Raw genomic sequence first — 123,413 nt, forward strand, 5'->3', positions numbered from 1 at the left:
AGCATCACAAGCTTTGAACTCTGTGGATTCCTAAAGGTGGCAAACTCAAAGGGATCATGCCGTGGTGATCATGATGAACCACAACATGCTGTGGAAACAGGCTTCAGTAAAGGGGAAAAGAGAGAAAGATAACTGAGGACATTTCTTCTTTTTTTATTTATTTATTTTTATTTTTAAAGGAAAACAATTATATGCAGTGGTTCCCTAGTGAAAGGGAACCTTGACGAGTCTAGACTCATCTGCACCTCCTGAGAAGGAAATCAATATTGTCCCAAAATGAAAATTTCAACCTGCTTCAGTTATTATCAGTCACTTCACAGGAATATTTTGTGTCTGCCGCACTAGAGAAAAATAATCTCTAAGCAATCCATGAAGACTCAGCCATTTCCATACAGCCTTGTGGCCAGAAGCTCATGTTTGACATTAACTTTTGCTCAAATTTTTTTCCACTTCACACAATTATTTTTTTTTTTTCCACAGAGAAAACAGTCATATCTTCTGGTCTCCCTACAACTCTTATTTCTTCTGCTTTCTTGCCTGGACCCCAGACCAGTGCTAATTTTTCGGTTTCTATTTTTCTATTTCATTATTCTTGGGAAGTAGCTACAACTTTCAGTACTGATCACCCTGAGTCATGCCTGAGTGTTTCCCTTGGACTTCTTTTCTACTTGTCCTGTTATCCATTCTAGAGCCATCTAATTGTTTGTGCAGATGAAGCTGTAAAAAGTGCAAATATTCTGTGAGATACCAAATTTCACACTTGTCTTTTAGTTTTACCCTCATGGATTGGACATTTAGGACAGCAGGCTACGGGTTGCATTAGGCTGCTCCTTTTCTGTGTTAAAGCTGTCACTATCAAGACTTAGTAACCTGAAGCTTCCTCCTCTCCCCTCCAGCCTATTGGTGAAATCTGGCACGCAGACTTGTCTTTTCCCAGATCTCCTTCCCACCTACTTTCTCATCCATACCTAATACTATGGTAAGAGTCATCATAATTTCTTGCTGTTCTCAGTGTCTTATTCTGCTTGGATTTTTCAGCCCCCATGAATTAATTTTAAATCTCTGTCTCTTCCTCAAAGGACCAATAAATCTACTATTTCGTACATTCTGGCTCTCATTTCTCCCCATGAATTTTCTTGTTATTTTCACTCTATTTTATACTTCCCATCAAACCTGTTCCCATTCTGTTCTCCTTTTTGTCAACATGTCTTTCTTCCAGGTTTCCTTCTTTATTCTTTGCTCATTGAAAAAAATAAAATAAAAATTCCTCCTTATAACACACTCTTCCAGTAAAGCTTTCAATGATAATCACATCCAAACACCTTAATCAAAGCCATTGAAGACTGTGGGAAGACTTTAATAGACTTTCCATCAGGCACTAAACATGGTAGTCCCTGTGGCTGCCTTGCATTGTATCCTGCAGGATAGACTTCAAGAAGATTTAATGAATCCAACTTAGTTTGCTTCCTGGAAACTAAATTTTTGGTATGTTTAAAGTACACCAGCTATTTTATTCAATGTAACTGGATGTATTTGTAAATTTAATCTGAAAAGGAATAAATCTTGGATAATCTTCAAACCCAGAGATTGTCTAAATAAGGAAAGGATTGAAATGAAAGGAAAACACCAGGAAAGTAATGGATTGAGAGCTTCCTGGAGACAAGAAGCAGGTATAGCCAAATGCTGGAGTTGAGGATTATTTAAAATTCCTTTGACCAGTGTACTTCTTTGTGAAATGGATCAAATATTGTTTCTATTAGATGACAGGGGTTCATTTCCTTTCCTTAGATAAACACTTTAAGGTGCCAGACTCCTCTGTGAGATGATAAATGACTTCCTAGACGTCATCATAAAGGAAGTTGTTCCTTATAACTGTTCTAAATCTGTTACATATCAAATTTCCTGTGCATGGCTGCCACTCTGCAATGCTTTCCAAACTATATTTCACAAATTCCCAGTGTGGCTTGTAACATCATGACACTCACTTTCCAGTTTCATCTTTGGCACTGTTCTCAAAACACAGGAGGTCATGGATTGGATTTGTAAGTTAGTATAACACATCCTGCCTACCTTGAATTACAAAAAATACACAATTTGGATGAGTGATTTATGAATTTATAATTACAGATGGGACTGCTCTATTTCAATTCATCCTGGTGAAGCCGAGAAAAGTTGAAATCTGCTTATTTCAGTGATAGGAAACTCAAGAAGAGGGTTATTGCCCTCTTTGTTTTGGAAAATTTGGATTGTGGTTTATGTCGTACTGGAAATAACAATAGAATGTGAGATTCTGCTTGTATTCATGTACTTTCAGATCGTCTGATAGGCCAGTAAATATCATGCCAAGCCTTTTGGGTCTTCACCCATTTCCTTTGCTAATAAATTGTTAAAATAAGGCTCGTTCTCTTTTTATGGCACTTGACATTTGAGAAATGTTCATTGTCAGAGCATTTGTTGCAGTTAATTAGTCCGCATGTTATCAAATTCATTTCTTCATTGTCATAAAAGAAAGTTGCAGTGTTGTAGAAAAGTTGAGAAATTTTTGCGAGATCACAGACTTTTTCCCTGTGTGGCAATTGCATAAGCAGAAAGTAAAACACCTGATGACTGTCTAGTTTTGCATCACCAGATATTCTTTATGTTGATATTAGAGGCCTGTGTCTCTCACAATAGCTATTTTTAATTAAATATATTTTATGAATTCCTAGTCTTGAGATACATGAAAGGCACTTGCTTCCTTTGAGCCCCAGCCTGGTTTTTCCTTCACCAAAGCTGTGCCTGACAATATTCTTTGGTGTTCCTTGGGCTGAGTTTCAGGTGGGCCTCAGGAGTCTTAATTATCCTTCACCAAAAAGTCCTTTAAGAAGAACACATTCGGCAAGCATTCCCATGTGACCTTTCCTTTCACCTAGCAAATTATTACAGTTTTCATACAGTTCTGCTCTTGGTCTGATTCTGTAATACCATCATTCAACAACAGACATTTTTAGAACAGCTTTCTGGATTGACATGTTCACATGCAATTAATTCAAACCACTAAGAGATAAGCATGTAGTAACCTGAGGCACAGGAGCAATCCCATCAAAGGCAGACACAGTAATTACTCGATTTGTGTAAATGTTGGGAGAATGTTACAGAGGAGCATGGTTGAAATAGGAAGAAATGTGTGGGGGATGGATAAAGGAATGATAAAAAAACACAAGTCCTTGGCATACATATTTGTTTTATTACCTTTTTTTTAGCTTTAAAGCTGCTTGGAACATGGTCACTCTACTGCTTTGCCTTTCAGTGACAAACCTGAAGGTCTTAGAAAATAATATTTTAAGTTATTCCAGGCTGGTGTTTATTAAGCAACCTTTCAAACACTAAATATATTAAAACCCAATCTGGTTTGGCCAGGAAAAAATGAGCAAAGTAAAATGTGAGTTAGCACCAGAAAAAATCTAGCAGTAATATGATCTATCCCAAGCTATTATAAAGTCATTGAACAGGAGAGCTGAAAAACACCACTTTCTGAATTAAAATAGTACAATCCAAACACTTGTTTTTGCACTGTAGAGATCATGTTATTTTAATGTAAGATTTCTAGTCTGGACATATGCAGGTATTCAGTGTAGTTATGTTTAGATTCTGCAGCACTTTTTAAAGTGCACTCAGAAACTGCTCCTCAAATTCTAGAGCGATTGGCCTCATTTCCAAAGACAATGAACAGAGAAGAAGTATTAAGGAAAGCCATATTTAAGCCTCTTGTATTGCTGTACCTGGCAACACTGGGGGGTCATATCTTTCTTTTCTTTCACTTCCTTTCACTCAAGACTGCACTCCAAAATTTCAAAAGCTAATGAGTATATGACCTTATTCAAAAAAAAGAATGCAGCCTTTTTGCCAATAATAGTGTTCTGATGTTGGGCACGGTGGTGGGCATTTGGACAGCTGAATATTTGATCTGAGCAGGGGTTGTGCAACCACAGCTACAGCTTGTAAGATACATGAAGAAGTGCCCTTCCCAGCAATGTCAGTGAGGAGGCAGCAGCCCCTACTTTATCTCCAGCCCAATATAGATGAAACCAGCTCCCTCACTCTTATATATCTTCCAGCTTGTGAAGAATATGTATTTATTTTCTGCACATATTATTTCACTCAAGGCAACACCACAGAGAAAAAGAAAAATGTGTCATGCATATTCTGAAGTGTGTTATCAACCTTTTCATCTACTAGTGAACTGGTTTTTAGAAGTAAATTGTGAGAGACCCTATATAAATGCTAACCTGCCTATTAGCAGAATAGGTTCTTTAGTGATTTCAGTGACTTCAGTTTCCTTAGCAGAAGAAAGAAAATGATTGCCACAGTTACGCCCAGGTCACATTGAAAATGAGCAGCTTCAAGAAAGATTTCTTTTGTGGAAATCCAATTCCCTGGAAAAATTCATAGAGTCAGTTTGTGTAGACTGTTTATGACACTAACGCTGTCCCTTCAAATCCATAATTTTATTATAGAGGATAAAATACCCATGGCTCAAAATCAAATGATATAACTTAGGGGGACAGCATTTTCTAGTGAGTTTTCAATTTCTCTGTCCCCACAATGTCTCTAACTTAGCCCCATCACACTGAAGGACATTCCCAGTGCTCTCCTTCCTCAACTGGCTGCTGGGCTGCAGGACATCCAGGCTTGAGGTCGAGGTCCTGAAATCAGATGATTGTGGCACTGCATTTTCTTTTTTTTTTTTTTTTTTTTTAAAAAAAAAGCAAGTTTGGACCTTTGCCACAGAATACAGATATTTAACCTGAGTGTAACAGTATCTGTCAGTACATGGAAAGTGCAAACCAATACTTCAATCATCTGAATAGACTGGTAGCTATAAGACTCTCTTTCCTGGGGAATCATCACCTGGATTATCAAAGACCAGAAGACAGTTCCAGTGACGTGCAATGTTTATAATGATTTTACCATTAGCTAATAATTATTTCCAGCATTTATTTATTTTCTGTAGTCTGCGACACATCACTAATGTGAATAGTATTGTTCTTGAAATCTTGTCCTCCTTTAGCTTTTACCAGTGAAAAATTCTTTTTTATTCTATTACTTCTGCTGTACTTCCAATCAATCTTTCAGCATGTCCCTGAGAAGATCCAACTTCCTACCCTCCAGCTTAGTGGGGGTGCTGCTGGCTTTGTTCTTGATACTGTAGACATCCTCAACAGCAATTTCTTGCCCTTATTTTTCACATCACTTACAAAGCCTAAAAATGTTAGGGTGTTGGAGAGTTGGAATCAGGACCCAGTGACTGATACTGGCCCTCTATTTCTCCATTTTCACACTGAATGGTCAATATTTCAGTATTGTCTTTTCTATTTAATTACAAGCACCCTGTCAGAGGCGAGCTTTCTGGACTGTGTGGCATAAGGGGCTGGGGTAGAAGAGTTAATTCTTACCACTGCAGCTCCCCGTATGGGAAGGTGTTAGGTGAGTACATGGTCTTACACCATAATACACCCAGGGTTCCAAATTACTCACTTTTATTTGCATGCTTATAACATCTAGTAGTCCCCATCAAAGATCCTCTAATGGTGAATTGTATTCCAGGGCCCTAAGTACAGAAAATGCAGAAAATGCCTTTCCCCAAGAAGCTGTCAAAGAAAACTATCCCTAATGTGACCTCTCTTGTGAGACTGGATGTATTCCAGCATGGGGGAGACCTTTGAATCTAAAATGTATATAAACAGAAGTACACAAACCCGGTAGCAATGTAGATCTTAAAAAACGTCAGGACATTGTCTTTACAAGAATAGTTCAAGAGCAGGACAGTTTATCATGGCTGCTCTGCCTAATATGGGAAGCAGTGAGCAACAGCAGCACTTGGTAGAAGGCAACACGACTTGCTGGAGCCTTGGTTTGTGTGATAGAGCACCAAATATGCTGACACCCATGGGGCTAACTGAGAGACTGCCTCTTGATGCATCCAATCTGATAGAGCTTGTTTGCAAATATGTTTAATTTTCAGTGTGGGAGATATGGTCTCTTAATCATGATAGTGAAAACTCTGCTGGCATTAAGAAGCACCACCACGTCTGCCCTGAAAGGCATCAAGGTATCTCTCAATGCCTTGAGAGGGATTAAATATAAACATCTGCTGACAAGTCTGCTGCCATGAGGAATCCAGCTGGGCTTGTACCTTCAGTTCTTATGTGCCCCCCCAAAATATACCGCAGCCTTAAGCAATACACTTTTGCAATACCAAACAGGATTTTAAAAAATAACACTTAGAACTAAGAATAATTTCTACATTTTTAGCTGACTTTATTGACAGATCTCCTGTACTGTAAAATGTATCAAAGACTTCCCATTTGAAAAATGATGTAGAAAATGGTTGAATACCAGCACTAATTGTACCTTACATTTGGGAAAACTCAAAAATGACTGAAAGAACAGCCAAGAAAAGCTGAGAAATCACTACCACAATTGATTTAATGATGTGATAAGACATATATAAAACTCTTTGCTTGCAACTGGAAGACACCTCTCATGCTTTTGATTTGTTGCCAAGAGTAAAAGATACAACAACTAAGGAAATACAAAAGCAATGAAGAATGTAATTTATCTTCTTCAGGATCATTTTCCTGAAATAAAACATCTTGTGAAATACAGAATTACCAGGTTCAAAGCAAAAAGAAACTTGTACATTGATTTAAATATTACTGCATGGAGAAAAAGGAACGGGAAATCATTTTTCCATACATGTTATGGTTGTAAATTACATAATCTAAAATGATTTGATTAAAATCATGTAATGAAAAACAAAATGGTTACAAGCTTTGAGCACCAAGGACTAAAACCCAAGAACATTAACAGAAATTGATTTATTTATTTCCCCATGGCAGAGACGAATGACCCCTGGAATTCTAGCTGTATTTCTTGCCTGTTCAGCTTCACTGTTTTCAATATTAACAATTAGTTTTCAAAAAAACTTTTTGCTTATCTCTTGCTTATGGGATTGTTCTATCCTAGTTTTGTGGAGAATGCCCTTTTGATAGAATATTCTTTGTGTTCTTTATGCTTTTTAACTTATTTCCCGCAAATGCAGAAGAAATCATAGCACTCCTGGAAATAATTTTGTGATATTAATTCTCTGCCACATGAACAATCACTTCTAATATGTTTTTAGGCATCTTCTTTTGCTTCTTTTAACACCACGCGCTAGAATCTCACCGTAGGTCCTGTCACTATGTCAGAAAAAGCAGTTATAACATTTTTAGCTCATTTTCTAGTCGGTAGCCACTGTGATTTTTTCCTTTAGTTTCGCTCTGTTTTATGCATTGTTGGAATATGATTTGCTGTGTAACTGTTATTGTATGTGTGTATATGCACAGCTGCTATCCTTTTCACAAACACAGCCAGAAATCTGGACTTCCACTTGTTGGTCACCAGCTGAGGCTTGACTGCTACAGTTGCCTGATGTCTACATCTGTTACTGGAATATAACACAATACCACGTTATCAGGATGGTAGACCAACTGTCATCAGGCTTGCTTGATAATACTCCTGAAGATATTTTCCAGGTCATCTTTCCACAAGAATAGAATTTTGAAGCATGAGTATAGGTAAATGAAATTGTCCTTTGCTGCAAAATAGGTTCACAATGTTTTTTGAAGTCTCCAAGCTAAGCCCAGAGTAAGGGCTGCAAGAAGATGACAAGAGCATATCAGGTGTATTTCTCATGCCTAACAAGGAACAGAAGCGTGCCCAGGACTAGGTTCAGTGCTGATCGAAAGCAGCTGGGCTATCAGATCATAGCGTGCTGTAAGTGTGACAGACACTTGCCAGGGAACTGAGCCTAGACTGTGACATCTCCAGGTCCAGAAGATTTTAAAAGCCCGGGGTCCATGTGCTGCAATCTTTACACAGAAGCTCAGTGCATGCTCATGGGAGGGAGCTTTAAAGGGCTACTTGTGTGTCCTATGTGGAAAAAATCGTGTACTTCTGTGTACACTTCTGGGTACTTTAAAAGAAAGTGAAGGTGTGTTTTTCAGAAACATTCATTATTTGACTCATTCAAATCCTTATCTAAAATTTCCATACTAAATGCATTTCTAGAAATTGCATCAAATATTGCATGTGTCTGAAAGGATGTTAAATATTAATATTGGGAAAAGGAAGGCTGTTCTCTCTTCTTCCTCTTCTAAAGTCCTCCTTTGATTTACTGCTTTCTGTAGTCCCAAATGTAAATAGTGTCACAGCAAATAAGTGTTTAGTGTCTATGCAGTTTATTCTATTGGTCTATTTAGGTTCTTAAGTCTAAGTTATAATGCATATAAATTAGTGGCCAGTGAGTGTTGTTTAATTATCTAGAAGACTTGTCATTGACAAAGTGACCTGTGCTGGCTTTCTTGCCAGGAAGAATTGAAGTTGTTATGCTAAACTCTGAACAATTTGATGTAAATATTTACCCACCCAATAAAGAGGTGCTAAAACTAATTCAGCCTCAGGATGTTAACTCCTGGAGATCACACAAGTTCCCATAGGAAGACAACTTCACGTTACAGAAGGAAACTTCAGATCTCACTATAGTAAATGAACAGTTGCTCTAACAAGGTGATGATAAGAAGTTTGGACTTGATCATAAGCATGCCTGAGAAAAATTATATACACACAAAGAGGGATCCACTTCTCTGTCTGTGCTCCCATATGGTGCTCATCACCATGTGCTGTCTGACATGGTGGATTATTTTAGTTCTGAGTGAAGGTCAATGCAAAGACATAGATCTTGATGCCTACAGTCATCTAGGGCCATCTGAGACTCTCTAAAGTATCCTGCCTGGCCTCCACAAGGAGCTCCAGGAGTGTCCTGTAATTCTTCTAGCACAGGAGTATCTTGGCTAGGCTGGAGTGGGTCAAATGAGATGAGACACAGGTGTGTGAGCAACTGAATCAAGCCCTTATCCTCAGTAAGTCAGAATGATAAATGTCTGCCCAAGTTTGGTCACAGTTTCTGTCAAAATCGAGGTGGCATATAGTTGGTGATTTTTGTTTTAGCAATTTGTTTCTGTATTCCTCCTGTGAGGGACAAACTGACACAGTATTTGATGAGATGAGTCATTTCTAGTATCCTCTTTTTCTTTCGAGACATTGTTAGAGTTTGCTGCTTAGGACAGTATCAGATTTGTTGGCTTCACATTGCTGCCAGAGAGCTCAAACCACTCTCCTCTGGATCCACTCATAACCACTGGAGTAACCAAGCTGTCTCCCAGAATGAGATATCCAGTGCTTGAGCAGCAGACTTTGGATAGGAAAGGACTTCATGGCCTGTGGACAGTAGGACATCTATTTCTGGGCTCCCCGCCTATTCCCTCCTGACCCAGGAGTGATCAGGCTCTTCCCTTCAAAGCTGCCTAAGGCGAGTTCCAGGGCTCTGCAGCACAGCACACAGCTGTCAAGCACTTGCAGGCCCATGAGGCTGCTGCTGGATAAGGTTCTTTGAACTTGCACACCATGCACTTGACTCCCAGGGCCACTGTCTTCATCATCCCTGGTGGCTCTGCTCCCATTGAGGCAGAAGCCCTGCAAAGTCAGGGTCATCTATGTCCCTGAGGGGAGGGGACAGCTGCTGCATTTGGTTTCCATCTGCTACTTGGCCCCTCTGGTCAGTGAACTCTGCGGAGATGTGGCTGTTAAGCATGGCCTTCCCAAAACCTTTTTCCCACAAACATAGTGTAAAGGATTCCTGCTTGCTCCATGTTGTTGCCCCACTGCCACCTCCAAGTGCAGGTTGCACACCACTGGCTCACACCCCTGAACATCACATGAAGAATAAGAGGATCACAAGGCTTGCCAGGGCTGGAGTTTCTGAAGAGACATGGTAGGAAAAACAGTACATCTCATGTGACATTGCCTTCTAGAGTGCTTTGGAAAGACTTGGGGCACTACAGTTACCCAGACTGAGTGTGGGGGTGCCCTCAGAAAGGCTGCAGAGCCCCACATGGTCTGGAGTGACCCCAGCTCACTCCCCTGGGGACTCTCAGGATGTCCCATGGGCAGGACAGAACAGAGTCAGCGGCTTTCATCTCCATAGCTGCCACTGGGAAAAGCATGAGGACAGTGGAGAGATAACCCTTAATGTCATTAGTCAGTGAGCAGGGACTGCTGGTGGTGTCAACCATTTTGTAGAAGACAAGAAGAGAGCAATGACTGTATCAGCAGCTCAGGATAGGTGGGTGTGCTCTTCTCTGTGCTGCCATCAGTGCTTCCACATGGGATCATGGAGCCACAGGATAATACAGGTTGGAAGGGACCCCAGGAGATCTCCTGTCCAAGCTTCTGCTCAAAACAGGATCAGGCTATGAGGTCGGGCCTGTTGATCAGGACTTTATCTGGTTGGGTCTTGAAAACCTCTCTAGGCAACATGTTCGTCCTCACTTCCACCCATTATCACCCATGTTACACAGATTAAAGCCAGTGTGGATACATCTGTCTATGTTGAACTCACACCTTACTTTAGAAGCACAGGCTTGTCCTGAAAGCTCACATTTTTTTTCAGTAAAGAAGCTGGGGAACAGTGAAATTTGTTTTGTCTTCAATAAATTGTGAAATTTTTTCATGTATTTGCTGTCTGCTGCAAATTAAGCACCAACATTGTCAAGTTAAAAGGGAAAGCATATTTTCTCTTTGCTTTTGGGAAAAAAATGTAGACAGAATTAAGGCAGATCTGATGAGATTAAATTGTTTCCAACTTCTTCCAAGAGAGGAATACCCTAGCTTCCAATTTCATCTTCCTAAAACAGTGATATTTGCAGAGCATTATAGCAAGCCCTTTTCTGGGATTTTTGTTAGAAGCCAGTAGTAACCTGAAAAAGAAATGATCTGACAATGAATATGTATACACATATTTGGAATGCCAGAAACTGTTTTGCATATATTTAAGAACACTCAGACAGAAAGGTTACTGACTCCATATACCCCAGAACTGCCACTTGCTGATCATACAAAGCAGAAGTGTCTGTTCAAATTTCAGATAAATACAACAACAAATGATAAAGGAGCAGGGGCAGATTTTTAGCCTATGTTAAGAAAACGTACCAATGCTATTCTTGATTTGGTTTTTGCTTGTCCTAAAGCGGAAGTGGAAGATAAAATAACATACTCAATAGAAATTCACTTTCAGGGGGTAATTTTGCTCCTTCATTCTTTGCAACATAAAATGCACTTTTACAAGACATCAAAATCATAAATTGACATAACCAGAGACAAACTAATTTATATCTCCAGAGAATCTGGCTCCACATGTCTCAGATTAGGCTTCCATTCTTTGACTCTCTCTCTCCTTTTTCCCTTGCTGTTATCTCCCTTGCTGTCTCTTGTCGGCTGCAGAAGGGAAACCAATGGCTCCGACCACCCACAGTGCATGCTTAGCAGCTGTAAAACATAGGTGCCAAGAACCAAAATGCTTTTTCTCCAGCAGTGTCATCTCTTGTGGCTGGTCCTTTGGTTGGCATTAGGAACCAGGTCTGATGGCAGCCAGGAAATTTCTTTTAAAATGCAGAAGCATAACATCCTTGCAATGTTTCCCTCGGTCTGAGTGTTTCCTCTGGGGAATTTGCTACTCTGTTGTATGTACAAAAAGAGAATCTTATCGGGGTGTGTGGGGGGGTATGTTCTGTGTTCAAGGCCCTAGTGACTCGGATTGAGCGTTCTCAGCACTTTATGGGAAAACAGCCATGGCCCACCTTGGCTTTTATGGGAGAAGAGGAATGTGAATCAAAAATTAAATTCACATAACTGTGTGGGTGGCCTCCTCTGCTATGCAGAATATCTTTGTGTATGCTCATGTCTGCCATGACTTTGAGAAAAGAGCCCTTTACTTGTATAGCAACAAACTCATAAGTCAGAGTGTTTACGTTCCTAAGTACTATATCATATTTCCTGACTAAGTTAATGAAACAAATTAAGCAAAACTCTACACAGATTCCTGTATTCACAGAGAACTTTGCAAAATTCTTACAGATCCTGGTTATAGTGGTAGATAAGCATGCTGAGCTCTATTTCCCACTTGCTAAAAATCATAAGCTGACTTGCCTATTCTTGATTTTTATGTCTCAAGTAATAGAGGATTAGGTTATAACACTCTTTACAGCTACATCCCACTTTTTTAATTGTTCAAAAGTTACAGTTTTCAAAGTGACCTAATGGACTGCTCAGCTTCACGAGGACCTGACATATGTTTAAAGTTAAGAAAATGATTGATGACAGGGTACTTCGAACACACGTTTTCCTGACTTGGGTCATTAAGCAAATGAATAATTAAATTCGTTCAGTGAGAATGCTGTAAAAGCATAAATATATAAATGTTTGTCACTCTGGATTCTCAATGTGGTATTCTCCGAAGAGATATCATCAGGTCTTAGAAATACCCTATTTATAGATAGTGAAATTTGTACAGGAGAGCTCATTCACAGTAGATGGGGCTGCACTCCTTAATTTATGTTTTATTTTTCTGATCAGTTTTGAAACACAAGAAAAACAATGAAGTACCCATATCTGCACCCAAAGAAAAGTGTTTTTGTGAAATACAAGTGGATCTTGGATTTCAGACTGGTTTTGTGTATTCATTTAATGCAGCTTTAAACTGTTTGCATATTCACTTTCTGTGGCAAGGCACCATGGAAGCTATTTCAGCATACATATGAACAAATGTTTTTCAGGACATACTTATGCATTTACCTAATCATCTTTTCACAGCAAATACTTTCTTCAGGAAGGGGCCTCAGGAAGTTCCTCACCCATGAAGTCCCATTGACTGTAATGGAATGGGTCATATGAGTAACCGACCCCAGTGTGTAAAGGCAGTTCAGAAACTGGCTTTTTACTATCATACTTCTTTAGTTGTTCATTTCAGAGTTTCACAGTCATGCAAATTTTCTACAATATAGCAAATTTCAAAATTAAATCTGTATAGAAATTAAGACTATGTAAAAATTGTATTACATACATTACACATAATATGCTATATTATTCTTAAATAAATCCTTAAATAAATTAGGTTTTGGATAAAGTGAAATTTGAATATTTGGATATTAAAATAAGGATTTTTTTCCCCTGTCAGCTCAATATCTTATGCCAGCTTTTTGTTGATATTTTTTTTATATATTCGTGACATAATTTACTTAGTAAAAGTTGAACTTTGCCACATTGCTAGTCTTTCTCTAACCTCTCTGATCTTTTTCTAACAAAAAATTACAGAACTGCTGAAAATTTATAGAAAACACTCACCAATATATAATGACAGGAAATATCATGTCTCTTACAAATATTCCTCCAAATTCACTCTGCATCTAACATGAAAAGAAACAATTGGTTTCTAAACTATGCATAGTTTCAAGGGCTTACTCCTAGCATCCATTTTTAGAAATACAGAACAATTCCTCTAGCTTTTTAAATAGCTGAGACTTAATGTGCCATAAAAACATACTGTAAATATTTCTGTTGCTGTAATGGTGTCTCAGTTACCACAAAGAGTTGCTAGGATATTATCGGTGTCAGGAAGTTTGTTGTGCCTTCATAAAGGAAAACCAACAGTCATTTTGATCCATTATGCAAATAATATCCTGTTTTCTCAACAGATTCCTTTGGAGCAATCAAAAAAACCTCTCAGCCTCTGAGCAGTGTTCATCTAGATTCCTGTATTCTGCTGCTAGTATCCATGCAAATAACACACTCATTTTTGCTGCAATGACCACAGTCGTAAATAAACCTATTCTTAATTGAATTTTGTGCTAGAGATCATATTGTAAACATACCTATAGAAAGCATTATCCATTTCAGAAACAGGAAAAACATTTAAAATAAATCATATTTGTCATCAAAATAATATTTAGAAAAGACACTGTTAAACTGACATCTCTGTTTAACTGGTGGTTATCATGTAGGACATATTTGATAGAGAAGAGCATACACAGTAATGTGCTGAAGTTAATAATTGCAAAAGACAAATGGGTGCAAAACTTTTGCTGACCCCTATGACATCTTAAAAGAACCTGTGATAGAATTTTATATTATTAAAGAACTTACAATAAAAAGAGGAAGTTGTTTTCCCTTTAAGACACATAATTTCCTCTTGAGTTGTCTTTGAAGTTCTCAAGGTTTTTTTATTAGATCTGCAGCAAATCACTTCAGTCTAGCTTAACTCTAGGCAAGTCACAACTTTGCTGTGCTGTGTTTGAGCACTGAGGAATCACAACCAGAAAGTGAATTTTCTACAAACAGAAAATTAAATTCCTTGAACTTATTGCCTTAGAATCCAAGTAGGTCATTATAAAAAGTAAAAAAAACCCCAACATTAGTGGTGAAATGTTCACCTGGAAATACTAGCAATATTGAAAGGCTTATAATGTCTGTTGGCATGTTCACATATATATAAGATAAAAAGTAATTTCGGACTTTGCTATTTATTTAGGTGTTGCTCCAAACAATCCCTTTAATTCTTCACTCATTCCTGTTCATTAATTTGTTCTTTGTTTACAACTGTTTGAATAAGGACTGAATGAAGGTTAAGTAAAGGCCTCCAAATTATGGTTATTGTCCCTTGCTAGTGAAGACAGCTATGACAGTCTTTGATTGAATATGTATGACATAAACTGTGGCCCAAACTTCAGCGAAATGTACTTAAATTTTGTGCAGCTCAGCAAGCCTTTAAGTTTGTTGGTGTTAATTGTTTCCATGCCTGTGCATTGCTTGGTGTTGGACAAAAGTGAAGGCTCTAAGTAGCACAAAAACATTTACTGCAGTGTTTCTGACCCAGCTGGGCAAGGAAATGTCAATACAATGGGAAGGTCTCATGAGATCTGCAGTGTGAATTCCAGGGAAAAGTTATTCAAACAAGTATGAAGTGAATGATGCTAAATCGATTTGACTCATCACTAGTGTGTTTTCTGATGACAATTTTTGTGTAGAATCAGAAAAATTGAAAGGATGAAAGGAAGTATTTTCCTGAGATAATCAAAATGGAACCTGTGGTAAATCTGGTTTTATCCAGCACTGGATTTAAGTTTGAGCAATAACATAGCAGATTCATTATATTTGTTCTTTATACAAAGGGAATTATGAAGAGGAATTAGACATCTTCACAGGATTTTAGTGGCATACTTTTAATCATGCAGCAGTAAGCCAGAAAAAAAATCATAACCCTATATCCAAATATATGTCCTAAATGCTTTTCAGTTTAATGTCAGGTGTAGAAAATTATTCCCATGTGTTGGTACTATATGACAAATATTGATTGGTGAAACCAAATTACTTGGGTTTTAAAGCCACTGCACAGGACACGCTTCAGCAATGAAAAGAGAACATTGCAGAAGAGCTGGGATGTTCTGCTCATTCTTGAAAACCCAACTTTTCCTTGGCTTTAATAAAATCAACAGCAAGCCCTGAAGAAAGCAGCACCAGTCCTGATGGGGTTTTGAAATTTGATCAAATAGGGTTGAAATTTGTGCCAAGCTGGGCTGTGGACAGTGCACTGAGTAAGTACAAGAGCACCTTCTCCCCATAACACATGCTTCTTATCTTTTGAAACTTCTATATGGTCATTTGCTGCCTGCTTCCTTCATTGCAATATCAATTCCCAGCTGCTGAAGGGATTGATGCCATCAGCCTGCACATCCTCCCAGGGGGCTGAGGCCAAGGCTGGGTGCACCCCAGGGTATCCAGATCATGGGGTGCTGCTCCATAGCACAGCCACAGTCCTTCTGTGCCATAAGAGAGCTTCCAGGAGCTCCACTTGTCAGAGTGACCTAGGAGGTGTTGTTAAAATAAAGTTAAGGATGAAAAAGAGGTTAATTATTATTTCATCAAAGAAAAAACACTTGAAAAGAAGATTTAGGCTGGGAACTTGTGAGCACCTGGAAGTGCCAGGATTTGGCCTGACAGAGGTAGGAGCACTCAGACATGCATATGTGTGGGTAGCTGTGCGCAGCACATTCAGTAAGATGGTCTTTGGTTCAATATACTAGTTCAGCCTATAGGAAGCTTTGAAAAGGCACAGTTTACTGGCTTTTCACTTTTTAAAAGATAAACATTTCCCTCAAATTTGCATTATTCTGTTATAGTCTGTGCTACAGGAGCCATTCTGAAAGTTATTTCAGAATACTTAGAAATAATCATTATTAAATACTGTTTGAACTGTGATAGTGCCTAGAGACAGCCTCAATTAGAGAAGAAGGTTTACAGAAATGCTGGTATCTTAGGGCAAATACTTCATGCTTAAAAGAACACTACCTATTATGGAAAGATAAGCTGGAAGTATTCTTTATCAGAACTGAATTTGTTTCAGTAATTTCAAGAATGAGTAACATATTACATGCATGTGTTAGCATTTATATCATTAGATGTATTTATAAAAAAAGTTATGTATGAAGTATTTATTTTAAAACATGCATAGGAATAAGGATAGGCCTGTGATGTACCCAAAGGTATACAAACATGTTTTTCTTCTATCCACACTATCTAAAATACTAGTGGGGTGGTAGCAGGGTGGGATAAAATATACATATTGCTGTCCTTAAACAAAAGATTATATCACAGACAGGGAAATCAAGTATAAAAATAGACTTTGTATTATGATCCAAATGGAGAAGAGGTTCACATTTGTAAAGCAGTTTGAATAATACACATAACAACAGTGTACACTGTTATTGTAGCATAGTTCACACAGCATATAACTTATTTTAGCTGAGAATATTATAAAGAACTAGGACTTTATAAGCCTAAATTTTTTTAATAAAATAATTTTATTTGAAGAGTTTGAGAATAGAATGTAGTCTGAAGGATTAAAGTGAAGCAATAATAACATCACACCGAATTTTTTTTCAGGGAGTCTAAATATTTCATCACTGCTAGTTCCCACATAATATCTCCTATTACTTTTAAATAAATGGTCTACTTTTCATTACATAGAAATGGAAAATAGAGAAATAATGTGCGGTTTTCTTCAGCTCTCCTGATTTGTAATTCAGATAAAGTTGGGTTTTTTTCGTTCCCACTCTCTGTCTATATAAATATATATAATGAAAAATAGCTCCTACTCAGTGTTGCCTAATGCAACTTACTTGCCCAGCAGACAGTGGAGTGATATTGATTCTTATCATTACCAATATATAGATCACAGAATCACAGAATTGTCTAGGTTGGAAAAGACCTTGAAGATCATCCAGTCCAACCATCAACCCAACATTAACAGTTCCCCACTATACCATAGATAGAGAGAGCTGAGACATCGTATATACCTTGTTTTACAAGTAACCATGTCATGAAGTGAATCTAGATCCTTCCGGCTCCTGTTTCTGCTGTTGTGTACTTTTCATCCAGCCACCTGGTTATTAGTGTCAAACCAGCTTTAACGCTCAGTTTTCAGAAAGCCTTTCCAAGGACTATTGGTTTAAAACACTTCCCAGCAAAATCATGCAACTCACCAAAGAGAAACCTTTGGACCATTTAATAAACTAGCTGAATCTTTGCCAATAAACTTAGCCATAGGTATGTTTCTCCCCCATTTAATCTCTTTTATATTCTCTTCCTTACTTTTACTTCAGGTCCTCATGAAATCATCACATGAAATTTAGAGGGAGGTAGTATGAAGTGATTTTTAAGGAGATTTCACACTTGGCAATGACTGAACCAAGGTCTGTGTACTTCACTTTGTGATATGAAAGATATCCACTCCTTCTCTAGATCAGCTATAATGCAGTTACTAAGCTGGTCCTACTCCTAACTGGTCATGCCCTGTCTTTTATTTTAAGGAAAAGCTCCCCATCATCTTCAATGAACTAAGATTAACATAAATATAGGTGCATTTCAGCTGTTTACCATTTATCTGTTCTCAACAATCACTATATACCAGTCTCCACACCTGTTTACCCAATATTCTCCTTCTACCAAGATGTCTCAGCACCTTTATTTTGGTTTAAAATGTGTGAAATCTTGTTCCTGCTGAAGCAGAGAGTAAAATCCCCCATTTCTCTAATGGGCTGAAACAGGTGTCCCAATTTCTGGTGATACCAATTCCTGTTAAAATGAAAAATGAAGCTCAGATATCTGCTGAGGGGTGGAAGGACCTGACTGAACCTTTTTGTAATTGAAGATATGTTGATCCTTTCTGAAAATGATCTGGTCAGCTGAAAGAGGGCATAATCACTTTGCCACACCATAAAAGTTCTATTTATTCTCCTAGAAATTTTCTTCCATTTTAATAGCAGGCCTTATTCAAGAAGAAAGGAAAGAAGGAAGGAAAGAAAGAAAGAAATCCTTAGTTTCCTATTGAACCTGAAGTTGGCTGCAGTATACAGTAACAAGACAGAAAATAAGGCAAAAATCTAATGAGGTGAAAGGATGCTAGGCTGAGATTAAGGATAGCTGTCTGAGAATACAGATTTTTTTTTTTTCTTTTTTTACTGTCTGCATTTTGGAACAGTTATTTACCATAAAGAGTGAAAATGATAATTCTGTTCATATGTGAAATAAGCAAAACAAATGTCCTTTTCTGCCAGCACACAACACTCAAGTGTCATAACTTGTAGACTCTCGGAGAAGCTACTTGGCACTTCTAGGTAGCAACTGAAACGCCTACAGAAAGGAAAGGAGTTGAATTTGCCCCAGTACGTTTATCCCTGTAGTGACTCAGCTGAAATCTGTAACTCTCAGTGAAGATGTCTGTAGTCTGTGTTTATGCCTTCTACTTTAGTGCATTAGTGCTCTGAGGAGTGCAAATCCATTTGGAGAGCAAAGAGTGCTACCAAATACTTTGTTTTGGTATGGTGTCTGCAGCATAGTGAGGAGGACTGCAGCTCATCATCAGATTAAAAAATTTCCAAAACAAGTTATATTCAGTCTCTTTAAATTAAGTAGATACACATTCTCATTTCCTTAGGGAAATGCACTTAAAAGGAGGTTTCTGCAGTTGGGAAGAGAAGGGTAATTTCTAAGGCACAGTAAATATGGAGAAGAGGGAACAATAACTGCCACCTAAGCTTCAGAATTAGTTTTCCTGTATAGCAGTTTGCTATTAGATATGTTGAATCCGAAGTTCTGCTTATGAGCAATAGGATTGACTGTGGGGTAAATACTTCTGTATTTATGGGATGATCTAAAAGAAGACACAATGCCAGCATCAACTTCTGCCTCCATTGGTACGTGTATAACAACATAAGATGGTGCCAACTTTAAGATTGAACAACAAGGACTAAGTACAGGAATCCATACTCGGGCAACAGTTCTGCCAGCACTAGGAATTAAGATTTGTAATTTTATCTGTAATTGATTTAAAGTGAAAATCTGAGCTGTGTAAAGTTCTGATAGCAAAATACAAAAGCAGATTGAGCTTGTCTAGTTTTACATTTTCTCACTACCTAAAGAGGTAGCCTTACAAAAAAAGTTTAGAAGGGTTTGTGAACCTCACAAAATATCTGAATTTGGGTTTGAATTCTAAAGCTGATTTGTCTTCCAGGCTTGGAAAAGTGTGAATCACTGTGGCATATATGGTAGCTCTTCAACACTGGGCAAAACTTGATCTGGATCAGTAGACGTAATACTGTCTTATGCTAGAGACATTGCCTGAGGTCCCATTGTGCTAGGTGCTATATGTAGATACGTATGCTTTGTTAGATGTCCATGCGCTACAGTATTTAAAATATAAGTAGGCAAGACACAAAAAGGAAACAAAACTACTTATTTTACAGATAGTGAATGGAAGCACAGGGAAAGACCTGTTTAAATTCACGTAGGAACTCTGTGCTGGACCTTAGAAGTGAACTCTGTTTTAATGAGTCCTGCTCCAAAGCGCCTATAAGTGTCCCCCCTCTTATTTTTTTTTTAATTAATAATAGTTTTATTGAAATATGGTAATGATAATGCTCAGATGTGATTAGTGTTTCTAAGAAGGTACAATCTAAGCAGACCAAGAATAGAAAAAGATATAGGCACAGAGAGATACTAAAGGTCATACATTACGTGAATAACAGAAACTGGGTCCTCTGAGTACTACCCTGCTCTCCTTTTTCCTGCAATTTTTGTGGTACTTTTAGGATTCCTTTGAGAATCAAGACATGGAAACTCCCATGGACTAGCACTCTGAGACAAGCATAAGGGTCTTGAGTGGTCTGTGTACAAAAAAGGCCAGGTTTCTTACAGTTTCATTGTAAATACTGATCATATTTTAGAACTACTTCATATAAATTCCATTACCTTAATTCAGATCTAATCATACTGTAATGCAACTCTTTCATATGCACTGTTTCCTGCAACATGGGTGTTTTCAAAGCACAGCACATTTTATGTTGGTAGAACTCATGAAAACTAATAAGTAATATTTTAATGCCCTTGGTTAAAGGTCTCACAATTGGTCAGTCAAGCCTATAGCTTGCATTGACTTTAGAAATGCTCCTGGACTCTCAAGAGCAACTTCCTACATATGAACTGCTGTGAATAACATACAGAAACATCTTTGGATAGAGTGATGCAGGACTCCTCCCCTGGTGTGGTGGAGCTCTCTACAATGAGGGTAAAATTCACCTAGATAGAGAGCAAAGCTTCTTTGCATCTCAACCCAGCTCCTGATGATTTCCAAAGGAGCTGGTGACCATCCTAAAGGTCACAATCTTCCAAACAAAGTGCAGGGAACATGTCTTGGATGTTGATCTTTCTCTAATTTGCATGCATAGCTCTGTGTGCCTCTACATGCATGTTGGTAAGCATGTGTGTATGTTAAAAACATACTCCACTGTATACTCTTCTCCCACTGGGAAAAAGATGAGAGAACAGACATACGACAGCTGTTAGTCTTGTTGCTTAAACATTGCTGAAGGGCATTCAGATAAAGCAGTAGTGAATGGAGTATAAGAGTCTACAGAAAAGATGGATTTCTATATGCTAGCTCAGAGTCTAGGATGTGATGAATCTCACTATTGCCACTGACTCACACTCCCAGGCAGAAGCCCTCCAGGAGGAAAATGAGAAAGAAGAGACCTCAGAAGGAAATGTCAGGGTAGTCATTTTCTCATAGGACTCTTTTTGGCAGCTGGAGATAGTGACTCTGTAATAACATGTTGAAGTTTTGAAGGGGGATTCCTCCAGAACGGAAATGTCCTTAGAAGGACCATTTCCCTAACTATATTCAAGCCTGTGGGAAACTGTTACCCTATGACGAGTTCTTCTAAACTAGATAGGATTTATATTTATTCTTAAATTATGTTTTATTTTCGGCAACTCCCCCACTGTGACTTGATATCCCAGAAACAAGACCCTTCAGATTCTCAGAAGCCAGAAACACTGCTGACAAAACTTATTTAGAATTGTCTTCATTAGCTCTACTCACTTGATAACATTTCCATTCAGCTATTCCCTTCTTTACTAATTCTGGAACAGCTGTTGTGTATATTAAAAATTTAAGACCATCTTGCTGGAGATATATAATCCAAATCAAGAGAAGCAAAGAAAACAGCTATCTGCTGAACCTGATTATATTCTATTTCATGAGGTTTGGATTTTGCATAATGAGACTTAGAGACAGGTGATTAATAAATACTATCTTGGAAAACAGCCCCATTTTTTTTTTTTTTTATTTAATTCTGAGTATATGTTGTGAGTTTTGGGGTACCTTAGTTTTGTGTCTAGGAGATTTTATTCACTTCACTAAATTTCAGTTATAATTTTTCTCAGCTACATGACTGTAACAGCTCATAATGCATTGCGCTGATTGTTTTTTTTTTCCTTCCTCTGCATACCTTGCAATCTCAGTCTGAGATCTAAGAATGAGACTGGATTAATTTCTAACTGCACGTCCTCACAAGAAACAACAGATTTGCCAGTTTGCTCAACGTCTTCAGTGATATTTCTTAATCTCATTAACCCCTGGAACTTTATTAATGTGAAGTGTGTTCATATAATAGACCATTCTGCTGATTATGTGCAATGTACAGACAGATTTAGATCAATATTTTAGTTTTACTGGTTGTTCAGATTTGGCAGTAACAATGAATGGTAAAATCTGCTGCTAATAGATGAAGAGTGATTCCACACACACAGAGCGAGAAGCTGACAGACATTTCCAGACATTCAAAGCAGAAGCACAATCCAATATTTTGTTCTGTACTTGCACTATAAGTCTTCCAGCTTTCACACAGGGGTGAGAATTTGGTGACTCCTGGTGTTACGTTTCCCACCAGACTCTTTCGTTGCATACACTAACAGCTATTGGAAAAGTTGACTAACAGATAGCAATTCAGGAGTCTTTTAACTGATGAAGTGAAATTATCTCCCAAGCGAGAGACACGCTGGGTTAGGTACTGTTTTATGCCTTCTTTGAGGACTAAGTAGGAACAAGAGGGAGCTGCTTTGCCAGCCCTCTGCCAAGCAAGGGAAGCGCTCCAGTGAGACACTCCATAAATGATGCGCTCTGATGCCTGTTCCAGAGCCTGATGCAAGCCAGAGACGGCAAGGGCCTTGGATAGGCAATTTGGATTGAATCTTATAATATAATGGGCACAAATCCTAGAGGAAAATGCTCCCACGCTTCAGGTTTTGCACCTGAATTCAAATATTCCTACTATCCTTTGTGTTAGAAGTTACCAAGGATGGGATTAGCTCCTGTACTACACATCACCACATCAAATAACTACATTTCAGTGACTGTTACTTTCAGAAACAGAACTAAAACATCTTTCTGAAATGAAACCAAAACCACTCTTTAGTGCTTGCATTTAGCTCAGAGTTTGAAGTTCAAATTTATGCTAATAGACAGGCAATCTGGAGGTTTATGTCATAGATATGTTTTCTCATGTCTGTAACTAGGCAACAACAACTAAAGCAAGTTAAAATCATCAAACTCCCATTGTTATTGTAATTGAACTTGGAAAAACAATGCTCAATTTAAAATTTTCAAAAAGGTAAAGACAATTTCTATTTCACTTTTCAGGTTGTTGCTGGCTTTCATAACAATCTTCAATTACTGGCCTGGTAGTAACACAGGCACATACAGAGCCAGATAATGTCAAGTATTAACAACCTCTTGGCAGACTTGATCCCATACCCAAGACAGCAAAATTCTTACGAGTTTCAAGGGAAGAGACAGTCTTTCACTTCGTCACAGTGTGCCAGAATGCCTATTCTCTATATGGTATTTGGTGTGATCCCAGATCATCTGGGACGGGGAAAAAGGGCATAAAGCTCAGATGCCAGTGCCTTAGTGCAGGGGTCTGAAGATTGTGAACTTTCTCCTTTCACAGTACATTTGTACAAGTAGACACCCCCCACTTCCATTTTGTGCTGTAAATCTCCAGTGAATATCATGCTGGCAGATTTTTACAGCACCTCAAACACTGTGCTTTATATGAATCTTGGAGGAGCAAAGTCTTATTAGGTAAATTCTCTCTCCTCAGTCTTCCACAGTTATTTCTTTTATTCCACTTTTACATTTAGAACATTTATGATATTTTCATATAAAGACAGTCATACTTTTTCATAATGTAATACCTCTAGAAACCAGACTCGCCACCCAACACATGAGCAAGCATTGACATGTGTCTTGTGAGATCAACTTCTTCCTCTTGAATAAATGCCATTAACATGTTGGGAAGTTATGTGGTGATTCATGTCTGAACACTGTAGACCAGGACAGAGCTTTTAAATGCTACATCTATGTTTAGGCATAGATTGCAACAGATAGCTAACCTGGAAAACGGGATGCAGAGCAATGTGAAAATTCTTACACAGACTAGACTTCCAGCCACTGAATATTGCATAACCTAAGATAAATAGAAATCTTGGTTATGAAGCTTAAAAAACCTCAGAATGGAATGCTTGTTGCACATAACACTGTCTAATTTCTACTTTGTCAGCTGTAAAATTCGTCTCCTCATTAAAAAAAAAAAAAAAGTCAAATAAACCAAAGTTTATGAAACGTATGTTTGCATTTAAAACTGTTTTGCTGTTCATTTTCAGATGACTTTGGAGACATGGCCTGTGTTATAATACCACTTCCATTAAACATTGGAAGCTCAACTTTTTGCAAAAAAATTCACACAAACATTCTGCTCTTAATCCAAACAGAGGGGTTATGAACTGAACCTTCAAACAGAAACTTTCAATATTTGGCTTCTCAGCTCAGTAGCACCAATATGGTATGCCAACTATCATGCACTGTAATTAATAATTGTTGTAAAAAAAGGTCTTTAAGGCAGAATACCCACTGCATATAGCTTGTCGGCTTTTTTAACCAAATAAGGTAATAGGGCATTTCACTGTTTATAATAGCAACATGAAATACGATGTTTCAAACTGTTAAAGAAAACACATTTAAACTTTTCCTGCCCATTTCCAAGTTTCTTCAACTTCTAAAAAAAAAAAAAAACCTGGCTACGATTCTCTGGCAGATTTATAGAAACCTCCATTTTTCACTTTTCAAAACACTTTAACAAAGCTTCAGAGATGAACAACATATCACCCAAGTTCTGGCATTTATGCAAGGATTGTACACAGAGTTCAGAAAGAGTAAACATGCAAAAAACAATTCCAGAGAATGACAGAAAGCGGAACTAATTAAAGACGCCCAAGCAAAAGAGATCATTTTCTAAGACAAACATGTCAATATTTATCACATAAATAAAGTTGGTGCTGTAGTGAATCTGGTGGTATTTATAAATATACATCTGGCACAATAACTTTTTGGTAATTATAAAATAAATGCTAATAAAACATGTATAAATACTTAAGTCCTACACTAGACGACTCTCAAACTACTGCTTTAGCCTCTTATCAAAACCTAAACATCATATTGTCTGACATCATCCTAAAGTTCTTTAATGACCAAACATTTGTTACTATTTCCACTTACCATTGTAACTTTATTGATTTAACCAGAGTTGCTTTTGATTGCACTAGTGAGACACATTCAGACCATATAGTTCTCATTAAACATTTTTCTTTCCTACGTTTTTCTTACCCTGCAAGTCCAGTAGCTATTTAACAGAGCTGCCTTGGGCTCCCCTGGTTGTGATGCCAGTCCCATCTGATGCTGGTTACCCCTCCATCTTGCTGGAGGTTTTCTTGGCATCAGACTCAGGCCAAAGCGGATTAAACACATCCTCAGGATTTTATTCCCCGCTACTAGTTTGTATTATGTTCTGAACAGAAAATTCAAGTCTGTGGGTTTTCACTCCCCAGAAACAAAGGCAATGAAATACATTTAAGATGAAAGGGTATCTTCCTCAATCCTGGCAAAAATCACAGGAAGCATTATAGTTTTTAAAGCTTTGCAATGCTGAAGGTGATGCTGGTATAGTTCTGCCAGATCAGGTTTTTCTTATCAGCTGAGTGTTTGATGTTCAATAACAGCAAAGCTATGCACTCTCAGAATGCTGAAACTACCACAGCCGCCTCCCTTTTTTCACAGCCAGGTTCTTTTAAGGCAAGGAGTACGTGTTTATTACTACTTCATTTTGCTTCTAGCATGGTGTGCCACTGAAACAGAGCCACTTGAAGAGGAGGCAATTATTGCCTCTGTCACTGGAAATGGACACTGGAAATGGTGCACTGGTGCCAAATACAGAGGGCAGAAAGTGGGGAGAAGGGATGAATGTATGGATGCATATGAGCTACATGAGCTCTGTGCATTTCTGTATTCAGGTTAGTTATCTTTTTCTGATTCTCTGGTGTATTATATTATCTAGTATATATGAGATTTCTAACTGCTTTTGAGTTTTGCATGTATTAAATGCATTCAGGAAACACTAATTCCTTTAAAAGTACAGCTCTAGAGCTCATGAATAAAATTCAGCTTTGCAGATCAAAGTCCTTTTTGTCATCAATACAAATGCAGTATGCAAAACAAAGGGGAAATGTGCAGCAAACCTGCACAGCACAGATAAGAAAGAGCACTACGGCTGGAAAGCTTTACTTTTGAATTTGAGGTTTTGGGTTTGGAAAGGTTAAGGTACTTTGTTTTGGCAGCATTATCCTTATCATGTCAAGAGCCTCTTTCTATTTTTTCAGTTGTCTTGGGTGGAAATTTAAATGTAACAGCAAGAAAACCAGGTTGTATTCATCATTTGACTTTATTTCTATTTGGCTGGTTAGTAAGAGAATTTCCTGTCTGCAGAAAAGTTCCATGCTTTGGAAAGAACACTTTCCTTCACATTGATTGAAACATTATATGCCATAGTTGACATAGTGAATGAAATAAAGTTCAGGAAGTTTGCATTGCTGCCTGAAATTAAATTTTATCAGACTTGACATCCATCATGTTAGAAGTCTCAGTATTCACAATGAGGCATTTTCTAACTTTTCTATGACTAATTCCAATCCAATCCAGGTTCTAGTACCACATTCAGCAGCATGGTTATTTAGAAAGTTATAAGTAGCCCTTAGCTCTTTCCCCTTTTCAGAGCTGCCTCCTGCTCTGGACCATCACCAGCATGTGTGCTGTCATGTTGTGAGATGGTTTGAGGAACGGACTCAACTGAAAACAAAACAAAACCTTTTTTATTTTTTTCTTTTTCCCCCCCATTTAGCTAAGTTACCTGAGTATTTTCTCATATACTTGCAGACTCATAATGCAGGGGAAGGAGTGGGTGCAGCAATAAAAGACCCAGCATGTACAAGAAGAGGGATGGATTAAGCCAGTGTTGCCACCGGAAGTTATTCATGTGGAACCTTAATCTCCGTATTCATTATCATGTATGGACTACCTTGCTTCCCTAAAACAACACATCCAAATCCCTAAAGACTTGATTCATAGATCTGCAGAAGATATATTAAGTACCATGCATGGATGAGAAACAGATGTTTTATGTGAATGTTAAAAATTCCAGGACAGTTTTTGCAATGATAGAGACTGCTCTGGTGTCCTTGGCTAGCTTCCCTGGTGGTGTCACTCATATTGTATATTGTTTGGATACACTGCAGAGATGGATGCTGCAGTCATGTTCAGTGTAAGGCATCTATCAAAGGCATCCCAGAAGTCTAGGGCACACATGTAAAATATCTGTAGATAAAAGAGGGAAAGAACGTAAATGAAAGGAAGGCAAAAAGAATAAAATTATTCAAGGGAAAAAGAGGAGGTAAACATGGGAACAACTGTAGGAATGATTCATGAAAAGTAAGCAAAACATGAGGATGTCAGTAAATATTGATTACTGAAGCCCTGGACAAAAGCATCAGGTGGTGATGTTCAGTTGACAGTTGTACTGACCAAGCTGACTGTCGAATGTGCCAGCAGCATAAGACAGGAACAGTTCTGCTTGAAGCAACGTTGTGCAGTTCAGCACAAGCAAAACTCAAGCTTTTGCGAGTGCAGGAATTAACACTGCTGCTAACACACACACACAAAAATGCCTGTATCATAAACATAGTTGGAGACATGTGGCATAATGCAAGAAAAGTCATTAGTATTTTTGGAATTAAGTAAAAAGAAAGGGAGAAAAATTTGGCTTAGGCAACAGTTGGACACTCCTAAACTGACCTACTCCTCCTCTCTAGTCCATCCCACCAGCTATATAAGATTGACTGAAGAAAAAGCCCCTCTCACACACCTACTAACTTTATTAAGCCAGAGACTTCCCTGATTTCAAGGGCTGGTAAGTGCAGTTGGAAGCCACTGTTGCTAAGGTTGGAAAAGCCAGGCTTCAGTCTCAAGTTTGCAGGAGTAATGGTCTTTTTATCCTAGTAACTGGGCCTGTTGTCAGTAATGTACAAGGTAAACATTTACACATGGGAACTAAAGCACCGAAAAGTTAGCTGACCATATTCACAAGAAAGATAGTTGATGGGGTAAAAAGGATTCACATCTCTTAACTCCCTCTTCTGTGTTTTCTCCACAAAACCATTTTAAAGTCACAGGATACTTCTGAGTTTATGATGAATTTAAAGAATACATTACCTCTTCAACACATATATACTTACAAAGCCAAAAGAGTTTTCTCGATCTGGAAACCATTAATTAACAGTTCTACCTACATTAAATAGGTAAGAAATAAGAAACAATATTTTCATGGCTACAAGCAATTGTATTTTCATGTCTACAGATTGGAGGGTATCTGAGCAAAGATGCTTAACAGCTGTGATTACACAGCAGTCAAGGTTATACTTGCATACAATTAATGCAGAGGGACTTCTAATCCAGCAGTGCCCTGCAGGTCTCTCCAACCTCCCCAGAGACCTTCTGCTTTTGGTTCTGCGCAACTGCTTCTACATTTTTTCTGGGACTGATAAATTGATAGTAGAGGTTATCCCATGTGCAGGTTTCATTATTTGAAATCCACTAATAAATCCTTCCTAAATGTGGCAGACAGACAAACGCAACAGTGAACAGGCAGTTCATAACCTATATGAACACAGAGAATGGGGAAAGCAATTCTGTGCAGGTCCAAACATGGTAAATTATCAGGAAAATCTTAACAGTGAGATCTGTGTCATTGTAGAACCATTTTCCCAAGCAGAATAGAAGCTTGAAACTTTCATACTTGGATCATCATCATATGAATGGTATAATCATCCTGTGTATGGTATGACTACATTGCTAAGCCATTTTAACTCTATACAGGGTTGTGTAGGGCTCAGCTGTGATTTTAAATGAGTGAAAATAGTTTAGCACTTGCAAAAAACGTATTTCCTCCTTGTGATTGTTACCTGCTGACTTAAGGGTCCCACCTAAATGAGCTCTCAGTTACAGGAGTCTCCTCTGAGATGTCATGTTCACCTGAAAAGTGTTAATTCCTTTGAAAACTAGTTGTACCAATGTTTGTTTAGGCTGGGAAGAGGGAAGGGCTAGATGAATAATTACCTTGAGAATTAGAAGAACATAAAAAATCCAGGAAGAATGAGAGTGCACCTAAGAAAGCAGAAAACACCTGGGGAGGAAACCTTCAGTGTCTGAAGTCAAAGAAAAGAAAAACATTAGAAAGAAAAGTTAGAAAAAGTACTCTGTCAAAACCATGCACTGAAGTCCCAAAAGTGACTTGCTTTCATTCATTGCACTAAAACATCATGTTCCTTTGAATTTTGTAATCTTTTATGAGCAACAATGGGAAAATGAATAGCAACTGATCTTTCACATACGTATCCTTACAACCCGAAAGGATCTTGCAATGGGACTGGAAAAGCACAGCAGAAATTCAGCAGTTAGAAAGGTGGGCAAGCAGAGCTTAGATTGCCCATCCATCACTTCACAGCTCTGCTCTCAGGATTTACACGGTGTTGGGTCTTGGGCTCACCCTCTGCACTGGGGCACATTCCACTTGTTTGTATGTGCAGATGGCCTTATTTCAATAGATGGGATCACACTACATTAAGAACTTTAATATCTTAATTTATAGTTCAAGACTTCCTTTTTATTCCAGATTTATTATAGAAATACAAAGAAATTGAAAAAGGACTGGAAATTTCAGTAACACAAACATCACTGATATCTCTATGTTTAAAAAAAAAAATGCTAATGGTCCTTTGGCTATACTTTGCAATTTCAGGGATATCTGGTATTTTTTTACTTAGAAGGTGGATTTCCTCTTTATAAAACCAAGGAAACAGGATTCCACCTTCCTAGAGAACCATCTGTGGTCAGAAATAAGCCAAATTCTAGCTAGTAAGAGAAATGAGGCAGCATAATATGCACATCCCAGGGATTACTTTCTCAGTCATTTCAGATGAGGGAATGATAAAGCATTGCATTGCCTTCCTTTATTTTCAAAATCCGTCTCACTTGAGAAGACTATCAAGAGCTGTACAGTTTTTTCTGATTTACTGTATGTGAACAGTTTCTGTCTTGCTCCACTAGCTTGTTGGTGCCCCCTTGTGTTTAAAAGAACACGATAAAGATCAGCTGTGTCTGCGAATCTTTCAAGACACAAGATTCATAGAGAAGAATTTAAATAACTATACCTGATAAAGGTATGAAAATTAGGGCAGAGGAAAAAAAGATTTTTAAAAGTTTTTTTAAGAATTGAAAACAGATTTTCAGCTTGTAATTTTTCAGAATTGTTTTTACATACTTCCACATGTTACCAAAACCACGGATAAATTAAAGGTATTTATACGTTTACAGTAAGTGTATTTGTTAAAGTATTTAAACAAATATTCAAAAAGAACATTGAGATTTCTTCCTTTTTTTGTAGTGAGGTTTATTGTTCCCCTGCATATAATCAATAATTAAGTAATACTCTTTATTATCTGATGGTGAAAGGTATCTGAGGACTTATTTTCAGGTACCATCACTTTAAGGTGTGTGGGTTCTTGGGTGTGCAGATTATACATGTGAAAAAGGAGTTGGAGCAGAATCAGCCCCTGGAAGGTCTCTTACCGTGTCACTGGTTCCCTTTCAGACTCTGTGCCAGGTACATCACTTCATAGCTGTCAATATCCTCATGTTCAGTATATGTGTTGGCATCTTCCCACAGGAACTCAACCTGCTGTTAAGATAAAAGAACAGAGTCTAACTCTCTTGGTTTTAATTTATCATTGGAATAGCTGATAATATAGGTCACAGAAAAAAAAGTTACGTATGTGGTAACTAATGACCAGATCTTCCCCTTATTCTTGTGTAGCAACACAGAATGGGAAAAAAAACCCCATGGTTTTCAGTCCCAGAATGAACACAGATGGCTTTGGGTCAGTGGGCATGTTGCCAAGCACATATTTTGCTGTGGTCCTTGTTAATGGCAGAAAATTGCATCCATGCCATCTGTTGTGACTTTGGAGCATAGGATGAAGCATGGCAGCAACCCAGCAGCTGAAAGAGAACTGCCAGACTATGGCATCAAGTTATGAGAAGAGCAGTGACCAGACACAGGTTGTGTGGGTGGCAACCATCCCAGCACAATACAAAAATCCAGCAAATTTTAAGAGCTGTTGAAGGTCCTATGTTTTGAAAGGGAATATTCAAGAGCTGATTTTGAGAAGAATATGAATCACCAGAAAATTGTGTGAATGTATATATTTCCCAGTTTGATCTGCATAAACAGTACACACAGAACTTCCCCAAACCCCTCAAATACAGTTTTCATCTGTGATCAGCAAGAGGCTGCTGTGATTCGAGTTCTGACAGGCAGCTCACTTCTGAAAGAAAACTCCTTAATCTGGTACCTCTTGGATCGCAGTCCTGACAAAAATAGTAGTGAAACACCCTTTCTTCTTTTCTTACAGATAGATGTCTGTTTGACAGTCTCAAGCGTGAGCTACAAAAAATTCTCAAATGACAGATTAACTTCCAAGTGATGCAATTAAAGAGATTTATTAAGATTAGGAGGAGAAGGTGACATTAAAGCTGAAGAAATGGCCTGGATGTCACACCTACCCTCACATGCAGCAACAGGCAATCAGAGAAGCTCTACTTTGTCTTAGTCACGGTGAATAAGACGCCATGAGTTTACAAACTTTTTATCAAACATTTTTATCCCTTCTTGTCCAGCCCTCTCTTCTTGTCACTCAGCCTAGTTATAGGCTTTCGCATCACCTTGTTTTTGTCATCCCTTCCCGCTTTGCCTGGTTTACACCAGTGATGCTTTGACGAAAGCAGAGACCTGGGCTGCGGGAACATACCCGACCCAGTGTCAGCCACTTGCTTTTAAAACATCAGTGTGTGCTATGTGCTGGAAGCGATGCATTTTGCTGGTGCATTTGTGTACAATAACAACCAGCATGGCTTTGTTGCTCTTAATTACCCAGCTGGATATAGACAAACTAGTTATATTTACAGATACATTACTGGAAAGTATGTGGTGTTCAGTCTGACCAGGAAGCAATCACTGCTGCATTATTTTATTTATATAGATTGAAAGCACAATGTAAAAATGTCTATATTCTTTCCTGGATCCATTTGAGAATCAAAACCATGTACATGATACAACCGTACCTCATTACCAAGACCAGCATTCATCTATTACAGGTGATGCTCTGTCTTGCTAAGATCTGCATACCCTGTCCCAGATGGCTGATTGCATATTAAAACATTATTCTCCAAAATTTGCTGTATTTCTTTCTCTCAGTACCTGTCCTGCAGAAACACAGAGGTTTGAGGCTGGAAGAGTGAACACAACTGTTTCTTTAACCAGGTCGTCATCCTCAGAGTTTCTCATGCAGGTCCTTGGATATTCGTGTTTTGGAAAATATTGGTGAATCTTCTGAACTTGCTATTGACTCACAGCCCTGGGCTGGATTCTCAGTTCATTGTTGCCTTGTTTCCAGGGAGCCTTCACAGAGGTCCCAACTGAATTCATGATTCACATGTTTAAACCACAAACACCTTGGAGATCAATTGCGGATATTAAAACATATAATGTACCATTTAAAAAACAAAACAAAACAAAACAACAAACACACCAAAAATACAGCAAACACCTGTTACCAGCAGTTGTAACTAAATATGTGAAAGTATAGAATTGAAACCTACAATTCAGTGATAGGCACATGTGTAATTTTACTGCTAACGCCTCATGTCCATGGAAAGACCTTATAATATTTGTATGTTACCTGGGAAATAATTGCCGTATGTAGACCACTGGGACTTGCACTACAGTAATTAAATTCTGAAAAAGCAGGGATATGATAATGTGTAATATTATCCAAATATTAACACAACAGGTTCTGTGCTGTTATACTAATATCTGGTACTGCTATAACTTCAGGTCTTCACTCATTTACACAAGTCCTAACTTGCTACTTTTTGTAAAGTGTTGTTGTAAATTAATGGTCTTAAATTATCTGCTACCACTGCATAAAATGCCCTTGTGACAGGATCACATACACTAGAGATGGCAGCAGTCTGGACAGAGTTAACAGAGGCCTCAGCATCCTTCCAGATGGGAAGATGCCAACTGGAAACACCTGAGTGGAGAGGGGCAGCCCCACCACCTGCCCTGCTGGGAGAGGGGAGCTGTGGGAAGGGAGGGATCCCTGAGCAGTCTCCAGGGAATAAAAAGGCTTTGGGCTTCTTCATTTGAGGTATCTGGGCTGGTTGCAGGGAAGGGAGGTCAGGCTGGGCTCCTGGCTGTAGGAAAGGGAGGTTAGGCTGGGCTCCTGGCTGTAGGAAAGGGAAGTTAGGCTTGGCCTCTGGCTGCCCAGGTGGTGGGATGGCTAGGGAGCATGATAGCATGGTTTGGGACTGTAGGTGTGGTCTCTGTTATTCTGGGGGGCAGGTGGCTATGTGGAAGGGCTAGAAGCACCAGCAGATCCTTCTGGAAGTGCTATCAAATCTCTGAGTTTTTCAGAATCTAATATCCTGTGGATATCAAATCTTGAGCTGTGTTAGTGGCATATCTGCTGATAACTAATGAAGTAAGTATTTAGGTCCTGGTATGTGAAAGCCATTGCTGCTCATGGCAAGACTTCTGTTACTGTTAATCAAGTGTTAAAAACTTGTCTCTTAGGGGGCTGCCAGTCTGTGCAGGATGCTATTTCTGCTGTCTTTCTGCCTTGTAGATGTCTTGCAGATGACTCTAGCACATGGGCTTCAGTCTTCCAGTATCCAAGCCAGTTAAAAGGTATTAGCCTGAGTCATTGTTAGGGCCTCTTTGTGTCCTATAAGAAAAGGCTTTGCTGCTTCCTTTATAAATGGTGCAACAATTGCAGGTTCAAAAAAGAAGTCACAGTAAACACCTGGACTAAATGTGTGTTGAGGGAGATGCTGGCTCCTATAAATGCAAAGAGTGGCAAGTCGAGTCACAGGTAAATACTTCACCCTTTTTTCCTCTGTATGATTCAAGTGGCAGTAAAGCTATAAGATTCACTTCTGGTAAGCAATTTTCTGTTTTTAAACTTCATTGCTTAAGACCAAAGATACAGAGGCAGGTCACAGCATGCAGCTGCAGTTTGCGCACGGAAGCACTGTGGGCTGATTTTTGCTTTGGACTGTACGCTACAAAAAAAAGAAAAACAAACATGAAAACTGTTCTTATTTTTCCTATTGTGGTTAGCTGAAGCTTCAGTTCAAAAGGTAATCAAGGTCTGCTGCTGTTAGCCACACAGATCAAAGAGAAGGGAACACGCACTTTCATGTTTAATGGAAATGGCCATGGACTGAAAGACTTGGCCTATAGTAAGAAGGGATTGAGATTAGGAGAAACTTTTCTAAATGCAAGGATAACTTCAAGCACAGCACCAGATTCCTACAGAAGCTTGAAACTGATGATGGCAATCTCAGAAAAATGAGTCAGGAAAACTCAGATCAGCAGTATCTTGGGTCCAGTTGAATCTGCTTTGGGATAGAGAGGGGGACTGGATCCAAAGATAGAGGGTTAAAAAAAACCTGGAGTGGTCTCAGTTTCACTCCCCCACCCCTCTGGCCAGTGCAGCTGTGCTAGCCATGGCTGTCATAATTTCCTTCCATCAGTAGCAAGGGGAGAATCGGAGACCAACTGTGACTCACATGGTCTGAGTCAAATCTTCTCTCTTGCCATTCCTGTGAACACAGTTTACAGCATCTTCTAATTTAATTTCAAAGTCCTGGCGGGGCTCTTGGGTGGTGCTACTTCCAACTGCAAATTGCAGAGGGAAGAAGTGGGAGGTTCCTCTAACTTCTGTAAAATGACACTTGGAAACTTCAACAGCATTAATGGGAAAACCCTGTGTATATCCATAGTGGCTAATAGCAACTAGTGAAAGCATTTCTTGGGGACATGAGAAAGGGAATACATAGTCTTCACATACACAGAAGCAGGGGGTTTTGTCTTCTTTTTTTTTTTTTTTCCTGTTATTATGCAGAACTTCAATTTTCACTTCTCTTACATATTCTCTAAACTTGTGAAAATCAGTCATCCTAAATATTTATTCTTAATTTAGGGAATGTGTGGTGACCCCCAACCTGCTTCTGCCATTGCAACAGGCAAAGACCTGCAAAGCAGTGGATGTTTTTCACTATAGACATTGTTTGATTCAGTCCTTAAACTGCCTTCAGCTTTGAGCATATATTTGGCATACTAGACACTACTATTTACAAACAGTAACATTTTTCTCACTCAACTTTGGCAAAATGTTAAATCACAAAAAAAAAGAAAAGCAGAGACAGAAGTAATATTTAATATAAGCATGCACAGAAGCACTTGCAAGATTGGGGCATTGATGAAATAATGTTTTTAGCAGTATCTGCTTAATTCCAACACTGAACTACACTTGACATAAACGAGTTCATAACAAATAAAATATTCTGTGCTTTAGGTACATAAGTTCTATACAAATGCTAAGCGTTATACAGCCAAAAGACTTGCCATACTCTGAGGTCCATCTAGCCCAGGACCCAGTGTCTGTCAGTGGTAAGTAGCAAGGAAAGGAGATAAGAAACAGACCATCCTTCCCCACAAATGCCTTTCCAACAACCAGAGGCTTAAGAGCTTACTGAGCTGAAAATTATAGCCAGACTGCTTTGTACAGTAGACACCACTGGACCTATTTTTCATAAATGTTTCTTATCCCTTTTTTAAAAAAAATGTGCTTCTGACTTCACTTGTATTGCATGAAAATATAATGATGCTCTGTATCCATAGTTTTGTTATATTCACTATTATATAATAATTTACATAATAATCTTAAGGTTGCAGTATATTATGTGGAAAAGAATCTCTTGCTGTTTATTTTAATCTTGCCACCTGCGAATTTCTCTGGGTCTGCCTTAGTTTTTATATTGTGACTTACTATTCCCTGTTTATCTTTCCTGCATTGCCTGTGATTTTAGGGCTCTCTGGAACCTGATTCTCCACTTCATATACAATACATCCATTCTCTTTCTTTTGCATGTGCAGCAATGACAGCCAGGGAGTGTGTTGCATATAGCGCTGAAGGCGAGGAGGCGGGGAGGGTACGCTGCTGTCATAGCCACGGCCAGGGTTTGTTTCACCATCATGTGATTGTCTTCAGGCCGTTTCGGGTGGCTGCCAGGGATATGGGCTCTTATCTCTGGATGCCCCAGCCGAAAGGAGAGCTGGAGTGTATCCCTGCCTTCACTGCGTGCCCCTCAAAAGTGTAAAAGAGTTCATAAAAATAGTTCAGAGGCAACTGCGAGGCAGAGAGGTGGTTGATGGGCTGGTTGGCTTGTTTTGCCATTTGGCATGGTGGGGCCGGTGTTATGCACAGGCATTTCTCCAGAGCATGAGCACCCCAAACACACAGAGCCTTTGCTCAGCTCCAAATCACAGGAGTTAAGAACTGCATTATTATTGTTATAAAGGTACACAATACATTTTGCAGGAGCAGACTATAAATATTTCCAGCAAGTGCACTTACTATAGGTGTGGATGCCAAGCAGCACTGTCTCCTTCCTAATTGTTGAGAAAGCATTTTTGTTTTATTGCATAGACAGTAGATTCTCTGTCCCTTTACCATTCTTCTCACAAGTATGTGTTGAGATGGCACACTGGGTTTATCACACGCTAAGGAAGAAAAACGTAGCTGGAGTCTCTGCTTCCTATCAGCTTAACAGCCTATTTTAGCTCATGGGGCTCTTGAAAAGACAAATCATATTTCCTCTGCTCTCATGCGTGGTCAGAGTCTGAGCAGTCCCACTGCTTGGTTCTGTCACTTCAGGTGCAAGAGTGGTCCAGCCTTTGATTTTAGTCTAATTACAAAGTCTGTACACACGCACAGGGAGGAGCCCAGGGAATATTGACAGGCAAATGAAATAGTGTGTGGAGGCAGTACAGAGTGATGGAGGTCAGGCAGCCTCTGTCCAGATGCGTGATTTTTCCATTATCTTTATAGCAGTTTCCAACAATGGGCTTCTCCAAAGCAGCTAAGGGATCTGCTAGAGCTCATCTAAGGGAGTGGGAAGGAAAGTTGTCCTGCCTCTCAGTACTACTGGGTGGAGCACAGGTTCTACAGCAACCAAGATTTTTCCATTTTCACTCAAATCTGGGCCATGTCAGCCCCGGACCTTTAAAAATAATAGTGGGCAATTAATGTATTTTAATTTTCACTTTAAAAATAAATGCTTTCCCATTAATGCTTAAACACCTGGAATGCGACAGTAATGTTAGCTTTATTTTTATCTTTTTCCATGCACAAGGATGGAATACAAGATTAATTTTTGAAATCCTGCTTGTCAGACTAAAACTTCCTAAACCTTGTCACAAAATGATGTCATCAATCAGCTGGCCTGCCTCTGGCTGGGCTTTCTGTAGAATTACTTGCAGAAAAGGTAGCCCTTTGATGATGAAGGCATGTGCTATGCCTGCCCTGTGTGTGCATCTGTCCAGGCTGGGCTCTTGCCCCAGCTGTAGTCAGCATTTGCTCATGGATCCTGTGGTCATGAGGAGACAGGATACTGGAATCTGGCCTTATTTCCAGATTTCTTTGTGTTTCACATTCATAAAACAAATATGTATGTTGGTCTTGTGCCCACATTTGGTTCTGTTGCTAATCTCCATCCAAAATAAATTAATTTTAGGCAAAGGAAAAAGTGCATGCTCCCAAGTGCCTTTGATCTCTGGTTAAGCAAGCTGGTAAGTGAGGCTTCAGTTCAACACAATCTACTTGCCCGCTCTTCTGCTAATAATAAACTAAGTAATGTGCATTTTAAAAATAGTCAAAATCCATACTGTCTCAAAAAAGCACAAAAGTTAAAAAGGAGTAAAAAGATATGAAATGTAGCCTAAAAGCATCCTGACTCAGTTTCAAAGCCTCTAGGGATTAGATTCCATAAAGGAAAAGTCCATATGCGTAAACTCCCTTGTTTATATATTTATCTCAATGTCCCTCATGTCAAACCTCCAACCAACTCAGAAAAGAGGCATTTACAATTTTAAAACTACAGTACCACAGACATAGCTGAGCCATAACCCACTATCTTTTCAGTAACAAAGGAGAGTTGAGACTGGAATTAGGACCACGATCTATGTGGGAGCAGTGTCCACTTGCTGCCATGTGGTGGGGACCCCTGTCCCCTGAGCTAACCCCAGTGGTGCTGGGCACCCTGTTTTCTGAGCAAGGGGAGAGGAGGTCGCTTGGCCCCCCTGGCCAACTGGCCATGGCTCAGCACAGCTTTATGGTAACCTGGGGGTGCGCACCACCAGCAAGCTGCCGCTCAGCAATGTCCCTTTTGTGGGTGCTAGGGGCCCAGGAAGGGCCTGGCTACAGCAGAAGCAGGGCAGGATGAGGATCTTGCCCTCGTACAGTGATTGTGGGGTCCTTGGGGGCCTGCCAGAAGTCAGGAAGCCTGCTGAGCCTGTTTCCTTCTGGCAGAGCCCTTGCGCACTTCTGTCTTTGCATTTTTGAGGGTTAAGTGCTTGTCCGAGTTTAAAAAAAGAGAAAGCAGTCAGAGAATGGTGCAGATAAATCTGCGTCAGTTTGCCCAAGTGGGTTTCTGCAGCACAGCGTGGGATCAGGCAGCAGGTTTGGAGAAGACCAGAGAATCCCTGGGGGGCACTGAAGAGGCATTTACATCTGTGGAGATGAATAAAACTGGAATCCTGTTCAAAATCCTGTGCAAATACTGTAGCCACCCAGCTGGAGGCTGTAAAAAGCGAGTGACAGCTGTTTTACACCTCACATTTCTTAAAAAGAAAAAAAAAAAAAGTGGTAAAAAGTTAACCTGGTGGTACTCTGTGAGTGCACGTTTGTTGGTGCGGACGGCGATATTCTGAGCATCCCTCCGGGAGCAGACCTGAGGAGGGGCAGGCACAGCCTCCCCGGGAAACGGGGCGTCGGCTGTTTCGGGGGGATGGAGGTAAATGTTGTCACAGGTGGGGCAGTGGGAAAGACGGGGGGGTGGGAGCGGAGCTGGAGAGAGATCCAGCCCATCCCCTGGATGAGGGGAAGAGTTATCAGCGGCAGCCACAACTGCTGCCTTCACTTTGGTAGCCGACCAAGTCGTGCTTTTTCTTTTTCTCTTCTTTTATTTCTGTTAAACCGAAAGGTGCGGGAATTTTTAACACCCATTAAAAAAAAAAAAAAAAAAAAAGAGTGGACCAGGGAAACGGTTAAACCGGCTTCATTTCAGGGGCGTGCAGGGGGCTCAGCTCCAGCGAAACCGCGACGGTGATGCCCCCCCCGCCCCGCCACTCCGCGGCCTCCCCCGCCGCCGGGCCGCGGGCGCGCAGGCCCGCGCTGACCTTTCGCGGGCGCGCTGCCCCCGCCCGGCAGCTGCCGCCGTCGCTCCGGCGCCCGCCGCGGAGCGCCCAAGGTCAGGGCAGCCCGCTGCCGGCGCAGGTAGGCGCGGAGCTCCCTCCACGCAACGTACGCGGGGGCGGAGGGGCGCGGGCGGGCGGGGAGAGAGCGGCGGCAGCGTGACGCGGAGGGCCGGCTCCCCGCGGAGGGCCGCGCTCCCGGCGGGCCGGGCCGGCGCCCGGCGCCCTTATTTAAAGTGTGGCCGGGGGGCGGCGGAGCGCTGCGCGGTGCTGCTCGCTGGATGAACGCGCCCTCCCCGAAAAAAGACAAGGGAGGGGGGGGAAAGGGAGGAGGAGGAAGAGGAGGAGGAGGAGGAGGGATCCTGGCAAGTTCAGTTTGGTACCAAGTGGCTGCGGGGCTCGGATAGGAGATGGATAAGGATGAGATCCACCTGCGCAGGCTGCCGGCCGCCGCGCCTTGGGGACCGCGTAAGTCTTCCGCGGCGGGGGAGGTGCGGGGATGGGGTGCCCCGGGGGTGCGCTCCTTCCCGGCCGGGAAACGGGCTCGGCGGGCGGGCGGCTGCTGGCGTCGGCCCCCGCTCCGAGCGCCCCGGTAAGGGGGTTATTATTAGCTTTTCATTGACTATTTTTAAAAATCCAGGAATGATCTTTGCAAAGTACCAGTGAAATAAAATAGCTGTCTCCTGTCTTCCCCCCGCCCCCCAAAACATAAAACAGTGTAAAGTCCTTTTTACCTACGTTAATATAGTAATTAAAAGCTCGTCTAACCCCGGGAAGCCAATCTAATTATGAAAAATTGCTGGAGTACAAAGTATGTGGGATAAATCCTTGAGTTGATGATTGCTGTTAATTCACACTGTGACGCGGAAGATGAGGGGGAAAAAAAAAAAAAAAAAGGTCTGACAAAATGAAATGGGTCTGGCTCAGATTGTCAGTGATGTTTTTACAGAACTGACTAAATCATGTATCTCTGTATCATTAACTAATGTGTGCAGCAAAATAAATTATATATATTGGAAGGGGAAAATACATTCCTTGGCTGAGAAGTTACAGAGTGTTTAGAGCCAAAGAGCAGATCGTTTAAATGGTAGGGGGTGGGAATTTCCTTGGCTTCCCTCTAGAAATAAATCACCGCTCAGTGTCTGTGTGCATGCATGTGCACCCACATATGCATTTATATAAAATCTTCATGCACACACACTCTGTATATAAAACCTTCACACGCACGCATTGGAACACAAATTTTACAAGCACTATTTACTGAACGCATTTTTCTACCAGTTTAGAGACAATAAAACTAGAACTGAGATGCTAACCAGGAACATACTGGAACACGCTTGATTATCCAGCTGAATTGTATACAAATGAAGTAAATTTAGCATGGCACCATTTATAAATTCCATGCTTTACAATCAAAATTCCAAATCTAACTGTTTGCAGCTAAGAATAGCATGGGGAGCCCTTTTCTTTACTCCCTCTTTTTGCATTCCCACGAAAACCGTTATCCTAGAGTCTACTCATTAAATGGCCAAATATTTCACTGGAGTTCAGCCCATTTCTAAAAGAAATGCTGTACGCTCATCAAACCGTAGGCTAGCGAGAGCGCTCAGAATGAAAAGAAAACTGTTTCTTTAACGTTTGACACAAACCAGCTGGGTTTTATATCTAAATACCAGGGGACGGGGTTCCTGTATGCCACTGATTGTCCCACGTTAACTTCTTTATTAAAATAAGGAGGAGCTCAAACTTTTCAAAACTGAAATGGAAAGCAAGTAAAGCATGGGAAGCTGAAGTGTTACCGCAGTACATTAACAGAGATATCGGTAAGAGAACTAAATGAGCAAATAGGCATTACTCATGGGGCAGGTGGCAATTTATCATGAGGTAATCACAGTGATAGGGTGAGAGTCCTGAGAAATTGTTTGAGTGGCTCTTTATCTTTGAGAAACTTTACATAATATTTTACAGTGACATTCTCAATTTACTGAATCACCCATTAGCAGCATGAATGTTGTGTACCAGCTTCATTAATGAGTTCAAGGGGCAGTTTTGTTCTTGGAAGTGCATGTTTGTATTTCTGTTGATAACCTATCCAAAAGAGCTTGTTTGTAAAAGCTGTTTAAAAGATGAAACTCCTGTCTAATTACATAGCGGATCCGTGTATTGCAGTACAAATCCTATCCAGTCCTCTGGTAACTTTCACATTTATGGCTGGAGAGATATGTGGAGACCCGTCCTTGATGTTTTTACATGTCTTTATACTCAGAAAGCCTCCTGCGGACAGCTAAGGAAACTTGCTTGTTACAAGGAGTTAGGAAAAAGTTGGTGTCAGTGAGAGGATGATAGAAAACAGGAAAATGAAGGGGAGTCTGTACTCCCTGAGCTCTGGGTAAATACTACCAGTCACTTACATCCAAAGTACTATTTTACTTTTCACTAGCAAGGAAAAAAGTGACCTCAGTACATTATTTTTGTCTCTTTTGGTGGCATGAAAGGACAGGTGTCCTCAGCTACATCTGTGCCCTGAGGACCCAGACATCGCAGCTGATGCCTGCCAGCTTATTTTGTGCCAATTCCTTCCTTATGTTCTGGGGTATCGAGTGCATCTAATGAAGATGGGGTGAGGGTGAAAATTGGGGTGGGCTCTGAGGAAAGGTACTGGCACGCTGGCTTCTGAAAGGAGCGCGGTGATACTCTGTCACTTCTGAGAAAGGCTTAGAGGCACTGGGACAAGTGCTCAGGGCCAAGCACAGGATTAGGAGTCAAGTCTTTACCCCCTAGATTACAGCAATCAGAATTTCCCTGAGCAAACATATGACTCCTTTGAAAACCATGACGGTTTTTTGTCACTGACTTAAATGTTGTCAGACTATCATCCCAGAAAATGAAATGTTTTCCCCCCCCTTTTTTTTTTTCCTCTGGAAGACACTGTTCAATCCGGAGCTGGGACTTTCAGCACAGCTCCCTAGGTTTCTCATGTGTATTACCCTGCTTCCTATGGTAGCACTGCAGCTATTTCCATTAACAGTGAAAATGATGAAGCATATTAAGCTAATAATTAATCAGAGATGACAAGGGACTAATAACTGTATTGATTTAATTAGGACTTCTTTTCCAGCTCTGTAACTTGCAGTCATGCACGTCATTAACTTAATATTTTAATTTGTAGTAATAACTTATTAATTTCTGTGGATGAGCACATACGCAGCTGAAGCTGCCTCTCTGACTTTGTGCTGGACTGCAGGCTTGTGCCTCGATGCGCCTTGTCGTGTACATGACTGCCTTGTCGTGTACATGACTGACAGCAAGCAGGGCAGTTTGTCAGGCAGTGAGGGCTCTTGCAGAGCATTGGGGTGGTGGGAAGTGGGGCACTGCAGAGTCAGATGTGGATGTGCTGGTAAGGTACGTGTAGCTCTATGGCTACATGCCGCAGTTGTGTGGGTATGACGTGAAATATGGGGTAAAAGTAGCATGCCAAAACAGAAGGCAGGAGAGTAATCCTGGGAAGTAGCAGGATTTATTGGCATCAGGAAGGGAAAAATGTCCCTTTTGACTTTAATTACACCCTTTGGATTCTGGCAATTTTGAGAAAAGGAAATGCTTGGGAACGTGTTGTGGTTGGAAAATAAGGCTCGATTTAAATTAGGATCACTTTGGGGAAAAGGAAGAAAGGAAGGGGCTGCAACAGGCATGACAGACTTCAGGACTTTACTGTGTGAAAGGCTGACAAATGCGAAGTTTGCTCATCTGCCCCTGTTTTAGTGGGGATACTTAGCACCCGCTGGGGCATGCTTGGCATCTTACGCAGCTGGGTCCTCGGCAAGCCGCCCTCTGATACACTCCTGACCAGAGACTTCTCCAGGAGGCAAAGGAGGGAGAAGCTGTTCTCACTGAAAGCATAGCACTAAATATATGGCTGTATTGCACTGTACAGCAGGGTTTGTGACTTCTCGGGAAAGAGATCCTGTTAGCCTCTGCACAGAGCTCAGTATCCTGCTCTGTATTGTCATGGTACTTGTAAATCTTTGCGCTGTACCACTGAAAGGCTGAAACCTCTGCTGTATCCTCGTTTGCTGCAGAGGGTGGTCAGCACAGGGACAAGATCTGAGCAAGCCAAAAGCACTGAGCAGGCTTCAGAGGAGGGAATGTCCAAAGTCCTTGGCATCGTCCTTTGGCAAGATGATGCGGAGTGTGAGGTGCTTAAGCTATCAAACATTCATTTCATACAGAGTTGTTGGGTCACTGTATAGGTAAACCATTAGACTGATGAGCTCCACGAACAGAAGCCACCACTTCTTTTATTTCTTGAAAGTGTTTTCAGGGATTCTGAAAAAGTACTTCTGAGCACATCATAATATTTTAGTATACAAGCCAAGTTAGTGGTAGTGGCATGAAATAGTTATGCTTACTTTCAGAGACTACAAAAGCAGTTTATCTTGGGGCAGTGGGTGCTGGTATGGGAATACTCACCTTCCAGACCTCACCCATGTTTGCTGCCAAACTTGAGATTATGGCAGGACTCACAGTTCTGTCATAGGTACAAACTCCAAGAGGGGTTTTACAAATTACAAATTTTCAGGAGTTGGCAGCCTATGTGTCTTGCTGGGACCCTATCATGGTGTTATTGTCAGTGGTGCTAAGTCATCTTGTGCCAGGTGTTCGATCTAAGTAATGTAACAGAGTAATGTGAGTAACAGTGCACAACTTTTTTCCGGTACTTTGAAGAGCAGAAAGATAGTGGTGTCTCCATTGTTGCTGCAAGGTAATTTATGGTAAATATAGGCCTTTTAGAAACAACCGCAATGGCTGCCTTGCTTGGGAGGCTCTGAACGCACAGGAAGCAAAGCTCCTCGTGCTGGGCTGCATTAGTCACCACCACTGCTTCACAGGCTAGCCCACATGCCCTCAAGGGAAATAGATTTTTATTTATTTGGTTTAGCCTTTGATTTGTATCCCTCATCCCTCTATTTCTGAAAGTAGTACTACATCCTGGTGGGAGGGCCAGCCCTTCTCCCTGCCCCCTAACCTCCCTGTATCCTTTTGCCTTTATCTGCAGACAGCTGACCCATGTCCCTGAGTACATCCTCGCTTCTCGTTTGTTCTGTTTCTTTGTGCTGCACCGCGTGTTCTGCCATTTCAGCTTCTTTTGCTGTTTCCAGTATCCAGAGCAGCGTTGCGTCTCCTCTGCGGCTGGCCCACATGACAGTGTTTTCTCTCTTCTTCGGACTCCCACAGTTCACATCTTTGAACCTTCTGCTGGCAGTCTGTCCTTCAAGCCATTACGGCAACTATTTCCAGATTTGAACTGATGAAAAGATAGTAGTAATGCTAGAGCCAGTGCCATTCCTCTTTAGTATCTTTGCCTGCTTACCTTATCTGCATATCTGATTTATTCCTGGCAACTCTGTATCTGTGCTAGGACCTGGATGTACTTTCTTATTCCTATGAGTGGTGTATTAATAATATATATAATCACTGAAATGTCCTTTCAGACTGCAGCTCTGAAAAAATAGAACCTTTTTTTTTTAAACTGACACAAACACCTATGACTTTTTGCACATGACTGTAAGTGATCCGAGTGAGTTTTAAAATCTGAAATCTGTTATGAAAAGTTTAAGTGGTTTGCAGGCATTAACTGCTCTTTTTACATCTTATAAATTATTTAACTTATATCATGACATTAGTAATTACAAGTTATGTATTCTTGGCTCCCAGTCCTGCTGTCTTACCTCTCCCTCTATTTGTATCCTGCATAGGGAGAAACTTGATGAGTATGTACTAGAATGAGAAAAAACTTTGTTTTCTAAACACATTGCAAATATTTGTTGCCTCTTGTACATCTTCATTGACGTCAGCTGATGTCCTGCTTGCAGAACAAACTTGGAATATGCAATAGGGATCTCTGTTGATAAGTAAGGTTCACTAACAAAAATTTAGTCCAGGAAGAGAGAAACACATTTCACAGCACTCGCTGAGTAAAAGAGGGAAAAGGTTGGCTACTAAATTACATTTCCAGTGCAGATTTGGGACATGTTTTTAGAAAGCGAATAGGAAAAGTGAGCAGATACTGGTTTCAGCCACATCATAGGGGTAGAAGTAATAAACTCAGAGTCCTCTAAATGCATTTTAAAACGCTTGTTTTTAACATGGTATTGTGGGAGTTTTATAATTGTTCTAAAGAAGAGGAACAAGAGCCGAGGAGGAAGTTTCAGGGCTAAGCGTCTCTCAAAGTCTTAGTTTTTTACTGCTCTGAAGTAAGCAAAGTGGCAGAAACATGTCCAGCACAGCATTAACAGTCAAAGAAAAACTTATTCTGCATTTCTGTCTGATCATTTGTGCTATAGCATCTTGACTGATGATGTACCGCAAGATATGTCAATGAACGTGCTTTGCGATTCTTCCTGGATTTTGGCAGGCAAAGATTCAAAATATGGTATGATTTTATGCCTGTGGTATGATTGCCCAGAAGAAATCTACTGCAGACTGCAAAAGATGGAAGCTTTTATGCAAATACCATTAAATTCATCACAATGTGTTGCGGCGCTATTGTCCTGAAAAGGTTTTTCTACTGATGGATGCTATTTTGGCAGCCCAGCAAGTGGAGGAGAAAGAAGGGTTGTGTGGACGTACTGCATTTGCTGCTATTTTTTGGGGAGTTGAGCATCCAGCTCCATATTAAATCACCTATTTGTTTTTTGTTAGCACTGACATAGTCTATTTATGTGGAGAAGCTGATCTAGACCTTGAGACCTTTTCTCTTGTGTTTAACCTGGTATGGACACTGTTGATGGAAGGTGTGTGTATGACAGTTTGCGATGCACCGGCTGGTGCCACGAGGTATCTGAAGAGAGGTACCAGCTGTAGGACCACTGAAAGGATACAACTGAGCAGACCATGTCAAAGCAGCTGTAGCATGTGTGGTGAAAGCACCCTTTCCCGAGGCTTGCTAGTGGAAACTACTACATTATTGTCTGTATCCTGTGTTCCTGGCACAGAGTCTGAGACTGGTCTAAAGAAGGAAAATGGTTCTCTGTGTGTAGTCTGAATGTTGGTATGTGGTCAGCAAACCTCATCCAGATGCTTGTATCTTGCTGCATACTTTTGGATGTTCTTTTTCTGATGAATGGCAAGAACAGGTTTCTAAAAATAAATTAATGGTTTTCCCTTTTTACTTCCTGTGACTTAATATACTTTATTTATCTATATAGCTACTAGTCATCGTCATTCTTCAGCTCACAAGAGTATAAACAGAAATGAGCCTGAGTCACAAAGTAAGGATGTGGAGCCAGGCTTTTTCCAGGATTTTAGCCAGGTGTAAGGACTTGCAGCCCGGGGCTCGTGGAGGGAAGGACTGGCTCTGGGGTTGTGCCTCAGGGGTCTGTCATGCAAAATAAGCAGCACAGAGGTGAAAGACCCTCCTGTCTCTTTCTGCATCTTCTTCCAAGGTGGTAAAACCTCGCAGCTCTGTGCAAAGAGTTTAAAAATAAATAAAAATAGAGTGGATTTTTAAGGTTAGTTTATCACTAAAATAATAAAACCTGAGTGAGGTTCCAGTTAATTATGCCTCTTGCACTACCCCTAAGGTTGATCAGACCAACATCCAAAGCAACAGTTACCTTCATTTAATCAGCTCAAGCAACATACTTTAATAAATATATTCTCCTGGGCATATAGTCAATTTGTCATGCTGCTGATAGTGTGCCCCAAACCAATCATAAACTTGAATCAAACAGATCTGAAAATAAATCAATGTTATTGGGATTTTTAGGAAATGGTCTCCTTTCTGTGGTGATTGCCTACTAAAACTTAAGGCTGCTCTATACAACGGTAGCAGAACATGCTATAAGTTTGTTTAGTCATTAGAAATGTGAAGTAATCTGACCTAAAACATGCTGAGCATCATTTTCCTTCCCAGAACGTATCTTGGGAGTACCCCTCTTTCTTGCTAAGCAGCACATCTGTATGTTATAATGTATGTTAATGTTAAATAGGAAAGACACCTTGTAAGGTATACTGGACAATATGGATTTGTGCTGTCTGGAGCTCTGTGTGCACACATACCTGTGTCTTGAGGTGTGGCTAATAGGACTGTGTCCCATGGGAGAAGCTGACTTGCTAACAAACAGAATAATGAAGAGTGAGTGTCAACATATTCCACTTTTTTTTTATCAGCATGACTGATTGTATATAGGGTGTGAATTGAGTAATCGCTAACGTTCAAGGTTTCTGGGGATATAGGTATCAGCACTGTACTAGTAGGGTTGTGTTTGCATGCTCTGTCAGTTTGTCTGTGAAGAGTCTTCTAGGGTTTAGTGTTGACACTGACAGGGACATGGATTTGAAATGTTACTTCATCTTTACAATTGCTGTCAATAATCCATTTGACAGAGAGCTGAGGCCAGCTGAAAGGCAAAAGAGAACAGCCTAAGGTATGTTGTAAGGACATACTTCTGCTAACAGAGACAACTATTTCTATGCTACAGATTTGTATTTCAAATTCAGTCACCTTGTAGAAATATTTTACTCAATGTATCCTGAGATATAAGATAACATTTGGGCTGTCAGAACAGGAACAGATCCTGTTTCGGAACAATTGTACTCGAGGACATGCAGGAGATCCTCCTTTCACTCACATGGTAGGAAGCCAGGTTGAGAGGCAAAGGCTGAACACAGAAGTCATGCTCTAGCCCTTTTTTACGTGCTTTAGAAGTGCAAAGTATTTCTTTACTCACAGATCTTACAGGACTTCATAAACTTTAGTGAACAGTTAGGAGAGCCCTTCAACTCCTTTTGCATTGCATTCATTTGCTGTTGCAGAACTTTTGTTATGGCAAGAATGAATATGTTGAATGTATGGGTTTGACAGGTAACTGAAAACAAGAATTGTCATTTTAGTTCACTTGAAGTGGATTCAGCTGAGAGAAGATAATACTTGTCCAGGATGTGACCATGTGCATTGTGTAGGTGAGAGTGGAAGAAGGATAGCAGCGTATATCTGCCCCAAATTAAAGAGGGTAAAAATGTTCTAGGTGCTCCTTAGTTCAGAATTGGAGTTTAGGCTGTTGGGCTGTGATTATTCACTCTGCTCTTTACTTTGCAGGGAACTGCTGAGTGTCATCACACTGGAAAATCTGGCCTAAATGAAATAGCTTATTTTTTTAAATTGCAGCTGATCAATTTAATTTGAGAATGAATCTGGTCTCAAACATGCTAAGAATAATGACAAGTCATCGACTGCAAGAGAAAGTGTGCTTGCCGTACTTACACTGCTGTAACGACTTGTCATTTGTGTGTTGTGATAAAGTATTTGTAATTAATCTTAACATTTAGGTCCATCTGACAATATAACTGAGTATTTGGATAATAAAAAACAAAGACCACATTCTAATGGAAGAGCAGAAACAGATTTTGATTTAGATTTTAAACAGGTACATACCAGAGGCATAGAAACCAAATCTAAGCCTTTTTAAGTTAATAGTTTCTAAATGGCAGATGAATTAATTTAATTTTTAAACTTTGTATCATCTTGCTAACAAGCTTTCAGTTAGAGCCAGATTCTGGTTTCCAAAACAAGATCTTTGTTGTCTTGATAATATAAATTAATGAAAGCTTTCCCTTTTCTCTTTCTCTTCAGTATATTTTTCTCAAAATAGCTCATTGGGGCATTTTGCTATGCCCTCTGGCCCTTGTCCAGTAAAGCACTTAAGCATACAAATAGCCCTGGTTTTGTTGGGAAGTGGGCAACTGAGCACGAGACCCTCCTGTGTGTCCTGACAGCTTCCATGCCTCTGTGTTTTCAAGGCAAGTCTTCAGCACGCTTCCAACCCTGCACAGCACTTTCTCCACCAAACACGAACAGTAGTTCACAATACAGTCTCGAGCCTTCATTCATGCATCTGTGTAAGGGGTTTTAAGAACTCTTTAGTTGTAGTGGAGGATCTTTGCGTTTCAGGTAGCTTCTCGGGAACTCTGGTCTGGGACTCAGCAGAGATTTTGCCATCCGTCTTACTTTTGGAAGCAAAGCACATGTCTAATGGTAGTTGAGGAGCTCAGCATCTCACCAGCCGTGGCACTAAATCTTTAAAGTAAAATCCAGTCAAAGCAGTTCCTGGGAGCCTGTGATTGACTTCAGTCTGGCAATTACTTTGTATTGACTGACTCAAGCACATTGTCCATCAGTAGCAGGAGTTGCCTACAGAGACTTGGTTGCGGGAAGCTTTCATGTTTTGCAGGTGGCAAGTACAATTAGGAACACTAGCAAACATATATCAACCTCAAAGTGAACAACCTAATGTTAAAAAAAAAAAAAAGCATTTAAATCTCATGCACTGCATGAAGGCTGTACATGTGCCGTCATTTAATAATGTAAGTAGGAATATAAAGATTTCTCATAACCAGATTATTACAGGGGAATATGTGTCCCTCCTCTGGAGTTTGATATTGCTGTCAGACCAAAACAGGGAGCTAATTTCAGCTTTTACACTTTCCCAAGTTTGATACCATTGCTCTTTCTGTTTCTTTGCACCACATCATTGTTGCAGCTGCTCTCTTTTTTACTCTTTTTTAAAAATTTGGTTTTAAGATTCAAAAGGTGGAGAAGAGGGGATATTGCAGAAACAGAGACTGAACTAGGTAGGGAAAGTGTTTCAGCTATCCACAAGCAGGAAATCTGAGCTCCTCTGAAACCTGAATGAGTTCTGGAGCAGTCTCGTTAGTTTTATATATTTATTTCCCTGTTTGGCTGTTCTGCCTGCTTTTCCCACGTTATCATCAAAGTGGCCCCAGAAGGGACAGTGAAACAGAAACTATCTGTGAGTAGAGGAACAAAACCAGAGCTTTTGTTAAGCTACAGATGCCTTGGTTTTAGCAAAACCAAACAACTTCAATTGCCATATTTGCAAATGTTGCTGCTTTCTTCTAAATGTGTTTTCATATTGGGGGGGAAATGCAAGAAGAGATGTCAGTGACAGCCCCATCTCGTTGCAATTTGGGTTGAGCCAGTCCACTGGTGGTGGTTTCTCCCTCTTCCTACTCTCTGCCTTGGCCTGAATGCAGATAGGTTTGCAGCAGTGAAGCTAAAGGGAAAAAATAGTTTCTTCCCCTGGTTCACATGAACTGCTTTGAACTGGAACAGATGTGGATGTACAGAACTATCTGCTTATAGCAACTGTTCCATTTATAACCATGGGTTTTCTATTCAGGTCTCTTTATCATTTTAACTTATTTTCTGTTTCCACATCCTTTTCCACAATAAAATATTCTTAACTAAATGGGTTTTCAGCTCGCATCCAAAACCTTTGCAAGTACTATTCCTTGCATGAATTTACAATGCCAGCATTATTGTTCAGTGACTTTTTGCTAATAAAGATGGCCAGTGGAGGCAAGGTCGAGTTTGGGTTTGCAGTATTTGTAAGATGGGGTTCAGAATATCAGTTTATTACCAAATTAGGGCAGAATCCGGAGTCCGATGTAATGGTGATAAAACTTCACAAAAGGTGTTTGTAATACCTAACTTCAAATGGCGTTTCTATTAATTTTCTGCTTTGTTGAACTGTGTTCAGCTTTGGTGTACAAAATAAGTTTGTGTGCAACCCAGACCAAAATTGTTCCAGTGAGTACAGATAAGAGATTGAAATTCAACCACAAAAATTCAGACAATGGTGTTGTTTTTGCTTTGTGTCTTTCATTAACTTCTACTTAGGAGTAAGTTCATTTACTGTTTGATTTAATTAAGTGCTCAATAATTAATTCCGAAAATGCTCTGCTAAGTAAGAAGGTGAGCCCTGCAGTTCCCATTGACCGAGACACAGGGTTGTCTCCTGAGATGAAGAAAAAATGCATGTAGTCACAGATGAAGTCAGTAGTGGTGTTTGGTTAAAGCTAATCAGTTATGCCTCCCCAGTTCTGCACTCACTTGAGTGGACCATGTGGCCTTTATTACAAAATTAGGAATTCATTTTTTTAGAGTTACTTCAGTTTCTCTGTTCCCTAATTTTCTATGGAAACAGTCAGTTGTTTGTATATTGGAGGCCGTACGTGTCAAGTTCTTTGTTTTAGTTCATTGCTTTCAGCCTTGACACAGAAAACAAAAAGTTCATCAAAGTTGTGGAGACAGATAGGATTTTAATCTAAACCATATTAAAAGATGAAACCCTCTGTGACCATGGGGTTCAGCCATGAACTACCTCCTGCACCACCTTTGGGAAGGCCAGAGGTTTTTCTTCATAATCTGAAGGCCCTTTTCTCTTCTGGTTGACTCAATACCAACTCTAAAACTGGATGATACACTCCTGTGAAGCAATGTTGGGATATTCTGAGGAACACTCTAGGAAGGCAGGGTGTCCCAGTACTCCAGGCTATGGATTTGTCACAGCACTGGGTAGGAAATGCTTTGCTGTTGTCAAGTTACCTTCACATCACTCAAGTTGAATTAAGTTAAATGAAAATAAAAGTAGATATTCGCAGTGTGGAAAAGAGAGTTTCAAATTTTCCCCAACAACAAATAGATGAAGAAACTAAAGGAAATTTTGTGCTTAATCTGCTCTTACCAAGGTTAAATGGGTAAGATCTCTCTCTGCATCTGTCAAGCTGATAAGGTGTAGACAGGTTTCTGACATGCAACTGCACTCACTTCGACTCCTGTGTAATTGCACCCCCGGGGTGCACCTTTCAGCGTGAAGCATTTCTCTTGCTCTTTACTCCTTCCCGTTATCCATATGCTTTCTGTTTCAATAGCTGTAGTTCACTTTATTTGCTTGGTTTAATTTTCATTTAAACTTTCTTCTAAGAAAAAAGTACAGATATTCAACTGCAAATTTTATTTTAATCTCTTTGAATGTTTTTGGTTATACTGTATGTTGCCACCGCATAGAAAACCCTTTCCACATTACCCCCACAGCAGAACTTTTCACATGAACTCTTCTAGTGTCCTTGCACTACCCTTCTGCAGCTTTAATGAGAATTAAAACTTCATGAGAATGTACCCAGTCCACAACCACATCAAAGCTGTGGTTGAAGCCCAGTTTTCAAACAGCCCCCAAAGTTGGCCAAGTCTGGTGTTTCAGTTTTGATTTGATATGTTATATAGAGGCCTGACTTGCAACATTCAGCAAAGGCTGGAAAGCAGACACCAAGTTCCCAAAAGCTAATTGCTGTCTGGGCTGAGGCAACATCTCGTTTATCCATTCCTGTAACTTGTCCACATGAATTGTTTTATCCTCTCTTTCACCAAAGCACCACGTAATTTGTCTGGTTTTAATATTGACCAGTAGTAATTTCTTAATGTGAAAAATGTGCAGTGGAGGAAAATCCGTTTACAGTTCTTTGATAGATCAGTTCCATTTTTGTTCACATTTGCCAGTTGTATTGACTTTTATTTTTAAGGAAAAATAATTATGTGGAGTCTGGTTTTAGTCAAGGATTTTTCTGTTTTATGTGAGGAACAAATACCTGTTGGATCAGAAGAGTAAAATTAGGTGGGAAAAAGTGTTCTTTTGCTTTGACAAATAAATCAATTGCTCCCACCATACAAGAATATACAGCAATGTGACACGCGTGGGCACTAAGGATAAGCAGACACATCAACAGAAGGAAATCTTTGACAAGTTTTAGGTATGTCACTTGGACATGGGATGTATCTTAGTAGACAGTCTGTCACTTTTATTCCCTAATAACTTTTGACAAAAGACAGATAATACTGCAGAGTTTATTTTAAGGTAGATTGTTTAATTTTGTGTCCATTCTCTTTCTTTATTCTTTTTCTTTTTTTTCTGGATACTTTCCCTTTTTCATACCAAAAAAAATAGTGCCCCTGCTCTTTGTTAAATTTAGGGATTTGGGGTAAGTAGCTGGTTATATTTGGGAAGGAAGCAGTGGATGCAGAGAGCAGCTGGATGCTGTCGGAGTGTCAGTTCCTTGGCTGTGGGAAACGTGCTCCGCACTCCCGTCCCTCCACCACGCGCTGCACCCCTGGAGCTGAGAGGGATCTCTGGGACCTCAGGGGCTACTGGGTCTCTGTCTGCAGGAAAGAGATGATATTCCTGAGCTGTCCTCAAGGTTCATGTGGAAGAATATAGCTTTTTTCCTTTTTTTCTTTTCTTTTTCTTTCTGGATGCATGTTGTTCTTTGGTCAGGTGAGTACTCCTGCACAGAGCGGTACTGGTGGAGGTCAGTCGCAGCACTCAGGTCCCTGCAAGCCCAAAGACTTCCCTGGCACAACTGAGCAGACTCCCAAACCATATGGTTGTTCCACAGTGGATCGGATGTCTGAAAACATAGATTATCTGAACAAGTACTTTTGACCAAAAGGAGATTTAAACATCGGGGTCTCCGAAAAAGAAAGTTTTATGTTAACCAGTGCCTGAGCATGCTTGCTGCAGGCAGCTGGTGCTTTGCTGTCTGTCTGCATCCAGCTACGCTCTCACAGCACCGAATACATTCAGAGGCTGAGCACCCCAAGAGATGCTGAGTGCCCTCGTCTCCCACCGCTTCCCACGGTCAGAGGGCACCAGGGAGGAGTGGTGAGTCAGAGGCAGAGCTAGGCAGCTGTGCGGCAGCAGCAGCTCGCTGCCTTCTGGGGCTGGCTCGTTTGGGACGGGGAATTCAGGACCAGAAGAAATGTAAGAGTCCTCTTGGGACCGACGTGGGAGCATAAGGGCTGCCCAGAGAAGCTGCACCTGGGAGGGAGGGGATTTTTTTTTTAAAGCTCTTGAAAGTGGGTAAATCTGGGTGATGCTCTGTCTTTTCTAGCTTCCCATCTTACTCAAGACTGATTTGTTATACATCTGTGGCGTGGTTGATAGATGAGGCATTGGAATATTTACTCACCAAATTTGGAGGGCACAGAAATTCACTGTGGGAAACCAGCATGTTCCTGTAGGCTGGAGCTCCCCCAAGCCACAGTCTGCCTCCAGAGCCTCCTCCAAGAAGGGGGCAAAAAGTCTTAGCCCAAACAAAGAGAGGATAATTTGCCCCTGAAGAATCTTCTTTCAGGTTCAAAACGTCTGAGTTCCAGGTTGGTTGGTAAAGTGTTTGAGAGGCTGTTTTTCTGTAACACATGTCAAAGCCCTTCTTGAATCCAAAAAGCTCTTTGCATTGGTTGGTGTCTTATAGTGAGAATTCACCAAACTTTGTGTGAACAAGTGTTTCACTTTGCATTTTCTGTATTTTAGTGACATTTTACAGCAGCTGGGTTGTGCAGTGTAGGATCAAGGGACTGTCTGTTAATAAAGAGGAAAAGATCTATCTTTCCTCCCTGAATTTGTACAGTAAAATTATGAACTAGTACCACGAGGGTTATAACTGTAGCATTTCTGAGCCCTCACATCAATGAAGTGTTTTGCTTTCCATTGCCTGTGGTTTTGGAAGCAGGGACCTTACACTGATACCAGCTTTAGCTCATCAGGAGATTTTGCTCCATTCTCACCAGTCTCTTGCTTAAACACTCAATCCATCATTTATGAGGCTGCCACATGCATTCTTCACCTTTCCTTGGACTTGGTAGCGTTATTTCTTTCCACCCTAACGTATGCAGTAGTCTTATAGCTTAAAATGACGATCCTGTCATTCCTTACTCAGTGCATGTAAAATTTAAACGCAATCAAAAAGTCCAGATAAAAGTAAACTGATGGGTGTGTACATGGATGTCTAAAACCTGCTGCTATGCTAAACCTTTCTGAGAGCACTAAAGAGAAGCTTATCTTTTAAACTCTCTTTATAGGCTTTATGAAGAAATAACTTGCAGCTTTTACTTTTCTGGGGGGCAACCATCAAGTAAAAATCTGTCTGGAGTAAGTGAAACTGATAGTCACCAAAGTATGTGTTACAGTTTGGAAACGTCTGAGAGGCTGTCACTGAGGAGAGGCCAAAAAGGGAGCCTGAAAGAAAAATCAGAAAGGAGGTGGAATGTTACTAAAGCTATAATTATAAACATAGGAGGCACTCAGATATTATTTCTTTTCTTTAAGACTGCCATGTGAGCAGGACGTGCTGCTTGGGAGTTTGCAGCATGGGATCCAGGAACCCTTTTTCAGGATAGAAGAGAAGATGTGCTTTGTCTCACCAGGTTTATGCGTTCAAATAATGAATTTGGACCATAAGAGTTATGAACCATAGGATTTCTAATATTAGTGTTTTCCACTGGCTGTAGCTCAGCTCCAATAGGCAGGTAATTGATTGAAAGAAGTACAGGCTGCCCCTTCACTGGAAAATGTTTGACTCCCGACTGGTTCTGAAATGTGAAATCCCTGGTCTGCTCCCAGCGTCACGTAGCGTGGACATGGTCCATCATCCAGCATGCAGATGCAGATGTTTTGGAAAGGGCTTTAGAAAAGTATTTCCACCTCTGTTTTCCTTGGTACCAGCTGCTGTTGCACCCTGAAAATAAAATGAGAGCTGATTCCTTTGCCTGCTAAGGAAAGGGCATGTGAAACCAATGTTTGTAGTCATATGCATTCAGATTTCGTATGCGTCTTGATTGGGTGGCTTTAGAAACATTGTGTTGGAAGAAGGGCACTGAAGCTTCACCGAGGTCAAGGGAGAGACTCTAGTGGTAAATAAGTTGTGTAGGTGCTGGGAAGGACCCACCTTGCCGTGGTCTGTGTCCTGTCACCTGGGGCGAGAGGGTGCCCATCTCGGTGGCTGTGCTGATGGCTCAGTGTGCAGGCAGGAGCAGCAGCAGGCTTGCAACACTTATTCCATGTAATTAAACACTTCAGCAGTGCCAGTGGGCAGCAGCTGTTTTGAAAATAGCATGAGGGAAACATGTTAGGACATTTTGGTGGCAGCAAGCCCATGCATACTTGCAACTGAGAGCACCCTGTCTCCCCTTTGATGCCCCACTCCATGCCCTAGTTTCAAATGTCCTTAAGGTTGGCTGCGTTAATGAGAGCCACTGGTTAATTTGCTTAACTCTGAAAATCTGTAGTTCACAGAGCACATCTACAACTTGGGGCATATCAGCAGTGCCATTCGAAAGACTGTGTCTGCTCATGTGTTACAGTTGTTCCTGGAGCTGTTATGCACTCGCTTAGTCTCCCTTCAGCAATGTAATTAAAACTGCTTTTGGTGACTGGCAAGCGAGACGGGCTCTTCTCCATGCTCTGAAGTGTTTAAATTTAATGGCAAATTTAATAAACAGTCCAACAGCACTGGCACATATTGTTCGTGAAGGGGAATCCTGACAGCACGTGCCATTTTGTAGTTTATATATAGGGTGTTTTAAAAATTGATCTTTATGTTACTTTTTCGTGGAGCTCATGGACACGTTCCAGTTGAGCTCTCTGTGCCCCCAGCTGGGGCCTTCGTAGGAATTTCGAATATAAGAATATAAAATGTAGATGGGAAATGTGGGGGGGAATTATTTTGTGTTGTTAATACCATCTTCAGAATTTTCGTGGTATATTGAAGGCTATATTTTGTGACACGTGAGGCCATCATGATAGTGAAAAGTTCCACTTTTCATTGCTTGGCTGCAGAGAGTGAAAATGAAGTGTATCACATGGACATTATTTGTTGTGTAAATGGAGGGATTGATGGCTGTTGCTGTTGGAAATTTTTTTTTGTCTCCCTGTGGTGGCTTTTTGTGTTCATTCAGCTATGGTCTTAGAAAAACTTAAGATGTCTCTTTAGTTTTGTCTCAGGTGACTTTCTGGTGAAGGGTGTTACAGAAAAATATTTTATTGCTATATGGGAGTGTAAGAAAAAATCATATGTTTAGAGAAGCGTGAATTACTCTAAATTTCTGTCCCTTTGCTTTGTGTCATCCTTGTCACTCATTCCTCATCCTTGTCACTACTGGAACACTGATGCTTTTGGAAATACCTTTTAAACTTGGTCCTACAAGTTGGTCAGTAATGAACCAGACCTATCTAGCCTGAGATCTTTGCTTAGCATCAGCAAGATGAATGGCCTGCTTAAATATGCACAGGTTTGTGTTCTCCTCGATCAGGATTGATGTGCTTTGCCCTTAGTATTGTACTTACTTATTTTCAGTTTCTTTATAAAGAAGGCCTTGTAGTCAAGTGGTCAGAGCTGGAGCTAGCAGTCTGACCCAGGTTATACCCATGACTCAAGTTGCACTAAGTTGACGTGCATCTTGGCCAATCCAGGCTGCAAACTGAATTATTAAGAATGACTTCAGTAAAATTTGCCTTTGGATTTAGCTTATGTTAAGGAGAAGTGGTTTTAAAGCTGTTTGAACAGGGGAGTTTTGACTGGAGAGGGCTTATGTTTTGGGTTTTTTTTAATCCATGTTTGTGTTCTGCTCCACCATGTATTTATTTTAAAATCTAGTTGTGCATCAACACATTCTCAATCTGAAATGTAGATCTTGGACTGAGATGTTTTAAATGTTTGAACAGAATCCAGTTTTAAAGTACCACAGTTATCTAAGAAGTACATCAAAGTTTCCTTCAGTGTTCATTTCTCATTATTATCTGTTCTGGAGCACTGATTGTTTTTCACTATAATTAGTGTATGTGTTACCATGAGTTCTCTTTCTGATCTTGCATCAGATGCGCTCTCATGTTTACAGAGAAGAATCTCCTTCACTATCTATGAACTTAAGTTTTGCTATGTCAGAAACAAACTTTTGCCCTAATTCCACAATTTTAGATACAGGATCTGTGTACTGTCAGGTCCCTTAAAAGTACTGGTTTAATTTTCTTTGAATATGGGCACATAGGTTTGCATTTCTATAAAATTCCTCAAAAAAACACCCAAATGACTTAATGGTAGCTCTATCCCTCTATGCCAGCTTTAGGCTGGCCATGACAGGACAGTTGATAATAGATCTAAAATAAAGCCTGCTGATGCCAAATTGCCCCACTAAAAATTTCTTGAAACTTGAACCAGTAAAGTGAGTGTATTTAACCTTCACTGTGGAGTTTTGGATCTGGTACTAGCAGCCTTAAATCTTAAATTGTTAAACCAGACTTGTTGTTGCTTATCTTCCTGGAAAAGGATGTGCTCCCATGACTTGGGATGAGAACCAGACAAGTGCAAAATACTCCATCTGAGTAGGAATAATTAGCTGGTTAAATAGCAGTTCCTCAGAAAAGGGTCTAGGAGTCCTGTGAAGCATAAATCCACAATATCTTATGTTGTAGGGAACATGTAGTAATTCTGCCCAGGGCTGGAAGAGCCTGACCTGGAGTACTTTATTCAGTTTCAAGCATCTTTTTGGAAGAAAATTTTGTATCATACAGCTTAACACTGAGAGGAGAGCAACAAAAATGAAAAGAAATCCAAGAAAATATGTTTTTGAAGAAAGTAGTGGAAGACGGGCAGTTGGCCAACAGGATTTGCAAACTTCTGTTTGGGTTTCTAGGTAGAATTGTTGTTGGGGGGGGAATATTCATTATCCTTGTCGTAGTCTGAGGTGTCCTATGTTAATGCTGAAATTTGTTTGTAACTCAGAGGGAAACGTCCATCTTACAGGAAAGGAAAGAAAATAGTGGGAAACCCTCTGTGCACGCATGGCCTCTGTGCCAGCTGCTTTCAGGAACTCCTGGGTCATCATGTCCAAATCTTTGCTATTTCGGGCAACCACATCACAGAATCTCATTCATAAATTTCTCAAGTACCATTATAAAAATAGTTTGATTTTATTTATTTATGGTTTTGCCTCCATTGCTCTGATATGAACCTCATGCCTCTGATCTGGAGCCTCATCTGTAATGATCATCTTTGAGTGTTTTAAACATTAACGTAGTCATGTGTGCCCTTTATTTGTTCTTCATTGCTCTTTGGCTTCTTGACCACCTGACTGGGAGGGAAAGAGGGTAATGAAGGGGTAGTTTTCTAACTTAAAACACCGAAGTTCTTTTATTGTCTTCTAGAAAGACAAGCTTCTCCCTCCATCACGGCCACCATCCCCCCAGTCATTTTAAATCTGTTTAAATTTGAGTTCATGTTTCTGAAATGGGGGTGATGAGTACTGCAGGCGATATCCCAGAGAAATGCTGCTGTTGCTCTTTCATCTTTATTGGAAGTACCTTGCTTGATATACCCTAAATTGTCTTTTGACTTTTTCTGAGCTATGTCTCACAGAGGGATAGATGTACTGTGATCAACTGACATATAAGGAAGGAGTCCTGAAGTATCCTGCAATGCTTGACAGAGCTACCACGTGGTACCTCTGGAGAAGATTATAAACAGTTTGTTTGAGCAGAAACCACGTTCCACTATACTGAGAGCCTTAATGGGCTTGTAAAGGAGTTAGTGTCATAGGAAAGATATTTCTGTGGGTGTTCCTTGAAATCAAGAAGTCCTGTTGCTTTTGGGCACGGGGTGGACAGGCAGTGGGCATGCAGTTTGATCATAAGGTGTTAGCTGCAAGATGTTTTGATGCTGTTTTCTGCTGTTCTGCTCTGAGAGCACCTCTGCTACCAGTAGTGACCAGAAGTTCTCAACAGAAAGTGTCTCCCAAAAACAAGACGCAGGTGGCTGCGGAAACGGAGGAATGTTGTGTTAGTCTTTTCTTACACCATCAGGAGGGGGCTCGGGCAATCCAGCAACTTGAAGATGATACCTATAGTAAAAACAATTTCAGTGTGATTTACAAGGAAGAAGAGCTTTACAAGGTGGTCCCTTAACTGACACATGAGAGAGGAGCTGGTGTAACAGGTGAGGTTTTCTAGACATTGAACAAGAAAAATCTCAGTGTTTTCTTGGAGGTGAGGGTCATGGGGCAGTAGTATAAAGACTCAGAAGATTCCCAGATAATCACCCTCACCTCTTTCAGTAGAGGGAATCACACATCCTCATTGTGGACAGCAAGTCCAATTTCTGAGAGGAGGTATTTCTTACAGGAGTTTAGGCAAGAGATTAGATTTAGAAAACTGAAGAAATTTTTGGTCAGGTGTGACTTATCACATTGTATGTGGCTGTATTTCACATACTCTGAAAAGTTCGAGAAATTTATTGTCACCGGCACTTGAGCAGAAACAGCCTTGTCCTTGGTACCTACAAAGTCAGGACAAGGCAGGACTGGCAGTAAATGGTAAACCCAATAATTATCCTTCCCCAAACCAGCTCAAGGGCAGAATGGATCTCATGCCAGTGGTGGAGATATTGATGCGTTTTAGGATTGCAGAATCTTGGCATTCCAGCTTAAACTGCCAGCCATTGCACCCACAAGGACTGCGACCCATGAGGATGCAACCAGTGTACCTTGCTTGGTTCCTGATGGTGAAGCAACAAGGCTCTGTTCAAAAGGGCAGAGTTTTAAAAGGCCGTTGCTGGGTGGAAATTTTTGTCTGCTGAACTGAATCAATATTTTGCAATTTGTAAATCTTACAAATGTGTGGTATGCCCCAGTGATATTGGTGGATTAATGAAGATAAATGACTGTCTGCACAAGAAGATCCCTTTCCCCCCCTCTTTTTCCCCTGAGGCATAGGTTTCCTAAGGCATAGCAGCAGCACAACCAAAGTGACTGCTACTAAGCATTTCCATATTTAAACAGTACTCCAGATTGTTTATTGAAGTGGGTAAGTGATACGCCATCCAAACCTCTGGGAATCGCACCATAAATTTCCCAAATAAATAGGCATAAGGAGAGAAGCCAAACAGGATACAAGTGCTAAAAAGCCCCAGGATTAGCAAGATATGTCCCTTTCTGTCAAACCAGTAAGTAGTTGTTTTACTATGAAAAACAGCATTTCAGATACAGATTTTTCTACTATTGTCTGATTTTGGTGCTCGGCTTCTTAAATCTTGTTTTAAAGGTCACAGGCTGAGTCCCTTCTAAGAGCCTGAGGGCTGATTAGCAAGTGGAAAGATTAGCAGAGAAAGCACTTGATATTTTCTTGTCCAGGGAGATCCCAATAGGGTGCTGTGAGAATTGCTACGCAGGCTGGAGTGGGTACGATGAGTCATTTTTTTCTACTGGAACATCATGTTCAGGGGTGACAGTGTTCTTCTGTAGATATTTTCTCCTGTGAGAACTGGCACTCCAAAAGCTTTGGGCTGGGTCAAGTCATACCTGCATTTATACTTGATCTAATTTTCGGTACCCTTAGAGCATCCAGCCTTCTACAACATACAATTTTGTGATGTACTATTGTGGGACATTAATCAAGAAGACTTTCTGTGTTCTCTGAAGTTTTCTTGAAGCATCTTGTTGGACTGCTTTGTCTGGAGCCGTTATGTGGTGGCATTCACTGTTCTGCCTGTCTTTGGTCATGAGGGCTTTACAGGCAAGAACCAGCCCACAGGTAGGGAAGGAATAAGGAATATAAACTGTTGATCTGAGTTATAAATATTTCCTGAAGGAATATAGTTAGAGACAAAAGTTATCAGGAAAGAAGTCTTAGTTTCATATAAACAAAAATCATGCTCATGTTAAAATTAGGTAAGGAAAATAAATAGACTCAGAAATGTTACATGTGTTGTAACGTTTAAATATTTCTTCATGTAAGTACCTGTAGTTACGGGTAGAGGAGCAGTCACTATCCACTGTTTGGGGGCATTAATATCCTTTATGTATGTATTGGTGGTGTACAACACGCCTGTACTCCACCTTGCTCTCTTCAGCGCTGCTGGAGGAGCTCCTTGGATGGAAGCTGTTCCTCAGGGAGGAGGTCTGACATTGCTTTCCCTAACCAAGTGCCCCACCAATTTGCACAAACACACCCCCAGTATATGGTCTCTTACAGGCTGTAAAGCAAGGGAAATAAATGGCACACACATTTTTATCCCAAGCATATCTACTGCTGCTCCTCTATGGCTCCCATATCAGCAAGAAACAAATTTACATCGCTTGGAAAGTTGTCTTGTTTTTCTCGAGCCTTTTATGATGTGAAGGAGGCAAACAGGGCCACGCGTGTGTGTTCAGTTGGGGGCTGGCTGTGGGCAATGCCCTGGTGCCATTGAGCCAGGTGAGGTGTACATCTTTACCAAGCAGCTTGGGGAAGGGTGCCTTGATCTTGAGTTGGGCTGGAGAGTGACAGTGTGAAAATAAAAATTTACATACCTAGGAATTTTTTTCAACCACTGCAACTGGTTCAAGTATTTTAAATATCTTAATGTCTCTCAAATTAATGCATTGGGCAATAGCTGACCCAGCGTTATGACACCTGCCCCACCATAACCACTGTTGCTCTATCACATCACTTCACAGACTATGTCCGATACAGAGCCAGTCATAATAAAAAACATCCAAAAGGTTAGTAAAGCAAATGGTTCAAGGACGTTACTAGTGAGCTATCTCCATTAGATTTTATATCAGTCAGAATTGCACCACCTTCATTTATATTTACCTAGTTGCTCTCTATTCCTTTAAATACCAGTATTGATGTCATTACTGTGGTCAGGAAGAATTTTTCTTTCTCTTAATTAGCAATAAATTTATTGCAGATTTAAAAGCATTCACTTCAAGGTAATTTCTGAAGAGTTTGAATATTTTAAAAAAATAAAAAAATACAGAGACTGTTTATGACACTAGAAGCCTAGCTGGCAAAAATGCATCATGTGTTTTGTAAACTGGTTGAACTAACCAACCAACATAGAGTATGTGTTATTAAAAAGTGATAAAGTTTGCAGATAGCAGTTTACAATATGTTTTGAAAAAGTTTGTGGAATAGCAGATATACTAAAGGACAGTATCCAAAGAAATTACTTTCCTAAATATTTTGGTAAAACAAGATTTTATTTTTTTCAAGCAGAGTATTGTTTTTCCTAAATGTTTCAATGCTTGAAGATAAGCAGTATATTAAAGTTTAATTCCATTTTATTCCATTGTTTAGGTTTTTTTTCACTGAACTGATAAACATTTACCACCTAAATGAACAGAATATTTTCCTTTTTCAAAAAAAGAAAAAAGACAGCAAGTGAAATATTATTCTGCTAACCAAAACAGAAAAGCACAATAAAACCTTGTCTTAAGCTTATAAACTTAATCACACTTTAGAGGAAAATAAATTCCTCTCCTAAATTCTAGGATGAAACCTTGGCTCTCTATAAATAACAAGGTTACAACATCTTCAATGTCTTTCTCAGGAAATATGAAAACAGATAATGTTTTCTCTCTTTCTCTCTATCTGCACTGATGTCAAATGCTTGCTCTTGGCAGGACTTGCCATTTCCTTTCTTACCCAGAGTATCTTCAGGCAGACCACCACCAAACACGTGGGTGAGATGCATTTTGGTCTGCTTCATGGTTGTATTTTGCTAAAGTCTCAGAGCTGTAGAAATAATTTTTAAAAAATCCTAAAACATTTTTTGGTGGAGTCTTACATTGTACAATCCAGGAGTGACCCATACCATTCACTTGCTTGACCATAATGGAACAGCTACAGTTTGGGAATTAACAGAATATTTGGCTACAAAAGAGACATACTGTTTGAAACTATATCACTTCTAGGTTTTGTTTTGCTGGGTCATATGTTTATGGTGTTCAAAGTTGTTTCCTCAAAGAAGGAGGATTTATGCCTAGCACTAAAGAGAAGAGTATTGAGAATATATCATAGGAAGACTAATGGCCACCTGGTGATGCTTGTAGTTGTGAGTGTCTTTCTGGGTACAATTTCTCAAAGAACAATGAACAAGACAGAAGGGCTCTCCCTTTTGCTATCTCACACTTTTTGAGATAAAATACTGGACTGTTGTTGCCCTTTGTTACTTCTGGTTTCATTAGTGCATTAGTGTCATATGTTATCATCTTAATAATTAGAAAAATTGACCTTTTCTGGAGGACATGTCTTTGATTTTGCCAAGATGTCCATGTTTTTACACAGGTTGAACACAACGATCTTTCAAAATATGTCTGTCTTAGGATCTCATGATATGAACTCACTGAGTATTTGGCGGCGGGGGGGGTTAAGTGCCTGCATGCTGGCTGTGGGCATGACTTCCTTCATGCAGGAATATACTTCTTTAAGGGACATAGCTTTGGTATGGATTCTGAGCTCCTTTTGGAAGCGTACTGCTGCAGAAAAAACAAGAGCAAGTGAGGAGTAAAACCTGGAAATCTGGATAGACATTTTGGCCCAGTTACCTTTGGCCACCTGCAGCACCCACAGAGCCCTCCACACTCTGTTTCTTTCCATTTTACAGTTGACAGCAATTTCACGGCAATTTCCTCTCCTTTGGTCTTCAGTAGTAAATGTGGATTGACTGCCTTTATCTGATCCAGGCTTTTTAGTAAAAAAGGGTTTTGTCCCCTGTTGCAAAACCTACAGGGCAGCAGTTTATACTTAGACTGAGTCTTGACTGCTGCTTTAGTATGAAGATGTACTAGATAGTAAGGAGTGTCAAAAGCTTGTTAAGAAAGAGGCTTGGTGAGCCCAGGCTCAGCACTGCTGTCTTTATTAGCTTCCCTGCCAAGGGCCAAACTACAAAGAATGTCTATCTCTGCTCAAACATTTCAAGTGTGCCTTTCATCTGGGGGTCTCAGAATGCCTTACCAAGGCACCAGCCCCATCCTTCCTCTTGCTGGCACTGAAGAGAAGCTGACTTTGCTGATGGATTATTTTTCTGCTCCAAGAGTTTTGCCACCCAAGATGACACCACCAGGAATCCTAAGCAGGAGTATCTTATTTTCTCATAGCGTGTGTTTCTGCATCCTCTGGCACAGGGCAAGCTAGCTAGCTGGCTGGCACATGGCACCTTCCTGGAGCATCAGCCTCTTTGTGGCAGTCAGATCTCAGCTCTTTCTTAAAACAAAGGAGACGACTGCCTGGTTGCATAGTCACTTCTTAGGTCTTCTGCCCCTGGTATGCATCAATTTATAAGACTGGGGAATGCAGGGAATGGTGTTCTTATGGATAGACAAGAGTTAATAGAGCTTTTCCCCTTCATGGATTTGCATTCACTTGCTCAGGGGGAGAGAGAGAGATTGTTTCAATTGCCAGTGAAACTTAACAGGTAATTGTGATATAGCAGTGCTGCTCCACATCCAAGTTATAACTGCCGGGGTATGAAGAAAACTTGCTAGAACTGAGCTTTTGCTCTGTGTAGGATTTTGGTTTTATTTCTTCAAACAGCACAGAGCTAGAGACTGCCTGGGACCTTGGATGAATATCACCTACCATGACCTCGCTATCAAATCAGCTCCACCTGCTTTGGCACACCCAAAGAACATATATAAGGTAGAGCTCTGCCATACAAAACCCGACCTCACCCAGAGTGACTGGCTCTTTCAGCGCAAGCGTAGAAGAGCTGCGGTTACTGAACATGGTGACTGTAGTCAAAAACATCCTTATCAGGTTAGCAAAACCGAAGACATCCATGCCTAAATCTATGCAGTCTGAATGCCCTCGTGACTTTGATGCGTGGAAATTTAAACATGAGTGGAAAATGTTTTGAGATTAGGGAAACCTCTTGGATCAAGAGCAGCTTTGCCAGTCATTATATGGTATGATCTCAGCCCCAGGTTGCAGTCTGTGACTGTTATTTTTGCAATAAAACTGATAATCTTTGGATCCTCATTTTTGCATGTTTGGTATAAGGACCTATTTGTAATAGCCTGGTAAAGGAAAATATACTTAATATTTTAAATGTATTTAGATATCTTTAAAAGCTGCTGTATACCTTGTCCCAACACATAACAATTCTCTCCTCATAATCTCTTTTTTAGAAGTTTTTTCCTTCCATCTGACTGCTCCAATTGGTAAAAACTGCCTTTCCTCAGAACATACAAACAAAAATGATGAGCATCATAACCCTTCAGAACATAACTAACAGGATTCATAGAGCACATATTCAGTGGATCTTCTATATCTGGTCTATCCTCTTCTCACGATACATATAACTCAGGATATGACATTGCAGAGTGCATTCAAGAAAGTCATCAATACACATTTTGGAAGTCAGTAGTAACTTGCGTAAGAAAGAGAATTACAGCCTGTAGTCCTGATGCATCACATCAGTGCTTCTGCTCTCATGAAAAGTGATATAAAATGAAAAAAAAAAACGTTGCAAGAATTATTCTGCATGTGTAGCAAAGTAACTGGGAGCAGAATTTCACTCATTTTGTCTATTTTGCTATGAAGTACTATCAGATTACAGAAATACAGAAATAATTTGTAAAACTTCAGTTACAGCTTGCAAAGAACAATCTGCAGTGGACTTGAGCATGGCTTCAATGCTGGTTTTTGTGGAATAGCAACAGCAGCAAATATGAAATATTTTTTCAGTGTCTGGTAGAAGAGTGCTTAATTTAAGTATTTTAGAAATACGTCTGAAAACAGACTTATTTAATAGACCGTTAAATAGTTGTTCGTAGTTGGGGGAAAAAAGTGCAATTTGTCTCAGGGGGAGGTGGGGGAGGCTTTGTGTGTTTTTATAAAATGTGGGATTTTTCCATGGTCTAAATAAATGGGCAGTATGAGTCTTGTTATGATAGAATTTATATTTGCTGGTCCACTATGTGCTGTTGAAAATGCCATTTCAATCAGAATGTTCATTTTACTAGCATTGCGGGTTTTAGGTGATTTTGCTCTTTGTTTTTACATTTCACATTTCACAAGACAAGATTAGATGTGGTCAAACCTAGGGCTACATACTGCAAACAGAGTAAATTAATCTTTAAAAACAAAAATAGAAGGGCAGAAATTGGAATGATGTCACAGTTGTGTGTCCTTCTAACCTTCTTTTAGCATGTTGCTGATAATAATAGATCAATAACTTAAAGCCGTAGACAGCCTTCCAGGAAAGCTGCAGCCCCACTCTAGAGACCCACCATTGATAAGTCAGTACTGAGAAATATAGCTAAACAAGCTGATGTTTCAAATAGTCCTGCCAGGAGCTGAATTTTCTCCACCCATGTGACAAGATTTGGTTTTCAAACTCCCAAATTCTGGACACAAAGCCTCTGAATGGGCTCTGCCATTCAGCATAATACAAAGTGCTAACAAAGTAGTCAGCATCAGTTGTACGAAGATTGTCCTGCTTTAAAAGTATTTCTGTCCTGTAAAGGAAACTGTCCTTGGAATCCAAGTTTTATTTCACTGTTTGATCTTTTTATTTTTCTAATGGATTGGATCATAGCCTTCTGTTTGCTTCATTAAGATAATAACCTGTACAGACGTAGGCTACAGCCAAGTTTTAAAATAAATGCAAAAGCAAAGGAGATGGGTTCATTCCAGGGTGTCCCACTTAGCATGGTGCTACAGAAGATGAAAGGGGCAGGGAGTCACCTCTCTGCAGGCGGGTGGACAGGAGGTGTCAACATCCCTGGAATCATTAATCTTCCCCGGCGGTAGGTTGGTTGCCTTTCACAGCAGCCCGTTGCCTGCCAGGCCAGTCAATGGTTTAGTGCAACCTCCCGCATCTCCAGAAGTAGTGCAGCTAGAGGCAACATCTGGCTGTTCACAACTGGAGAGGAGAGGGAAAATCGAAATCAAGTGGTCACAGATGTGGATCTAATCAGTGCTTAACTTCTGGACTTTGAAGAGAACAAAAGTTCAGGACGTGTATGAGTGCTCCTTGGAGAGCCCTGCAGTTCCTGACCGGGCTGTTGATCTCAGGCCAGTGCCTCGTAAACAGGTGTCAGCGTCCCAAAAAAGAGCTCCCTTCTTTGCCAAGGGTGGGTATCCTCGCTGGCGTTCCCGTGGCAGAGCTTTGCGGGCCAGGAGGAATGACCCATAGGTCAGGAATGAGACACGCTGGTGGAGTGGCATACTGAGGCTTCCTTGACATTTGCTTTGCCTTATTTTTTCCTGAGGACGAAGTAGGGATTTCAGGCTCCAAATCTGACAACCTTTTAATATATCAGGAGGAGAAAAAAAAAAAAAAAGAGGAGGAAGTGATAGGTGAGTCACTTGTGATAATTATTTTTTTTTTCTTCTTAGCCCAAGGATTAATCTGTAGCTTTGAATTTGGAAGATATAGGAAGTAAAGAAATGGGTAAGAATGTGCTGAAGAGGATTCTGCTGCTAGGGGGCAATATATAGTAAGCAAAACCACATGAAGGCATTTTCTCTCAGTATCTATCAAAGTTTTTTTTAACAAAAACCCAAATCCAAAAAATATCTGACATATTGCGTACACTAGCATTCCTTCTGCAGAAAGAAAGTAGTATAAACAAAATATGCAACCTATATTCATATGTGTATGGTGGGGTGGGGTTTTTTACATATATATGTGTGTGTGTGTATGTGCATGACTTCCTTAATATGTTTCCTCCCTATCGCAGTAGGGTCATTACCGGTTCTGGGACCTGCGCACAGTACTTTTACTTCTTAATTCATATGAAACAAATGTTTTCAGTTTAAGAAATCTAAACCCCATACACTAGTATTTCAGAAGCTTTTGTGAAGAACTGGTGTTATGGCTCCTTCAAAATGATTCACTCAGGGAACTTACCCTGCATGATTCTTAATTTTTCATTCTGATTTCTATCACAATCTATAGAAGGCAAAAAGATAAGAATGTGGACATTTAAGTCTTAAATCACATGGTCTTGTAACTCTTCTGCTTCTTCCTTGTTGAGAACAACTGGGACAGCTAACCTAGATGTCTTTACGACTTTTTTGTTCTAGGTACTTTGTTAAAACATACTCCCTAAAAAAGAACACAAGGGGAGATAAGAGAGGCCAGCTTCAGCAAAGTTATTGGTTTCAGGTTGAGCAGTGAAATAGGTGTTCATTTGTTTATATGTACTTGTACTGACTTAATGATGCTCATTTTAGAGCTAGGGCAGGATGTTTCTGTAAATACTGCATTGTGTGAATGCAATTTTCCATTTGTCTTAATGAAAAATTATTTTTTGCTTAAGAATATCCAGTGGTTATACATGATTATGACTATAATATTAATAAGCTAGTTGATTGAATTCGAGGCTAGTGATAGAGAAAATACACCCATTTCTAGAGCAGATTTTCAGTTCTTGTTCATGTGGTCACCAAAGTCCAATGAAGAAGCATTGTCTGAAAAAAGTAAAGGTTACAGCATAATGTGGCAAATTTCTGTGGTGGAAAATCTATTGTTCGTAAATTAATTAGTGTTAATTTTTGAGGACTTTTACAGCTGCGACTGAAGTTTGAACAAAGGAGCAGATGTTTGCAAGTTTGAGGAGTTTTTTATTAATTTAATCTTGTTTCCCATATTGTTCAGAGTGAGAGACTAATTTGAGATTCAGGGGGAGAAGTAACTGGCGCAAAGGCACAAGACATACACAGACCCTCCTTCCTGTTATAATGCACTTGTCTCTTCTGATCTGTTCATTCATCAGTTTCTGTCCTCATGCTCTCATCTCTCTGGTTCATATAAGTTTATCTACTTCAGATGAATGTAGTGCTCGCTTATTTTGTACTGGGAATGGCACAGAGTTCATTGTACCTGATGCATCTTACAGAGAAATCATTTCAGAATGGCTAAGATATCTCTAACTTTACTGCATTTCACAAGGTCATTGTAGCTCCATGCTCTGAATTGCAGCTGGTGGCTCAGTGTAATCCATGACATCCCAAGATCTCTGGGAAAACTCCCACAGAGAGCAGAAAGGTAGCTTGAGATCTGACGTAACCATCTGTTTCTATGCCTTCTTTTTCTTGCTCTCCCATGTTAACAAAAAAGGGACAGCTGTTAAGATATGTGTATGGTCACATACCCTATGGAGCTGTTCCTAAACACAACTACTGCCTAAAAGCCTGTTCTTTTATACCAGTTCTGAAAAATAAAAGGTTATTAACAGCAAATGCAGGAATTACCCGGCAGCGCCAGTGCTAAGGAAGCTGGAAGTTCTATGTGTGTCTGATGTTCACCAAATACTTTCTTAAGCCTGGTACACAGAGGGGATTGAAATTGCTTTTCAGCATTCTGCACTCTTACAGAATGGGGATGTTTTGAGACAGGCAAGGATTGCTTTAAAGTATATTATTATATATTGTATACTTGGCAGGGTGTTTTGCAATTCTTAGCAAATATTGGGAAATGACAAAGCAATACATAATAAAGTGTAGAAGAACCATTGGGTGGGTCTGAGTCTATGTTCCAGGAATATTAGGAACTTCCGCTGTCTCGAAATCCATGGGTTTCTGAACAACATCAGCTGTAGGTACAGAGGAGAAAGGTCTGACTGGTTATATGGTTGTGTTGAAATACGTTGAGCACTTCTTCAGGTCCTTGTTGTAGTGTTTTCTGGTTAGTAAATAGAAGAGAGTGGATTAGTCAATGTTAGAAGGCAGCAAAGCTAGCAGTTTTCACAATACTCTCCTTTTGCAGCTCCCAATAAAGAGATTAAGATATGACTCTAGCCGAACTAGGACGTTAATGTGTTTTGTGCTTTTTGTGCTACATCTACTATCTTGCCATAAATAGTTCTGAACGTGAATTTATTTTGAGATTAAATTATTGTCCTTGTTTAATATGATTAACAAAATATAGAGATTCATGTTTTTAAGTCTTTAAAATACCATAAAATTCCATATAAAAAGATATTTAGTGTTCTGCAACCAAATGCTTTGACCTCTGCCAAATCAGCATAAGTGAACTAGTTATAATCCCTGTGCGTTTGTAATTACCAAAGTGGTTTGAATGGCTTTACTTAGTATTAAATCCTGACATCATCTTTAAGTACAGAAATCAAACTTGTTGTAATGAAGATTGGATCAATAAAGTTCTCACATTTCACATCTTTTCTGGTAGTCATAATAAACCAAAATTGTATGATTCATCGCCTACCTTAAGTATTTGTTCTTTCCGATATTGCCAGGCTACTGATGTGTAAACAGAAATGTAAATATATGCTTGCAGATGGGTGATTGTTCGGGCTTGCACAATAGCACTGAATCATTTGAGCAGGTCTCCTTGCTCTGTACCATGGACTGAACAAATGCTGCTCAGAAGAGCAGCTCCAGAGCACAGGGAACTTGTTTGGACTCAAGGAAGCTTGTGATTTTCTGCTCTAAACATATTCCATCATAACTGTTATTTCTAAACTAGAACTTTTCAGTTTACAGGTCCATTATGAGATATACAAAATATTCAGTTTCATAGTCAGTAAAAGGTGCTTCTAATATCCTCTGTAATCTGCTGAAGTAACTAGGTTTTATTTAGTACATGTGTGAAAGGAGGAAAAAGGAGAGAGGACTTTTTACAGCACTTAAACTATTGTTTCTAGACTGTTGTTTCAGGCATTCTTCCAAATAAAAACACAGGTTGTTTATGCTTATGAAGTTCCAAAAGTTGTTGTATTATTATATGAGTATTTTACAGCTATGGAATAAAAGCTTGAGTACATAGGATTCTGGAGCTGATAACATTTGCATCGATTCCCATGTGTTTAGGGAGCGTGTGTGTATATGCATGTGTATGTTGGAAAAAGGGATCATACATGCATAGGGAATTGTTACAAACATCCTAGTTGCTCCCATGAGAGAACTGATTTTTTTGGCTGCATCTCTATATTACCCCATAAAAAGCTTCTTCAACTATTACGAATTGTTATTCAAGTGATTTACTGAGTTTGAGGATTGTGCCCCAAGATTGCAAGTGTGGCATCTTTTCAGAGATAACTATTCGAGAATTTTAAAGAAAAGCCAAGAACAGCAGCACAGATCTGCAGAGATGTGGGCGTTACATGCTGTGCGCATGAAATATGTAAGGATAATTGCTGCCCAGCTTTTATGCAAAGGTGATGGAGTTAATGAGCGCTGCAGTTGCTAGGAAAGCAGGCAGCTTGTAGAGAGTCGCTTGGGGCAGCAGATTTCCCAGATACAGGAGCTGAAATGAAGATCCACAAACTCCTTGTGTTTGTGTGTTCCAGAGAAGCATATCTGCTAATTCCAGAGAAGCATGAATTTCATATTAATAACATTTATCTCAGTCTGATAAGCTCAAGAAATGTGCCAAGGCTTTGGCCACACCTTCCTCCTCTGCTGTTGCATGTTCTTGTCCATGCTAACTCCTTCATGTCACCATGAAGAACCTGGATTGCAGGTTCATGCAGTGCCCTGCCAATATGAAAGTTGGGTTGGGTTGCTTGGGGCCATGTGTGGTCGAGCTCTGACCGTCTCCAGGGATGGATGGAGATTTGCAGCTTTGGTGGGCCCTTTCCCCATTATATGATCACCTTTGTTGTTAAAGAATTAATTTTTTTGAAATGTCTGGTCAAAATTTCCTTTGTTGCGACTTCTGTCTGTAGCCTCCCATCCTTTTGCTGTGCACCTGTGAGAAGAATCTGGCTCTGCCATGTCTGTACCTACCTACTCAGTAGGCATTCGAAGGCAGGAACAGGACTTCATCGTTTGCCTTCTCTTTGGGCTGCATAAGCATGGGTCTTCCAGCCTCTCCTTATACTCACGAGACCCCTGATGGTCCTCCACTGGACTTGCTCAAGTTTGTCAATGTCCTTCTTGTGCTGAGGAGCTAAAACTGGGCACAGCACTATAGCTGTGGTCTGACAAGTGTCAAATAGAGGGGAAAATCACTTCCCTAGACCTGCTGTCTTTGCTTTCTTACTAATGGTGCCCAATATGCAGCTATCCTCCACCACTGAAGATGATCACTCACTTTGAACCTGTTCACCAGCACCCCCAGGTCCTTTTCTGCAGAGCTACTTTCTACCTGGTCCATGCCCAGTTTGTGCTTGTGCTTGAGACTAGTCTGTCCAAGGGCAGGACTTGTTGGGTTTCCTGAGGCTGCTCGCAGCCCATTTTTCCAGCCTATTGAGACCCCTCAAAGTGGCAGCCTTACCCTCCAGCTTATCCACCATGCTTCTCAGTTTCATGTCAACTGCAAGCTTGTTTGAGAATGAGATTTTTCCATCTCTTCCTTCCACATCATCCCTAAAGTTCAACCAAACCCAGACAGGTAGTTTGGTGAAGAGGAGTAACCTGCTCCTAGGCTAAGACATAGCTAATTAAAACGCAAAATCTATCCTCACCTCATCAGAAGCTTAGTGGCAGCTCTAGGTAGGAGGGAAGTATTTTTCCTAATGGGCTAATTCTGTACAGTTTCTGCTGCTATCTGCTCCAGTTGATCTAGCTGCAGCAACAGACTGTTGTAATACAGCTGCTATTAGGCTGCTCCTCTGCATGTTTTTGGTGTTTGTTTTTTTGGGAGAGTTAATTTAGTATCCATTCAAGGCTAAATTCTAAAATTCTTGCTTTATCTTCAGTCTTTAGACAAGCAAATCCTGCTCCTGTGTGGTTTAAAAAAAGGGCATAATGCTGCAGTATGTCAAAATGAGTCAAATCTTGGAAAACTTTGCCTTCTATTGCTTGTATAAATGCACATATGCAAACACTAGTTTGCATTTTATCAGTTATCTGGTTGCTCACTTTGTAGTGAAATTTTTACATTAAATCCTTTAGCCCATCTATACACTTATTATTTAAGTGGAAACAGTATGAGTGTCTGGCAGGTTGAGAAGGAGAAAACCTCAGATTTTCAAGACTACCTAAATAAGAATGGTTCAGTAAATCAGATGCAGTACATAGGTACTTGAGGGGAAAACCACTACTTAGGCTTTCAGCATGAAGAAGTGCTTGTTGAAGGAGAAAATGCCTACTGAAAAAGGGAAAACACCATGCCATGTATCATCACCAGCTAATTCTGGCTATTTTTCTTTTGTTGCCCCCTTTTTTCCTTCTCTTCCCAAGAAATGTAATCATTCTGTGAGACCATACAGTAAACATCCTGAGACAGCAGTGCAGAAAAGCTAACTGAGCACTGCTCAGGAGAAGGAAGACACCTAGGTAGGGCTGAAGAGGGCTGTGGGAAAGCTGAGAAGGGAGGCACGGAGAAGGGGTGGGAGCCCTGCACAAGGGCTCATTGGCAGAAGGCAGGAACAGGATACGTTTCAGCTTTTGGGTGTCTCTGGGAGGAGCAAGTGTTGGGATTAAAGTGTCTTGATGAAATTGTTCCTTTTCTTTTCAGATGCAGACAGTGAGTTTCATGGGGTGGATTTTTTGCCAGAAGATCTCAACGAGGCTCCAGAGGAGACAGGAATGAGGGTGAACAAGAAATACTCCTGCCTACCTGCTGAGGAGAAGGGGATCCACATTATCAACATCCGAGCTATTGAGGATATAGGATATGACCAGCATGAGAGTACAGTGAGTAAAGGACTTGCCAGATGTGTCATAACTGGCATACTGCACTTTACTCCTTAGCTTATTTCTATTCTTTCCATTCCCAGGATGTTCTGAAATCCTCTCCCTCCCTTTTTCAGCCAAGTGCTGAGCAGAATTGCCACCAGCCACAGTACATGCTAATTCAGTGGGATTTGTTCTTTGATGTGAAGAAGGGAAGCAAGGGATCCTTGCTTAACCTGTCGCCTAAAAAGGGGTTGGCTATTTTCAGAGTAAGCAATCTGGCAATAAGGCTGTGGCAACCTTTAAGTTTCTTTGCCCATATAGAGGAGAACAGAAAAAATTTCGTGCAAAAACTGTTATTAACATAGGTAACGTTAAACTAATAGTCTGTGGCACACAATAATAGAGATTAGAATTCCATTATGCCTTGGATAAATTATTTGACACCAATTTTAAAGAAAGTTGGTAACATGAATACCCAACAGGATTAGGAGTTGGTTATGTCATAAAAAGGAGTCTATTCAGGTGAAGGAACTGAGATGGAGTGGACAATATAACAGATCTCACTGGGGGAAGGTGTATTCATTGTGCTTGTGCTTAATTAGGATTGAGTGTGGAGGAGTAATTCTGTCAGAGTGTAAACACCCCTTCTGCTGTGGTACAACTGACATGTCTTTTCTGTGTCTGATTTGCAACCGAAGGCACATGAGCCTTACATGGTCTAAGTCAACGCAACTCCCTCTCTATTTCAGTGTAGCAGCACTGCAAGAAAGGAAGTGGCCTATGAGTACCTTTCAGCATTAATACCACATCCTTAAAAGATAACCATTTCTTTCTTTAAAACAGGACCAACAAGCTTCTTTGAGTTTTTCAGCTGCATCCCTTTTGCAGTGGGACATAGCTATTCTCGTTTATTAATAAATTTTTATTGAGGTTTTAGTATCCACAGTGCAGCACCTTCTCCGAAATTATCAGTGAGTCCCCACAAGGGTCAGATTTTCAACAGGAAAGTTCAAAGAAATGTGAAGAAGTTCTCATTTAGTTTCTGCAGTGTGACCTGTCCCCTTCGCACTAGCAGTAGCTCAGAGAAAGAGAGACATGAGGGATTTTCAATGCCCCTTTTCTCCATCCAAGGTGTGCTCCAGGAGACGAGGAGCTGTGGCCAGCAGGTACTGATCTCTCCTGAGCTCCCCAGGCAGTTAGAAACATCTGGTGCACTCACTGCTGTCATCTCCAGACCTGCCATTTCCTTTATTTATTTGTCTCCAGAACAGACGAGCTAATTGCTGTCCCTCGTAAACTCAGTCCAACGAGGGTAGGAAGTGGTTGGGGTCTGAATCTTTTGCCTGTTTTATCTCCCTACACTTGTCTGAATCGACAGATGTTCAGCTCAGTTTTTCAGAAATTGATGTTTAATTAATTAATAAAATCAACACATCTTTAAAAATTAAATGCAATGTTATCTTAAAAGAAATCCCAGTGTTCCTGTATCGTGCTTACAACAACTATTTACTTTGAAGAGGCATTATATCCTGAAAATCCAGTTAGCTACTATTTCTTAATATTTTTTCTATAGAAATTTGCATAACCGAGTTGCTTGCTGCAAGCAGACTGTCAGCTTGCTTTAAAAAAATGTTCTGAATTCACAGGTGCATGCCATTAATCATGAAGCAATCAGAAAGTAGTAGTTATTAAGCATAACTACAATGTAGAAGACCATTAAGAACTAAATAGGAATATCTAGATGGGACACAAACATAAGCAGCCTGTGCCCTGAAGAATGTGTTATTGTCATGGCTAAATATGAGAGATGTGGAGCAGGGGAAAGAGGGAATAGGACAAAGAATGAACTCCATGGTGGCAGCAAATCTTATATGTTTATGTATTTGGAGCAAAGGGGTTTGGTTAAATGGAAAAGAGAGATGAAATCCAGAAGGAAAAGGAGAGAGAAACAAATAGTAAAGGCAGGCACGGAGCAAAGCTGTGAGGGACTGAGATGGAGACCTGCAGCCAAGCCCTGGGCAGACATGGTCAAGTCAGGCTTTGGAAAGCAATGAATGTTCAGTCATCCCCACCTCACCCGATGGCTGCTCCTGGCATCTCGGGCTTCTTGCTGCCTGCCAGTCCTCCTTGCTATGCGCTCATCTGATTACGCTTGTCTAATGACTTCTTCAGTGCGCTTCCTCCTCCCTCCAAACCCAGGAAGATGGGGTTTGCTGCTTGAATTTTTCTCTGAGTAAAAATCTCCCCAAGGCAAAAAGGGAAGAACAGAGTCTCCCTTAAAGTCATTGATTTATAGTTACAGCAGCTGGGACCTGCTCTCCTCAAAGTGATGTTCAGAGAAGTATGCAAATTTGTGTAACATTGGCTGGGTTCCAACGAAGTTTTGGCTATATGGGCTGTGATATACTGTACAGTAAGCTCAGAGGTTGCTGTTTTCATCTGATGTTTAAAAATTGGACTATCTTAGAAACAACTCTTTCCAAACAATTTACATGCATGGTTTTGTGTATGAAATAAGCAGAAGGTGTACCCATCCCAAATGGATTTTGACTGATATGATTTGAAACTGATGGCCAGTTGGTATCATCTGGAGCAGAAGACCTTTTCCCTACATGGAGGCTTAACATTCTTCTGTAAAATTAAAAGCCAGAAAATGCTCCTGGTCCCTGAAAAGCCACCCTTGTGATGAGTATTTTTTGTAAAAACAAATGCAAGTAACTAGTGAACTTTTTTTTTTTTTTTTTAAATGCTCTGTGCATCTCCAAGGGTGGAATTGTGAATTATGCATGAGAAGTGCTATTGAAAGTAGAAATGAGTAATTGTTAGTACTTTTTTATGTTTCTACAGTTGCCCTGTGCAGTTTTCAGATAAATGCTTGGAAATGGAATTGTGATTTAAGTCTTACATTTCTTGCATCTTGCAACACTTACACAGCATTAATTCAAGATGGGGATAAAGCCTTTGCAACCATCAGATTGCAAAGTAACACAGGTTTTGTAAGTGGGGGGGAAAAAGTGATGAACTCAGTAAGCAGTGAACCCACTTCCCTGGCTACGGTCCATCTGCATTTTTTGGCTGCGCTTCATGACCAGCTGGCTCCCTTCAGTCTGTATCTAAGATGATCTCTTTCTCAGATGATACAAACTTGCAATGATAGATAAGAGAAGTGAGAAATGTTTGCACATGATATTAATCTATTTGTCAAAATTGAAACGCAGATGTCTTGGGTGGAAAAGGACAGATGATCTTAGTGGTGATTAACCCCCAATGAGAAAACCAAATCCACCAAGTAGCTGACTTATGAGCTAGTGTGCTGGTAATTAGATTAAATCCCAGTCATTTTAGCTATTTATTTCTGGCCAATAAAATCCCAGCTGGCTATCAGTAAAAGCGCAGGTGTTAACTTGCAAAATTGTTTTGAGTAAGTAACATGGGGGAGCTCCTCCCGTATGCGTGCTCTTTGAAGATGGGTCATTGTGTGCTCCAGGCAAGAAGGAGTCCTTGGTACAAGGATATGATCTATCTGGTGTCTGTGTTGGCGTGTGTACTCATTATTCTTCTTGTCTCTCCTTCTTTCCACACCCCCATTCCCTGCTTCCAGTTATTAAATTCCCTATCGAAAAATCCAGATGCTGACTGCAAATATGGACTCTACTTCAGAGATGGCAAGAGAAAAGTAGACTACATCCTAGTCTATCATTACAAGAAGTCCTCGGCAGGGAGGACACTCACCAGAAGAGTTCATCATAATGATTCAGGTGCCCGAAGTGCTAAGCAGGACCAGCCGCTTCCTGGGAAGGGAGTGCAGCTGGAAATGGGGGAAAGCGAACCTCACGTGGATTACCATGAAGACGACAAGAGGTTTCGCAGGGAGGAGTACGAAGGGAACCTCGTGGAGGCTGGTCTGGAACTGGAACGCGATGAGGATGTAAGGAGCCATTTCAAACGGTTAAAGATAGGGAGGATAACTGGTGGTCTAGTCCTGGAAGATGCTGAGCTGTTCCTGTGAACCTGGCTCTGATCAAGGTTACACAAGCTCAGCTTTTTCAGAGTTTTGTTTCAGTTCTGACAGCACCATCCTCATCCATCAATTTAATTTGCTTCACAGGAATGGCCCATGGTGTTGTTAGTGCCCCAGCGAGGTGAAGTTTCTTACTTTTCTTGGCCAGGACTCATGGCACATCCCCTATTGCAACACAGCTTGTTGATGTGTTGCTGTATCTAGAAGTGAGGCTTAAATTGCTCTCAACACTAATCCCAATTTGGTGGGTTTAAAGTATGCTGCGGTTTGGATCCACTGGTAATTCCAGTTCTGATTAAAAATACCTGATACAGACAGTGACATTTTTATACCTCAGTATAGACTTAGAGAATTAAATTTGTTCAGGAGGTTCTGGTACATGCTCTGGCTTGGGCGCGTGGGTCTGTATTACAGTTTGCTCTTTCCATTCTTAGATATGAACAGTACAGCTTGTAACGCCTTTCACCTGTACCCTGAAAACAGTATATTCTATTAAAAGACCATTAGACTATATAAAAAATGATGTGTGAAGTACTGCCAGTGTGTGATTAGTAGAAATAGCCACAGTCGTATTAATTTCAAAGAAAGCTATTACAATTAACTGATCCAACCAATATGCCCAAAATTCCTGTGAGAGAGGGTAAACATTTATGCTGGCCTTATTTACAAGATCTAAAAGTTGAGATTAAATAATTAGACATGTGATCAGAATGTTAAAAAAATAAATCTGCTATCTATTATTCACAAATTACAGGCATGTATATAATGGTGTGTGTGTATATATATATATATAAAAAAGTATATATTTTACATTGTATAATGCAAAAAAACCCTTTTACTTCTCTATTCCCCAGGTGAAAATAAAAATTACTTTCCATCCAACTTGAAAGTTGTTGTAGTAAACTAGAAGCCTGCCTGTACCAAGTCATAGATATTTAAATCCCTTGCAAGATGGGAGGTCCCCACCTATGACATATAATATGATTTCAAATGATTCAGAAGGGCTCAGGGTTCAACCCAGGACACCGTAAAAGAGAGAGAACCCTGTCCTTTCAGTGCAAGATACCAGATCAGATCAGGAATGTGTAGAGATGAAAGCAAGCCACAGGGATTTACATCAGCTTCCATATCCAGCCCATCAGTGTAGGGGGAAAAACCTGCAATCATTTGGGCTTGAAAAGCATGCCACAAAGTTGTGTTGGAGGCCTTACTAGTTGAAAAAAAGAACAAAGGTTTCTTAAACAGATGATGTTTCCTAAGTCACTTAAACTCTCTTTGATGAAGTAAATTCAGAGGTGGTTTGGAAGCCATGGCAGTTATTTATGTCCTCTGAGTAACTGATTTCTAGAAAGCCAGTGTGGGAAATAGCAGTGTGAAAGCTAGTTACTATAATAACTGCCTGAGTTTGTACAGCAACAAGAGTAGAAAGATTTATTAAAGTTTCTCTTCTGTTTGTTGAATGCCTGCTAGTTTGATAATCAATTTGTCCAACAGCTTCAAAATTACTACTCTGTGGGAGTAAATACGGGTGTATGTGGGAATGCCAGAAGCAAACCCCCATGTCCAGCCACCTAGAACAGAGCTCAGAGAACTAGTGGGATCCAAGCATACTGCTAATATTGTTAACATTTTTTTTCTTTTGTTTTGTTGAATTCTTCCTACCAATTTTCCTAATTAAAATGCATACTGTTTTAATGTAGATACTCACATCTGTATCTGAGACTGCTTCTTTCTTACTGCAGTTCTGGTCCTTTGAGATACTGAGCAGCTCTTAAGAGGCAGCAGGGACTCTCAGATCCATTACTTACAACACGCTTAAGAAATCACACCATTTGGCTGGATGCCTGTGCTTCAGATTTAACCAGCTTAGTCTGTATTTGTGTCCACAGTCATTAGCTTTTACTTCCCAAACGATTTTTATCTGTTTAACCTTGTGGCAATTGTTCTGGAAGACAATAGTGGTTTTGAGTCACATTTTATTGCAGCTCAGCACGAAGAGGTGTTCAGTGATTGTCCTGTTGTTAGAAACTAGCTGTCTCAAACAAATGAGATTTATCATGTTGGCAGTAATAGACTGTTTGTTCCTTAAATACATATGAAACACAAGGGGAAAAATATTTAATTTCCTCTCATCAGGAACCTTTTCTCTTGCTTTTTCTTAAGACTAAAATCCATGGGATTGGATTTGTAAAAATACACGCACCGTGGAATGTATTGTGTCGAGAGGCAGAATTTCTTAAGCTCAAGATGCCCACAAAAAAGGTGAGTCCCGATTTTCCTTTTATCCTCTGAAAGGCATAGTTTAAATATATACTCATCTCTGAGCACCTTACAAATGTTGACTTTTCTTCCCACAAGCATTTTTAAAATAAGTAACTAATCTGTGAAGAAAATGAGAGTCACAAACTTGCTTGGTACAGCAGAAAGAACAACTGGAAGGAGAAATGGAAATCAAGAATTCCCAGCTGCTACCGTTATCTGTATACGATGCAAGCGATTTCATACAATGCCTTATCCTCCTAGCGTGCTTTAAAAGAAGAGGTTGCAATTGATGATGAAATTTATATGTGTGTTTTGGAGGGTTTTTTCTCAGCCAAAATGCTAGACTGCTAAAAATGAACATAAGAGTAACAATTTGTGTGCAGTAGTCTCACTGGGTTTAGTGACTCTTCATGTACATCGTTAGTCATATTTGCAGGAGCTGGGACTACCACAAAATAAATTACCTTTCAGAATATTTGAAATATCATTAAAGAAATGACAGTATATTTTCATCAATTCTAAATCATCTGTGATAGATGGCTACCTGTTCAGTGAGCATAGCTTAGAGATGGATTAATATTTAAACACATACTAAGTGCATCTCCCAGACTGCAGAGGGAAGTCTATAATGGAGCAAGAGACAGTCTCAAAGCCCAACATCATTTATTACAACACTAAAACCACACTTTTGGTTTGGATTTGATATTAATCCCCATTATTGCCTCACCACTGATTTTAATCAGAAGCACAATTAGGTAAGAAAAGTCTGTTGTGATCCTGTATTTAAAGCTGCTTTGCTACAAAACAAAAGTTAGGGTGTGCATTCTGTGGGGATTTTTTTGTGAAAGAGGCCACCCAAGCCTGCAGGCATTGCCCAGGAGAAGCGATGTGCCTGAGAAGACCCTCAGTCCCCTAAAGCCTTATTTCCAGCCGATCATCTTCCTGAGGTGGGAGCCCTGCCCTGGATCTGCACCTAGTTTTTGTGGCTCAGAGAGGGAAGACTGTAATCCTTTTTTGTGACCTGCTAACACAATTCCTGCATTTAGTGCTACAGAACTGCAATTGATGATTCAAGATATTTTGGTTCCTTTAAATGGAAGAGGGGAAGCTCCTGAAACCTGCACAATATTCCCAGGAAATCCCCCTGGCAGAGGAGATCACTTCTGTTGTTTTGCACAGGGGCTCCGTAGCTCCTTCGTTTCTTTGTCCTGTTGCACCAAGAAAATAGTAAATGCCAGAGGAGCTGGTGCTCAGGAGCCAGTGCCAAGTATATCTCTGTTGAAAACTCCACTCTGATTATTTGGAATCAAACACGGGCCATATTTTGGCTCAGAGGAATAGCAATAGGCTTTCTCTGCTTTCCTTGGTTTGACTTTCCCATCCATCTATGTCTTTCTGAATGTTTTCAAGAAGGTAAGGTATACTCTTTGATAGTTTACTGTGATGTATTTATTTAATTGCTGGTTTATTCCTTACGGTTTGCTCTCACTTATGGATAACCAAAAAGCAATAAAGTTTTGCTGTTTTTCTCTTTGCCCACTCAGATGTATCAGATCAATCAGACCCATGGTCTTCTGAAAAAGATTAATTCTGTAATTCAAAAAATAACAGAGCCCATCCAGCCAAAAGTAGCAGAACACAAACCTCAGACAGTGAAGCGCCTCTCCTACCCCTTCTCCAGAGAGAAGCAGCACTTGTAAGTGAAAGCTTTCTGTCAATGTCTATGTCAACAGGTTCCAGCCTTTCTGATAGCAGCTAAGGCACCAAAAGGTGAAGGAAAATGAACACCAACACTTTGTTAGGGATTACTGTAAAGAGTATTTCCGTTTTGCAGTAAATTTACTTTTTTGGTTTTTGGCTCACTGTTGGGGAATGAGGCTTTGTAGAGCCCCTCTGTGAAATCTCTGTGTGTTTTTTAGCTGCTGTTGTGGCATATAATACATATCTATGTAACTATACACATCAACTGTTAGACTGTCAAACAAGGTTTATAATGTGGTTTACAATAGTCTCTTTTCCACGTAAAATAAAATGCTCAGTAAAATTTGTAGCCAGAGATGTGGGTTGATAAATTTCAGAATCATTTCATTCATCTGGTGTGGGCAGCTCCCACATGTACTGCCAACCAGGCCTTGTCTTGGGAAATGTTATGAAGTCAGTGGTAGCTTTGCCATCGATTTCAGATCAGTAAGAATAGCTGTAAACGTGGGTGTAGGAAAAAATCATAAGGTGGGGCCCAGCCAAAGTTTCAACTGCGCTGGATTGCTTTGCTGTTGCTCTTCCTTGGCCAGCATCCCAGAGGAGAAGCTTTGAAGGCTGTGTTTATGTATGTGCCAGCTGGAACAAATAACAGTCCTAGGGCAGGATTTCTTCACTGTACGTACAGGGTTCTTAGTTTTTAATCAAGGGATGCAGAATGCTGATGGAGTTGTGCGTTTTAGTTGGGCCAGTCAACGTTTGACATATTCTTGGACTTGCAGGAAATGTGTTTATATATTTATTGCACGTAGGATGTTCCTACAGTGAAGGAGCCTGGTGGCTCAGAGAAAACCTAAAAGATGTCCTTAGCTTACGCATGGATGTGCCTTACACTGTTTGCAGTGATAGCTCCTTTCAGTGAGACCACCTGTGTCTTTGCTGAATAAGGGAGGCAAGAGTGGCCTCACAGGGTTTAAGGTACCAAAAAATGTAAAGATTATTAGGAGAAATTCAAGGCCAGCAGTGGTCAGGAGTTCAACTTAAATGAGCATCAACAGTCTCTCTTGTGCAGAAAAACCTATAAACATGTAAAATCAGTGAAACGTATAAGTGACCTCTTTAAAACATGAGAGTTGGGATGGATTTTCTTTTTAATGAAGTTTCTACAAGCTAGTCTTTAATGTTAGCTACAAGAGATTCCCAGGAGAAATGAAAATATTGAAGGGGTCAACAAGAGCAGGAAATTACTGGCTTTTTTTTTTTTTTTTTTAACATAATGGGCTTTCTTCTAATCTTTTAACAGGTTTGATTTGTCTGACAGAGATTCCTTCTTTGACAGCAAAACGAGAAGCACTATAGTAAGTACTGTATATAAATAATTTATGGTGGATATTGCCTTAGCCATGGTGTTAATAGCCCCTTTGCCAGCTTTAGTACATTGACTGTTGCAAGTTTGCCTTAACCAAATGCCAGGGATCGCCTGTGACATCAGTTACTGAAATTATAAATAAGGCACTTCCAGCTTTAGCTTATGTAATGAATAGTCTTTGATGCTAACAGGTTGTTGCCTTTTGGAAAATAATTTAGATCTTCTTTCTAGTTCACAGTTAATGTGGGACATACTTTCTTAGTAGACATATCACCAGAAAGGAATAGATTTAGATTGTACCATGGGTTCTGCCATCAACTACCTGCACCCCTGTGGCTCATTTACCTTTTTGTAACTATATGTTGCTCTTTTTGTAAAATGCTGGGAAATCTCTCAAGACAAATTCCAATGAAAGAGCCAGGTATTTACAGGGAATATTATTTGTAGTTTGGGGAGGCAATTCTCTAGAATGGTGTTAAAAGGTTTTTATTATTATTATTTATGATTTGTATTTAATGTTAAGGTTTGCATGCAGATGCAACAAGGACAGAAAATTGCATCTTGTTCTGATTGTTTATGCATCTGTTCATCTCTATTACACTAGCAAGTGTGATGTACATGTACGCAGCACTGGCCTGAGCTGAGCCATTCCTGCCTACGTGTTGGAGGGTCTCACTACTCCTTCAGTGCTAGCATGGGCCTTTTCCTTTCATAATTAAACTTCTGCAGTTCCCTTACAGAAGTGAAGCCTAATACAGGAATACGATATCAGAAACTGCATTTGAGTGCTTCCTTGTGACATAAAATAGAGTGGGGGAGAAGATGTAGCCTCCTTTATAGCCACTGAGAGGGAAATTGAAAGGGCAGCTTACATGACATCCAGGGCAGTTGGAAGGGACCATGCCAAGCAGCATTTGCTGCAACACTTTTCAAAGTATAACGTGGACTCTTTGCCCTGTTCCACTGCTGCTAATCGGTGTGTTGGAATGTGACTGTGAGCATGCTTTTATCTTATATTTAACATTAGACTTTAGGATGCTAAGTGGTTTCAAAAAGAGCTTATATCATAATTATAGCCGCCTTTTATTGCTACGGTGATAAGGGGTGTAAGATATCTAACTTCCCTTTCCTGCTTTGAAATTCCAGTATGTGGACCCCATGATGTAGTTCCCCTGTAGCCTGAAGTGTGCGGATTTGATGTGAGCGCGGGTTATCAGGGCTAGGTGAGCCTGACCAGGGAAGGCAGATGCAGCAGCACAGAAATGGAAAAGAAAAAAACCAAACATTGAATTGGTTTATTTGCAATAAAAAATTTCATTTGAGATTGAAAAAAAGCATAGCTTTTGTTGGCAGAGTTTCTTTTTTATGTCTCGGTATATAGTAAAAGAACTTGTAAGTACAAGAAACTTAAGGGAGCAAATGAAGAGTTAAAATTCATGACAAGCTGTCTGAGAAAGGTAGCAAGACAAAATGGCCCCATAGGACAAGAGGGTGAGCAAGACTAACTGAAAAATGGACTGAAACAAAAGGAGCTCATAGCAGAGGCTGAGAGGAAGAGGAAGGATGGGGTTTTTTTTGAACCGCTCAAGGAACACTGAACATATAACAGCAATGCTGGTAGTATATTGCTTTGTTTGAAATCCCTGTAAATCACATGGTAATAAAAGACACATTGAATGTTTCCCAGCATCATTTTATCCTGCATGCATTTATCTTTGTATTCTTGTTTCTTGAAGTTCTCTCCTGCCTCTCTCATACGTATTTTTAAACCCCAGTGCAAATATTGACCCTTCTGCCTACAGCAAAATGAACAGGAATCTAGTCACTCCCTGTGGATCTTTGATGAATAGAAACTAAGCCAAAGACCTTTTTTTTAAAAAAATAATAAATTATATAACTGGAAATCTCTCTGTGACAGCCCTTTAACTCACTGGAGTTACAAGACGACAATCAGATGAGCTGTGGGGCTTGCCGCATATGCCCTTGCTCGCTTCCCTCCATGAATTGGGCAAGCAACAGTCAAGTTAGCACACAGAGTAGTGAGCATCCCCAGGAAACCAGTCCCTGACTCCCCAGACAGGCCAGGCAACAGGCAGCAGATGCTTTTGCCCGTGGTTTTCCTCTGCTGCCTGCTCCCCTGCCAGCCTCGCACCGGCTGAGCTTGCCTTACCTAAGACCATCACTGCACGGGAGCAGTGCGGGGCAAAAGCTTGACCGCTCAGGCAGCGTGCTGAGATGTGCAAAGGTTATTTGACAATAAATGCAATAAATCGTAAAATAAATACGTCTGTTTTGCCACTGAGGTCATGCAAGCTCAGAAGTTTTCAGGTCAGCCTGTGTTAGTCCAGTTTGTGATAAACAGCTGCATGCTGTGTACACATTATGAGCCTGAAGCTGTGCTGGAGCCCTCGGGTTGAAGCCAGCTTGCGCCATCGACGGCGAGGGAAGAGTTGGCCCAGCACGCTGCCTAGTCTGGGTAAAAGAGGGCTTCTGATCTTTGATCGATGTCTAATATGAGCAACGATAGTGTTTCTGTTATGTGAGTGGTTAGGTGTAACCCTCTTTCCCCTGCTCAATTATCTTGGTAGCTGGATATTTAGTTAAGCCTTTCTCTCTTGTATGGGTAACTTGGCATGGAAATCTTTAAGCCCTGCTCTCCTGAATACCATGACTTTTAATAAAGAATGATGACTTCCTTGACATCTTGGTTTTGCCAATATTTGAGCTGTACACAAAAAAGATTGTGCTTTTCATTGGCAGTATTTGAAGTAACCCTTTCTTTTCTTTTATTTTACTTCTGTAGGTTTATGAAATATTGAAAAGAACAACATGTACCAAAGCAAAATATAGCATGGGTAAGGAACTTTATTTATTTAGCTTTAAGATCGATATTGTTTTCAGGTATTGAAAATAATTGCAAGTTGTAACTGGCTGTGGAGTTTAGGTTTTCCCCTGCTCTCTAATTTGATGTATGTGGATATAATTGTTTTATTTGGAAATTTAATTTCATTAATGTAGCTGTTTGGAATTTTTTCAAATGTGAATTTATAGATTTGACTCTAAATTAAATGGTAAGTGAGCATATAGCCCCTGCAGATGTTAGTTATGTCCTTTGCAGCAGGACTGGATGTGATATAAACCAGTGGATAATACATGCTCTGCGTTGGTTCAGTTTTACACTCACTGAAGTGGATGAGGATATTTCCATGGATTTCAGTAACTTCAGTGAAAGTCTATGGATTGGCCCATTCCTTTTAAGTAGCAACCTCACATTTTTATCGTGGGGTGACTTGAATGAAATGGTCTTAACTGACGACTGCCTGAAACACTGTCCTAAGTGGAACTGAGATTAGTCCAGTGGAACGGCCAAGGACTAAGGCATGCACTGAAAGCTGGCCCATCCCTTATCCCTCAGAACAGTTGCTGCAAGTCAGTGAGTGCAAAGTTTGTCCTGCCATGGCCAGTAGTTTTAGGATTTCAGCCTTAGGGCTTGTCCTCTAAGAATTAAATTCATAATGCAGGTAAACATGAATTGCAAATCAGGTCACCTTAAAGATTTGTTGGCAGCTTTTCCTGTTCAGCTGTTATATACTTTATTTTATACATATCGTGATATAAAGGTATATACTTGATTGTGGGAACAAAATTAACAAATAGTTAATGGCAAACCAAATTATATAAGACAGAAGTCTGAATTCCCTCGTATCCAAGCTTCTTAACAGACAACCAATAGAAACAAATTTGTATGAGAAAAGTGCATGAACATGGGAGAAAATGTTTGATAACTGTTGGAATCTGTTATAGCATTTATTTGCCTACAAGCAGTTAAATAAAACAATGGGAACTTGAATTACAGGTAGTTCTGTTCAATATTGACCCATCAGCTGCTTAGAAATACATCAAATAATAGAAGAATAAGTATGCCAGAAATTATTTCCATGCTTTGACTTTTCTGTTGAAGTAACAACATACAATGTACAATTGTTGAGTCCTTATATACACTAAATTTTGGTGTTCGGCCAGTGTTAACAGAAGTACTGTTTCCCTGTAGCATGGGAAATCCAAATTAATCTGTGGCTTTCAGGATCCTTTTCAAGTCTGGTGCTGGATCATTTTCACTGGAAATTGCATATTTGCACTCTTGAAAGGGGGAGGTCATACAGCTCAGTTTGAATTCTTGCCTTGGAGTTGGTTACTCACTTGATTTATTTTTTTTCTTTCTTCTTTTTTTCGGTCCAGAAATGGGAAACAGATTAGAGATTAGTTGAATAGGGCAGAGGCTAAAGGAAAGTAAAGTGTTAGGATTCCTGGATTGTTCTTCTACCTGAGACTGGCAAGGTCACACAGTATACCTAATAAAAATGTCATTAGGCCAGCCTGTCCATGGGTATACTCAGCATAACTCAATCAGGTCCTTTGTGTTCCGGCGCTGGAATGCTGGGTTACAACCCAGCAAAGGTTGCAAACATATTTGAGCAAACACAGATAACGCTGCAACATTTCTGCCCAGCAGGAAAAAGGTGGCTGCCCAGTGAACACTGCAGTCTTTGTTATTTATTTTGCAAATTTGTGAAAATGTGAATCAGTCTTCAGTGTTAAATACTGATATGTAGAAGGGTACTATGTAGCTCTTCAGTTGGTCACACAGCCCTAGAAAAATAATTTATCTGCTCACTAGTTGTTTCTGCCAGAAACGTGGAAACATTTGCAGACAATTCATAGTACTGTATAATCTTAACTAGGACTTTGAAAATTAATGATACTGCAGGATACTGAGCACTCCTGGAGCAGTTCCTCCAGCAGGTGATTAGTATCTCAAGAATGTTAATAAACTTGAAAAATTCTCATTTCAAGAACAATCAAAAATGAAAATGTTTCAGTGAACCTACAGTGATCTGTTTCCTGGTTCATAGTCACTGTTCCTTCAAATCCAGTTCCACAGTCTTTTCTTAGCAATGAACTGATGGGCAACACGGACCACACCATAGCACATAATTTTTCTTTTATTTTTTTAAGTCCTTTTAAATTCTCCACAATGCCAGTGGCCAGGTTTTTGTTTGGGGTTTTTTGGGTTTTTTTTTTAATTGGCATTAATCAGCTCAGCCTTGCACAAAGACAAGTACTTGACTTAGCTCTGATTCAGCACCTAAGACTGGTTTGTTGAATCCCCAAATGTATCTTCATGGATAACACGACACCTTTGGATGTGGGTAATACTCCATAATTGGAAGTAGCTATATTAATGCCAGCAGCTGCAGCAAGAATGTTAGAGAAGTAATGTGCTACAGCCCTCAGAGGTCCAGGTCCAGCCAAGTGACCTTTGGGACTGGTGCAGCAAGCTGCAGTGTTGAAGAGCCACTCGCCGTTGTGCTCCTCCAAACTTACACGTTATCTCCTCCCCACCCACCCTCACCTCCTGTACTCCAGCCCCAAGTTAAGAACCAATACCACACCTGGGAAGGGAGGACTCCTCAAAGTCCTTTATGCCCCATACATTTTATAGATCAAGCATTAACTGCTTTCAGCCTCATGCATGTGACTAATAAACGGATGTGTAAACAGGGAAAGGAGAGGGAAGAAAGAAGGAAACTACCCTTTTAAATAAAAGACGAAAATGTGGTAAATATGGTAAGTATGACACCAAGGTCTTTGCAAAGGCTTTCCCTACAATTTCTCTAATCAATCTGAAATCTGAATTCAAAACTTTGTGTGGATGATGTGTGCGTATGCGTGTTCCCATATGCCATCAATTCCAGCCATATTCTTCTTGTGATCGAGCCTTCTGCTACACACTTTCAAATCTGCAGGCTTGCCCTTAAATCAAACTGACTTTTCAGAAAATGTAATTTATTTTAATGACTAATTTCAAGTCATTGGCTTCTAATTCTTGATTCTCAAATATATATGACTTCCTCTTGCTCTCTGCAGTTTTCCATTTCATAAAATGAGTCATGTTTAATAACCTATATGATTAAAAATGAAACTATGTGGAAAGGAATGAGATGGCAGAAAAATCATTATCTGACCAAATGACTGTTATTTTGAGGGAAATCTCCAGGAAGGACAACAAAGTGAGACTGTCTAACCTCAAAATTATAAATAACTATTATGTCTTTATTTTTCAAGGGATCACCAGTCTGCTTGCCAATGGAGTTTACAGTGCTGCATATCCTTTGCATGATGTAAGTGATCTCACAATATATTTTACATGTCTACTATCTGACACCAAGAAATCCTTCATGTGTTACGTATTAATGGCATCATCCCAAACACGAGTGTTCAGGATCCTGACTTCCTGCTCACTTGTATCACAACTGCAATAACTTCTGCAGGTTATTTCCATCACTCTGCTCGCTTCTAATGAATTCCCCACCTCTCTTCTACCTTTGATGATCATAAGCGACGTTTGAACGTAACATTAGAAGAGTTATTTCAGTGGCTTAGCAAACAAAATGCTTCTGTTCTTTTCTGACCTTCTGCTCCCGAGATCCCGGGCATCAGTGCTAGGAAACATATTTATTCCTGGGGCACCAAGTGGCTAGTTGCCTTGTCCACATCTCCCTGGCATCACCCTGGCAAGTAGAGAGAAGTCAGTGTCCATGCAATTGGTTGCCACTGGAGGAAAAAACATAGGCAAGAATTTAAAGTGACATATTTCATGGGACTGGATATGACTGCAGATCTTACTGATGAAATCTGCTTTTGAGCAGTTCAGTAAGAGGTCAAGAGTGTGTTCAACTGTCGTGTTCATCAAAAGGATTAGAGGGAGGTAGGGAATTTCAGTGGCACTCATACCCGAGCTGGGGATCCCCATCCTGCCAGAGGTGCACAGCAGTTGGATGCTGGTGACATTTTTACTTAGAGGTCCAATGTAAGACTAGAGCTGACAAACCCATGCTCTTAGCTAGACCCTTACAGAAAGGCTTGACAGATGTCAAGGGGACGTGGAATCATGCTGCTCATGATGTGTGAGCATACAGGGGCTGTCGAGCCTGGTGCCGGTTTTCTGGTGTGGGATGTGAAGATGAAATGTGTCTTCCTAGTTTTATGCTCCCCTCTCTTGCACTGGTTTTACGTGGGACCTTAAATGTTTTATCTCGGTGTAACTGAGACCAGAACAGCCTCTTTATCTGCCTGATGTTTATCATAAATGTCAGGCACTCTTAAACTACAGCAATATAGCTTAGAAATCCAGAAAGGTTAAATAAACTTCTCTGCATGTACTTGTCTCATGTCTTTAGACAGCTACTGATAGTCTTGTATATAAGTTATTTATTGTCTTAGTTTACTTCTTTATCATATTTAAAAATAGCTCCAAATTAAAACCTCAACTCTAATCAGCCCTGAGCTGGAGAGTCTGGATAGGGATCAGCTCTCTCAGCTGGTCTCTTCTCTTTCAAGTGGACTGAGCTGAACCCCAAATACCATGGCAATACCGCATCCTTTCCCTTGACATTTTTAGGCCACCTTTATCACTTATTCATTCCTTTTTCACCAGTGACAGATATTATTACTCTTTATTAATGTGCCTGACAACAGAAGACAAAGTGTGCTGTGACAAATGAACTCCTAAAATACAGCATTATTTTACAGATTGCTTTTTCTGGTTTTGATGCATTAAGTGAGTGGGATACATGGATATGCAAGATGCATAGCAGCTCTGGGCGCGACTCACTGAATGACGCAGATTTTCTTTTTTTTTAAAGGGTGACTATGAAGGTGAAAACGTTGAACCTAATGACAGAAAAGTAAGTTGATATAAAGGGGGTTTAACATATTCACAAGAGTCCCAGCCTGAACAGTCACCTGTTGGAATCTGGACATTTGCCAAGATTTCACAGAAAATACTGCAAAAAGGCACTAAATGCCAAGCAGCAGAAGTACAGAAGTACTTTCCAGTGTTTAAATTTGCCCAAATGTGGAATGCAGTATGGATATGTATAAATTACCAAGCTCGATAATGATACATTTCTTGCCATGTTGGTAAAAGTATTGACAGCATTTATGTATAACTCCTCCTAAAGTTCAGATGATGTCATTTCAGGCCAGCTCTGATGAGAATATGCTCAGTCATATTCTGGTACCCGAATCTGACAGAAATCCTGCCTCGCTCCACAGTGCGCTCTGGTCTCAGCAGTGCAACCTCTGCTGAATTAATGTGCTGCTGAACTGGAGTGTGAGGATCAGAATTGGGAAGTGAGGAGGGAGGCAGCTGAAAACATAAGCATTAAAGTTATTCGGAAAGATAAAGATTGAATATTTATCAGAAACAAGATATTCTCAGCAAAGCTTTAATGTGCGCTGTTCAGCCAGAAACTGCCCTGTGGATGTATACTGATGCATTGCATTCGCCTAAGTCTGTGGTTTAAATTGTGTTTTTACTGTCTGTATACTGAAAGACATCTGTTCATTGTGGTAAAATGAATAGGAATTATTCTAAGGAAATACTTCTCATAAGAAAAAGCAATTTTTTCACCCTTTGCAGAAATGTTGATATCTTGAATTCAGAGTGCAATTACTACATACTCCTTATCACACTTCTCTAAAGAAGATAGGCTTTTTTTCTGTGTATCAGACAAAAACTGAAGTAGAGAGGTTACGACCTCTCTCAGGAGGAGCTACTAAATTTGGGTGCCATATACATTGGGCTTTCAGACTTGAAACTTCACCTTTTCAGTTTGTTTCATGGTCATGTCTCCAAAGAAGACATTCAGGTTGTAGGAAAAGCAGATCTAAAGGCCTTCAGGTTGGTCAATATAAATAGGTACCCAAAATTAAAGGTCTGCTGTGCCTTAAGATGCAAATGGCTCATCAAAAGACAGCGACTGTTATTTCCCCCCCCTCTATTGATTTGTGTTAAAAATACCACATACCTGTCATTTCATTATTAAGTAATGCATTGCTCAACCAAAAATAGGATGAAAGTCCATGTTTTCTCAAAGCATCTGGATTATCATCTTTATTACTAACTCTTCAAACCTCACAAGTTCACTGTGTGTTTGGAAATGTTTACCTTGGCTTTTGATTTCCAGTTCCCTCAAATAATCTTTTGGTGTGTTTTGGCATGTCTCTTCTGGTGTCTTGAAGCTTTCTGTAATCTAATCCAGTGTTAGGCCAGGCTTGTGCCTTTTTTAACAACAAAATTAAAGATTTGAGCATAGACGTGAAGTAAATATTTAGGGCTAGTGTGCTGATCTCCTCTAATAATGTCTTTGAAGCTGTGCTTTGAATATCAGGCTGATAAATGTCAGGATAAATGAGATAATTCATTTGTGCTTTAGGCACAGATTTGGTTTGCAGTGTCGTACAAAACTGAAACATGGCACTGATGCAAAATCTCCTTAGCTTAGTATTTTCCTGATATGCCTGACAAGCTTAGATCACAGGAAAGGAATCTAATTTCCCTGCACAAACTTAGCTTGTAAAAATGCAGTAAAAAAATAATAAAAAGAAGGGTCTTAGCTAGTGCACGTGGATGTTGAGGTGTCCCAAATCATTAATTGTTTCCCAGACATAGGCAGCTGGCCTTAAACTTTTGAAAATGCGGTTGAAAGACACCTAAAGCAGAATAAATATAAAATTTGCAAGAATGTTGCTGTTTAATAAAGGCCTGCTTTTAGGTTTCAGTTTCTGCTCTTACTATTGTAAGGAAACTAATAAAGATTAATGGTTTTGGGTTACAGAGGGGAAAATCCACAGTCCATTTATATTTTTGACGCCACATTTCTGTAAAAGTAAAGAAGTTGTATTTTTTGAATGGCTCTAACCATTTGCATGAGAAGTACAGCAGTCCAGCTTGGAAAGTTTGTGTTAATGATTTGGCAGGAGAATTGTAAAACTGCTCTAGAAACATTGTTCACCACATGACTTCTGTGTGATAAAATGCGAGAAGTAGGAATGGGTAGGGGCAGCAGCGGGACTGCCAGTCTGCCCTTCCTTGCTTTGCTGTGTGTCACTGGAGAGATGTAGGAGGTTGACATCTGTCAAGTTTCTCATGATAAAATAGCCTACAGATTTAAGTAATAACATCCTGTTTGGTCTGTTCTTCTATGAACAAGATTAATAATGTTGCCCTCCCTGTAATGATAACTGGTTTAGGTCTCAGTTCCCTGGTGCAGTTTCTTCCACAGCTGACCTAGCTGTGCAGTCCTTACCCACCGATGGAGGATTGTGTAACCAAGCTCTGAAATTTTCTGCCTTTTTATTTTTTTTTACATTTTTACCCAATGTTTGATGAAAAGAAATACCTCGGCAATAATCAGTTCATGCTCTTACATTTGAGGAAAAAGGAAAAAGATTATGTTGTTGTCAGATGAATTAATAAAAACAGAAGTGACCATCAAAGCATCTCACTGAAATATCAGTAGCTGGTCCAGGAACATCCTGCTACCAAGTTCATGTCACTGGGTTTAAGCAGGGAGAGAAGCAGTAAACGGAAACACAAGCGTATATAAAGCTTCTCTTGCCCTTGTCCCACATAGGAGGTGATGGCTGGGTGTCCACCAAGCACAGTTCATCTTCTCCAGTATCTTTTGTATGCACACTTATTTCTTGTTCACTGTGTTAGCTGAACTGAATTAAGAAAAAAATGAGATCTCGGAAGCGCTATTTATATATTTTACAAAGTAAAGGACAAGTTGAAGGTCGCAGAGGAACCTATTTTTGTAAGGAATTCAATTTTATAAATCACTAATGTGGATCATTGTTTTCCTTGGCACATATCCTAACCAAAAGGATGAGTGAAAATCATGTTCTTTTAGTTTAAAGCTGAAAAACTCTTAAATGCAGCCTTTGAGGCACCTCTGCATAGCACCTCTTGATGGATGCTGATATTATAGTTTGTATAGTGAAAACAAACCAGTTTAATCTAGTTTTTTTCTGTCTCGTAAATCAAAGCATATTCATCTTTCACATCCATTCTGCTAGATACTTCCTATGGATCATAAAATCAGAACTACTCTCCCTTGTCCCTGCTGTAGTTATCCATCAGTCCAGTTGCTGAAGAGTCTTTTAATGTACTAGAATTCATCACTGTGTTACAGCATGCCAAATCATCAAATTTGTTTTTAATACTTAATGCAGACTGCATGTATTGGCAGATTATGGGCTGAAACCACAAAGCAGTGAGACTGGATCCACAGCATGAGCTCTGCAGTTTGCTGGGACCAAAGGAGAAAACACTTGTGTACCCAGTGCTTTAGCTTTCGCCTTGCTTTTCTGTTTTACAGCTCCTGTGTGAGGAGTGGGCGAGCTACGGAGTCTTTTATAAATACCAGCCAATTGACCTGGTGAGGTGAGAGTTCAGCCCTTGATGTCGTGTTTCCACGGGGCAGCGCTGGAGCTGTGCACAGCGATGCTCGTGCTGGTGTCCCTGCAGGGATGCTGCCCTCCATGCCACGCTGGGGAACTCTGGAGAATGGGAAGTTCACTGGGGGAAAAGGAGTTTTCTGTGGGTTTAAAAACACGCCGATATATCCCACCTAGTGTGGAAGTTTGCATGGAACATATTTTTAATGAATTTTGTTTGCTTGTGGTGAGAGCTGAGACTCTTTGAAGAAAATAAGGTGCTCTTTAAAGAGGATTAACTCACAGAAAATCCAAAGATACCAGTTTACACAGCAGGAACACGGGGGGAAAAAATTACTAGTTGGACTGACTTGCTTTCATGGTGCCTGTGTCTCTGGATTAACTCCAAGCATCATGAGAAAGAAAGTGCTCTGAGAAGAAAAAAATTCCCACAGGTCGTCAGATCTTACTTTCTCCATGCTTAATCCAGCTGTGATTTGTAATTTTAGCCATGTTATATTTTAAGAAATAGGAAACATTTCTCTCTCTCATTTCTTTTTTTAATGTATTTCAGAAAATACTTTGGAGAGAAGATTGGACTATATTTTGCCTGGCTGGGAGTTTATACACAAATGCTTATTCCAGCTTCAATTGTAGGGATTATCGTTTTCCTATACGGCTGTGCAACTGTGGATGAGAATATACCAAGGTAAAATAAATAAATAAATAGATTCTAGTTGGAGGCCACTAGAAACTCAAAGTTACCTTTCTCTAGAAATGTTTTGTCATTAATATCTAGGGCAAGCACAGCTGAAACTGTGGCTCCTGGTTTCTGGGGCTTGTCCTGTGCCACCCACAGCCCGACACCCGAATCCATCTTTGCTGGCCATGGCTTCCCCAGGTCTGTCTGCCAACGGGCGCTTCCCAGACTCCAGTGTGCTCCCACCGCTCTCCCTCCTCTCACCCTGCTGCACCCTTTGTCTTTTGGAAGCTTGCTTAAAATGAAGCATGGATTGGGGAGCTTGCAGTCCGCCCAGTTTCTACTTCCAGTAAACGATGGAGCGCTACTGAGGACTGAGAGTGGGCAGCAGAACTGCAGCACATTTTTAAATTGTTAGCATTTATTGTCAATATTACTTGTGGAGTTTGCATTGATGTACTAAAAATAATTCTTGGCCAGTTGCTGAGGTGTTGGGTTTTTTTCCTAACTCAGATCATTATGTTAAAACAAAACAACAAAATACTGATAATGATAGGTTTTAGTGCTTCCCATCATAAAATGCTGAGGAAGGCATTGTGTGACATAAAGATGAATCAAGAATATACATGCTTAAAATAAGAAATTGTGATCAAATTAACAAAATCTTGATGTCCTACTATTTTTCAGTTTTTTGTAAGTTTTGTATTTTGTAAGTTTTGTATTTAAAGCCCTATGATTTTGCATTATTTGCTGTGCATGCATCATCAGCTGTAGATGAACATTACATAGTTCGTACAACAACCATGAGCCCTGAGTAACAAAGCAGATAATGGATATCAAAAAATAGATATCGTTTTGTTCATGAAGATTGCTTTGTACTGCTTCCCACAATTGAAGAAAGTCAAAGGGAGAGTCACTGTTGCTGTTTCACAGATGGAGTGCATAGAAGATAAATTGGTTGAACTCCCAGTCTCTTGATACTCAGCACTTCCCTTGTACCTTAACTATTGCTGTAGTTAGTATTTCAAAGCAAGAATAATTTTTAATTTTTTTTTTTTACTCTAAGTTCATATAGTAAAAAGCATCAAGCCTTATGCCTCTCATACTGCTGTCCTTATTCCCTGGAATAGAAGTAGGGCTGGGGATGGAGGGGGATGGCAGCCTCACATGAGGGTTTCAGCCCCTACGATGGTGTAGGTTTCGGGCAGAGCTGCTCGCTGAGGCAAGAGCTGGGAAGCACTGGAAGGGTGGTACCTGATGGTCCTACAGACCACAAACAGATGCTGTGCAGAGGAGAAAAGCTCATGGGAGCATGGAAGATGGAGCCGTACTGACCATGCTTTTTCCATATCTTGTTGTTTCGTTGCAGTATGGAAATGTGTGACCAGAGAAACAATATCACCATGTGTCCTTTATGTGACAGAACATGCAGCTACTGGAAGATGAGCTCCGCTTGTGCGACTGCTCGTGCAAGTCATCTGTTTGATAACCCTGCAACTGTCTTCTTCTCAGTCTTCATGGCTCTCTGGGGTAAGAAGATATATGTCTTCATGTTAAGTTTTTAATTATTTAGAATGCCACAGGAAGAAACAGAAGAGATAAAGCAATGTATTTATACTCAGACAGTTAATTATATAAAGAACTTTTTTTTTTTTTTTCTTTCCCATGAAACTGTCACCCCCAAATTTATATTCTGGACTGAAGGCTAAAATTCAAAAAGTTGCTCAAGATGAATATCAAATGGAATTGTTAAGCATCTGTCATAAAACTGCTGCGTGGTATGTCAAAATTTCATTAACGGGATTGCACAGCTTGCCAAAAAAAAAAAAAAAAAATCTATTTGCAGAGCCAGCTTCCACTTTAGAACATTACAGAAGAAATGTATTAATGTACTCTGGGGTCGCGGGGAGGGCTCCACAGGGAAGTGTAATGGCCTTTAGTGTCTCAGGACAAACCAAGATTGATTCTTGAGTGTGCTCCGAGATGCAATTAAGTTTATCAGCAGGCAGACATCATGCATGTAGACCAGGAAGCAGGAGTGGTGGCGTTACAGGTATTTTTTCTGATGCTGACTGCTCCTATATTTGAGCTTGTCGCTTAACCTTTCTTGGCACATCTGTAGAACTTGGTTAAAAATATTAACCCTCTATGAAATCTTTGAGAGAGTGTCTTCAGGAATGGTTATCGAGGGCTTTTCTCCTCCTTGCTGGAGGAGGGATGGGGACCTCCTTGCTTGGGCACCCCAGCACCAGACATGGGCACTGGAGGAGAGGAGCCTCTGGGCCAAGAGGGCCTGTTAAGGTAAAAGTGAACTGATGGGCTCCAAACCACATGTTTGTAATTGGGAGCCCTGTACAGAGGGGCTACAGAGAATAGGGAAATATGTGTTATTCCTCCCAGCTTTGAAGTTTGATAGCCACATACTCCCAGCATCAGCAAGAGCAGCACAAGATGGTGTTTGCCCGTCCTGTACGCCTTGTTGCGAGTTAGCAAATAACCTGTTTTGAATTATATTTAATGCTAAAACCATAGCCCAAATTTGTTTTTGTTCTAGTACCATTTTTACATTAACATTAATCTGAACTGATTTTAGTACAATTCAACGTAATTCAGTTTAGAGAAGTGCTTTTTTGACCAAGGTCTCCATTTGAGATAATTATGTTTTAGATGCAATGCTAAGAGCTCATTATCAAGTACCATAAGGAAGAGGACAAGGACGGTCCTGCAGAGGGATTTTGGGAACAGTGGGGAGTTGGGAGGTTCAGAGGGAAAGCTGGAGAGTGTGGGAGGCCGAACTTGACCAGCTTCGTAGCAGAGAGGAGGGATCACTGTCTTACAGGTCATCTTGCCATGTAGCATATAGGGAGAAATGTGATATACCCCAAAGCAGGGTGTGGTGTCAGAGACTTTAAATAGTCTGATTCTCTCACAGTCAAGTATCTGTTTCGGTCTCCCTCATTTACCATTACTGTGAACCCCACGTGGACCTCGGCACATAATACTTTGTTCAGAAAGTAACACTGTTGCCTCCCTTTACTTAGCAAACAACTATGGATCCCTCCATCCATTTTTTTACATTCTTGGGCAAAGTAAGGCAGATTGGCAGAAGCCAGCTTCTGTGCCCTATACAAAATCAAGCTTAATATCTGAGATAGTTTTGGAGTGGGCTGTGAAATTCCTCAAGTTCTTCAGGGTCAGCGTAAAATTTTGTTGTGGTACAATACCATATAAAATAAATGTTGTTTCAGAAAGGTCTTTTTGAATTGGGAAAATCAGAACTTCTTCCACATAGTTTTCTATTTGTGTTATTGCAAATTTCATTTCTAAAGGATTTGGCAAAATAATTTTTTAAAAAATAAAACGTGATTTATTTTTTAAGGAAATAGTATCAACAAAAATTGTCTGTCTCTAAATGTAGGCACACATATAGTCTCCAGCACTGTTTGTGAGCACCTCTGCACATAAGAAGTTTCATTAGGTTCATGTACAGTTGAAGTGTTGAGGCAGAGGAGACCCAAGTAACCTGCTCAGGTGACCCAGGGCACCCTTAGCATAGGAAGAAAATTAGCCCAAGTTCGGGGGCATTATTGTGAGCAAAATTTGGCCAGGATTTCTTTGTATCGTGATGGTATTGTAACACCCTGGAGAACTCCACTCACACAAGCATTAAAACAGCTATAGCACTGAGCTGGGCCCCAGTCAGAAGTTCAGCATTAAACATGGACTGTGGCCCAGGGCTGTTTGGTATTAAATGGCATTAAAAATGTCAGAGAATCCAGATAAGATCATCTGGATAGTAACCTTTGGGACTTTTTAAGCTCTACTTATGCTTATGGGCATCAATGAAATATGAAAATGCAGGTACGCTTGGCAAAGCGGCAGCGCGTTGCTACCTGGCACATTCACTGAGGGCCTTTGAAATGAGCTGGATGTGTTTCAGATGCAGTCTTTTCATTTTGGATTGTTGTAAGTCCGTGCCACTGAAGGATTTCTAGTAGCACTAAGAAACGACGTCTCATTCATTTTCCATATTTCTCCCTGTATGTGGAAGATGCAGACCCCTGAATGAGAACTGCGGTGGGGAGAGGGGAGGCAATTCCAGGACCAGGACACAGATCCTCTTAGGATACAGCTACAGCCATCCCGATTTACAGGAAGCCTATGGCTTGTTAAGAGGCTCAGTTTTAAGTTTTACACGAGAGTTTCGCTTGGAAGGTGAATGAACGTCATGACCTTAGCCTGGTTCCAGTCATGAGGGTGTCCTTTCCTCTTTGTTCAACTTTCTTACCCTCTCCCTGCCTCTGGTTTTTCTGGATATGAATGTTTCTGAGCACATCTGTTAATACTCATTGCGGGAAACTCCCCTGGGAACACCATTTCTTGGTAGACTTGCCTCTTTCATAATCATTTATTTATTATACAGCACTGGTGTATTCCCAGCATCTAAATATGTCCTCTGAGAACTTGCTCGGTCTCAGAGGCAGATAGACTGATATAGACTGGGATCATTCATTGGGACTCAAGAATTGCTTTAATGAGGTTTCTTTTCTGAAAGTCTTCTCCATCAGAAAGAAAATGGCAGTGTTTCTAATTATTAAAACCCTTAAAGGCTTCCTCTTTAACAGCTTGCCCACCTGCAGCTTTCACACTGGCATGACCATTTGGGTTTGGGGGTGATGACTGGAGCTAACCATACTATTACAACCACTAGACAGATGTAATTCTGACAACATAAAAATGCTTTATTGTGATATCTTTGAGGGAATAACTATCCCATCAGTACAAGTCTAGTTAAATCATTCATATCTTGTACACGGGTTTGTTTGGAATTATGGATGGAATTATATGCAGATGAAGACCAACAATATCATTAGTCACATATACTTAAATAAGTTTGGGTGTCTGACTTTCTTATACCCCTTACAAAATTGTAGGCATCTTTCTACACGAAGCTGTGGATGTAACAGATGCCCTTTCTTCTAGCTTACCTAGATAAAAAGGTTGACTCCTAGTACATCAGTATTTCCCAGATAGACCTTCCTGCTGAATAACAAAAATGAAGTTAACCTGTCCCGGTATATGATACGATACTGCACCTGCTGAGGCCTTTTGGAGACGAGAGCCTGAAGACACACAGCAGACAAAGTGGAGCGTGGCCAGCATGCCTCCTGAGACAAATCCCAGAGGCTGATATGATTTTTTTTTTTTTTGGCAAAATGTCAAAATAATTGTTAAACTGTTGTTTCAGCTGCCACCTTTATGGAACACTGGAAGAGAAAACAGATGCGTCTCAACTACAGGTGGGACCTGACTGGGTTTGAAGAGGAGGAGGTTTGTCCCTTCAGTTCTGACTCTTTGACTTCCACCGTGGCGTTACTGATAGCTCCTTGCCCCCAGCCCATAGACGTTGCCTCACGGGGAACCGCTCTTAGGGCGGTTCCATCATTTAGAAGAAAGGAAAATCTCTGTACATGAACTATTTGAGGTTTTTATAGCGAGGGTATGACTAGTATGTCTTGTTGCCATAGAAATGTAATTGTATAGCCACAAAATCGAATTTTTTTTAAAGTGTGTAGTCGGGTCACACCTAGCAGAGTAGGCATGGAATATACAGCTCAGACCTTACTGCTGGGCTGATGTCAGGGTGCTAACAACTAAGGACCTCATTCATCTCCCACTGCTGTAAATCAGAAATGAATGTATTGAAGTTGATAAAGTTACAGCACTGTAAAAAAAGCACTGAAAAATTCCTATTAACTTTAACGATGCAGGATCAAGCCCTGACTTGGAAAATACCAAAGAAAATATTGCCAGACATGTGGGCTTGGGGCACTGGGAGGGACACAGTGTGGAGGTGGCTTTTTTTTTTTTCATTTACTATAAAAAAAAAAAATAAAAATCCCTAGCCAGGTTTATACTAAACGTGCTAAATAGCATGAAGGGGAAAAGGGCCAAATCTGTATGAAAAAAGGTCTTAAAAATCAATGACGTTTTAGAAGGAGAGGAGGAAAAAATCCTCAGCCAGCTGAGAAACTGTATCCCACCCTTTTGTTTTTACTTTTGTCACTAAAAAAAAAAAGGAAGACGCCTTCCTAAACCATAATATGGTCCCAGCCCTGGCAGCCTTGCCCTGGGCTGTACTGCAGTTCAGGGGCTGCGGAGGTCTGCGGGTCCCTTCCATTTCCCCATCATATGTGAGGAGCTGTGTTGCGAAAACCCCACTGCGGGATCTGAGCTTGGACCCACAGGTTGTACAGGCGGTCGCTGCTTTGTTTGCTGGCCAGCTGGCTTTTCTTTTACTGTTGTTATTATTAAAAGAAGTATGACCGCCCTTGTCATATCTCTAGATGTTCTAAATAGATACACAACAAATATTGCTCACGTGAAAGAAGAACCTCACCAGCCCTGGGTTTAACACTATGCAGCTTGATGAGCCTGGCACAGTTACTGTTCCCCTCACCCCCAAAATCTTTCAGCTTGAATTATCTCCTCCTAATATGTTTATCCCCTCGTAATATATTTAGGCACCCTATGCCAGCAGCCCCTGTGCCGTGCACTTTGCTAGCTCATACCTATTTTACTGGGAGAGAATATAGGGATTTATTTCTTGGATACTGTACTGCTTTTATTTTTGGTAACTTGTTGTTAACACACATGAAAGTAGAAAGGATTAACTGTATCTTTCCAGTGTCTATCCCCTTCATGTCTGAGTTCAGAGCTCTTACACAGCTAAAACAGCAGCTGTTAATAAAGAATATTTTATTCTTTCTTTTGAGTAGTCAATGCTAGATAATACAGTCATGGGTTTAGCAAAGAATTTAAGCCCCTCCTATTTCTGATTTGGGCGAAACTTAAGCTAGTATCGTGCTGAAGAATCAGGGTTTCAAGTGATATATTAAAACTCACAGTGTCTCATATTCTGGTGTTTTTAGGGACACCTAGTTCATACAGTACTTACAATAATGTTAATAAATGTTGTAGAACATGAGTAGACTGATTTTCTCTGGTAGTGTCTAGCCATCCACTGTACCTATGTTTGTTTCATGTAATTTTTAAAATATAAATCCAATATGATCTGCAACAGTTCAGTAATCAAATTTTTGTTTTTTTGTTTTTTTCTTGTTTTTTTGTGTTTTTTTTCTGGTGTCCTGAAGGAGGCAGTCAAGGTTTGGAAAACAATTTTTTTTAATTGCTCCTACCTTTTTTTATTACATGTCTACTGATGAATGCCATCTTTTGATCTCCACCTCTTCTTTTTCAAGCATCAGATTTTCTTTAGATCTCCCACTGATTGCTTTGCCTTTACACCCTCCCCCTCTCCACTTGTTCAGACTTTTTTCAACTCCGTTCCGTTTCCCATCCGATGCATAATTGTGAATTCTGAACCTTTTGTGAATGCGTAATTATTGTGAATTCTGAATCCGTGAATCTTTCTGAATCTTTTGGCTGTCTCTTACTTCTGAGTGTTTCCTACACCCTCTCCTTCAATGCACACGGGTAATCTGTGGATGCTGTCCAGGTCAGGATTAGGGGAAGACCCCAACTGATGATTTTCTGGAATCTCAAAGCCAAGTATTTTGCATACTTATAGGAGATAACTGTTTCCCTCATGAGCTGAGGATCACTGAAATTACAGTTAATGACGTGCAAAATCTGATTTCTATCAGAAAGATAGGTAATTAAAATCCAAGCATAATGTCACTTGGTATGAACCATGCTATCTGCAGGTTGTGCTCTATACTCTCAAGTATTAAATTTCATCTACATAACATTGCACGTGGGTGTCTGATACTGAGTCCAGATCATTCTGCAGTTGCTGCTGTAGAACTGTGAATGATACAGGTTTTAACTTTTTTTATTTAAACTATCAGTTGACATGAAGGACGTACCAAATGAATTAGAATTCAGTTAGAAAACTCGAAAATGATCAGGAAATCGACATGTAAACAGTTCATATATAGCTGATGCAGAAAATAAATAACTTTGCTTTTTATTAAATATGACTTATTTCACAGGATCATCCAAGAGCAGAATATGAAGCTAAAGTTTTAGAAAAATCACTGAGAAAAGAACACAAACATAAAGAGGTATGGTAAAAATATTCATTTGTTTCACTTATAAAAGACTTCGGAAAAAAAGGTCGTTATAGCAGACACTGACCCAAGACTAAGAAATAGGTAAAAAATAGAGCCACTGCCCATTGTGTTTGAATTCCAGATGTCTTTGGTTCAAGCATACATGGGATACTTGGTGTATACCGGTGCACAAGACCTGATTAAGTCTAGAAATGTCTTTAATAATCAGATACAGGAGTGTGGCCTAGAGAAGCTGATTGAGCCCGATTGAAGGGGCACTCCTGGTAGGCTAATGAATCAAGTTTGAGAAAACTGTAACAAAACATCTTATTCTGTGCTAGTATAAGTACCTAAAGCCTCTCAGGAGAGGTTCTCTATCTTGCTAGACTGTTTGTAAATAAAAATATTGCTAGAGCATCAGTGAAGAATACTAACACCAATTCTCTTGCCGAATTCCAGCTTTGATAACTTTCTGCCTTTTAAAAAGTTAACTTCCATTTTATTTCACTGAATAAGGTAGCGCTTACTTCTGCTTTTAACTTGCTCTCTACATCGCCGTGAAAAAGGTGCTGCCAGTCAGCCCCAGGGCACGTGCATCTCGCCAGCGGACGGTGCAGTCCCTATGAGCAGCTTCCCTGCCCTTTCGCTGAAGGCTCTAATTCCTTCCCTATTACTGTCTGTCAGCAGCAGACCGATTGGAAAAAGCTCCTTTTCTCCCCCACATGCTGGTTTCCACCCTACCAGAGGTTACCCACCCTTAACTGCAAGAATTCAGCCATTTGTATGACCGCGTTTTTAAGCAGAGAAGTAAAAACTTCTGCAGAAACAAAACCTGTCAGCAGAAATTCCTCTTTTATATCTGTTGCCCATGGCACAGTAGTGTGGAACCATGCCCTAAACTGGGATTTTATGAAAACCCTATGAAAATACAACTACAATAAACACATTAACATGAAATATGCTGTAAGAGACAGCATACATAGATTGGACTGGTGTTAAACTAAATGTGTCTGCTTTTGTCACACGCTTATTACTTGAGTACTATTGGGCCCTCTTAAAAGATACTACAAAGCTGGTGGTGATATGTTCCCATTAATCTATAGGATGCCAGTGTAAGCAGTTCAGTGTCACATGCAATACCTTACTTACAGCACGGCTTTAAAATCCCTTGCAGAAGACAAAGAATTTGGATTGCTTCCCTCTTATACACTGGATAAACAATGTTGGAATACAGACTTCATTGTATTCTGCTAAAAACCTGTGACTTGCTGTGCTTCTGGGTATATTGAGAATTCAGATCTTAAATGTGGAAGACTGTAGGGTAATCGGACAATTAATGAATGGTGGCCTCCAAATATTGGAGTATGAAAGCTGAGCAATTAAGAGAGGATTTTTTTAAAACTATTTATAACTTTTGGGACTGTGTTCAATTTGGATGTTACTAATTTGGGAAACGTGAGAAAAGGAGTTTTTTCTGAAAGACTCAGTAATTATCTTTCATTGGGATCTAGAGTGTTAAAGTTCAAATTCAACAGTTGTAAGACAACTTGGAAATCTTCTTAAAGAAAAAATATCTAAAGTTAAACCAGAAATTGCTCATATTTTTTAAAGAGAAGTGCAATTTAAGAAAAAAAATTTTTAAAGGAAAAACATTTTGCATATCCGTTATACATCATAAAGGAAAAAGAAGGGCACAATCCTAAATTAAAGAGGGAATATCCTTTGCAGGATTGCTTGATCTACCCCAAGATTTGGGGCAAGAGTTTATATTTTGTTGTTATGTTAACCTAAAGCTGAAACACAAAGCCTTAAGCAAACTAATAGAGCATTCACTTGTGACTAAACTGCTATGCGCACTGAGTCAGTAGAGAGTATATAGATTAATTTAGCAGTGCTTTGTAATGCTATATTGCCCAATCCCTTTTTTGTTTCCTTTGACTGCCATCAGAAGCATCGGTATTTTCCAGAAGAGACAGCAAACAAATGGAGACAAAGAGTTAAGACAGTCATGGCTGGGGTGAAATTGGTTCTTTTTATTCAAACTTATGAAGAAACTCAAATTATGAGTAATTATGGAAGACACAAATCAATTTGTTTTTGGCTGTTGAACTTTTGTTTAATATTCACATTTAGTTCTGGGTTTCTTCTCCCTCCTCCTCTTGTTTCTTCAGCACTCTTTGGGACACTGTTTCTGTGCATTGGGAATGGCACTGCATGGCTAATCTTATGTTACATTTTGCAGTGGAGCATGGGCTGTGTGGTGAAAGAGTTGCTTGCACTTCCCTGAGACAACGTGCATGTAATAAAAATAGAATTTGAGTAATATTTTTATGTTCATTATAACGTGTGCGTCATCTTCTGTAATGTTCCTTTTGTTGTTTATTTTCTGGTGTTTAGAAACAATTCCCGGCATCAAAGTTTATGGAAGACGTTAGATGAGCAATACTGTTCTAAATGAAATTTTCATACCCAAATTCAGGCAGTGGCTGGTTGACTGGATTTAGGGTATCCTATAAAGGGTTATTATATGTATGCATCTTAACTCCTATTGGCATGGTCCATTGAATACTATGTGGCTAGGCAGGTGGTTAAAAATCACTCATATTGAAGGAATTTCAAGTCTTATCACACACCAAAATAAGATCTTCCTGTCAACTGTGCATTCATCTTGGAGTTACTCAGTAGCATACTTAATCTAAATTTCAGGAACCAGTTATGCAACTGCAAGGCTGCAAATATTAACTGGGGAGGGAGAGAGGAAGAAGAAGAATTTTTCTAGGGAAAGCAAAAGAAAATATTTAACAGTAGGAGATCTTACTTCATGGTTTATGACAGCCTATTTGCATGTTTCCTTCAAAAAGTATACAGAAAAATCTGGTTTATTTATACTCACAGTGCAGACGCTTGACCAATTTGAACCTAGATATGGAGTAAACAATTTGCCTGTGTGGAATTGTAACTGTAAACACTGTGTCTTTGCATCTTCTAACTGGTTGTGTATTTGCTAGCCTTTTTTTCACCCCCTCTCTGTTTTTGTCATGTGCTAGATCACACACTCCATCTTTATTAAATGTACTGTTTTTTTCTCCCCCCAAATTTTAGACAGATAAAGAAAAGCTGACATGGAAGGATCGTTTTCCAGCCTATTTAACCAATTTTGTTGGCATTATCTTCATGGTAAGCATCACTCAGCAAAACCCAAAATGTATGTTACCAAGTCATTGTATAGAACAGAAGTGATGGAAATGTTAGTGAAACCATGACAGACCTTATCAGATTGATGTGGTTCTCAATGGCTTTCCCCCAGTGAAAAAATTCAACCATTTCATTGTTTTATAATCTAATATAATTTTATAATATTTTCAAGAGCTTGTATTTCTACTTTGCCATCTCTTTCCAGTAAAGAAATAAGAATACCTAAATAGGATAGGGGAAAAGTGAGGGCATGGAAATGGAAATTACCACCACCATTGATGGGACAAAACTTAAAAAGTAGAGAGAGTCCTCTCAGAAAGTAGTCAGGAAGTAGAGAATGGCCTCATTTTTATACCAAACCTTTTTGAAAGAAATGATTTGGCCAGATGCAATCCTGATTGCAAGAATTTTTAATAAATCAGTCAAATTTGGGGTTATACCATGTAACAGAATTGCAAACAGAGCACTTAATTCAAGAAAAAGGTAAAATAATGATGAGAACAGCCTTTTTCCATTTGCTGATAAAGCATCAGCATTTAAAACAAATTTTGAAGGAAATAATGATTCAAGACATGGAACAGATTGGCAGATGGATAAAAAAGCCTAAGCCCTTTCCAAAGGTAGAATACACCCAACTAACTCAGTTAATTTGTTTTTTGGGTATAGGGATCCTGTTTTGGGCTTGTTTTTTAAAAATATTTGTGTTTTCAGAGAATGGAAATGCAGTAAATATGATATTCTCAGCTGAAGAATCAGTACCTTATAAGAATCACATTTAAAAATTATTCCTCTATTTAAGCAATGAAAAATTGAGTAAGATTTTGTGCACCTTTATGTTGCCAGCAAGTGCATTGATTTAATCAGATTTAATTTCAGTTTGGGATTAAGACAGCATAGCGAGCCTGAATACAGTATTTGAAGGCTTGTGTGCAGACTTAAGCTGAAATACTCCTCTGCCTCAGCCCTGGCTTTCTTTTATAATAAAGCAAATACCATGAATATGTTCCGTTGCTGTTAGGGCTGAGAGGAAGCCGACTAATACTTTTACTATAAGCAAGTAGTTTACATTTAGGTGCCTTTAAAAAAAAAAAAAAGCCTTTTGCATGTGATTGTGGCACCATTGTAACAATTTGTTCATGTAGTGATCAAATTACTAGCAAAAGAGGATCTTTTCCCACAGTTCATCAAAGTGATTGGAAGCCTTAATGCAGAATTGGGTGGACTTGGGATGTGGCCTGGAGATCCCATTTTTAAGGTCATTGCTAAGTCCCAAGCAAAGTGTTTACAGTTAAATCTTTCATAAGAGGCTGCGCTATTCTTACTTGCAGGTTGGGCTGACGTTCGCTATAGTGTTTGGAGTCATAATATACAGGATCTCGACTGCAGCGGCACTGGCAATCAGTTCAACTCCCTCTGGCCGGTCAAGCGTTAGGGTCACCGTCACTGCCACCGCAGTCATTATCAATTTGGTCGTCATCATCATCCTGGATGAAGTATACGGCTGCATCGCAAGGTGGCTAACTCAGATTGGTAGGTTTAAATCCTCAACTGATACTTGCTAGGGCGATTTTAAATGAGAGGACCCAAATGACTGGCTTTCATGATTAACTTCAAAGGGGTGAGCAAACCCAGGAAATTCAAATGTGTGGTTAAAATTGTAACCAGCTACTTCAAATATCAAAGCACACATGGATTTGGCCTTGTTTTTAAAGTTTTTCTTTCAGCAGTGGTAGTGCTAATCACTAACCCAGTTATGGATGATGGGGATACAGCAGAAGTTCCTATACCTAATCTTGAGCTTCACTCTTCTATATCACACAATTACTGTTTTCATTTTCTGCCATTTTTTAATTGGCTTAAGACATGTCGAGAAATGCAGAATTGTTGAGTGCAAAAAAACACTAAAAAAATTTTTTTTTAATCATTTCCAAAAAACATTAGTGACAACAGGTCCAGAAATCTTTTCATATAAGTTCTTGTCCATCTGCAAATGATTGTCATGGAGGTCAGCCAGATGTGGAATGAAATTGGAATTATTGTTGTAACACATCTGAACAGTGGGATCCTCAGCAGATTGACCACTGAATTCAGTGAGGTCATACTGCTTTAATATACACATATATAGCTATAAATATATACCTCTTTGTTTAAAGGATGGATGAAGTTTTCCAGAGTCCCCATTTATAAGATCTTGAAATGTTCCAGGTAGGATAATTCCTTAACGTTTCTTATCCATGTCACATTGGTTCCAGAGGTGCCAAAAACTGACAAGAATTTTGAAGAGCGGCTGATTTTTAAGGCTTTCCTGCTGAAATTTGTCAATGCCTACACACCCATTTTCTATGTTGCTTTCTTCAAAGGCCGGTGAGTAATGCAAAAGGCTGTTCAGGGTTTCAGCTTACTGCTTATGAGACAGCTGTAACTGAGCTAAGACCGTAGTGGACGATAAAGTAAATCTGGTTTAAAAACTCCTCAGTATTGACCCAAAAGCTCTGCAGCCTCACGGGATAAAGCAGGGACCTGGTACTCTGCTGTTTCAAATTTGTTAAAGCCATTTTGTTAACATAACTTTGTACACTCAGAAGCAATCCTCCATCAGGCTGTTTACCGTTGTCTATTTACCACTCTTAACTTTTATATCACAGCAAGTATCATCTCTCTTCTTGCAACCAGCACGAAAGCACAACGCTAAAATAAATACTCCATGTGGCACATTCCAGTTAATGCAACAGAAATGAGGATTACCTTAGAGGATTTCTGCCAAGATGTGCCTGTAATGTTGTAGGACACAAGACTTGCAGTTTTACTCAGTTGTTTACTTGGTGAACAGGACTTACTCTTTAAAGCAACACCAAAGATAATTATTCAGTTTTTCAAGACTAACATTAGGTGGTCCCACTCAGAGGCATAGACTTTGACATAAATTACTTTAGAGATCAATATAAAACGTATAAAATACATATGAAGTTTATAATTCTAACCATTGTGCCCTAGATTTGTTGGACGTCCAGGGGACTACGTCTACATTTTCCATTCTTTCCGAATGGAAGAGGTAATTGCATTTTACCCTGTCTGTGATCATGTCGGGTGGGAGCAGCAGCTTCCCCTGCCACGGGGCTGCAGCAGGTGTTCTGACCGACATTTCCTCTGTCCACCCTAGTGTGCTCCAGGCGGTTGCCTAATGGAGTTGTGTATCCAGCTCAGTATTATCATGTTGGGCAAGCAGCTGATTCAGAACAATTTATTTGAGATTGGCATTCCGTAAGTAGCGAGTTTGGGTTTGTTTGGTTTTTTTAAAACACATGGTTTTTACGATGCTTGCGATACACTGTGTATCCACGGCCCCTTGACATGAACATGGTTCATGGGCTGCCTGCAAGATTTTTGCAGTAAGCCTGTGTCTGCTGTAGCAGAAATACCTGCATCTGTGCTGCAACTGCATCCAGCAATGCAGATGTCTTTGAAAAGTGCTGGGCAATCTATTGCTTTCCTACAAGTTAGCAAGAGGTGTAATACTGAACATGTGATTGAATTATAACCGTGTTTCAGTACCTGTATATGCTGATCGCAGATACTTTTAGCATATTGTGGCTCTTGCACAGTTTTAGTGAAAATAGGCATGGAGCTTATTGTATCTATTAGTGTAAAATCACTGAAAAAATGGGCACTGTGACTGGAATGGCGTGCTAACTAAATGAATAATTTTCATTTCCCCCAGAAAAATGAAGAAATTTATACGATACATGAAATTAAAGCGTCGGCGTTCTTTAGACCATGAAGAGCACATGAAAAAAAAACAGCGTTATGAAGTGGATTATAACCTGGAGCCTTTTGCTGGACTTACCCCTGAATATATGGAAATGAGTGAGTGAAGTGGAAAGGAGGCATTTTAAACCATAATTATTATGACTAATTGGAATGGAGAGCTGAGGTTTTTGAACTGTAGATTCGTTGGACAATGGATGTGAGGCATAACTTAATTATTAAAGTGTATAGTCTCGGACTGTAGCACATTTCAGCCAGCCACTGGCTGCTTCAGGGATGAATTGTGCTCTCTGCTGTTCATGAGTCCTTACTCTAGCACTGTATTTTAGATATTTTCTTTCAAGTCGTGTGACACATCACTGTCAGATTTCAAATGCAAATGATTAAATGGCATAAATTTGAGATTGTGAGGCATATTTTATCATCAGTTGCACCCTACATTGGAAATAAGTTACTTAATTCACATTTGACAGTTTCCACTGCGTATTCTCACACCAGATTGTTTCTGTTTTCTGAAATCTGGACTAAATCTTCTGAGAAAGATACGTGCTTGCAGACCAGGTTGTACTTGACAGATCACATATAATTTTTTTTCAGGTGATCTATTATGTTGAGTGATACGGAAATTAAGCACTGGATATCAGCTCCACATTGCTGTGGCTGTACAGCTACATTTCTTTTCCTACTTTCAATCTTGGAAAGGATGAGAACTGTTTGACATAATGCTGTTTTCTACTGTATCAGACATTCCTGAAGGATCTGTCTTAAAAGAGCAACTTTATTTAGTATTTTAAGGAATGACTAAGCAAAAATAGTGGTAAAGGATAATGAAGAATACTAATACCCCAAATTGGCATGCCTAGTAAATTCAAAGGCAAGTTAGAATATCTGATGACCTTGATGTTCAGAGTAACTGAAACAGATTGAAATTTAATGGTACAAAATACGAGGTCATGCTGTCAGTTCCTAAAAATGAGAAAAGATGCAGTTAGTGAGATGAGCATTTGGAAGTAACAGAGGATGAGAAAGATGGGTACCGGGATGGGTATGACACCAATGTGATGTCCTCATCAGACAAAAGCAGATGTGATCCCAGGTTGTAGAAAGCAAGTTATTCCCAGTGAAGGTGGAGAATCAGTCGTGTCCTTTTTGAAGTCCACGAGGAGAAAGCTTCCAGTGGGATTAGTGAGGGCTAAAAACCTGCTGGGAGCATGGCAAGTTTATGTAGGGCTAACATGATCACTGCCATAATCTCCTTTAGATCACTCCTGTGCCAGCCTCGCCCACAGCAGAATTGTTTTAGATGCTTCCCCATCTTTCTGGTTACTTTGCCTTGCCTTTTGAAAGAGGGGCAACTGGCCCTTCAATGCCCAAATGGAGCAGCGGTCAGGCAAACTGTGCCTGATGCAAAAAATGTGGTTTAGTCTCCCAGCATGGGTTGTCTTGTTGGAATCTGGGGGGATGGCACTGACATGATGATGCATGCCTTCAATAAATACTGACCACAGCCATTGAAGCAGTTGCTTTTTCTTTTCAGTCATACAGTTTGGGTTTGTAACTTTGTTCGTTGCATCCTTCCCACTGGCGCCTTTGTTTGCTTTGTTGAACAACATCATTGAAATCCGTCTAGATGCAAAAAAATTTGTTACTGAGCTGAGGAGACCGGTAGCAGTCAGAGCAAAGGATATAGGTAAGTGCACATTGCTATTGTTATCCCTGTTTGTTTATTCCTGGATTGATGGCAGGATATTATTATGCTGAGTTAGTTTCATTAACAGGAAGATATTTATAGGAAAATTCAAAACATTAGACTGTGGCTTAACTGTGAACTGTTACAATTTATCGAGGCTTTACTTTTAAAATAGAAAGACCAGAGCTTTAAATCAGATTAATATTTTATTAAGTAAACAATATCACTTTTCAAATCAAAATGATCAATACAATAGTGAAATATCTTGCATGGTTCTGCACATCAACAGTTCTTCCTGGCAATGCCGTTTTCTTGCAGAAGCAAAAATTTCTGCATTTAGTCACTCTGGACTGGGCTGGAGAAATACACTTGGGACTGAGAGGATACTCAAAAGTCTGTGGGTAAATGTATCCCTTCGTCCCTGCTCAGCATGAATGTTGGAAGGGTAAAGCTTGAAAGCTGCAGTGAATCCAGCTGAAACTGGGCTCTGCAGTCATATGGTGATAACAGACCAGTCCTCCCTTTACTGCAGGGGGCTAACAGGGTATATGTAATGAGGAAGCTATTTCTCCAAAATGTTGGTTACTTCTGAGTAAAATGGTCATTAAAATAATTGTTTGTATTACAGATCTAGTCAGCAAGAGCAGAGAAATCTATGATATGTTACCAAACTCAGTGTTCGTTCTGGTATTGTGCAAGCAGAGTTTTTCCTTGGGCTCTTCCTTGTGCCCTAGGCTTATCCTAGAGTTGAAGAACACATTGTGTTTTGTCATGCTATTGCCTTTACCACGACACTGATTTTGGGGTAGTTTGCAGCTGGCTCATTTGATGCTGTGGGGTAAAGTTGCTGGTGGAGATGTTAGGAGGGGTGCTGTTGGGTTTTTGTTGTAGTTTTTTGGTTTTGTTTTTACCCTGCGTAAAGCCTCCTACATCTTCCTTCCTCTTCAGACCCAGAATAGGAGAGCGGCTCATCAGGGCTGTAACCATGTGGATCTGGTAGCAGCCCTAGATTTTTCCATTAAGACTGAATCTTGCAGTTTGAGTACTTCAACTAACGAGAAATTTTCAAGCTGTCACTAATGACCAGGAGACTGTTAGGCCAGGCACGAGGGTGCACAGCCATGTACACTAAACCAGCACTTTATGTAGAATTCAGAGAAGCCCTTCCCATGAGGAATGGGATCTGGAGATGGAGAGGGGGCAGAGCTATGGGGCTTCATGCATTATCCTCGGACTACGTCCAAAGGGGTTGAACCTGAGTCAGTCTGGCGTTGGTTGCTATTACACTTTGTATGCACAGAGTCCACGCTGAGAAAACCTGTATATATTTGGTTTCCAGATGCAGATGGAAAAATCCCATCGAGTGGCTCCACTGGAGCTTTACTTTTTTTGAAAGTGAGGTAGGATCAGTAGTGATGAGGTGTAGAAACAGATTCAGGTAGATCCTTCAAGCTGGTAGACCAGTATGTTCTGCACCACATGTGTGGAGGTTCCAGCTGTAGCTTTCTTATTCTCCTCAGGCATTTGAGAAGTTTGAATGAAATTTCATGATGTTTTTTGTTTCTACCTATGCTGGCATTCCTCTGTCTCACGCTTGCCTTCCTCTTCCTCAGAGAAGCTCTTAGCTTAAAACCTTGAAAAAATAGGTGCCTAAATATAGTTTTGGAAGACAGAGTTGGGCTCCCTTTTCTTACAGGTCATTAAATTAATCTCTTATAATTTGTTCTTATTTAAAATATAACTCTAATTCGGCACAGTCATAAGTGCTCCCAACCCTGTTAACCAAAAATGCAATTTATCTGATTTTAATGACTACAACAGCATTTAAATCGTTTATCTCCTTCCTTAGGAATCTGGTATAATATCCTCAGAGGTATTGGAAAGCTTGCTGTCATCATAAATGTAAGTAATTCGGCATGAATAAAATATTAATTCAATAGACTGGCTTTTCCATTCTGCTCCATTAGTTTTATTTCAGCATAAATCCCTTAAAATGAAGTGAAAGTGTATGATCTAGAATATTTCTGAAATATTAGAGAATCAGAGGCAGTGTTTATTTTAAAGTTGTGATAGTAGTAGCAATAATATAAAATAGTAAGTAGTCATTGCAGCTTTTTTCCCAGAACATTTTCAAAAAACAGTTTTGTCCTTCAAACAAAGAAGACCACAGCTGCCTATTTTTGCTCTTTTGAAATACTATCACGAAGAGGACGTATTTTTTAACTTCAGTGCTAAAACCTATTTAGAATCTGGTAGTCAGCTGGGTGTGAATTAGTTCAGCTCATCAGAGCGCAGTGTCCCTCCGTTGAAATTCCGGCCTCGAACTGAATTGCTCTCACTCAGATAGCTCTGAAAAGCCATGAAAATATTTTTGTTTACTTCAGCAGTGAACATCCCAGCCCTTAATATATGCATCTATGTACCTGTCTAATATTCTATGTGAATAGACATCCACAATCATCTTCATTGCACCTCACCTGGGAAAGATGAAAAAAAAAAGCTGAACGACAAGCTGAAAACGTGTTTGCAATGCAGCAAAATGGGCCACGTAGGGCTTACAGGCACGTGTCCATGGGCCCTCTCATTTTTTTCCTCATTATCCAGACTGGAAATCCCTTCGTTTTGCCCACAGGTGTCTGTTGTGCTATGGCCAAACCATTCCTTTGTTTTATTTGGTATGCTGCCTTAATTTGTCTTTACCGTTTTTCCTCTTTTCCTTTGGAAATAATTTCTCTATTTTTTTCTCTTTTCTTCCATGTAGTCTCTCTTCATCATTATCCAGTGTTATTTTTCCCTCTTTGATCTGTATTACCCCTCTTTATCATAAAATAAGTAAAACATTTTGTACTGTGTTTGTTCCACATTGTACATGAGATTTATGCCAGTGAGAATGTTTCATAATAATGATAAATGAGAAAAGCTAAAGTTATGAAGAACTCAGCTGAATTGGCTGTCTTGCATTTTCTGTATGATGTTTTTAGAAAACCTTTTTAAACAATACATAAATATAAATATAACACAAAATCAAATATAACACAATTTTTGTGACGATAACAATAAAACTTGGCTCGGTCTGCTTATCCTTTTATCTTGATGGAGTTAAAAAAACACAATTAAATGACTTTTGCAATGCAATGAGAATTTAAAGAGTCAATTCACTGTCAGTTGTTTGCAGAACAGAAAAGTACTTGGAAATCCATCAGTTGGACCTTATACAATGCATCAGGGACAAGCTGTGACTGGGGGACGGGGAAGCAGCACCATGTTTTGTCTTCTTCTGGTGCTGGGGGGTACAGCCGCTTCATTCTCTAGGGAGTTCAAGTTGTTATCCCCATAGAAATCTCAGTTGGCATGGAACTACTCCATCTAGTACTCTGCAACTCGGAAGAGTAAGCAGTAAATACTACCTTGTTGCAGCAGTGAATACTCCATTTTTAGGGTGCTGTGGGCTGCAGTCTACCCCCTTGTTTTCTGAAGCCGTCCCTGAGTTGTGTGAGTTGTTTGGGCTGAACATACTCAAGTATATTATTAACTTAACTACTACCTGAATATTGTGCTCACTCTTTACTCTTATGGCTTAGGCATTTGTGATCTCATTCACATCCGACTTCATTCCACGCCTCGTGTACCTGTATATGTACAGTGAGAATGGCACCATGCATGGCTTCGTGAACCATACACTATCCTCTTTTAATGTCAGCGATTTTCAAGCAGGAACAGCTCCAAACGACCCCATGGATCTTGGCTACGAGGTTCAGATATGCAGGTACTCTCCTGAGTGATAATTAATTTTAAGTATTTTCACAGCTGACTAAAAATGAGACACATTTTTACATTCCTGGGGCAGGTCCCCTGTATTTTCAATACCTTTTTAGCTCCTTGTTATCAGATGGATCCACTGCCTTGAATGTCTTGTCTTGCATATTAAGCAACCACAAAACCTGAATATGAAGTACTGCTTATTTTGGGAAATAGAGATCAGCATTGTTAAATTCAGTGTTTATGCAAAGATTTTTATTATTATGTATTCCCTTTTTTTAGGAAAGGAGATGAATAATGATAAACAGCACAATGATACTTTAAAGGAACAAAATGATGTTACTCTGATGTCATGTTGTTGTATCACATGCTATTGATATAATCACAGAATCACAGAATCATCAAGGTTGGAAAAGCCCTTGAAGACCATCCAGTCCAACCATAAACCTCACACTGACCATTCTCAACTCCACCAGATCCCTCAGCGCTGGGTTAACCCCAAATGAACATGACTGCACAGTACACCTCTATTTTTGTCCAGTTTCTGTAGCAATTCCTGATGAGAGTAATAGCATCCTTATGAGCACTGGAATTGCTGATTAAAGTGTCATCGTACAGGAAATCTGCATGCCTGTAACAATTTCTACATATTCTTTTCATATTCATATAAAGGAAAATGATTGTCGCATATTTCAGCTTATGAAGCAATCTAGGTCAGTGCTGAAATGCGTGCTTTGCCTAGGCTTCCTTAGATACCCATCATCTTCAGAACAAATGTTTTAATGCTTAGAATTGGGGACCAAAGCCAAATATATCAGTGAAAGCACTTAGACCAACAAAACTGAAAGGGGACAAGTGGGAGTAAGAAGAGGAAGAGGAGAACAAGGAGGGAACAGGCATTCCACGGGAGAAAAAAAAAGATGACTTTGGTATACATACACTAAAAAATGACACAAACTGACCAAGGAAAACCCTCATCTTTATAATTGTATTCTTTTAAAATTCATATTCTTTATAAATTTGAGTAGTGCAAGTTAATCTGCTGAAATGACTGCTGAACAGAAAAATCACTCTGAGATGAAAGAAAAAACAACCAAAACTGCAAATGCATTAGCTTTGCTTGCTTTTACTTTCTCCTGGTTTATTTCTGGTGATCTCTGGGCACAGGATAAATGAGGTTGTCAAACTTGTTTTTAGCACAGAACTTACAGAACGGAAGCGTTAGTGTTGTGGTCCCATACAAAATGCCAGGTTTATTTGCTTTCTAGTCCCAGCCTCTTTCTTCTTCCCATACCATCATTTCTTCCATATTCCAGGGATTTTTAAATCTTTCAAAATACTGACAGGATGCTGTGGTTTTAAATTTAATGTATTTTTCTTGGTCCTATTTCTAACAAGTTATTGTTGATTAGCTCATAGATTTTCTGTAAACCATAGTTAAGGCAGCATTCTCACCTTCTCGCTATATGGCAAAATTTAGCTGCAATCTTTTGCTAATTAATCATCAACAAGAACACCATGTAGCATAACACACTCTATGGATCCGTGATCAGTGATCAGTATTTTTGTCTCTAAAATTAGTCTGAAAAATGTATGGTTTGGTTTTTTTTTTATGAATCTTAAAAGAAAATAAATTATCTGAGCTGTGTAGTTTACTCCATCTTTATGCAGAATTGATACTATTTGTACTAATCAGAGAGTATTGAGATTGAAGACCTTTAATTTTGAGTAAAACTTGAAGGCTGTGAGAGGCCTTCAGCTGTGTCTTGTTTCTGAGAGGTTAATACAGTGTTATGCTGTAGTAGTGAACTTGCTTTTAGACAGTTCAGTTTACTGTTTGACTGTTTGGTATGAATTACTCTTGGTGCCGAGATTTCTAAATGACGGCACTGATTTACTGCGTCTTGTTTTGCAGATACAAAGATTATCGAGAACCCCCCTGGTCTGAAAACAAGTATGACATTTCAAAGGATTTCTGGGCTGTCCTAGCAGCAAGATTAGCATTTGTGATAGTTTTCCAGGTAAGTTCTACTGCAGCCACTTTTTATATGAGAAAGAGTTACTGTATTTCTTCAGTTACCTAAGGCAAGCCACCTTTGGAAATAAGTTATTAGGCCAAAGAAAGTATCTTCTCTCTCAGCAAAGCAAAGCAATTTGCCCATCCTCATTCACCCTCTTCCTCCCACCCACCCATGCCTAGATATACCCAGTGGAAAAATTCATCCTCAGGGATTCCCTGAACTGGTTTTATGCAGAAGCAACTTAATGACCTTAGGGAGCAGTAAAGCACAAGGCTGATACTAATTAGGTCCCACCAATTTCTCCAGTAGGACATCAACAAATTCACTGAAACAGCATAAATTTTATCCAAATTCATTTCTAAACCTAGCAAAGAAATTAAATTTCCAAAATTTTCCCAGTTAGAGTTTAACTCACATCTGAGAAAGAAGGCAAAATCGTGTAATTTTTCACTAAATGACATTATTCAATCACAACAGCATTGCTGGTTATTGTTACACAAGTGTTTTAAGTCTGCCTTATCTAAACAACTCATTTCAAAACTTTTATTCTTTTTTTTTTGACAAACGATGTCTTTTTCTGAGAGATCTCCCTTTCATTGAATCAAGCTTTTTAAATCAGAAACATTTCATTGGAATGTATTTCACCAACTTTCATCATTTTACCTTTTGCTATTTGCTTTTGCCTTTCTGATGTGAAGCTGGTAAATGTAAAGCCATTTATCAATGACAGCATTTCCTTTTAATTTCTACGTGGCTGTGACAATATTTGTACATAAATCATAAGATCTGGGCCTGCCATTTTTCTCTGCCTCTAGCATGAACAAGAAGTTGAGGTGAATTTGGCTCAGTATCAGGCTTGTGACATGCTGTTGATCCCAACTCAAATATTGTCCTTTCTTCATTCTTCCTTCCTCAGTACACCAAAAATGGCCCTTTCCCTACATTCATCCTTTCATTTGACCTTGCTGACATTTTCTCACAACTTCATTTTCAGAACTTGGTCATGTTTATGAGTGACTTTGTTGACTGGATTATCCCAGACATTCCCAAGGACATTAGTCAGCAGATTCATAAAGAGAAAGTTCTCATGGTGGAGGTCTTCATGAGAGAAGAGCAAGGGAAGCTGCAAATGCTAGAAACCTGGAAAGACAAGGACAAGAAAAAAGGTGAAAACTGTAACAATCACAGCCCCAGACTCTCCAGGAGCCACAGTGGGAGCTTGTCCTCCTGCCACTCGTATCCTCTCGATGTATAGAAGAGGAGGGAGTTGAGTATGTTGGGGCATTCCACTGATACACAAGCCATCACGTAAAGGGCGGGACTCGATTAATGGACAACCTGGTGCATGTTGAAGGATATGCTGCCATTTTGCTCCCATCTTTGTGAGAAATGCTCTTCTTACAAATATGGAGGACCACATTCTATTTCTGATAATATTGTTGTTTTTTCTTTTGCACAAGTAGTAATGCAGGGAATTTTTATATTTCATTGTTAGATAACACTATTGACGTTGGCGTGCGTTAATAAATGCAGGTACTTAGTACGTCTTGAGAGAGATATTCTCTGAGAATTTGACCTTAGCCTATTAACTAATTAAATAAAGGTAAATTTTAAGTAATAATAATACTACTAATTTAAAATATTTTTGGAACCCCAGGCTTGAAGGTCCACGGGGTAACTTGGTAAAGTATATACAAAATCAGCTTTAGAGTGTACCCTGGTATTCCTTTTGGCAGGAGAGAAACGACGTAAAGCCTACCAGACTGACTTGCTTTCCAAGACAGGGTTTAGCTCTGCTGGAAGACATCTGTGTTTGAAGCTGCAGGTCTAAAACAAGCTGAGCTTTAGAGTCACACAGGTGCGTGGGGCACTTGTGGCAACCTGCTGTGTACCCGAGGCCTTCACTGGGGCACTGCTCTCTTCAGAAACATCAGAAAAGTGAGTCTGGAAAAGTTCTTTTTTACCAATGAACGACTGATGTGGATGAAGCTACCTCAGTGTCCCAGGCTGCATCAGCTGTGTCTGAGCAGTGCCCCAGCGGCTCCTCGCTCATGGCCAGGCAGCGGCAGCACAATTTTGGAGATCCTCCCAGCAGGTAGATGATCACAGAGCATTTTGTTAAATACCCTGAATTAACAAGCACATGTAGAGCTGCGGTGACTGCCCTGCCTAGTACTTGGACACTCTTGTTGCTGAGGAAATTCCCTTTTTCCCATTGTTTTAGCACATCCCTTTCTCAGCCAGGTTTTTCTCTGTAGCCCTCTATCCTCTGCAGGAGAAAGGAGTCTGCACCCATTTTTCACAGCCAGTTGTCCCTGAAGATTTTCTGCTGTTGAATGGCATTTCCCAGAGGCTGTGCTGGAGGAGTAAATCCAAAACATGTCCCACTTAACTGTCTTCAGTGGAAGTTTTGCCTGCACTGGGGCTACAGGACCAGACCTTCAGTTAGTTACAGGACTTTTCTTTTGTCTTAAAATACTCTATCTTTTGTACAAGGAGCTTCCTTAGAGCCTAAAATCCTTACTTATGAAGTCTAGCTAAATCCCATCAGTACAACTCTTTTTAAGCATAGTACATTTTAGTTTTGCTTTGTCAAATGATAAACTGCACTTCCAAATAATATTGGTGCAATTAACCTCATTTCTTTTATTGCTTTGTCTTGTCCATGGCACTTGCATTACAAATATAAAACTGAAAAATAAAATAAAAATGAAAGATTTCTTTAAAGTCTAACTACTGTATGGTTTGTTACAAAACCAAACATCAAAAGACTGTTTTAAAGAGAAGTTAGTTATTTCTTTTTTCCTTTTCTTTTTTCTTTGCCAAACTAATTTAAAGATTAATGCTAGAACTTTAAAAAAATGCCATATTTAGCTTTTGATATATTTATTTGTTTTAAAGTATGTGATAAACTTGATATTTTTCTGTAGTCTGTCCAAAGAAGGTACCAGAAAAGAAATTATGTGGAAGAAAGAAAATGGTATTAACCAAATATTCTTGAAGCTTATTTAAAATATTGATCCAACCAAAGATTTTTATTAATAAAGGGCTTATATTTTGTTAACTCTTGTTTCTGTTGTATTTTGACTTGCAGGAATGTCACTATTTTTAAAATTTGTAATTTATGATAGCTTACTACTGTAGGGCCAAATCCTGCCTGATTTATTCACACAATAAGCATTACGCCTGGTAGTAAGTGTTTACCAGATCAGGCCCACTGACTGCAATAGAACTGTGAGTGACAATAATTCAAGCAGAATTCTGTCCATACATCTTGTTGACAAAGTGTTCTTCCTCTCATTCCTTGGTAGCCCAAAAGATCCAGAAGAAAGCCAAAAGTGAACTACCTATTCTGAAGAGAAATCTTAGGGAACGTCCTTGAAGGGAATTTCATCTGTAAATACTTATCCAAAAGTATTCCCAACTTAATACTGACATTCCTGTAAATGGTAGAACTATATCCTGAACACGTACTTATCAGAATTTTTCATTATTTGCTGAAATCATGAACTAGTAACAGTTGCTTATACTTTCTTTTGTACAGTAAATTGTTTGAAATGGAATTTTGTATATAAAAACTGTATTACTACTAAAAAAACTATAAAACTCTTTCATGGAATCATTTTTTAAGAAAAGCAAATATATACTAAATCTGTTTTAGTTCGTTTTTTTTTTTTTCTTTGAACACGTATTTGAAATAAACTTAAATATGCAAGAGTTTCTCCTGTGGGACAGGTTCTGTTCCCAATCCTCCTTGTGCTCTGAGTGTGCAACTATGAGTACTATTAGATTTGAGAAATACAGTAATTAATGTTACAGTTTGCCTAGAACTGGATCTGTGATGCCCTTTCCAGTGCTCCTTGTGTACTCAGACAGCAAAGACCATAACTGAGATTTGCTTGCAACTATTGACTACTTCATTTATAGACATCTTCCTGACAACATCAAAGGTAAATCTTGTGTTCGAGCTGCTTTAGATACCCACTTTGAGATTAAATGAATCCCACCTAAGATGCATCTGTCTCCGTGAGCACAAAGGGAGGGAGGTTTGGCTTCTAGCCCTGACATAGACGGCTGCACCACAGGCACTGAATATTGATGGATTTTATCCTGGGAGCTTTTATTTTCTTCTGACTTTAGTCTTACGTTTTTAGCAGAATGTAAGGTGTGAGAGCTTTCACTAAGACGTTGGAAATGGGCTCATAAAGAGGAAGAATGCTATTTGGGTTGCTCATTTAAATTGAAAAACTTATTCATTATTAAGAAAAAAATGAGATGGTAAAAAGTAAAGGAATAAAACTCAGGGATTCCTTCGACTGTGTCTTGCTGAATGCAGCTCTGAAGGGAAGTAGCTCAGGAAGCAGAAAGGCTATGCAGTGTATATCACATTTTTATTGCCTTGTGGGACCTGTACAAGCAAAGCTGGGCTCAGAACTTGACTTGCCATTTCCAATTTTTTCTCCTTCTCCCCTGTTCTGTGAGAAGGCAAAGGACAAGCCTTCATACCAATTCTCCCTTTCTAACCAGAAACTGCTAATGCTCTAACTAATGAAATTTAGTTAGAAGATGGGAATTCTGTTCCGAGATAATGGATGTGAAAACCAGAAGCAGGTAAATCACTGCCTAGTTGGTAACTGGTTTGGTTTTGTCAGATCTTGAAGATATTAGATACGAGCTCATTAGATATAAGGTAATGCCTTCCAGAAAGAGATTTGCACTGTTGTTATGGTACTTTTCATGAAAGTTTTCTTTCATTTGTGATGCAGGAAACAAGTTTTGGTTTTACCAATAGCAAATTTGAGGCAGGATTGTGCTAATAAGGATTCGCTGGATTGAGGTGGGAGGGAGAGAAGGTTAATGCAGAGAAGCAGAGATCTGGAAGTGATCAAGAAATAACTGAACATACCTCAATATGACTCACAGCTACCATATGGGCCAGGTTTGATGAAAGATAGCAATATTTGTATTTGTATGAATACAGCTGAATTCTGTATTATGACATTATCTCCACAACATGCATTCAACCTGTTCCTCCATGCCTCTGCCAAAAAATAAGTACAAAACCCCATTTCTCAGCACTGCTTTGATCAAAGAAAAGAAAAGAAAAAAAAAACCAAAACCCAAACTCAATGCATTAATGTATTAAACAGGAAAATCATTATGCTGGTTTATTTAGTCCAAGAGCAAATGCAGACAATAGTAGGAAAGATTACAGCTGGAAGTGGCTGTGTAGATAATTTTTGAACCATTGCTAAAATACGCTGTTTGCTTTTTGCTACCCAAAGGTTGTGGCAAAGACATAACTTCAGTTGGTGCATCTGAGGAGGAAATCATACCCACCCTATTGTGTGGACACTATGAGTCTGAATCTTCTGGATTTCCATGTCATTGTGTTTCTAAGATACTGTCTTACAAATATTTTGCAGTCTTAAATAGCTTAAGGGTGAATAAGTCTCAAGTCAAGGCACAGACACATTTCTATTTTTAAACCCTCAGTGCTCTCTGGTCCTGAG

At 39.9% G+C, this 123,413-nt stretch overlaps 1 protein-coding gene across 3 annotated transcripts; it reads left to right on the plus strand.

Annotated features, from left to right (window-relative positions):
- The first annotated feature begins 39,446 nt into the window (after positions 1 to 39,446).
- ANO1 (anoctamin 1) lies at positions 39,447 to 121,620 on the plus strand. 3 transcript variants are annotated; one of them, XM_074842321.1, is made up of 27 exons: positions 39,447 to 39,542; positions 73,899 to 74,077; positions 77,661 to 77,987; positions 80,244 to 80,342; positions 81,887 to 82,038; positions 83,344 to 83,398; positions 86,213 to 86,264; positions 88,972 to 89,037; positions 89,536 to 89,591; positions 91,116 to 91,157; positions 94,638 to 94,702; positions 95,270 to 95,404; positions 96,765 to 96,925; positions 100,644 to 100,726; positions 103,411 to 103,482; positions 105,419 to 105,466; positions 106,573 to 106,647; positions 107,994 to 108,195; positions 108,918 to 109,029; positions 109,660 to 109,717; positions 109,826 to 109,926; positions 110,384 to 110,529; positions 111,968 to 112,120; positions 113,970 to 114,022; positions 115,702 to 115,886; positions 117,795 to 117,900; positions 118,895 to 121,620. In XM_074842321.1, the coding sequence occupies exons 1-27, from the start codon at positions 39,485 to 39,487 to the stop codon at positions 119,153 to 119,155; spliced, it is 3,102 nt and encodes a 1,033-aa protein (XP_074698422.1). In that variant the 5' UTR covers positions 39,447 to 39,484; the 3' UTR covers positions 119,156 to 121,620. The 3 variants fall into 3 exon arrangements, with proteins under 3 accessions (XP_074698422.1, XP_074698423.1, XP_074698424.1); XM_074842322.1 differs by lacking the exon at positions 88,972 to 89,037; XM_074842323.1 differs by lacking the exons at positions 88,972 to 89,037; positions 105,419 to 105,466.
- The last annotated feature ends 1,793 nt before the right edge of the window (positions 121,621 to 123,413 follow it).

The sequence above is a fragment of the Strix aluco genome, chromosome 16 (genome assembly GCF_031877795.1).
Source record: "Strix aluco isolate bStrAlu1 chromosome 16, bStrAlu1.hap1, whole genome shotgun sequence".
Lineage (NCBI taxonomy): Eukaryota > Metazoa > Chordata > Aves > Strigiformes > Strigidae > Strix > Strix aluco.

What these genes read in the sequence shown, in the direction of transcription:
- ANO1 (XM_074842321.1), top strand. Translation starts at nt 39,485, where the DNA reads ATGGATAAGGATGAGATCCACCTGCGCAGGCTGCCGGCCGCCGCGCCT. An exon ending in GCAAAACGAGAAGCACTATA is followed by an intron (nt 83,399 to 86,212) that starts GTAAGTACTGTA and finishes TTACTTCTGTAG; the next exon opens with GTTTATGAAATATTGAAAAG. An exon ending in AGCTTGCTGTCATCATAAAT is followed by an intron (nt 114,023 to 115,701) that starts GTAAGTAATTCG and finishes CTTATGGCTTAG; the next exon opens with GCATTTGTGATCTCATTCAC.